The 139,547-nt window shown below is 38.9% G+C and overlaps 2 protein-coding genes and 2 long non-coding RNA genes across 8 annotated transcripts; 2 read left to right on the forward strand and 2 right to left on the reverse strand.

Annotated features, from left to right (window-relative positions):
- Positions 1 to 831: 831 nt before the first annotated feature.
- Positions 832 to 22,495, reverse strand: LOC136881927 (zinc finger protein OZF). 4 transcript variants are annotated; one of them, XM_068229413.1, is made up of 7 exons: positions 22,359 to 22,495; positions 19,484 to 19,595; positions 18,531 to 18,647; positions 15,973 to 16,050; positions 13,535 to 13,587; positions 3,591 to 5,836; positions 832 to 3,326 (listed from the first exon to the last, which is right to left on the reverse strand). In XM_068229413.1, the coding sequence occupies exons 2-6, from the start codon at positions 19,535 to 19,537 to the stop codon at positions 4,984 to 4,986; spliced, it is 1,155 nt and encodes a 384-aa protein (XP_068085514.1). In that variant the 5' UTR covers positions 19,538 to 19,595; positions 22,359 to 22,495; the 3' UTR covers positions 832 to 3,326; positions 3,591 to 4,983. The 4 variants fall into 4 exon arrangements, with proteins under 4 accessions (XP_068085514.1, XP_068085513.1, XP_068085512.1 ...); XM_068229412.1 differs by lacking the exon at positions 22,359 to 22,495 and adding an exon at positions 21,420 to 21,624; XM_068229411.1 differs by lacking the exon at positions 22,359 to 22,495 and adding an exon at positions 21,388 to 21,624.
- Positions 21,967 to 47,533, forward strand: LOC136881929 (uncharacterized). The gene is made up of 5 exons (XR_010861047.2): positions 21,967 to 22,031; positions 27,911 to 27,985; positions 32,240 to 32,309; positions 33,693 to 33,764; positions 47,209 to 47,533. It is a non-coding gene; the product is annotated as an uncharacterized lncRNA (long non-coding RNA).
- A 42-nt stretch (positions 47,534 to 47,575) lies between these two features.
- LOC136881903 (uncharacterized) lies at positions 47,576 to 93,999 on the reverse strand. Its single transcript, XR_010861043.2, has 3 exons — positions 93,869 to 93,999; positions 91,241 to 91,450; positions 47,576 to 48,793 (listed from the first exon to the last, which is right to left on the reverse strand). It is a non-coding gene; the product is annotated as an uncharacterized lncRNA (long non-coding RNA).
- A 13,950-nt stretch (positions 94,000 to 107,949) lies between these two features.
- On the forward strand, positions 107,950 to 130,676 carry LOC136882101 (zinc finger protein 558). Of its 2 annotated transcripts, none has more exons than XM_067154628.2 (4): positions 107,950 to 108,207; positions 116,928 to 117,023; positions 118,881 to 118,936; positions 129,107 to 130,676. In XM_067154628.2, exons 1-4 carry the CDS (start codon positions 108,145 to 108,147, stop codon positions 129,918 to 129,920), a joined length of 1,029 nt encoding a protein of 342 aa, XP_067010729.2. In that variant the 5' UTR covers positions 107,950 to 108,144; the 3' UTR covers positions 129,921 to 130,676. The 2 variants fall into 2 exon arrangements, with proteins under 2 accessions (XP_067010729.2, XP_068085574.1); XM_068229473.1 differs by lacking the exon at positions 129,107 to 130,676 and adding an exon at positions 125,882 to 126,045.
- The last annotated feature ends 8,871 nt before the right edge of the window (positions 130,677 to 139,547 follow it).

Here is a 139,547-nt window from a genome sequence, read left to right on the forward strand (position 1 = left end):
CTATTTCAGCATGATCAGTGCCATGAGCAGCACCTTATATAACACTCAAACACCCTGGTCTTGTTCCAAATGTCATTACTCAGTATCACCCATACCTCATTACCTTCCATATTGTCTCAGCCATGGATGAGACTGAGACTTCAGTGGAAGCTACATTTTGCTCTGACCTGTGCCAAGAGACAGAAATGGCAACAGGCATAATTAACATACACTTGTATAATTATTAATACGTGAATTTTTCGGTTTTCATGTGGTGTTAGGTATTAACATAGACAATAGGGAACCTGCGTAATTTTTAAAAATATATATTTTTTGAAGTACACCAATGAAATAGTAAGGAAACATATTGCATTGTGATAAGTTGCTTTGTTTTATATCATTAAAAAGATATTTAAAAGTCTCCTTCCGCAAGCCGAGTAAATCGTCCTGTGACGTCACTGTCCAGTACCACATGAAGCTCTACCAGCCACTGTGCATGAGCTGTAACTAAAAGCTGAATATTTATTATTTGTAATTGCAAATAACTTCAAACTGACAAAAGAAGGGTTCAAAAAACAGTCATGGTGGCATCATTCTTGAAAAATAGCGACCCGTTTGTGGCTGCAGAAATTTGTGGAACAAAAGCAAATTTGCATCTCCTTACGTGCTTACAATTGAGGAGCTATCTGACGGTGAGATGGCGGCCCCGGTCTAGAAAGCCAAGAATAACAGCTGTGAGGGTCCGTTGTGCTGACCACACTACACCTCTTAATCTGCAGGCCTTCAGGCTGAGCAGCGGTCATTTGGTAGGCCATGGCCCTAAGGGGTATGGTTTTATATACACGTGCAATGTTCTGTAACTCACAGTATTAGGATAACACGGAGCATGAATAGGAATCACTTAAATCACCTGCGCCATTTATTTCTAGATTTATATTAGAAAATACATTAAACTTTCAGTTTTTCACCATTACTAAATATAACAAGTCAGACTTCAGCAGCTAGCATTATAGTACTTTAGTTCCATAACCTAAATTAGTAGACATTAGTAGACGAATAAGTTTGAGTGGTGTCTTTAAAAATAGGAAAGATCACAATATGAAGATAAAGTGGGAATTCCAGGGGACAATGGGTCAAATATTCATTTATAAGAAGGGAAGGTAGGGATTGGAATAACTTACCAAGGGAAATGTTCAATAAATTTCCAATTTGTTTGCAATCATTTATGAAAAGACTAGGAAAAAAACAAATAAGAAATCTGCCACTTGGGTGTCTGCCCTAAATGCAGAACAATAGTGATTGACAGTGACTGATTTATCATTCCTGAAAAATATAGATTATTAAATATCTTTAGTTCATTTCTCTGGTTTTTCGCAAGCTGAGCATATCAAGCAGCAAGAACAGTGCCGTGGTGACATTTTAGTCACTTAACACTGGAAGGTCTTATGGTGCTGTGATTTTTACCCATTGGTTTATTGATTTGACATGTATAATCTAAAAATTTTGATTAAGTTTGGACAGTATTTTAAACACTAACATTACTATTATTTGTAGTAATGTTTTTTTCACTGCCATGTGCAATTATGTTGTTTATATCATTAATATTGTTATTAAGAAATCAGTTAACTTCAAAAACTGAGACCACCCCAACCGAAAAGCATTGGTTTTGTAGAGATATACTTTTGTATTTTTCTAAATTCACATTTTTTAGTGATGTTCACGCTTAATTTCTGTTACATTATAGAGTATTTATTTTAGCCTAACTAAGCAGTAAATATATAAATAACTGTTGTATGCCAAGATAAATTGGTATAATTGGAGCAATCACCTTGGTTCATAAACCCTTTGGTTTATTAATTTAACGTGGATCACCACATACTTAGGTTAGGTTGGGAGAATACTTTAATAATCAGCATTAACTTATGCACTTTCATACTCCAAGATGTTATTGAAGCATTTAATTAAAGAATCACAGATTCAAATTTAAAGTTTCACCACTAGAATACCAGACATGGAAAAGTGATTAAAAGTTCAAACAAATTTATTTTACATTAAAATGATTCTCACATCAATAAACTGTAGACATTTCCGATATATCACTAGCATTCCTTCCTTCCCTCCCAGTTTTACTGTCGTTTAGCACATTGATAAATAATTCGTTTGGGGTGGTATGCTATGTATTTGTGCACATCGGAACTGTACACCATTTATAACTTTTCTGCTTCACTGTCTGCACAGGATTCAAAGTCCAAAAAAGTAACACTCATATTATTACACACTGTATAGAAAATGAACTTAACTTTAACAGACACTCACATGATCTTATGTATCGTATGGCTTTTAGTACTGGGAGTATCCGAGGACATGTTCGGTTCGCCTAGTGCAGGTCTTTCTATCTGACGCCTATAGGCAACCTGTGTGTCTGTATGTGGGATGATGATGATGATGAGGTAGAGAGAGGGTGAAACCAGGCACAGCACGTAGCCTAATTCTGTCGAATAACACCAGGAGGTCTGCCCAAAGCTTTACGTCCCCATCCAACGGACGAATCACCATTAACAGCGTCAAATGCCCTCACTCCATATGAGCACTGCAGAGAGGTTTGGAATTTAATCCAGGCTTTCCGCACGCAATCTAGACCTAACCTGCCGGCCAATATTCTGATTATGAGCAATTTTTCGACCTTTACATTCAAAATTGTTAGGTATGGGGATCCACCTATTCAATACAAGAAATAGTGATAATTATAAAGTCGTCACCTACTCATTTTATTTCATTTTTCATTCATTTTTTTTTTCGACCAACGGGACTCGAACCCTCTAACCATGGTGTCAGACCATACAGATTTCAAGGCCTTAGCGATCATAGCCACCAAGCGGGCTCAGCGTAAAGGAGAAATGCGTGAACTGTATCCTGTTTCGCAAAGCACACTATGTGTTATTTTGTCTGCTGATACAGTCATCCTGGACTATGATATCAGACCAAGGAGATCACCTACTTGCATCATGTGACATTTGTAATTTAATTTGGATTTTTTATCATGTTTGGAGTTATTATTTCTAAATTCAGATCATATTTTAAGATTCTGCATGAAATTTTGAATCAGATTAGCACATTCTTAATGAAAACCATGGATCATGCTCGTTCCCTATTATCACTAGTAGTAGTACGAATATTCTCCGGGTTTAAGGTGTAGCTGAATTTTGATATTTGTAGCCGAATTTCCATGCGCATGCAGCAGACTTGCTGGTCTTGAGGTTGACAGTGCTGCTCTGTACTCTACATGAAGAATCCCACCAATGGTGGGAGACAGTAGAATACATCCACAATGGGTTGTAAAAGGAGACCTACCGAGCTCGATAGCTGCAGTCGCTTAAGTGCGGCCAGTATCCAGTATTCGGGAGATAGTAGGTTCGAATCCCACTGTCGGCAGCCCTGAAAATGGTTTTCCGTGGTTTCCCATTTTCACACCAGGCAAATGCTGGGGCTGTACCTTAATTAAGGCCACGGACGCTTCCTTCCCACTCCTAGCCCTTCCCTGTCCCATCGTCGCCATAAGACCTATCTGTGTCGGTGCGACGTAAAGCAACTAGCAAAAAAAAAAAGGAGACCTAAGGGACTCTTAACTTGGGAGCATGAGTTGGTGACCATGGGTCTTCTAACTAAGTCTGACACTGCTTCCACCTATCTGTCTGTGTCGGGGTCCTTTATTTATCTGACCTGCCTTATTACCTTCCAATCGCGACAGTATTAGACTTGCGGGACCGAGGGATCATTATCGCACCTTCCATTTTTCGAAAGGTCACACCTCTTCCCCTTCTGTTAGTGTTAATACGAGGATGACTGCCAGGTTGTACTTCCTCTTAAGATGATAATCATTGCCGCCTCGCACAGGAGACGCAATTTACAGATTTAAAGGGCCCCATGCATGTGCAGACTTCTGGAATACTTACCTGCACAGACTTGCCTCCGGGAGGTAAGCCGGAAGTACGCAGTCACCCACACACGCTCAGACTAAATGATTATTTACCGCAAGAGTTGAATATGACGTACTCAGCTGTTTTCTTTTTAAGAGTATGAGCTTCGGATGGTTGAAAAATGTATAAGGATTGAAATTAATTAGATAGTCGGTATAGAAGACGAGTTGTTACTTGGACATAATGTAGCGCTCTGCACGAAGAAGACACGCAGAAAAAGATTGCAGTTTCATATTTTTAGGTTACCACGTTTATATTTTCTGCTACAACTCTGAGTCTCCAGCTGAATTCAAGCAGCGCCAGAATGTCAGAGACTTACCTGCAGACTTTTTGTCGACAGACTTATCGGCCATACAAACAGAGACATGTCTGAATAGACTGGTTTGTGCAGACTTACCTCCAACTAAGTCTGGGCATGTAGGGGGCCCTTAACACCAGCCCACAACAGCACCAAATGCTTACGCTTCAGGGCATTCTTAAGTAGACGACAGACAAAGGGAAAGATCACTGTCGTTAGGAGGGTGATCCTTAAGATCACAACAAAAAAACAGCACCTGTTGTGTTGGCAGCGTACAAGCATAGTATGCCGTGGAGTACAAGTACACATCGTACAGTTTTTCCGGTCATGGGAAGGTAAATAATTGGTTAAGAATTGAACTACACCACATTGTATTGGTTTGGAGACAACCATTAAACGCGAATGCTGCTTCAGTTTTTTCCTCTGCTTAGCAGATGCACGTCTCAGCCGACCATGTTCTGAACTATTACTAAAAACACCAAACCATCTCTTGGCTCTCCCATCAGTCATTTTCAGTGTTGCCACTTCTATCCATGTTCCATTTGAACAACTCCTCTAAATATCAACCTACAATCCTTCCTTTAATTAACTTTGTTTGGCTATGCCCAACAATGTTTCAACATTAAATTCATTGTCATTCGTTAATAACTTGCTAACAGCAAAATTTGAAATGCATGGTTTGTGACCCTCACCAATAATATAAATCATGATATAACATACCAACAGACATCAGTCATCTGACATTTCATGTCCAATGTAACGTGGCTCATGAACTCGTAAATGCTTCAGCAGATTCCCACGATCGTTGAACCATTTTTTACAGGTGTCGCATTCATAAGACTTCTCACCAGTGTGTATTAAAACATGTCTGGTGACCGCATCTTGTCTCTTGAATAATTTCCCGCACACTGGACATTCGTGACTTCTCTCGCCTGTGTGTACACGCAGATGAACGTTCAACTTGCTCCGACTCCTCACCTTCTTACCGCACACAACACACTCGGGCTGGCTTGCTGTTTTGTGGACTACTTTATGCTCCTTTAAACTATCAATATCTGGGAAAGATTCCTTACATATATAACATTCAAAACCAACTTTTCCAGAATGAATATTCAAATGCCTCTGCAGAATGCGTTCATCAAGGAACTGCTTGGTACATATAGGACATTCTGGTATTTTATAATCACTGTGTTTCATCATATGTCTCTTAAAACTAGCACGATGGGAAAACTTGAGTTTACACGTCACACACTCGAACAAATGCTCACTTGAGTGTACCAGCATGTGTGAATAAACGTTCGACGGATGCGCAAACTGCTTACCACATACCGGACATTCGAAAAGCTTCTCGCCTGTATGTATGCGGGTATGAGTCCTTAAATTCCCACTCTGCGTGAACTTCTTTCCGCAGACAAAACATTCGTACTTGCGTTCTCCTGTGTGTATCCTTATGTGGATCGTTAGTGGACCTTTCTTCGTGAACGTCTTTGGGCAGTACTCGCATTTAAATACCTCTGATGGCTCTTCTGTGGTGTTATTCTGTTCAGGCAGTCCTTTTCCAGATGAATTTAATTTTTTTGTTCTGGAATAATAAAAAGACAAATTTTAAACAACAAAAGGGTGAAGTAGCAAATTCTGTAAACAAAATTCACAGTAATCAGAAAAACTGTTGTCGCTTTACAAGTATGTAGGATGCTGGCTAAAACAGGAATGGGGTACAAATGTGGAAATAAAAACCAGAATCAGCAGTGCAAGAAGTGTGTTTCTGATAGCATAACATTTTGTGTGCAACCGTGACCTCAAACAAGAAGCTCACTGGCAAGTTGAGAGGTGTTACATGTTACTGGTGCTGCTTTATTGTGTCGAAGGACGGGCATTAAATACTTCGTCATTGAACCAACCGTTGGTCAGTGAAATGTGGATGTACCACAGAATGCTGAATGTTCATGAGCAGAGAAGATTATAAGAGGTTGAGGTTACTCCGACAGTGATTTGACATCCATAATATGTCAGCTGTGATTTGAGAAACGCAAAATTGGAAACTTTACTCCGTGATGGTCTGTGAGGATAAAGCAGATGATGATGATGATGATTTACAGCACAAAATTAAAGAAATATTCTAAATTAATCAAGTTACCCTCTGCACTAACCAGAGCAACCATATTATTATTGAAACCAGATAAATCAATATTCCTCTCAATATATAAATTCAACGTGCATTAACAACTTAGCATACTACATGTAATTTTAAAGTTTGTTCCAAAATGTTATTGGATTGGTTCATATACTGTATGGAGTCTCTCAACCAAATTACTGTTCCAACAAATTCCAAACCCTGAGAAGAATCTATTCCAAACAACGTGTCAATTGGGAAGGTAATGCGAACGACAGGAAGCATGAACAACAAATGGCAAATAAGTTAAAATGGGAAGGGCAGCTGATTCAGAAAGTGATGGAACCAACTAGAGGGAAGAATATTTTGGATGTGGTGCAAATAAAACCAGATGAGCTGATGATGACATTTTAAATGTCGAAACTGGTCCCATGTTAAATAAAAGTTATTAGTAACATCAACACGTAATTAGTATTGAATGGGTTGAACCTAATAGATGTCTCCTCACTATGAATGTAGTTGCAATATTTTCACTTTCACAATCGCCTGCACTCTATCCCTAGAGTACGCTACACGGCAGTCAAGCTCATCTAATTCTGGAATCATAATTTCATCGCAAAATTTTGTCATCTGCGCAAATGTAATTTACCACACTTGCAAGATGTTTACCGGGAATGTGTCAACACTTGTTTCATGAAGCAACGGTGACAGTGAACTGAAAGTGAAATATTTAACTAGTATTTACCTTGTTCAGGGGTTCTAACAGATACACAGTCAAGGTCAGACCTTTGGTGTCTCAAAAAAAAAAAAAAAAAAATCATGAACATGTGCACTAGAACACTGAAAAAAGCCAATGCCAGGGCAGAGCTGGGCTAGGCCACGTCAGGCAAGGATTTAACCTGCTCGGCTCTGTTGATGTGACATATACGCGAGCATTGGCCGTGCCTTCAACTCAAATGACAAGACATTGACACGCCGCTCCGAGTCGTATGTACTACCTTATATTTTTATCACCCCTGCAAGGGTTTCCCTTTAAGAAATTTCTATGAATAGAATATGAATGTAGCTTGTTCCCAGCTAGGAACTTGTACTGTAATTTATTATCAAGGTGTGTCAAATCGAAGTTATACTCCATCTGTAGGCGTAGCCATGCATTAATATGTCAGGTGACCCCTCAAAACAAAGTGAATAGTGGTGCATCCGTGTGTCATGTGAGGTACACAGACTACTGCGGCCATTTGAGCACATTGTACGTAAACCAGCACATCCCATGAGACATCTTAACGAGGTTCAAGTTGCAAGGGCCGTCACTTTGATCCAGGAAGGATGGACTTGTGGAATCGCTACAGTGAAACAGCCTCTGAAAGCACAAACATTTCATCAGGTGTCTGTCAGTCTCCCTGTCATGGCTCCAGGCGTAGTAAAAACCAGTGACACCAATTCTATTGCTGAGTTAAGTGAAAGTGACAGTTCCATCTGATACGAGTGAATGAGAAATCGTAGCTAAAGCACCACGTGCGAAAAACAAAACATAGTGATTGGGTGTGGGTTAGTGATAACCAATGAATTATTCATCACTTTAGAGGTTTTACAGGTGTGCTAGCAGAACTAGCAGACAAATATTTAGATAAATTCTGTATCGGAGTTGTCTGTGTTTTTCAAGTTTATGGAACCTTCGTTTCCCACATTGAGCAGGAAGCAAATATTTACGCTGTGGAAAATATAGCTGAGTCAGATAGGAAATCGGGCATGGACGATGATAAGTGGTTTTGACACTAATGAGAATGAATGTCCAGCCCCGCGGTGTAGGGGGCAACGTGTCCACTGGGGACCCGGCGGCCCTGAGTTCGATTCCTGGCCGGGTCAGGGGTTTTCAATTGTAATGATTAATAACGCTGAACTGGGGGCTGGGTGTTTGTGACATCCTTAATCTTCCTTTCCTCACACACAACATTCCACACTACCGCCATTCCAATTACACGCAGGTTCATACAATATGGTGCCAATAGGGTCAAAAGGTCCACATGGGTCGACGCCCCGAACAAATAGCATTTTTTTTTAAAGAGAGAGAGAATGAAATTAAGGCCTACTTTGCCGCGTGCATTCTGATATACCAGGTTTGTAAGCCTCACATCCAAATATATTGGAGCAAAGTTTTAAAGACCCTAAAAACTAAGAGTGCCTCTACATACACCCAATGTTTTGAGATCTACCACAAAAGAAATCTTCATTCAAATGCCATTTCTGATGAGTACGAATATTTTGAGTGCTTCATTGAAAACTGTGCATAAAAATTATGGTTGCTCTTCCACTTATAGGATTTATTTCAGAATGGTTAACAGTAGTTCTGACCAGGCGGCTTACTCATGTTGAGGGCGATTTAAATACACAGCAGTGGCGGTTTCTGGTATAGCGCAATGGAGCAATGAACCTCCAGTTCATATCAAATTTTATTCAACTACTTAATATTCATAACTCCCTTGTCAATCTCGAAGCTCTTGCTTAGCCCATCTATCCGTAATATACTCGTATTGGCTTTCATTTCATGTGAACTGCGCACGTTCCGTGGCTGGATACTTGTCTGGAATGAACCCCCTTCGAAGGCGCTCTCTCCGTCCGTACCTAGGCGAAGGGAGTGGCGAGGTGCGGGGGGGAAATCGGCCGGCACGTAGACAAGACCAGGATATCGCAGAAACAGATATCCTTGGTTTACGCATGCGCAATATGCCACTCTCTCTAGTGTTGTCGGGGGTGTTGGGGCAAGGTAGACTGACCTTGTGTTGGGGTATGTGCCTGCCATCTGTTGCCCTTACAGGAATTCAACTTCATAACAGAAAATAGTGCACATAATCAGCGCTAGTGTTGAAGAACATCATTACTGCCAGCAGTCACATTAAACTGCCAAATTCCAATTGATGTATTTTCACAAATTTTGCCTTCTTTGGAATAATTACTTTTTGGAGAGAAAATTAACTTAAAAATCACCGAGGCAAAGAGTAGCGGGAATGTAATACCAAAGAAAACGCTAACTGCCTAGCCACAGGAGTGCTTAAAATTAAGTTACCAACATTGCGAACATGCATCCATAAAGTTTACTCTGTTTTTCAAGTGTGATGCTAGTGTTTACAACAGTTTGCAATAGTTATCATAATTCGTAATATTATTGTACGCTGTGTAAGCGTGTGAGTGTTTTTCTGCATTGTTATGCCATTCAGAAACATAATTTTTAGGACATAAAGAAGTAACAATATTTTCTCCGTGTGTGTATTTTTGTGCACTGTAGTTGCGTCCATAATTTTTGTTCCTGGGAAAGGTAAGGAGCTACATAATAAGTTTGAAGAGTGATATGACACTTATTTTTGGGCAGATATCCTATATCTACCACTCCGACTTTGGTCCAAGTCCCTTTGCTTTCATCACTCATGAATCATAAAAAAGGAAAACAAATCACCATGTTAGTACTTTCGCACCCACAGATCCACTCGATTATTTTATACGGTATAAATCCAATCTGAATTTACGCATGATTTCATTACTTTTACTTTTAGGATGCCTCGTTATATCAAGATCAGGCATTGGGCGTCCGGCATCCTTAATCTTAATCTTAAGTTTACGCTCAAGAGAGAGAGAGAGAGAGAAAGAAAGGTTGTCTTCTTAAGTGTGTTTAAAATTTTCTTTGAGCGAAGTTGTGGATAATAGAGATAAGTTGATTTCACAAGGTTACGATGGAGCAAATGTAATGAGTGGTCACCATTCAGGGTGCAAGTTCTAATCAGGGAAGATTTTAGGCATGCACATTATGTGCACCGTTATGCCCATTCTCTGAACTTAGTCATGGTACAGGTGACAGGAGGGAGAGGAGATATTGAGGGGGGGGGGGATGTTTCTTTCTGTTGAACCCCCAGTGACGAGTCACGCGCCGCCACTGATACACAGTTCAAAAAAGTTAGGGGAACGTGTTTTGTAACGTCTGGTATGTGAACGTTAATTTGGTAGATGGGATTCCAATGGTCGTACAGCATACCTTGAGACCTTGGTAACTCAAGGTGTGTCAAATCGAAGTTATACTCCATCTGTAGGCATTGCCATGCATTAATATGTCAGGTGACCCCTCAAAACAAAGTGAATAGTGGTGCATCCGTGTGTCATGTGAGGTACACAGATTACTGCGGCCATTTGAGCACATTGTATGTAAACCAGCACATCCCATGAGACATCTTAATGAGGTTCAAGTTGCAAGGGCCGTCACTTTGATCCAGGAAGGATGGACTTGTGGAATCGCTACAGTGAAACAGGCCAGTTCACAAGGAGGGTTGGACAAGGTCGTGGACGCATTACAACCCCACAGGATGACCGATATCTGACCATCTGTGCATTGCGGCATCATTCAGCAGCTGCCAGAGAACTGCAACAAGACCTCAGGAGGGTCACTGGAGTCAAAGTGTTTAACCAGACAGTAAGGAACAAATGTCTTGTTTGAGTGCCCCACTTAATGCAGCAACATCGCGCAGCTCGCCTTCTGTTCACAGAAGAGTCCAGATTTCCCCTGACACAGCGTGATGGACGTCAACATGTATGGAGACACCGTGGTGAGCAGTACGTGCCAAATGTTGTCCAGGAAGGTGACCAATTCGGGCGAAGTTCTGTGATGATGTGGGGTGGCATCAGTATTGATAGCTGTACATATCTTGTCGTCGTCCGTGGTAATCTTACCGCTGCGAGGTACATCAAGCAGATAGTGCTACAGCAAGTGTTGGTTGCTGCATACGGTGTTGGCCCTGAATTCGTACTCGTGCACGACAATGACAAGGCTCATGTAGCGCGCATCACCAGAGCTGTCTTGCGAGAACTGGACATTCAAGAGATGAAATGGTCAGCAGCGAGTCCCAACCTTAATCCCATCAAGCATGTGTGGGATAGGCTTGACAGAAGTGTTCGTGGGTGTCCTGTTCTACCACAGACTCTCCAAGACCTCAAACATGCTCTCATTGAAGAATGAGACCTGATACTGCAACGTGACCTCTGTCGACTTATACGGAGCATGCCACAGAGGTGCCAAGCTGTGATAAATGCTCGTGGAGGACATACACCATACCGAAGCTCTCGAACTGTGGTAAAAATCCACCGTGGAGAACTGTTATCACTTTGTTTTCGCCAGTATTTAAACATTTTTGTTTGTGTTCAGAAATTGAACACAAATCCATTGATGTTCTTTTGTATACATCAGTGGTAAAGAATAAAGGTTTAGTTGGTAATATACCTGGGTGGAGGTATTGTTTTGCGGAGCATGGCATACGTTAAAAAACATGTTCCCCTAATTGTTTTGAACTGTGTATTTCTAAGTATGTGGGACCATTAAACCAGAAGCGATTGTGTTAAGTAAGAAAAAAATGAGTGAGATCATCAAACAAGGTTAGCTGAATTATTTCGGCATATAACGAGGAACAATGGAAAACTTTTATCTCTTTATGCAATGGAAGATCCACTATAGGAAAGGGCCGGGAATGCAACTGCTAAGAATAATTATTCTTTTCACTGGAGAGTCTTGATGATGACAGTAAAAATCGCAATAAGACAACACTTCTCTCCATACGTGTGCCAAGTGTGAGCTCAAGTGGATGGGTTCAATCTCGGCTCAGTCCGGTGGCATTTCAAGGTTGTCAAATATGCCAGCCTTGGGTCGGTTGGTTCACTGGCACATAACAGAACTCCCACAGGACAAATTTCTGGCACCTTGGTATCTCTGAAAACTGTAAACGTAGTTAGTAGGACATAAAACCAACATCATCATCATCTCCCTATGCACTTGTGCGAATTACAACATGCCGTAAACATTTCTCTCCTGAAACCCAGGAATCTAGCTGCTTTGCATGCGCAACATCCTCATCCTCATCTTCCATTACAATTCCCATAACTCAGTGAGGTCGTGGGCACGAGGTGTTCTGCGCATGTGCCTGTGGCTCCAAGTAGCCTGTGCAGCAGCCTTCACTATATGCAGTAGCCATGTGTCTTGCTAAGTGAACTGGTTACCAAATGATAAACCCAAATTGGCACAAAGAGGCAAAATGCTGAAACCAAAATGAGTTAGCTGGGTAATTTATTATTTCCAACAACAGACCAATTATATTGGAATTAGGAATTTACTCATTCAGGACAAAGATGTCAAGTTCCCTATGAGAATCAAAATCTTTATCATAAAATCAATAGCAAAAGAAAACTGTGTTTTGATCTTATAGCCAGCTGTTTGTTCTTAGGAAAGTATTGAATCTGATGATTGAAAGCAACTGCTGAATTTATATTGTGTTCTGTCTTCTCTTGATATATTGCATCAACAGAACATGGAAATGTTGCCATAAAATTTTTTCTTTGATTTTGCATACCTGATGCATATTTTTAAATGTAAAGGAGAACTGTATAATAACCTCAACACACCCAAGTACAAATTTATATATTATGTTAGAAAAATATGAAATGCAAAGAGATATTCTACATATTACATCAATCCTGGCATACGCTACAAGAACATGGACATTGACAGAAGAGCAATTCTTCGCTGCAGAAATAAGGATCCTCTGAAGCATGATGGGTAAAACTAAGAGAGGGAGAGTGACAGAGCGCAAATTCAAAATGAAGAAGTCAGGAATACTTCCAGTAATAAGAATTCAAAATGAGGTAGATGTAAACAAACAGTAAACATTGTGTGGCCATTTGAAAGAGCAATTACCAAGAAAAATCTTCAATAAGAAGATAGAAGGAAAGAAACTTAGAGGCAGCTGCAGAGATACGGACAATCTAGAGAAGAAATGTGGAAAGTCAGGCAGAGATGAAGAGCACTGATACATCACCCAACCCAGGGGAAATATGAACATGGGATATGACAATGAGTGGGAAAACATTCAAATCTCAAAAATTTAAAAAACTGCTCGCAAACTCAATTTTGACAGCAATTTAGAAGTTTCTCCACTGTCTTCAATGTCCAGAAACACAAATTGTAAACAGTAATACAACTTGATACACAGTGTTATTCATACTTTCCACACCTCTAAATTATTACAGAACATGGAACTTCTTGTCCATAAGATATTTCTCTGATGATCAATTTCTATGAGTTCCAAACATAAAAAGTAAAGTTAAAAATTCAATCATAAAATAAACGTTTGTACATACTCATTAGTAGCAGGGGTGGGGTTGCTACTTGATCCTTCAGCAGTTGTCTCTTCCTGCAAAAAAACGAAGAGCTACACTTCAGGGTTCAATTCTACTGCACAGCAAGTCCAGGAAAAATTATTTTCTGCTAGTAGTTTAATGTTGCAATAACACATCAAAGGTTTTCGGTTATGCAAGTTTGGGAACGGACTAGGTTTGCAGAGGTAGCGGATGTGATCATAATTATGGTACAGCCCCAGTATTTGCCTGGTGTGAAAATGGAGAACCACAAGGGGAAAAAAACTCTAACTAGGCTGCTGTCTCCATAACCACAACTTTTGAGATGTGTACCGTGTGATAGGTACAGTCAAAATCATGTGCCTGCTCAGTATGGGTTTCAAATTTTATTTCTTAATTCTAAATAAATGTACACATCCTGACAGGTTGCAGCAAAGTTCCAAATCATTTTCCACCTCTGGGGCTCAAGACACTCCTAACAAGCCTTTTAACTCTCGACATTTATTATCTCAGATACATTTTGGAAGATTTTGAAACTGTTTATTTTCCATATCTTGTAACACTCAAAAGAATGAAATTCTTTACACTTCTTCTCATATATAAAACTCACAAAGATGACTCACACGTTGGAGTCCAGAGCTATACTAATTTGGTAGTTGTACCAGGCCAGTCTGTATTGGTCATTTCAAAAGATGCGATCAAAATACCAGGCAGGCTGTTTTCCTGTGTTCTGAGTCGGTTAAGACTTAACATGATTTCCATACTCGACAAAGTACCTCCTCATTGATGAGATGTGGTCTACACATGGGATCTTGAAATTAAACTATGGTTCCGTTCAGGAGAACTTAATTTAACTTAATTTGTGAAGTAAAAGTATAACTTGCCACTTGTTTCCTATCACTTACTTCTTTTTAAAACCCACAGCGCTACAGTCCTGATGGTCCTTGGGTCTACCAAGCAACCACTCCCTAGCCCAAAAGCCTGCAGATTGCAAAGTGGCAGATTGTTGTACGACCAATTCTCTTGGCTATCGTTCCTGGATTTTCAGACCGAGGCCACTATCTCAAGTAGGATGAGGGGACCTCAAATTAGCCCCCAGATCAAGTTAAAAATCCCTAGCCTGGCTGGGAATAGAACCCTGGACCTTCTGGTAAGATGCAGCCTTGCTACCTCTAGAGCACAGGGCTGACCCACTGCTGATTGTATAAATGATCATTAAACTTCAGCTTATCTGCTCACACACCTTCATACATAAATTAAGATCACAGTACAGTGAGGAAAGAATTGTTTTTTCCCTAAATGTAGTGGAAAGTCACCAACAAAACAAATTACTGTATACATAAATCTAGAAATTGTTAAAATGTTTCTTTTGTGTCTAAAATGATCATGAACAATATTGTACAAATGTATCAAGTCCAGGATTGTGTTTGATGCTTTTGCACCACTGAAGAAGAGAGCAGTAGCTCTCGAAATATGTACAGTTTGTTTGTTTGTTTGTTTGTCCAACCCTTGTTCCGTTTCCCTACGGGGTCGGGTATGAGGTGAGATGAATCTGTCGTGGCGGGTTTTTATGACCGGATGCCTTCCTGATGTCGACCTCATCAGAGGAGTTAATGAGATGAAATGAATGACGTGATATATGATAGTAGGGAGAGGGTGAAACCCGGTGCCGACACATAGCCTACTCCTGTCGAATAGCACCAAGGGGTCTGCTCAAGGCTTAACGTCCCCAACCGACAGACGAATCGCCATCAACAGTGTCATATGCCCTCACTCCATATGAGCAGTGTGGAGAGGTTTGGAATTTAATCCAGGCTTTTGGCATACAATCTAGTGATTAGAAATTGTATACCACCACCTCCCCTACCCTGCCGGTCAACATTCTGATGGTGAAAATTATTTCCACCAACGGGACTCGAACCGCTAACCTCAGCCTGAGACCATTTAGACTTCAGCGCCTTAATGATCATGGCCACCAGGCGGATGAAACATGTACGGTAGATAATTATAATAAAATGTGAGGTGTTGACAAGGCTGAAAAGTGTTTCATAGAAACTGAATATACAAAATAGGGGCAAGATTGAACCAACATGGTTAAAATAATCAATTCTGACATTCCCTTGGAGTTCGAATGTCGGCGAGAGAGCTCGCTAGTGCATATAGCGTGAAAACTATACCGAAGATGATCGTTTCCATTTATTGTAATCGCTGGCATGCATAAATATCAATAACAGAAATAATACTGCATGCTTAATTGCTTGTATTAACGGATGCATCAGCGATAAGAATTTAGAAGGGACCGGAAAAATGTGCCGTTACAACAGATTTCTTGCTATATGCCGTACTTGCTATAGCGGACTTCTACTGTAATTCAGAGTCCAATTTTTTTGAGTCTCAAACACTTTGAATTAATAAGATTTTACTGTATACAGTTTCCTTACCTCAACAATCATATCACAGATTTCCGGTTCAATCTTAATTTCAACTTCCGCAACACTCTCCACCTCGGAGAGAGATCCCTGGAAGGAGGAGAGAAAATTCTTAATTATCATCAAAATCAATTCTACATGTACTTTCCCCAGCCAATCCTAGTCGAATCTTTTGGGAAGTGGTCAATATAACAAACCCATTTTCATATACTGTGAAGGTTGTCCTTTCATGTTTTCATTTTTACCCTTGTCTGTCATTTCTGGTGCTCCCTCTTTCCACACTGGCTGTTATTGTGTTTATTCTAATAGTCTAAGGAAATCAGGACTAGATTTTCAGTAAGCGTCAAGTAGCTAAAAATATGCTACAAGAAGAATAATAGTTCCGAAGAAAGTATGTGACTCTGTAAGGAGGGAAAAAATGTTGGACATACTAAGTGATTATGGGATCAAGGGTACCGGTACGTTATTTTATGCAATAAAAGTCATTAATGATAACCATCAGGTCAAGGTGAGAATTGATGGCAGAATGAGTTCTTTGCGTGTAAAAAATCTTCGCACTGAATTCTGTATTGGCGTTGGCTAATTACTTTATAAGAGATGTATAAGTGTCACCTTTCAATACAAATCATGATATACATACAATCACCACGGATAACAAGTTATGTAGGACATGTTTCATCCCTCTTTTGCGACATCAGCTACATATAAATTCAATGATAAAAATATTCACATATGAATTTAAAAAGTGCACTGCACTGTATTGCATTGAAATTGAAAATTAGTCCAAAAAATACATCCACTGTGTAAGGTGCACTAAATAAATATGAGTGAACAAAGATGCAATGTAAAATACAACACTGTCACAAGACATACGTAAAATAATGAGAAATGCATTAAAGGATTCAATGTTCAACGGGTATCTTGAGGAAATACAGGTGTTGAATAAATGTCACCTTGAGCAGCTGTGATTGTTATACAAACTTGGAAGATATAGGTAGGAAAAGTCATGTTGAAGGGGCCCAATGTACTGAGGAACACCACTCTTTTGATAGTGAACGATGGTGTTCTAGAAAAATCGATGTAGCTATGGATTGAAGGAACTAATTCCTGAAGAGAACTTGACGTTGGCAAATTGTGAAAGTGATGTTCCGCCAGACATGAAAGAGGAGTCTGAAATGAAAAGAAAAAGGAATATGAAAAGGGAACTGCAAAGATAAATGAAACAAAGCAAACAATGTGAAAATTAACTACATCATTCTTAATTCAAAGTAGTTACAGGGAATTAGAGAGAACTGTAATCTTTCACCATTAATGTTCACAGCTGAAAGGTATATAATGAGAGAGAGAGGTATCAGTTGTGTGGAAATGTAGTAAGCACTTTGGTCTATGTCGATGAATTAGTCTTAATGACAAAGTGTGCCTAAAGCCTTGGAGCGTGGTACAAAAGTTATGTCAGTTGGGAAGAAATTAAAAAAAAAAGGACTGTTAGTTAATTTCATTTCAAGTACTTAGGATGTGTACTCTCCCAGGACAATAGAATAGTAAATGAAATCAAACTAACAGCATTTTACAAGAAAGAAAAACTAACAGCATTCTACAAGAAAGAACAGAGTTCTCAGATGAAACTATATTTACACTAGTCTGTTACAAAATCAAATTTGCTGTAGAAGAGAGTAAGCTTGGTGGATTCAGAATACCTTATTTGTAAGTTTGAAGTAACAGACATGAAAGCTGCTAAACAGATGGGAACAATGGCAGGAGAAAACTCAGAATGAGACGATCAAGGCCAAGTCAATAATGAACTCACTAGATGAAGATATATATATATACACCAGCTTTAGTGTTGGGCTCATGTGAGGCGAACGGAGGAGAATAAATTACCTAAAGGAATAATGAACAAGGCCACAGAAGGTAAGAGAAGTAGCGCGAGACCAAGATGGCAATGGTTAGACTCGGTTTTTAATGATTTAAAGACAAGATGTGTGGAAGTAAACAATGCCACAGAGCTACAATACAGTTGAGACTGGTTTATACATAACTCAGTTCTGTTCTATACCTACATTTCTGTAGGTCCTGGCAAAAATAACTTAAAAAATCAATCAATTCAATTACTACTGCTCTGCATTTAGGCCAGTCGCTTAGGTGGCAGATTCCCTATCTGATGTTTTCCTAGCCTTTTCTTAAATGACTGCAAAGAAATTGGAAATGTATTGAACATCTCCCTTGATAATCTTATATTATGATGTCAAAGAAAACAAACGGAAATTCTTTGTCTAAGGACGTGGAGAAAAGTTTCTATGAAACATAAAGATTATCACGTATACGCATTACTGTGCTACTATTGAAACAGTCACACATAATAAATGTGTATTGATTAGGTGGAATCCTTATTTATACTTATTGTAATATTATCAATATGGACCAGTATGAAGATAATCGCATACGATAGAGTGCTACTGTTTTGATTTTTTAATATTTTGGTTGCAATCTTACAAAAATATTATCTGAGCTCCTCTGAGCAGACACCTGCAGATAGGTTGAGTGCAAGAGGGTTAAAGGAGGCATCTCACCTTCGTGTTATTATCTTCTTGTACTTCCACTTCTTCAGTTTTCACATCTGCATCCATATTGGGCAAATTAAGAGATGTTGGTAGGTTTGACTCCTGGGCTTCAGGAACTTCCAGTGTCTGGAACCATATGGTATCATCTATTATGGATTTTAAAGTTCAACTCTCACAGGTAAAATTGTAACTGTCTTTATATGTATAGAAACTGGTTATAAACATCAAATTAAACCAATTTATTCCAAGTAGAGTAGCAACTTTGTACTTCAAATACATCAATGGAACCTTTTTACTGCTACCTGGCATAAAATTTAATCATAACGATCAATAAAACCATCAATGCAGTCAAATCAAGTCAGGTGATACATGAAATACTGGATTAGGAAATGAGTTCTAAAGGAGGTAGATGAATCTTGTTACTTGGGTAGCAGAATAACTAACAATGGCAGAAGCAAGGACGACACAGAATGTAGACTAGTCAAGCAAGGTCTTTCTTAAGAAAAGAAATTTCCTCACCTAATACATAGATATCTATACTAGAAAGATGTTTTTAGAGATGTTGGTGTAGACATCTCATTGTATGGAAGTCAAATGAGGAGAATAACTACTGCAGGAAGAAAACGAACAGAAGCTTTTGAAATGTGGTGTTACACAAAAGAATGTTGAAGGATCAAAACACAATTTAGCAAAATTTAACCAGAAAAAGAGACAGAATGATACGACACATCCTGCGACACCCAGGATGTGATTAAAGTGTTATAGGGAAGTTTAGGGGTAAGAACAATAAAGGCATGAATGTCGCAAATAGGTTGATAAAAAGGTAAGCACTAGACAGCTCACCCAAACAACATTAATAATAAAATGTTATTATTATCATTATTATTCCCTCTTCAAATTCTTCTGCTGGAGCATAAACTCTTATTACAGAGAGAATTTCAAATAGTGCACATGCAACTCACTGCAGAAATATCAGTTGGTTGCTGATGAACTCTGGAATCCTGTTCCTCGTCCATGGCTTCTTGTTCTGTTGTGGCTGCCCTCTACATCAATTTGGTGTGCTTACAGCAAGTCCTGCAATTAGAAGAGCACAGTAAATTCATAAGGAATGTATTTTCAAAATGATTACAGTCAGTTGTGATTCTATAATCCTCTGTCAGCAATACAGGAGATGAAGGAAAAGGTCTGATGCTTGGTAGAATTACAGTATCAACAAGAGAAATGGAGGTAACATTGAAAGGTGTGGAAATGGAAAAGCACCTAGGCCTTGCTATCCTAACACTTCTTCTTTTATGCTAGTATCTTTATATTGCACTAACCACAAAGATTTTTAGCAACAATGCGATAGGAAAGGGATACGACTTGGAAGGAAAACTTAATTAAGGAACACCCGGACCATTTGCCTGGTGTGACAATGGAAAACCATGGAAACTATCTTAAGGGCTGTTGATATTGGGGTCAGTTTCCGCAATCTCCTTAATGCAGTTGAATGGTTACACAACTGATACCGTGCAGCCAACTTGCGCGAGACCTAACACTGATAGAACTCGGAAGGAAAAAAAAAAAAAAACAAGTTGACCAAGGATGTTCAGATGGGAAGAAAAAGTGAGGAGACTATATATATTATTGGAAAGATAATTCAAGTTGCTTTATGTCGACACAAAAGGATCTTATGGTGACGATGGGATAGGAAAGGGCTAGGAGTGGGAAGGAAGTGGCCGGGACTATATTTACATTTTTTAAAAATTGCTAGTTGCTTTACGTCGCACCGACACAGATGGGTCTGATGGCAACAATGGGATAGGAAAGGCCTAGGAGTTGGAAGGAAGCGGCCGTGGCCTTAAGGTACAGCGCCAGTATTTGCCTGGTGTGAAAATGGGAAACCACGGAAAACCATCTTCAGGGCTGCCGACAGTGGGATTCGAACCTACTATCTCCCGGATGTAAGCTCACAGCCGCGTGCCCCTGACCGCACTGCCAACTCGCCCGGTATTATTTAGCATTTGCCTGGTTTGAAAAAGCGAAACCACGGAAAACTGTCTTCAGGGCTGCCGGGGTCTTAACCCAGTATTTCTCGAATGCAAGCTCATAGCTGCGCGTCCGTGCACGGCCGACTCGTTCGGCAATGTGGAAATCTGAACACACCCCTAAACTAAATCTAACCCCCTTAACCTCAAGCACACGCGCCATATCTTAGGACACAGACACACGCTTGGGGGTGCTTTCCACCCCACATATCATTGTATTTTAAGATATGAATTACTGTCTTAATTGGAGATTTTAAGATAGTTAATGTAAGAATAACTCTTTCTGCGGGGATCCAGCCATAAAGGTACAAGAGCGGGGAGAGCACAGAAGGGGTGGATTCCACCCCATACGCGTGTGTTTGAAGGTTAAGCCGAGCAGAAACCAATAATGTTATTTATAAGAACCTAACCATAACGCAAAAAATGAATACAAACACACTTAAAGGAAGTCCAACCCCTGATGCAGATCGATCTATTCAGGTATGGTACCTACAAAATATAAATATTTACCCTCATCAGAAGCACTTCAAACTGTCATCAATGTCGCCGAGTTTTACTCGGAAAAACTACTAAGTGAAATCTCAAGCTGTAATTTGTGAATTACGACCGCATTAGACCTCCTACCTCTTTAAAAACGGAAATAAGTCGATGAAATTACATCAAACAGGAGTAGTAATTCTCCAGAATTGTCGTGCACAAACACAATATACGGCACTTTATTTCTGTCGACTTCACTACTCTTACAGGCAACAGAATCACCTTGTTGGAGAGCTTAAAATCCTAAACAGTTTTCACTATTGGAACTGTCGAATATTCACATGAGGCAATGTCTGTTATACCTTGTGAATTTTCTGTCAGAATAGGCCCTAACCTCAATCGCTCTTCTAGTCGGCGATAGTTCATGGCAGCAGTGCGATTTAGCACCAACCAGGGATATCATTGGCAGTTATTGAACGATAAAACCCCATATGATTTATTCAGATGATATATAAAACTGCATTATCAGCTGAAGTAATCTCCCAGCATCAAAATACTGGATTAACCGAGCAGATTTCTTCCTGTTTAGTCAGCGTGATAAAGTGAAGTGGACTGTATGACTGTATTTCCTAGTTGTCAGATGTAAACACCAAAGAGGATGTGTAGTAAACAGTGAAAACACCAAAGAGAATAGGGTTATGTAGCGCATTCCTATCTACGAAATGTCACTGTGATATTTGTCCCAAATGGAAAATAATAATTCGTTTTACACAAATGGAGTGAAAAGTCTGTGGTAAATTAAGAAATACCTCTACCGTCTCTTACTGAATTTTGTTTTTTGTACGAGCCAAAGAGGTACGAGCGACCCCCGCCTCATCTTGCTGTCAACTTTTTTTTTTTTTTTTTTTTTTTTTTTTTATCTTGGCTGTGCAATGGCGGTAAGGGACGTGTTTTTAACAGCTGTTTTGTAGCCGTGTACTTGTAAAACTCGCCGTGGCAAAGACGTGTAATCACATATTTCCTTACTTTATACAACAAAATTGGTGTAAATTATGTATGCAAGCAAATTTTGTAAAAGTCGTGTTCGGAACATTTGATTGTACAAAATATATTGTTTATACCTTCTTCCTAATGAGTGCACATATTTTGTGTGTGGGGAGGAGATTAGGATAAATGGGGTACAACCAAAAACTAGAAATTATTCTGAAACATAAGCAACAAGTTTTATATAATAAATTGCGCAGACTGAAAAGTACAGCCCTCAATCGAAGGCGTGTCAAAAGTGTCAAAAGTGCAACATTCGAACACGACACCATACATTATTTCCACCCACCTGTCATTAACTTAACTGACATTAACACTGAATGAAGAAGAATCCAAATTGTTGAGGAGGAACCCAAAACACAACTGGCCAAATTCGTCCCATCTTAATGACGTCTTCACAACTAACAGAATTGGAATGAGCAATTACCAAACTTCCTAGCGATCAACAAGAGGAGGTTAGGTTCGAAGTTAGGCAGAAATTAAAGAACATTATTAAACTACATAATATCAATTCTCAAACAAATCAGGCCAGCACCATTAATTCAGTTTCGAAGCTTAAAAAGAAAATTAAAGAAAACAGCTTAACCGTCGTCATGATTAAAGCCGGGGGGGGCTTTAATCATGAGGGGGGGGGGGCCTCCCCTTGCCCTGGGCATGGGCGCCCTTGGACGAAGCCCTTCATATAAAACCTCACAGTATATACAACAGTTTTTAAAGAAAAATTACAGGTTTCTAGCCAACACAAACAATTTTTTTGCCGACAAAACTTTTACCATTATCGAAGAAGATCCTACAACTAAAATTCTAAAGAACTTAAAACAATTGCTTAAAGGTCTAACTTTCCTCTTAAATGACAAAGAAACTTCTTCTTCTTCTTGATACTTATGGACTTTTTTTATGACAAAGAAACCACTGAACTAAATATGAACCCAGGACTCCCTAAAACTAGGGCACAATCCAAGATCCACAAAACTGACCTCCCCATGAGACCTATCATTAATTATAGACCAATTCATGGGCGCCCATATCACAGTTTTAGGGAGGGGGGATTAGATCTAGGGTATGTAGTATTTTTAACATTTTGGAAGATTAATGGACGACTTGTGTTCCATGGTAGAATAACACCTATGGTATCCCCTGCCTGTTGGTGGGGGGCGGTACTACCACTTCCACGTAATAACCAAACCAAACTCCATGGCACTACAGCTCTTGAATGGCCTTGGCCTACCAAGCGACCGCTGCTCAGCCCGAAGGCCTGCAGATTACGAGGTGTCGTCTGGTCAGCACGACAGATCCTCTCAGCCGTTATTCTTGGCTTTCTAGACCGGGGCCGCCTTCTCACCGTCAGATAGCTCCTCAATTCTAATCACGTAGGCTGAGTGGACCTCGAACCAGCCCCCAGGTCCAGGTAAAAATCCCTGACCTGGCCGGGAATCGAACCCGGGGCCTCCGGGTAAGAGGCAGGCACGCTACCCCTACACCATGGGGCCGGCACTTCTACGTAATACCGACTTTTAGTCATTTTCTTGAAAGAAAAAGACGTGACTACATTAGGTTTTTGCCTTTCCCTGGGAGCTTGGGGGGGGGGGGGGAGGTGCCTTGCCCCTGGGCACGGGCGCCCTTGGACAAAGCCCTTTATATAAAACCTCATAGTATATACAACAGTTTTTAAAGAAAAATTACAGGTTTCTAGCCAACACATTCCATTAAAAACACATTAGAATTAGTTACCGATCTTAAAAATTTTGAAGTTCAACCTAACCATACAAATCACTCTTTCAGTATTAAAAACGTGTATCCAAGTATCCCTATAAAAGAAACCATAGATATAATATACACTAATTTAAGAAAGTATCGTAAATTATCCTTCCAAGAAATTCAGGAATTTATGTCTATTCTGAAATTGGTTGTAAATAACTAATTCACTTTTAATAATGTCATTTACCAACAGAATAGAAAATAGAACTCAGAGAATTAGAGTAGGCAAAGCTTTATCTGTCCCTGTAATAATTAAGAGGGAAATTCCTCAAGGCAGTATTATTGGACCTTTTATGTTTTCTTATATATATCAATGATATGTGTAAAGAAGTGGAATCAGAGATAAGGCTTTTTGCAGATGATGTTATTCTGACTTTTTCTGTGAATGTGTCTTGAGACAGGTATCAACTAGACAGCCTCCACGATTCTCCGTCCTGAGCATCTTGCTTCAGTTGTTCATAGTTTCTCCCTTGTTTGACATCTGTTAACATTCCAAACCTTCTTCTTCCTCTTCCTTTTCTTCCATACATTTTTCCTTCCATCACCCTCTGTTGAAGACAATTTCTACATAGTATGTGACCCAACCAGAATATTTTCCTCTTCCTTATCGTTTTCATCAGGTGTCTCTTCTCTCCTACTTTTCTTAGCACTTCATCATTTCTCACTTTATATGTCCACTTCTCTTTTTCCATTCTTCTCCACAACCATATTTCAAAACTTTCCAAATACTTTGTTTCTTTCTTTCTTAATGTCCATGTTTCAGCTCCATATGACACTATACTCCACACAAAACACTTTGTGAACCTCTTTCTTAAATCAATAGGGATTGCCTTAGATGTCAAAAGCCCTCTCACCTTTCTGAATGCTTCTTTTCCCATAGATATTCTGCTTCTTATTTCTTCTGTACAGCTTCCATTCTATGTCAACAAACTTCCCAAGTATCTGAATGACTTTACTTGTTCCAATTTCTTTCCTGCTAGTGTTATATTAACAGCAATCTCCTCCTTTCCTATTCTCATCACCTTAGTCTTCCCAATGTTTATCTTCATTCCAAACCCTTTGCCCACTCTCTCAATATTTTCCAACATGACTTGTGGATCTTTTTCTGATTCCGCTAATACCGCCACATCGTCTGCGTATTTTATTGTCGTTATTGGTTCTCCTCCCACTACAACGCCTCTTGCTTTTTCCAGGGCCTTCTGTATCAGTTTTTCAGCATATATATTGAATAGAGCCTGTGACATGCAACATCCCTGTCTCACTCCTCTTCCGATACCCACTTCTTCTGTTTCATATTCATCTACTCAAACCATCACCTTGTGATTCTTATGTAACTCTTTAGTCAGTCTTCTGTCTTTCCAGTCTACACCAGTATCTTTCAGAATCCTCATCAGTATGCATCAGTTCACTCTGTCAAACACTTTTTCCCAATCAGTGAAACATATATACATTTTCCTATTCACTTCTAACTTCCTTTCTGCAATCATCCTTAGGCATCCAATTGCATCTCAGGTTCCTCTTCCCTTTCTAAAACCAAACTGGTCATCTCCCATATTCTCCTCTATTTTCTTTTCTATTCTTCTCAGCACTTGACTATAACACACGTATTTATCAGCTGCAGTTTATAAGGCACTGTACAAATTTAAGGATACTGCGTGTCAATCATGAGCGTTAAGTGTTAGAGAGCACTGTATGGGTGCTCAACCTTTCAGTACTATTCAAATTAGAAATGTAAGTTTACACTCCTATTTAATTAAAATTGGTACCAGTTTTGACATGTCATTACGCTCCTCAACTGTTCCAATATTCTGCTTTTTTGTATTTTTTTCTCTTCATAAATGTTTTTTCTCTATCTCATATGTTTTATTAACTTCATTGATCTAACTTATGAAACTTTTAGAAGCACAGTGCCGATCTACTCTTCAAGAACTTGCTCCGTAATGCATTTATATATTTGATCTGCGATTAGAAGCACAGTGCCAATGTACTCTTCAAGAACTTGCTCCGTAATGCATTTATATATTTGATCTGCGACTTTCTTCATAATTTTTGGATCTATCAACAAGCAGTGCTAATTCTTAAAATTATACAGTGCCTCATGGACTGCAGCTGAACATTTCAAGAATTTACTCTGTGCTACATTTAGAAACGTATTTGATTCTGGACTTCTTCACACACAGTGCTCTCTAACACATCTAACTTAAGAGACTTTTAGAAGCACAGTACTGATCTACTCTTCGGGAACTTGCTCCGTATTACATTGGCGTATTTGATCGGTGACCTCTTCATAATTTTTGGATCTATCGATGGGCAGTGCTATTCCCTAAAACTATAGAGTGTCTCATAAACTGCTATTGAACTCTTCAAGAATTTGCTCAGTACTATATTTGGATACATATTTGATTATGGACTTCTTCCCGTACAATGCTCTCTAACACTTATCTCTTACTAACGTTCATGATTGACACACAGTACCCTTAAAATTGTACAGTGCCTTATAAACTGCAGCTGATAAATATGTGTGTTATAGTGCTTCATAAACTGCATCTGACAGTACCATCTAAACTTCATATTTTTACCTGTGCATCTTTCAGCGCACAGTACTCCCTAAAGATTTTAGTGCTTCACTATCAGCAAACTACAGAATTCTTTATACTTCGCAATTTATTTATCTGTGCATTGTTTTACACCTATTTGGGATCGGCTGATGATGACCAAAAATACTGGTTGAAACCGGTACCAGTTTTAATTAAATAGGAATGTAAATTTACATTTCTTATTTTAATAGTATTGAAAGGTTGAACCATTTTATACTTTCTTTTAACTTATTAATGCTCCAACTCTCACAGCCATTTCTGTGTGTGATGTATTTGTGATAAACTATATGACACCGCTTCCTCACCCACCCTACTCACCAGATCTCACACCTTGGGATTTCATTTTCTTTCCCTGGGTGAGAAGGGAGCAGAAAGAAAACAGTTTGCAGAGATTCTGGAGGTGAAAAGAGAATTGAAGGCTATTGGGAATATCAATTCAGCAAAACACTTTTTCATAGGAACACCTACGAAATACATGTAGGAAGGCGAAGAGGGTCATGACCTCAACCCTCTCCAGTTGCCCGGGTGTGGTGTACGAGCCCTCTCCATCTTTGTCTGTCCACGAAACACTGTTCTCTTGTAATCTTCTCCCAGTCTTGTCCTCTCTCTTCGACATCTTTCTTCACTAAATCGGCCCATTTTTCTCTGGGTCTGCCAACTGGTCTTTTTCTTTTTACTTCTCTTTCATATTCTCTTCTTGCCGTCCCTCTTGCACTCATCCTTCTTACATGGCCAAACCACTTCAGTCTTGCTTTCTGGATCCTTTGTAGTAGGGAGTTCAGATTATTTTTTTTCCCCCTGGTTTTCTGTATCATGCTGCATAGGAACTTCATTTCTGCAGCTTGGAGTTTGAGTTGTCTTGTCTTGTTAACATGGTAGTTTCCAGGCTATACACGAGGATGGGTGTGTACGATTTATATAATGCCATCGTACCTTTCATAGGTACTTATTTATCCCACAGTAGTTGTCTTACTTGCTGGTAAAACTGACTTGCCTTGCTAATTCGACTGTCCACCTCATATTTTGCAAGGATGTGTTTTGATACCCTCGTACTATCCAATTACTTAAACTTTGGACCACTGTTCAGTTTGGTACTTTATACATTCCTAGAAATAGAAGAACATACATCTGATAGTAATTTAGTCCGGCTCCATGGCTAAATGGTTAACATGCTGGCCTATGGTCACAGGGGTCCTGGGTTCGATTCCCGCCAAGGTCGGGAATTTTAACCGTAATTGGTTGATTTTGCTGGCATGAGGGCTGGGTGTATGTGTCGTCTTCATCATTATTTCATCCTCATCACGACATACAGGTCGCGTATGGGTGTCAAATCAAAAGACCTACATCTGGCGAGCTGAACTTGTCCTCAGACATTCCCAGCACTAAAAGCCATATGCCATTTCGTTTCATAGTAATTTAAAACTCCTATACATGGATTATATATTGATCATATATCCAATAACTAATGTTTTTTGGGTTTTTGTAGGTCAGCCAGTCTCCTCTCACTTGCCTACATAATGGACTTGGAGCATCTACATTGGTATGAAGTTTTAAAGTCATGGTGAGTACTTGCAAAATGTTAAGTCATTTTATAAAACTTCAAGAACCTTCAGTAATGAGCAGAACCCTACTGTTGGCAGCCCCGAAAATGATTTTCCATGGTTTCCTATCTTCACACCCGGCAAATGCCGAGGATGTCCTTCAGTTAAGGCCATGGTAGCTTCCTTCCTTCTCCTAAACCTTTTCTATCCCATCATTGCCATAAGAACTATCTGTAGCTATTAAAAACTATTTAAAATAGTAAGTGTTTGGTCCATCTTGTCAGTACACTTATATACATACATACATACATTATCGTTATAGACTGTTATGCCTTTCAGCGTTCAGTCTGCAAGCCTCTGTGAATTTACTAACCTAGTTATTTTCAAATTTACTCATAATTTCATCCCAGTTTTTAATATCAATTTGTATATATTTGTTTCATTTGTTTTATGTCAATTGTGTGCATGTACATTTGTTTAGTTATTAGATGTTTTACATTAAGGCTGAAGATGGCTAACCCCAGCCGAAACTAGTCCCCAATTAATATAATTTAGAATATTGCATATTATACTATTGAAAAGGTGGACCATTACAGCATTAATTTAATAATTATATTGTAATTACAATTAAATATGGATCAGAACCATGAAGTTTATATCCTATGATTAAACAGTTATATAGAAAATAATAATAATAATAATAATAATAATAATAATAATAATAATAATAATAAAGAATGAAATTTAAAGCTTAGTAAAAAAAACTTAGATCCAGCAAAAACATCGCAGCACGAAATTTAAATAAACAGGTTAGGAAACATGAAAACTACAGAATGGATGTGGAAAGCAGCATGGAACCCTGAGAGGTAATGGAAAGTAGCCTTTTGCTATGAAAGAAAAGGGAGAGGGTAATTGTCCTTGGATTACAACATTTATTTTTGAAAAAAAGAAACAAAATCATAAACTCAAAATGGAAAGACCTTTACAAAAGAAAATTAAAGAGTTATTAAGCTTGCCTGCAGACTTGCACATTGCGCTAAAAGAATTTTAATCCCTAAATTCAAACCTATAGAAACCCTAATCCAACGATAGGCCTACATGTTGGCTAAAATGAGGGCTAGTCCCACTCTTCACAAATATAGAAATAAAACCAAACACAGAGATACAGTAAACTTGCATCACTATCCGAAACTCTTCAGGTAGTGTGCACAGATTTTCCGTACTTAGGCAAGGTGACACAGAAATACCGGGAGGCAAGCCTGAGGGATAATTACAACATAATGCGAAGATTACGAAGAAGAGTATTGCCTCCAAACTAGTAGTATATGACCTTAGCTGAGAAACGAAGTCATTTCGACAAATTTAGCGGTGAATGTGAAACTCGGTGGCAAACTCCTGCATAAGAAAAAGATAGATTATCACATTTAATGAAGTTACAAAGCAAAATAAACACAGAAACAGTGCTTACCCTGAGACTGGGTTTTCCACGAGGGGACCGAATGACGAGCACATCCGTTCGCCAAGATGCTCAGATGATCAAAGACACAGATGCAACCTTGCTCCCACCAAAGGAGAGGGATAAGATTCAGAAACAGCAAATGGTGCAACCACCAAAGAAAACCAATCAGAATACAGAATTCACCTTCGACTTTCACATTCACCAATTACGTTTACTCTTATTTTCTCCAATGAAAAGTCTCTTCTTTCTTGCTGACACAGTGATAATAAATGTTCGAGGAAAGTCTTTGTTTACGCAACAGGAACGTGCTTCCAGAACTGCGCGTGTAGTATATTACAGGGTGACGGATAATAACTGGATCAAAAACTAAAATATTAAAATTCACAGGTTAATGATAATTTTGATACAACCCATAAATAAGAGTTTCTAAAACAGAAGTTAAAATGATCTAGACAGATTCAGGTTTATGAGATTGAAACAGTTCTTCCAAGTCCAAAGGTCCAAACAGGAAACATTCAGTCAGCATAAAACAAGACACTATTACAAAACATTCAAGCAATATCAATCTAAGTTTACCCCTCCCTCACTTATGTTAAGAAATAAAAATGAAAAAATGGCACACAATAATCAAGATAATGCTAACATCCTTGCAGAATACTTTAAAGAGTTACTTAATTGTGAGGATCCTGTGGAACATTTAGAATTTGACCCTAACCCAAAAAAAAATAAAACTCCATTACAAAAAATTATACCACCATTTTACAATGAAGTGAAAACAGCAATTAATGCAATTAAAAACTACAAAGCAGCAGGAGAGAATCAAATAGTAGCAGAAATATGGAAGAATGCTAATGAGCAGACTATTCAAAACCTACATAAATACATCATTGATATTTGGAACACGGAGAAGCTTCCTGAGGAATGGAATACATCGATAATCCACCCACTGCGTAAGAAAGGTGATCACTCCAATCCATATTATTATCGGGGGATGTTCTTGCTTGATATTACATGCAAGATTTTATCCAAGATTATATACAAGAGAATCCAAGAACAACTCGACCAAGAACTTGGAGAATATCAGGGAGGATTTCGACCAGGTAGAAGCTGTCCAGATCAAATGATTAGTTTAAAATGGATAATGAAGCACCAAAGAGTTCGAAGTAAGGGTCTAGTCATCACGTTTGTAGATTTTAAAAAAGCAAACGACAGTATTCATCATGAATCATTATAAAAAAGCCTTAAAGAATTTGGCTTACACCAAAAACTTGTTAACCTCATTAGTATGACTTTTAAAAATATGAAGGCAAAAGTTAAATTTAGAGGTGAATTATCAGAATCATTCACTATAAGAACTGGACTTCAACAAGGAGATGGACTTTCACCAATGTTATTCAATTGTGCATTGGAGAAGGTTATGCATGAATGGAACAAGAAATGCCAACCAACTATCAAGATCGGTAGAAGTATTAAACTCAACTGCCTTGCTTTTGTGGATGATTTAGCATTACTTGGAAATACAATAGAAGAGGCTAAATTTCAAATTGAACAACTAGAAATTATAGCCAAAAAAATGGGATTACAAATTTCATTTGAAAAAACAGAAATGATGCCAACTTTTTAGGTTGATTTACCAGTTATTCAACTGAACAGGAATAAAGGGATTAAAATTGTTCAGAAATTCAAATGAAAATGAAAACGTACAACCTGTTTTCCAGTCATTGACCGGGTCAGGTATGTAATGAATGAAACATATATAGGCTGTTGTTACATTGGGGTCGCCACTCCCAAGGTGATTTATTAATGAGTGATAGATGCTATGAAATGATAATGGAGAGTGTTGCTGGAATGAAAGATGGCAGGGAAAACCGGAGTATCCAGAGAAAAACCTGTTCCGCCTCCGCTTTGTCCAGCACAAATCTCACATGGAGTTACCGGGATTTGAACCACGGTGTCCAGCGGTGAGAGGCCGATGCGCTGCCGTCTGAGCCACGGAGGCTCCAGAAATCAAATATCTTGGGGAAATAATAACATGGAACACAAATGAAAAAGAAGCAATAGAACACAGAACAACTAAATTGAAACAAGCACAAAGACTTAACCTGGCCAACCTATTTAAAAAAATCTCTTTCGATAAACACTAAGCTGAAACATTATAATTCCATAGTTAAACCAGAGGCAACGTATGCTAGTGAAACTTTATTCAAATTAAATGTAAAATTTACAACAGACAAATTACAGAAAACTGATAGAAGAATTCTTAGAGCAATTATTAATAAAAAAGACCAAGTTGATGGACAGTGGAGATTGTTGCCTAACAACATTGTCTATCGTGAATGTGAACCAATAATATCTACTATGCGTAAAAGAAGAATTTCCTTTTTCTGTCAAATATCAAGATTACCAGACACCAGGATATTGAAACAACTATTTGATTACTTTTTGAAAAATAAAATCAATAATAATTGGTTCAAAGAAGTTTAGGATGATTTGGAAGAATTGGGTATAACTCGGCAACAAATCAAAGACAGAAAAGAGAAGAGGATTTTGAAGAACAAAAGCATAAGTCTCAAACTAAAAATAGTTGAACGGAAACAATATAATATATTGGACACACAAAGGGCTTCCAGGTCGGAGAGGATGAGAAAGTTCTGGGAGAAGAAAAAGAAGAAATTAACTCAAATCTATTGATTTAAGTGCTCCAATGTGGGCGTAAAATATGTAAATAAATAATAATAAAATAAGAAATTTCAATCCATTCCCACTGCTGTCCTTATATTGTCACAATCAATTCATATTTTTTTGTTTATTGTAGGTTAACAACTCTTCTCTCAGTTGCCAGCAGAATGGATTTGGAATCTCCAGATTGGTGTTTTAATTCTTAGGTGAGTACTTGCAAAATTGTAAGTCATTTTATAAAACGTTAGAGGGCGGTAGTTAAGATATTCCTAGAATTAGAAGTACAGTCAAAACCGGTTATAAGGATTCTGAAGGGACCGTTAATTAATGGTCATTATAAGTGATAGTCGCACAAACTTTATAATTTCGTTGCAAAAAAAACAGATGTGTAGGTTTAGGCCGCAGAGTTACACAGTTAATTAACAGAATGAAGTTAAAGCTTTAAAACACACAAGTGAAATGAGTACTGTGTTTGCAATACAGTACAGTATTTGTGGAACGGGGACTGAGAGGAATTTATATTTTAATGTTCACACTGTACATACAGCAAAATATAAAATAATAAGCGAGGAAAGAAGCAACAGTAATGTAACTTTATCAATAATGTCGCAAGCCTTCTCTCTGTCCTTCCAAATTATAGAAATCGCAATGCTGACATTTGTTTCCCCATTTTGTAATCGCCAGATTATTTTTAACTTTCCTTCAATAACAAACACTTTTCCTTTCTTTTGCGACGTCTTCAAAGCGATGCTTGTCTTGACTATTTAGCGGACAGACTCATTTGTAATCTACTATCTATCGAAAACAAGAGTTTGAAAATAAGCGTTTTAAATTGTTGTTGCCAGCAATCCCCAAACATGTAACAAACAAAAATCAACATTGGATATTATAGTTAACACATTTCTCCAAAAGTGTGATTAAAATATGCTGCTTTATACGATTTGTCGTGCTAAAGGAAAGCAAAAACAAAATCATCTCCATACACGCAATGAAGGCTCTTGGAGGTGTGGAAGGTAAAGGCTTCCACTATCCCTAACCTCAACACTTGATGGAGTAGAGTGGTAAACTCTACGCTCGGCCACCTTTTCCGCAAGGAATTAACCTGGTATTCATTTTTGGTGCAGGCTGAGTGAACCTCAGGGCCATGTGCACCTCCACAAGTGGAAATCTCATTTCTTAAATTTGACGACTTCATGACAGGGATACGAACCTACGTCCTTTTGGGTGAACCGAGCACGCCTTTCCTTGGCTTTGACAAAATGAAAGTGACTGAGGTATGAGTGATGCTAGTAATGCCATTCCTTCTGCAGCCATTCCCTGCTATGAATGGTGTGAAAATATTGCTCATATAGTCAGTTAGTGCATGCATTTCAGTGGTCTTGGCAGACAGATATGTAATAGCAACTTCTGGCTCAGTGAGGAAAGCAACGGGAAACTACCTAACTCCTCATTTCCCTAGTATGCCTCTTAAGTGATGCCTAGGCCATCTATGACAGCTGATGGCAGAACTGATGAGGATCCAACCAGCCTTCGGTCTGAGGACTAAACATACGTCTGAGAAGCCTAACTAATATTTTTTTGGGTTATAGGTCAGCTGCCTTCCCTCATTTCCCAACGGAATGGACGTGGAACTTTCATATTGGCGAAGTTTTAAAATTATGGTGAGTACCTACTTGTTGATTGTATTTCATTAAATTGACTATTAATGGCCTGTGACTCTTATAACAGTGTTGAGGAACAGTGCTTGGTTGTTATAGATGTTTGCACTTGGTCAGGAATTACTGAGAGATATTATGTTGACTATTTATGTTACAAATATAGCTTAAAGGCAGATGATCTGTAGAAAACTGGCTCATTAATATAAAGTCGTCATTGAAACTTCCAGGATATTTTGGATGCAAAATATTTTCTCCCAGAACTGGTGTGTTTATCGTAAAGACAGGAGAGATTCAATAGGAGCAGGAGTGTGAATGCTAATGAAAGAAGAATTTGTAAGCTATAAAATAGTTAAGAATAAGAAACATTGAAATTCTAGGTGTAGGGCTCATCTCTAAAATTAAAAGGCTACTTGATGCTTTTGGGGTGTACAGACCTGGAAGGGGTGATGTTGACACAAATTTCTTTGATAAAATAATCAGCTATTTGGGTGGGGAACGACACAGAAAGCCATGTGATTGTTTCGGATGATCTCAGTTTTTTTTTTTTTTTTCTAGTGGCTTTACGTCGCACCGACACAAATAGATCTTATGGTGACAATGGGAGAGGAAAGGCCTAGGAGTGGGAATGAAGCGTCTGTGGCCTTAATTAAGGTACAGCCCCAGCATTTGCCTGGTGTGAAAATGGGAAACCACAGAAAACCATCTTCAGGTTTGCCGACAGTGGGATTCGAATCCACTATTTCCTGGATGCAAGCTCTCAGTCGTTTTTCAGGAATAGAATGTCCTTACCTATTTTTTGCAATTTTGGTCTTACGATTTAAATATTTGTTAGCTCTACCTCCCTGGTTGGCATCAACATTGCACATTATAAACTGTCTCAAGGAGAGACTCGTCCCTAATTTTTTGAAATCTGTTCAAAACAAGAATGTCTTTTCGTACTGGCATAGAAAGACACAAGATAAATCCAACATTCTAGAGATCAGGAACAAAATTAAATTTCTTTACAGGAAAAAAGCATTACTTAACACTCAGTTATACGAAGCCCATCCCGTTGCATCTTCCTCCATTGCCCCATTAGAATGGAATTCATTTAAAGTAATAAAAAAAAAATTGTATTGATTTTAAGTAATGAAATTCATTTCAAAATTACGTAAATGATAAAATTGTTGACTAACAGAACAAGTTAGTCAACAAAAGTAATACACTTAGGCGTAATAGTAAGAGGAGTGAGACTGAGACTGATTGTCCCTCGTCTACGGATCATAACAATCGGACTCATTCAGCCTTTCCTGTATTAATCTTTCAGAGACCCGTTTTGACAAGTCTGAAATAAATGTTATGGAGAAAAGTCCCAAATTCAATTGGCCCGTTCAATTCAAACTTAAAGACGCAATCACGATCACGGCAGAAGCCGAAAATGCAATTCAAAAGTTACCGATAGAGAATCAGAGACTAGATATAATATTAAGAAAAAAACTTTCTAATTTAATAAATAATAACAAAGATAGAGTTTCTACACATCATAACCAAACAATAGCTTCACTGAAACAGAAAATTAAGGAGAATGGTTTGATTGTGACTAAGGCAGACAAAGGGAATGCGACGACAGTCATTATGAATAAAGAATCATACATACGGAAAACCGAAACCTTTTTCACAAAGAATTCATTCAAAATTATAAAAATAGACCCAATGAATATCATCCAGAGAAACTTAAAGCATCTTCTTAAACGATCTTCTTTCATCCTTAATGAAAGGGAGTCCCATAAACTTATTAATATGAACCCGGGTATTCCGACGGCTAGGGCACTACTGAAGGTGCATAAAGAGAATATACCTATAAGACCTTTCATTAATTTTAGAATAGCCCTACATATAAGACGTCTAGATTTATACACAATTTTTTAAAAAACATTATAGATTTGAGGGTAATAGGTCTATTAAGAATTCCAAAGAATTTTGCGATCGTATTAAAGATTTAAACATGCAATCAAACCATAAGATGTATTCATTTGACGTCAAAAATATGTTCTCGAATATTCCAGTATCAAAAAAGATCAATCCTGTAAAGAATAATCTACCTAAATACAGTAATTTGAGTAGGCAAGAGATAACCGATTTTATTAATATTTTGGAGTTCGTCACCGCTAATAATTACTTCTCCTTTAACCAAGAATGAGTTAGTTGGAAAATTTATAATGTCCAATAACGGACCATTATATTGGTATTATAAATTTACTCATTCAGAACAAATATTTTAAGTTCCCTATGGGAATCAACATCTATATCATCTGATGGCCAGGCAGGCATCAATTTTTGGAAATGAAACATAGCTCTCATAGTGCATTGGCACTGCTGGTGGCTTCAAGTAGCCTATGAAGTGGCCTCTATGGTATGCACTAGCCTTGCGTCTTGGGAGGTGTGCTAAGTCCCAACTGACGAGCCCAACTTAGCACATGAGGGCGAAACGCAGGCAACCAAGAATGAGTTAGCTGGAAAATTTATAATGTCCAATAACGGACCATTATATTGGTATTACTTCACCTTCAACAGCCAAATATGTAAACAGGAAGGTCTTCCTATGGGGGCCCCAGCTTCGGGAATTATGGCGGAAATTTATATGGATTTTCTTGAAAATAGTAAAATCAATAACATTAAAGGAATAATAAGCTGCTTGAGATATGTAGATGATACGTTTACAATAATTGACCATAGCATTACTAATGGACAGGAGGTATTAGAACAATTAAACAATATGGATTCGCAGATTACATTTTCTTTCGAAAGTGAAAGTAATAAAGCTTAAATTTTCTTGACATTACAATTATTAATGACTCTAATAAACTTAGGTTTAAAATATTCAGGAAACCCACTGAAACGGCAAACGTAATTAGGCAAAGTTCCATACACCCGGCAGCACATAACAGGGCCTCCTTTTACAGTATGATTCACAGAGCTTATAATATACCCATGTCAGAAGCAGATCGTAAAAATGAGTTGGATACTATTTATTTTATAGCAAAAAGAAACGGGTTCAACAGGCAATTTGTGGACAAAATTATTAACAAAATTGAAAAGAAATCATTTTCCACATTAATCAAGGATACCAAAAAGAAAGAAGATAGTTACGCCCTTTTCACCTATAGTCACAGTAAATAATACAAAATCACAAATGTTTTCAAGAAACTTATATGAAAGTTTCTTTTAAAACAACCCATAACAATGTCCATCTTTTCTTTAATCAGGACATTATCAATAACGGCAATAGCAAATTTCAGAAATCAGGTGTTTACAAATTAAAGTGCCAGCAGTGTTCCACCAGTTATATTGGACAGACAGGCCGCAATTTTCACATAAGGTATAATGAACATGTTAATGCGTCTAAGTACAGCAGATTCTCAGCATTCGGTTCACATATGGACGATACCAATCATACATTCACGGGCATAGAACAAGATCTTCAAATTCTCCATTTATGTAAGAAAGGAAATCTGTTGAATATTTTAGAAAACATTTTTATAAATATTGATAAAAAATGCAACCAGATTTATAATCTTAATGAGATATTGGAGGATATCAATATACTTTTCGAGGAGTTGATCAATAAATTCTTTTCAAGAAGGCACGTGAGTAATACTCTACCTCACGCCTCTCCCCTTACATTAAACTCCCCTCAACCTCCCTCACAGTCAGTCCTCAACGACCTTCGAGGACGTCACTCGACGTAGGACTGGCAAGGAGGTGTGTGACTGGATGGGCACTTAGTTCATATTTAATTGAACTTGTTCCTCAATTCTTTCATATTTCCTTTTTCTTTTTAGGCCCCTATTGTCAACACATAATCAAGTTCAACTTGCGTCATCAGTATAACTCCACCTCTTAATCAAGATAGCTATTTTAATGTGGCATTACCACCACACTGTTTTATGTACAATATGCATATAATTTTATTCGCACAGCCACTCATATTGTTTTATAATTGAAAATTCATTGTTTTGAACAACAATTTAATCTGTGATTTTGATTGGACTTCATGCTTCATATCATGTTCACACCGCACCATTTTAACATTGAAGATTGACAAGACGCCATCACGCCGCGTCACAGGATACAAAGACTTTTTATTCAATTATTTCAACGTGTCCTCGCCTTATCTTTAATGTTTTGTATTTGTGACTGAAGATGTCCCATAAGAGGATGAAACATGTTTCACAAGATAATTTAATAAAGACAATTACAGTATTGTAAAGGTGAAATTATAAATTCAAATTTTCACAAGTTGGTACAGCATTGTATCGCAGCTCATCCTGCATGCCAATTTATCCTGAAAATTGGCGTAACATCATTTTCCAGCGCTGCACTCTGTCGTGTTGACTGTAGATTTAGGCGCATAGCGCTCGGTTCGATATGGGCACCACAACAGGCTGCAAGGGCTATTTTCTTCATAATACATAATGGATTTGCAACCTTTATTATGGTTCCCCTTGTGCTTACCACGAATCTGATACATTATATCCTCTTGCTTTTACATTTCTCAAGGTAATGAGTGACAGTCATATTGTGCACTCTCTGTTTCTCTTCGTCCAGTTCCAAAGTTGGCTGGCGTGAGATTTGAGTATGATCGTTGAATTGATAATAAATGTACTGTAGATCCTTCAAAATACCTACACGCCGTGTACTTCATTCATCAGATAAGCATGGAGTTCCTCGTGAACAGTATACCCTACATCAGGAAGTGTTGTCACAATCAGTGAACAGAAAGTCTCGCCGTGTGAGCAATATCCCAAGATATGGGAAAGTGTTTTGATCTCATTGAGGGCAGCATCTACAATGGTTATTGTCTCGGGATTTTTTAGGTACAGCTCGAGCCACGGCCACGTTCTTTACACGCCACTTGCTGCTTGTAAACCATGATGATTGCAATAAACAAATTTCATTGTTAGCCCGTATTGTCACTTGAACTTCAGGCTCCATGGCTAAATGGTTAGTGTCACGGGTCCCGGTTCGATTCCCGGCAGGGTCGGGAATTTTAACCATCATAGGTTAATTTCGCTGGCACGAGGGCTGGGTTTATGTGTCATCATCATCATTTCATCCTCATCACGACATGCACGTCGCCTACGGGCGTCAAATCAAAAGTCCTGCACCTGGTGAGCTAAACATGACCTTGGACACTAAAAGCCATACGGCATTTCATTTGTCACTTGAATTAGATTTCTGTAGAAAAAATTCTGTCTTTACAATACAATAAATATTTTATTCTTATTCAGAATAACATTGACTTATTAGAATGCGACATGTTTCGTCCACTTTAGGACATCATCAGCCATATTTAAAAGACAAAAAAATAAAAATTGAAATAAGGATACATTAAGACGCTTTAAAAAGTCAATAGGTGATTCTGCTAACAGATGTCAAAATGCCAATTAAAGAACATTAGCTGTTTTTAATATGCTAAACATGCACATAAGTTAAAATATGTAAAGTTGGATACATAAATTGTTTCTGAAACACACATTTGGAAAACTAAACGTACACTGATGTTTGTATTATGCAAGTATTGAGGTTGAGTGCGTTCTTGATGTGTTGATCTTGGGAAAATTCAAGTTCCTTTTTTGTTGAAGGCTGATTCTATTACATATTTTGAGCTGTAGGAGGAACTTCTCTTAAAAAGTGCACAGACTAGTGCCGGGCTTATCACCACAGATGTAAAAAGGTGAAATGCTGGTTGAGAAAAAGGAACCTCACGTGAATTGTAGGACGTGATGAAAAGAGCTGCATCCGATTACTTACATCCGCGCTGGTCTCATGATGATTAGAAATTCATTTGTTTATAGGCAGGTACTATATGAATAAAATCACTCCTTTACCCTTTTGGTGAAGATTACAACACATATCAAATTCAGAATTTCTAAGCTTAATTTTTCGGGTATCTAGATGGGCATCTCTTAGATCTTTTTGATTGACATCATCTGTGGGGTCAAGATTCGGAAGACATTTTGTATACTCTCATCATCAAGATTTCTTGTGTTGTTAATATAAGGGTTATTTACTCTTTTTAAACATCTTAGCCCGTTCATTTTTTGGAGGGTCGCTTCCCATCTTCAAAACCCATAAATTTCCTATGGGCGTAAATTACGGCATCTGGAGTGTCGGACTTAAGATCTCTTTAAGTGTACATTTGATCATCTTGTTGGCACCATCAAGGATCTTATAGGAAACTTTTTTTTTTCTGTAGGAATTGTGAGAAAAGCATAGACAAGAGATGGGGAAATTAAGAAATAGAGGATTTTTTGTTGGGTTGAAGGATTGGTGATGATGCTAGTGTATAAAGTTCCATCGGAAGGTCTCAGAAGGTTGACTGGGGACTGAGGGATTGAAGGTATTGAATAATCTCCTGTGATGATATACAGTAGAACTGATTAAAAAAATGAGTCAATGCAAAAGTCACCCTTCGCAAGTTTTTTGTTGGAGATATTTATCATCACGGAATTGCGATTCAGATGAAGCCCAGTTTTCTTGAAACTTTGGAATAACATCCTTGTTAGTTCAGTCACAGATTCTGCTCTTCCTAATTAAGACAGTATCATTAGTGAACCCAAGAACAGTTATAGGCTGAAGGCTGTTTTCAAATTGAAACCCATATTCCAACGCAGTGGGATTTTTAGATTGCTTGTCTGGAATAATTTTCTGATGGCCCAGTGGGCATCAATTTTGGTACAAGAGACAAAGTCTCTCGTAGTGCATTGGCACTGCCTATGGCTCCAATTAACCTACGCAGTGGCCTCCACTACATGAACTAGCCATGTGTCTTGGTAGGTGATTTAGGTACCAACTGATGAGCCCAAATCAGCACACTGGGGTGAAACGCTGGCAACCAAGGATGAGTTAGCTGGAACATTTGTAATTTCCAATAACCTTTTTAATCTGTATTGGAATTATTTATAGAATGTGATCACTCGCAAAGTCGTAAAGAACACTCTGTTGGTAGGGGATGCAGACGAAAAATACATCCACGGTATCTCCTGGCTCTCGTAAGAGGCGACTAAAAGGGGCAATCAAGGGATGATGCAATTAGAACCAGAAGACTACTTGTGATTAGTACCGTTATGTGAGGAACACCATGGGTATGAACGTTGTGCCGCTTTGGTACCAAAATATAACGGACACAAATAACAGACACCCTCAGAACAACAACAAAGTCAGAAACATAAAATGAAACCGTTAAAAAGAACAGGTAATTTACCTTAAGAAGACCAGGGTGTCCTGAGTAAAATATGGAACCAGGTGGATCCAAAAATTACTTCAGAGTACAGAGAAATTATTAAAATTGTTTGAAATAATTACTGCCATTGGAAAGCAAGTGAATTTATTAAAATTGAAATGGGGAAAAAGTCAGAAATTTAAATTTAATTTTAAAATATCAGGGAAAATATAATTGTAACCCACTAAAAATAGAAAAGATGATAAACAACCTTAGAGATTAAAATGCTAACTAGAACGCAGTCGGCTGATGCAGAAAAATAAAATACTAGTAAAACAATAAAACTGACATAGAATTACTACCCTAAAATATTGATAAACAATACATTCACCTTCTTTTTTTTTTTTTTTTTTTTTAGCAGAAAGTTTCACAGAAAAGAGCCCGCGACAGTTTAGTGCCTTTTAAGTTTGATGGTACCAAAAACATTCTGCTGAGCTTCCTCAAGAATCATTTCATCATCACCCACAAGATAAAATGTGCAAGCAGGTACATTTAGTACACAAATGAACGTAGAAAATTTCAGTACATAGAGAAGTGAAGGAAAAATACTCAAACATATCCCAGAAGAAAATGTACCAACATGGGATGCTCCAAAAATACAGAAGTCTCATGTAGATTGCAACCACATCTGCTTGTTACATCAATTATCATCATCATCACCATGACAACCCCAAAACAAAACAAAGGAACTACGAACTACGGAACAATACATGACAGTGTGGAAAACTCCACATATGAAAACAATAGACAATTTAGTAGATCCCATTACATGAGAAGAATCACAAGGTTAATTAAAATAAGATGAAAAGGGGCAACAGAAAAATACATAATTAAATGGGATCCGATTTTTAAAAATACTTGAAGTTTCGGTGTTAATCACCCACCTTGAACACAACTTTTCAGCAATCAAACTTTTACTTAGTGGCACAACACCACACCATAATTAGTTATCTAACAGTTTGATTACACAAAGGAAACTTATAAATCCTTCAGATATGAATGTAATAAAATAAACCCCATAGGCAGGGAAACGGTTTGACGAAAAGTATTGCTATATTCTCCTGCTCCATAAAACTAGCCACCTCTTCTACCTTTCCAGTCAGTAATACGGGTATTGCTACCTTTATAACGTATAAAGTATGAGGCAGATATTTGAGACTCCACAAGACTATAATTTTATTTATAGAGATAAATTCAAGTTGGTTGACATTGTGTGTGTATCTTGGGAATGATGATTTCCAGTAACTTAAAACGAAGATATAAATGGCAAATGGCTTTCTGTAGGAATATTCTGAAGTGATTGATTTGCAGACCAGTTCTGGGAAGCCAAATGATGATCTTTTTCTCATACAGTAGTGTAGTATAGTTTGATAGGATGAGTCACATGTCGAACAATCCTGCTATCATCATTTGATCACTCAACAAATGATAATGAAAGCACTGTTTTAGGGTATCACAGGTCTTTTGTATTAACTGTCAAAATCATAATTTGAAACAAAACGGGCTATTTCTAGATTACAGGCATATTTCTGGTTGAAAGATAAACTACTCTAATTTCTGGTAGTAAAGAAGAAACTTCTTTAAAAGTAATGTTTAAAGCATTGGGTTTTTTTTTTAATTTCCCTGTCTGTTTTGCTGATAGCCCTGCAAATAATAAGGAATTAAGCTTCTAGAAAATTTTGATTTGGAAACAGAATAATTTGCTTTTGTTGACAATTTTGAATTTAGTTTCTGTAGTTAAAACCTGGTTGGAAGAAGAACTCTCTTTCTGTGCTTTATGCTGACTGGTTTCAGACGTTCTTTCAATTTTTCTTCCTTCCAGTCCTTCAAGTTCTCTTGATTTATTTGTTCGTTATAATGGTTATGTCTAAAATGTTCTCATGTTCTTACAATGTAATGAAGTTATTCAAGAATAATATTTTATAGCAAGTATGGACAACTTTCTTGAAGCAGTTTGTAGATACAGAATTTTAAAATGTTCTTAAACCGAAGATATATATATCTGTGGACTGCTTTAGTACAGAAATATATTTGTTATATTCGATCCCTAAAGAAGGATGAATCAAGTTTTTGGCTAATTTACTTATTTTCTTTTTCATTTAGCTCTTTGGTTAGAATTTATATTATTTTACAGAGGATATTGTCTCGATCTTATCTGAAGTGTTGAGATTTCCTGTAAAATAGCCTAGAGCAGAGCTTTTAAAAGTAGGAAAGATCATAATATAAAGTTGGAATTCAGGAGTACAAATTGGGGCAAATATTCATTAATAGTACGGGAGTAAGGGATTGGAATAATTTACGAAGGGAAGTGTTCGATAAATATCCATGTTCTTTCAAAATGTTTAATAAAAGGCTAGGTAAACAGTTCATAAGGAATCTGCCACCTGGGCGACGGCCTTAAATGCAGATCTTTGATTTGGTTTTGAAGTGATCAACGTAATTTAGTTTACTCTTGGATGTAACGTTATCGCTGGTTTTGATCTTCATGTTGTTACATTGTAATCCACCGTGTGACCCTGTTATTATATTGAATATCTTGGAAATGTAGGTAAGCTTTTTATATATTTGTTTCGTCCATTACAAAATGGCAAAATTATGAAAGGGATTGGGCGAGTTGAATCCAATCCTAACAGGCTACAGAATATGTCAGGATGAAAGGAAATTAACTTTGTGCATCTGTATTTGAAAAGTGTTGCCAACATTCAATTAGATTTTCTCGCATGGTTCAGTAAATGTATGCAAAAATTAAACAGGAAATGGGGGATGCTCTACTGAACATTTTGAGATAGGAAACGTAAGGTTTAGAAAGAAGCATTTAAGGATATATGGGGTTAAATATGGCTATCACAAATTTCTGGATTATTTACAGCTACATTTTACATGTATTTATGTACATTCAGCTTTATATTATTTACAGTTATTTCCAGTGGTGGCTAGTCAAATAGAAAATTAGATTTTTCCCTAGGTATAATATGGTATATTATTTTTTTATAGACAACATATTTTGCACTATCTGTGTAGTTATCAATCCATTTTTTTATGTAAGCTTTGCCCTTTTGGCAGCCCCCAAATGGGGAGAGCAGAAATAAATACATTTCTGTTATAACATATTAAGTAAAATACTTGTCACTCACCTAACTGTGTTGCTGGCATGTAAAGGTGTCACTTTTTAATATTGAATCTATTGAGCTCATGATTCTATATGAAAACTCAATTGACTGACACAATTAGGGTCTATTCTGTACTTTTTCTAAGCCAGTACATACAGAGTGACTCACTACACAGTAACTCAAACTAGTTTTCAGCAGCTTAAAGACTGCGGAATACCAAATGATATTGCGGGAGACTAAAGTCTAAAACAAAGAATTTGCATTGGTACAAAATCTGTAAAGATGGTTTGGTTACTAGAGCTCTGAAGAAGGAGCACATTGAATGTGTGCACTTCCCAAACTGAAAAAAGTAGTGTATGAATATTGAGTGTGGTGGCTCCTCGCCAAGGCAGGTGTGGCCAGTGCACGTAGGATATTTGAGATCTCGTTGCTGTCATGTCATTATCAGCAGCAACATATTTGTTATAGGGGTCTACCAATTTATGTTGTTGTGCAAGTCGGTATCAGAAAGTTGTCCATACTTGTTAGAAATTGTTAGTGTTTTTAAAACTTTTATTATCTAGTAGTATTGCAACTCTTGGAAGCGGTGAACCATTATTGTTTTAAATGGTACTGATAATCTGAACCTTTGGCAAGTTCTTAAGCTCATTAACTAATCTTGGTTCAATTTTTGAGAAATGATCATAAAATCATAATACTAATAAAACCAATTACTAGTGTTTGGACTTGCTAGGAAGCAGTCATTTAAGAGTAGAAGAGACTTACTCTAACAGAGCAGAGTCGGCCGTGCGGTTGTGAGTTTCCATTTGGGAGATGGTGGGTCCAAATCCCACCGTCGGCAGCCCTGAAGACAGTTTTCCTTTGTATCCCATTTTCACAGCAGGCAAATGCTGGGGATGTATGTATGTTTAGTCCTCAACCCGAAGGCTGGTTGGATCCTCAACAGCTCTGCATTCAGCTGTCATAGATAGCCTAGGCATCACTGAAGAGGTGTACTAGGGAAATGAGGAGTGAGGTAGTTTCCCGTTGCTTTCCTCACCGAGCCAGAAGTTGCCATTACATATCAGTCTGCCAAGCCCACTGAAATGCATGACCAACCAACCCTATGAGCAATAATTTCACACCATTCATAGCAGGGACTGGCTGCAGAAGGAATGGTATTACTAGCATCACTCATACCTCAGTCACTTTCATTTTGTCAAAGCCAAGGATAAAGCTGAGACAGATCAATGAAAGTAACAAAATTGCTCTAGCCCAGACGACATAGTGCACTGTAAACACTAGGTCCCGCCAGCAAAGGCATACCTCAATTAAGGTCACAGCTGCTAAGGGATGATAAACACATGCCCTTTCAGTACATTGGTCTAACCAGAGAAATAATGGTGACATTTTATGCTGTGGTAAAATTAGGCTGGTTGATAAATTCGAGGCATGTTTTTAAAGTACCGTTTTGATATAGCAAAAAAGTAATCCAATTTGTCAAACAAATATTTTTGTATATTAAAGTAATTCTCAACGTAAGTTCGAAGCATATTACGGCACTTGTCATGTCATGAAACCAGCTTCTGAATTCCGTCCTCATAGAAATCTGCCGCCTGATAAGCCAGCCACTGCAACACGGTCGTTTATAGGTCGTCATCATCGCCGTGGCGCTGACCTCCTACATGCCTTTTCAAGTGCAAGAACAAGTGGTAGTCACCAAGTCTTCAGTAATGACAGACGGTCACCCACTACACTTCTCGTCGTGACATTAGTACGGCTTTCCTTAAATGCTCTAAACCATTTTCTTATCATTTCTTTGCTCATAGTGTGTTCTCCATACGGTTCACTAATCTGCTGATGAATTTCAACAGCTTTTGCGTTTAGAAAACGAATCACAGGGCACGCTTCACACTCGGCGGGACTATTAATTGTCTGAGGCATTTTCAATATGCACAAACAAATGTAAATAAGAGCGAACACTTCCATAATGGAGTTTGTGGCTAGCGTACAGATGTACATAATGAGTGCGCAGGATTTGAACGACGACCGAGGTTGTGCAACGGCCGTATTTAAAAACGGTACTTACTTATAAAACATGTCTTACATTTTGCTAGATTCTTTCTTCACTAGTGAGCCTGTGGCTCAGGCGGCAGCCTCTCACTGCTGGGTTTCGCGGTTCAAATCCTAGTCACTTCATATCAGATTCGTACTGGACGAAGCGGAGGTGGGACAGGTTTTTCTCTGGTTTTCCCAGTCGTCCTTCATTCCATCAGCACTCCAATATCATTTCATCTATCAGTCATTAATCATTGCCTCAGAGGAGTGCGACAGGCTTTGGCAGCCAGCACAATTCCTGTCCTCGCTACTAAGTAGGGGCTTCATTCATCCCATTCCTGACCCGGTCAAATGACTGGAAACAGGCTGTAGATTTTAATTTCTTCACTAGTAGGCAATAATTGTGTGCATTATATTTATATTCTCACTTCCAATTGTTGGCAGTACTGCTGCATTTAATGTTTTGATAATGGTAACAGCTGATCGTTGCGCCTGCAGAAGCACCTGTGTGAAGTGTTTCAGTTGAGATAATGAATCCCTACCGGCCAAATATGAGTAGAGTTGCCTCAAAGAATTCTCAGACATCACACAGCGAATATTGAATTTTCACGACCGCATTGTAATCTTAATTGACTTTCAACCTATTAGGTTGGGTTACATGTAGTACGTGTTGAAGAGACGCTATGTACACAACAAATATGGCCAACCAGACCCCTGTGCGTTCGTAACCCACAATTGGTTGAGCAACTGACGCGAAATCAGGAGGTTGTGGGTTCGGATCCCACTGGTGTGTGGTTGGTCATTTTCGCTCTGTATTTAACGTCTCCAACATGTACTACATGTATGTAACACAACCTGATCTGTTGAAAGTCCATTTCTATTACACAATGGTTTCTGCAGGTTCTTTGATGATGTGTATCAAGTACTGCTATTGCACAAGTGGGGGAGTGAAAATGCTCTCTTCTTGTGCAATAGCAGTACTGTGTTGTATGTGCTCAGTAATATTAATTTTTCTGAAATTTTTTTTTTTGAACAGGAAAGTCTGCGATTCATAAAAGTTTCAGCGCTGAACCTGGACACTTGAAATGAGATGTTGGACTTAGGGTATATTTTTAAGCTGTTTTTCTGTTCAAAACCAGCAAATTTCGATGAAAATCTGAATTATTTTTGAATTTTTTCATAAATTCAGCAAAAAAAATATATTAATTATAAAAAATGCATATTTTCAATATAAATGAAAAAACTAAGTCAGAAAAATGAAGGAAAAAAAAACTAAGTCCAAACTTATGTAATTTCTTCATTCAGATTGGAAAACCTAAAATGTTAAAACAAAATGATTTGTTATTACATGAAAAGGAAAATATAAGGAATGTATATTAACAAGTCATATGTTATTTCCATCCTTTATTACATAATTATTTCAATATTACAGTAGTAATACAATTGACCATCAAGGCTGAGAGGAAAGATTACAACTCCTTTGGTTTCAGTGTACCTGAACATTGTTTATTTTACTGTAAATTTCCAGATAAACATTGCACATTCAGTAACAAATAGTTGCCAACTTCAGATTTAAGTGAACACCTGAACAGTACAAACAAGTGCCCTACTCAAAACCCTGACATTGTGAAGCTGAAAAGCACATGAAGAGAAACAGCAGAATGTATATAAGAAGCACTGGGAGCTATAAATTGTGCTATGCAGGGTTATACAACTAAATTATCCTCCTGAAATAACTCCTGAGTTGTTTAAAAAAAAACCATTTTGTTCTTACTTTCAGTAATGATACCAAAGGGCTCAATCAGATTTACAGTACTTCATCAGGTCAACATTTTCAGAGGTAATGGTACCAACAATGTTTTCTTAAATAGAACTACAGTTTTCTATACAGCCTTAAACTTTAATATTACAAATTCAGCACAATGACTATTTTTTTTAAATCAGACAAGTACTTGGAAAACAAGATGCATTCAAACATGCTTCACTTGCCAGGTTGAATACATTAAATTTTGAAAATAATCTGTGCTGATTTTATGTATAGAAAAGAGCATATTTCCATTAGATGACACTATGTCCAATTATGTGCCCCTTGGTACCATTACTGAAAGTGAAAACAGAATGTCAATATCTTTAACAGTGCAAGAGTTATTATACAGTTATACAGTTGCTCCATATTCTGAACTTAATACAAGATGCCAAGTACATAATGGATCAATTTCCAATTATAGCCTAATGCAAAACATTTCCATACCAATTTAAAATATAACAGTAGAAACAATCCACCAATAAAAATTGCACCACAGTTACTTATTTTGCATTTAATTGTCAAAAAAATTCACAATTTCAAACTCAAATTTACTGCAAGTAATAAATCATAGAAAAGTCTTTGGGTCAAAAAAAAAAAAAGTCTTTCCCAGCATTAACAGTTATAACAATGCTTTTAACACCTAGTAATAAGAACAGGATCACTTTGTACAAATCAGTGTCCTTAAACTTTCTGGAAAAACTACTTATTTTCATGAATGTACTATTTTCTTGTCTTGGTTGCTGAACAATTTTCTAACTGCCAGAGCAACTCTCCATCTGCTCCATGCAGTACAGGAAAATACAGCTCTCAGAAACTGCAAACAAAAAGGAAAACACATTTGAAGATTTATCTCAAAATTATAATATTTAAATTACTTGGTATATAATAATTGAGTATACATCCAAACAATCACATCAATTAGAAACAATACTATCAACCTTCATTTAAACAATAGCGACATTAGGGTGACCAGGTGCAAATAGATTTTTAAAAAGGACAAAACTATTTGAAAAAGAGGACAATGCCAGAAAAAGGACAAAATCATACAGCAGGAGTCTGAATTTAGACTTGCATTATATATTGCAATTTCCACATGGATAAACAAAATTTGCACAATGAAACTTATTTACACATCTTGCTGATACTTTTAAGATTCTGAAGAATCACTTGTCTGAACAAGTTTTGACATGTCTAACATAACACATGTAAATTCTTTAGATTATAGTATTAGATTATATTGAACCACTAAGAGTTCATTATGCTGAGATGAATCAAAAGTCTTTCTACATTTGCATTGTAGCATTTTATAGAAAAAACATCCTGCAAGTTTTAATAAATCCGAACTACAATCAGCCAACTTATGTGAATTGAAGTACTTCACCCATTTCTGACTAAGATTGTTCAAAATTCAGAGTCAATCTCATTCAGGGAGATTTTACATCAGTTTGAAAGCATTTAGACTTAGCTTGCAAATTCAGAAGACATTTTTCAAAATCACAATAATTAACATTTTTCAACACCATCCAGGCTTCCTTCAAATCCCAGTTACCTTCTGTCACACATTAACATAGTGTTCTGACAGGGTATTACTGAGAAGCACACACATACAGTGGTAAATAGTCTGTATCACAATATAAGGCACATATAGAACTATCACATATCTGTATATCAATACAGTATTGATGATGCCATCATTTAATGTAAAGGAGATTAGCCCAAAATAAGCATATTCACTATGAAAGGAAGACGTTTATGGCTTTTTAAATAATCCACCCAATGGTCTAAAAAGGATACATCCAGATAAAAGGACACTGAGCACCCTACATGTCATGGCATCCATCAACAGAATTTTAATTCATAAATATTTATTGCAGTACAGGGATGTGGCACACCCATTACCCAGTCAACCCTCTGCTATGAACCCTGTAAGGTCCAGCACAGAGACCTACTAGAATAAAATTACTCCCATCCCCTAATTCCTGAAACTGGCAAGAGTAATCATTTAATGTCATCCAAGTTGTTTTTTGATACACATGATTTTCCTTATTACCATAAGTCTTGGCATTTGGGCCTACTGAGGACCACAGGGCTCGTTTCGACTCCTTGTATGGAAATCCTGTTTTTCCTTCGCCCAAAAAGCTTTCACCTATTACTAAATGAAGTATTATAATTAAGCCTAATAAATGTTTACACCCATTCTCCAAATTGTCACTTTTTTTCTTGGATGTTAAACAGTATTACATAATCTGAGACATCATTAATTGAATTGACTTAATTGAATCCTTCAATGCCACTAATCACTAAAGGAACCAGCACCACCACCATCTGATGACTATGCTTGTTTAAAGGGTCATAACATGTAGGTCATCAGCCCCTAATGGTACAAAATGAGAAAATGTAATGACAACTTAAAAGTCCAAAATTAATCTGCTGACCAGAATTTAAAACATTATGGATAAATGGATGAATATGAATTTAAAATAATTCCAAAATCAATTAAAAAAAAAAACAATGATTACAAACTTAGAAAATCAGTTGATCAGACCCACAATGCCCCACCTTCCCAGTCCTAAGGTACTATCTGCATCACACAAGTAGTCGCAGCAGCTTGTAGGTATGGCACAAGTAACATGCTAGACTAAGCTACAAAAAATCGTGATAAACAGTTCGAGCACTCAAAGAGCTGTGTTCATTATGCAGTACTTAAAGTAAATGTGTAACTAAAGCACAATTGCACTACCAGTTTGAAACTTCACACAAGCAGCTTAGTTCACAAGAATCACCAGAGAGAACCAATGTTGTCAGGCCTTGAGACTTGAGATTAGCACATGCACGTGACTTGTTGTCAGATGACCACAGTTTCATGATACCTTGGGTCTATAAATTATTTCCTTGAAATGTGACACACCCAAGTATTTTGGACCTGTGGTATCATTACTAGATGCCACTTTATAACCTCAAGAGTCTGTTGGGATACAGCACAACATTAGCTGGCAGCACCCCACTGAATATTGGTGCCAACAACATTCTCATCATGTCTGCAAGGATTTCAGGTAATTAGTGGGTCCTTTTGTGTATTTTGGTTTCTTTTATATTCATAACCAATGTGTTGTGAAGATGTATGACAATAACCACTTTGAAACAAAAAGTGATTTAGTTGCTAAGTGAAAACTCCCAGGTATCATGCAACACCCTTGCTCTGTATCGAGGAATTCGTACCATTTACTGTACACTGGAAGTGTTGTGTTGAATTTCTTTCAACCCTGTCAGATGATGCAATTGTAGACCTTGTAAATACAATAGACCCAAATGTATCTGACATAGAAGTCAACGAGAACAATGGCCACAATGACAAAGTCCAGCTACTTGAAGACAGTAGCACTGAGACAGTTCTGATTCCAAAGTTGATTTTGTGCCACTTGCTGAGATACAGCAGAGGAGACACAAACGTGAGTATCTCTTAAGCATCAATTAGTCAAAATTCAAGTTTTATATTATCCAAAACTTGGGAAAGGAAACTACAAATACTTAAGAAGAAACCAATGAAGAATCTGTCAAGAGTTGCTACACCAATACCACCTGCACATGCAAGAAGAGAGTATGATCTATTTGCCTCAAATGCTGAAAATTATTCAGAAAAAGTCAAAATGTCAGCTTCAAGGATACAAGGGCCTAACATTCATTGAGTGCAAGACATGCAAAAGTAGTTTTACTTCAGAAAGAATCTTGCTTCAGTTCCTTCCATAGAGCAAGAAAGTGAGACTGAAACATGTTCATGTACAACTTTTTTTTTGTAATAGTAAATATTGATTTCAACACCAAAAAATTAATTTGTAAACCATGAAAGTGCAAATGAAATTGGTTTTTCTTAGCATGAAGCAAGGGTTATTTCATTTATAATATTTATCATAAGTAAGTACCTGGAGGTATTGGTTGAGTGTCACAACAGTGAAATAAAATATAAAAATTATAATAGAAATATAAATTTGTTTGCATACTGATGTATCATGATACCTACATTTCCAGAAAAATGAAAAAGAAAACTATTAAATTTCTTACTGAATGGTTTACCATAGTCCCAGTAAACTATTGAACATTAATGTCCATGAAAAAAAAAATCACCCATGTTTCTCCTCAGGACTGTAAGAGGTTAAAACAATAGTATATATACTGACCAAGGGGCTGCTTCCAAAACAATTCTTAATCAATGATGCTTGTTTAAAGGGGTCCAAAATCCAGGTCAACAGCCCCTCACAATGACACTTATCACTAGTAAAGTAAAACTATGGTGTTTCTCATGTTGCAGCACTAATCAAACACAGGGTAGACTCGCAGTGTTCCACACATTGTGGTCCTACTCACAAGTATTGTAAGTTACACAAGTAACACAGACCTATGGTGTTTCTCACATAGTGGCATCACTCAGGCAACACATACACAGGGTGTTCCTCACATACATGGACGGTTTGAAAAGTTCTCGGAATCACCGCTAGATGTCAGTGCTAGAGCAACAAGGTTCCCAAGCAATAATCACACATCCTTTGTGAGTGAACACATGGTGCATCAGTGCTCTAGCTGAAGGAGTGTGGTAGTGACGACTCTTTGTTGTTCCCACGTAGTGATTTGTGACAATGGAAAAAACAGATTCAAGCAGTGATTAAATACTTTGTAAAGAAAGGTATGAAAGTAAAGGGAATTCATGCCAACTTTCAGAACACACTGGGGGACTCTGCTCCATTTTCAACTGCTGCCAAGTGAACCAGCGAGTTTAAATTTGGTCGAGAGCGCTTGGATGATCCGTGTAGTGGACGGCCAGAAAGTGTTACGACCCCAGAATTTATCGCAAAAGTGCATAAAATGGTCATAGAGGATTGTTGACTGAAAGTGCAGGAGATTGCTGAAGTTGTAGGGATGTCTTCTGAACGGGTATATTATATTTTAACCGAAGAATTGGGTATGAAAAAATTATCCGAAAGATGGGTGCCGCAGCTCTTGACATTGGACAATGAACGCACCAGATTGGAAATGTCCCAACAAAGTCTGGTCCGTTTTCAGTGCAACCAACAAGATTTTTTGCACCGGTTTTTGACTACAGATGAAACTTGGGTCCACTACTATACCCCAGAAACAAAACAGCAGTCAAAGCAGTGGAGACGTGCTGATTCACCACCACCAAAGAAAGCAAAGGCAGTGTGTTCGGCCAGAAAGGTCATGGCCTCAGTTTTCTGGGATGCAAAAGGCATTCTGCTGATAGATTATCTTCCTACTGGCCAAACAATTACAGCACAATACTATGCAAACCTATACCAACTACAGGAAAAGATACACAAAACAAGGCCTGGTTTGGCAAGGAGAAAGGTCATCTTTCATCAGGACAACGCTCCGCCACACACAAGTGTTATTGCCATGGCAAAACTTCATGAACTGGGGTACAAATTGTTGCCACATCCACCTTATTCACCTGATTTGCCACCATCAGACTCATCTATTCCCAAAGCTGAAAATTTTCCTTGGTGGACAGAGATTTTCTACAAGGGAAGAACTGACAGCCAAATTGGAGAGGTATTTTGCAGGCCTGGAGGAATGTCATTTTCGAGATGGGATTAAGGCATTGGAACATCATTGGACCAAATGCATTAGTCTACAGGGAGACTATGTTGAAAAATAAAAGAAGTTCCACGAAGGTACGATAATTCTAGTACATACCGAGAACTTTTCAAACCACCTACGTAGGTGTACTAATCGGCACCGGTATTCCCATGGCGTTCCTCACATAGTGGTACTAATCACAGGTACTGTAAAAACACAGTTAACCATTCTCTGCTGCTATTAATCACAAACCTTTGTGTGTACCTAATATAGTGGTACTACTTGCAAGTAAAGGCAACCCATGGTGTTCCTCATGTAATGGTACTAATCACAAGTTTCATGGTTCTGATTCAATCATTCTTTGTCATCCCGTTTAGTCAACTCTTACAACAGGCAGGGGATACCATGGATGTATTCATCTGCATCTCCCACACACAGGGGGTACCACCAACATCAGCACCACTTGCACCATATTAAAGGAACTTTATATCTTTGATATACTTTTACATAGGTGGTTTGAAAAGTTTTCAGCTTGGGGAATAGATGAAAGTCTGATGGTGCCAAATCATGTGAATAAGGTGGATATGGCAACAATTTGTACCCCAGTTCATGAAGTTTTGCCATGGCAATAACACTTGTGCGGTGGTGCATTGTGCTGATGAAAGATGACCTTTTTCCTTGCCAAACCAGGCCTCGTTCCGCGTATCTTTTCCTTTAGTTGGTATAGGAGGTTTGCATAGTATTGCCCCATAATTGTTTGGTCAGAAGGAAGATAATCTATCAGCAGAATGCCTTTTGCATCCCAGAAAAAGCGAGGCCATGACCTTTCCGGCCGAACTCACTGCCTTTGCTTTCTTTGGTGGTGGTGGTGGTGAATCAGCAAGTTTCTACTGCTTTGACTGCTGTTTTGTCTCTGGGGTATAGTAGGACCCAAGTTTAATCTGTAGTCACAAACCAGCGCAAAAAATCTTGTTGGTTGCACTGAAAACGGGCCAGACTTTGTTCGGACATTTCCAATCTGGTGCGTTTATTGTCCAATGTCAAGAGCCCATCTTGCGGATAACTTTTTCATACCCAATTCTTCGATTAAAATATTATATACCCGTTCAGAAGACATCCCTACAGCTTCAGCAATCTCCCGCACTTTCAGTTGACGATCCTCCATGACCATTTTATGCACTTTTGCAATAAATTCTGGGGTCGTAACACTTTTTGGCCGTCCACTACGCGTATCATCCAAGCTCTCCCGACCAAATTTAAACTCTCTGGTCCACATGGCAACAGTTGAAAATGAGGAGAGTCCCCCAGTGTGTTCTGAAAGTCAGGCATGAATTTCCTTTGCTTTAATACCTTTCTTTACAAAGTATTTAATCACTGTTCGAATCTCAGTTTTTTCCATTGTCACAAATCGCTACGTGAGAACAACAACAAAGAGTCGTCACTACCACACTCCTGCAGCTAGAGCACTGATGTGCCACGTGTTCACTCACAAAGAATGTGTGTATTGTGCAGGAACCTCGTTGCTCTAGCACTGACATCTTGCAGTGATTCCGAGAACTTTTCAAACCGTCCTCGTATCCTGCACCGGTACGGCTCGATAGATACTCTATTTCTCCAGTTCACACCCACGAACTATCAGCACTTCGCATCAGTTCCCCTTGATGGTTGGATTACAAATGGGAAGACCTAAGCTAAAAGCTTGCAACAGTAAACAAGGAAATTAACTTATTCCGAGAATTGAAAGAGTAGAAGCTGCAAGACAAACTCAATAGCAAGGGTTGATCAAATACAAATTATAAGTACTTAATATAGCAAAACTGAAGAACAAACAATTTATAAGAACTGCAATATGTTCTAGAGTAGAATAACTAAGAAATCTAGAAGAACAGTTTCAAGAATGAGGCAGTGCAATTTGATCCAATTAATGCTCAATCATTTTCATTTCCCCATGACCAGCGCCTGACAGGTCAGTGTGTTGGTAATTCACCATTGCCTCTCCTTCCACCACTCCTCTTCAGTAATCTTATACCATTCTAGTCTTATAGTGGTCATGACAGTTTTTATCTTGCTCTGGGCCTCCCTCCTGCCCTCTTTCCCTCTACCTTAGAAAATCTACAAACTCTTCTCCTTAAGAGGGAAGACCCCCCCCCTTTCCTAGAGTGTGTTCTTGTGGTGCCAACTTCACCGTGGCTCGCGTCACAGAATGCACCAATCTCTCTGGCCTAACATTAAAAAATATTAGGTATAGAGATCCACCTATTCCATACTAAAAATCGCGATTATTAAATTACCACATTTTATTTATTCACATTGACCGGTTTCAGCCATAAGGTATGCTATCATCAGCCTAAGAGAATATAACACAGACATTGAAAAAAAAAAAAAAAGGTACATTAAAATAGGGTCTTAAAAATGATATATACAAATAATTTTAAAGTGTTCGTCAGCAAACTGAAACATTTGCATACATTATAAGATTTGTCATAAGAATTTACATAGAGGTGTACACCAAAAATTTAAACAGTTAAAAAATATACCAAAAATATAACGATTAGTCACTATGTAATAATATAGGTCATTAATTGCTTTACAGTCCTAATTGTCTTACTGACAGCTTGATTCTTTTTAAAATGTTTATAATCATTATAATAAGGTCAATGGGTTAATTACAACCAGTTTTTTTTGTAATAAGAAATTCTTCGTAAAATATTCGCTAATTAATTGTTCAGAGCATTCAACTTGGACCTGACAAGTTATTTTTTTGCTATTTGCTTTACGTCGCATCGACACAGATAGGTGTTATGGTGATGATGGGACAAGAAAGGCCTAGGAAGTGGAAGGAAACGGCCGTGGCCTTAAGGTACAGCCGACATTTGCCTGGTGTGAAAATGGGAAACCACAGAAAACCATCTTCAGAGCTGCCGACAGTGGGGCTCGAACCCACTATCTCCCGATTACTGGATACTGGCCGCACTTAAGCGACTGCAGCTATCGAGCTCGGTAGTTATAAAGTTTAAATACAATATATCTTATATAGATAAAATATACTTGATTGGTGTATCACAGGTTGTTATATGAACTAAAGTTCAATGAGTAAAATAAGTACATTATGTTTAGTTTTCATGTCCATATATGTATAACAATCTTAATATAAGGAACAGACAAGGTTCTTGAAAGAAGTGTATTTCAAGCGGATCTTATAAAGTTCTGGAAAGATCTCGAACCAGAAATGGAACCAAAAAGAAGAAATTAAGACGTGTGTTAGCACAACAGAAGAAACAAAAGACAGGGAGGAATTTCTGTAAATACAAAATCACCTCGAGCACCACGTTGAAGGTAGAGAAGTTATAGAGAGGAACTGACGAGCTGCTTGACAGGCAGCAGACCGCCAGAGAAGGCAGGGAGAGGTGGAGTGTATTAGGTCAGAGGAGGTGAAGTCGCGGTAGAGGAGGGATGTTGATCGGGAGAGCGTGGACTGCGGTAGTAGTAATATGCTAGGGTTTTATGTATTTTGTGAATTGCTCAATTTTTACATAATTGGAGATTATTTAATATTAAAATGAGTTTATCAAACAAAATTGTGGGTTTTTCTGGTAAGTCGTTGAGATTAAGATTTGGATTGTAGTACTGATCAAGTAGGATGTAACATTGCTCAGATCGAGTGAAAGGCCTTTATTTCAATTATGTCTATATCATGGTTGATGCCGTGAAATTCATGTTTAGTCATTCACGTGCTGACCCACTGCAGAAAATCTCCTGTATTTAATTGCATTTACGTGTTCCATAGATCTAATTTTAAAGGATCTACCTGTCCAATATACATGCTGTCACGGGCATTACAGTGTAATCTATATATATATGGCTTATCGAAAGGGTTGGAAGCGTTAAGTGAGTTGGAATTGTGCAATATGGCAAGGTTTCTATTATTGGTTCTGAAGGAAATATTAATGTTTTGTTTCTTAAATACGTTTGTGACCCTATAAATATTGGAATTGAAGGTGATGGATGAGAAGGTTTTGGATTTAGTTATTTCTTTTTGTAAATTAGATTTTGGTCGGTGCCTAAACTTATTTATTATGCGTTCTATAAAACTATGGTTGTAGCCATTGTGAAGTGCAATATTACATATAGTGTAACTCTGTAAATCTGATTTTGACATAGGGACATTAAAAGCACAGTATACTAAACTATTGTAGGTAGCACGCTTATGACTAGGGGGTGTACAGAATCTTGTTTGATAGTTTTAGCCTTGTGTGTAGGCTTTCTATAAATTTTTTATTTAAAAGAAAACTGGAGGAGCCTAGTGATAGATCTAAAAAGTTGATGGCATTAACTTCAGATTCTATTGTAAATTTAATGTCTGTATCAATGTCATTAAGGTGTGCTAAAGTGGTAGATGTGTTGGTGGTGCATTGGTCCATAATAAAATGTATCTTCCACATATCTGGACCAATAGTTTATGTTATTAAATTTTTTCTTTCTGTTTTTGTGTATTGTAAAAAATCCAAACATATTTCGGCTAAAATAATAGATGCTGGTGAACCCATGGCTAGTCCGTCTTGTTATATATTAGCTTGTCAAATGTGAAATAATTACTATTGAGTAAAAGCTTCAAGATGCACATGAAATCAGCTCTTTCTAGTTGGCTATGAGTGCATAAGTTTTTAGGGTGATTGGTAGAATTTTTTCTGGTTTATACTAGTATGTACATTACTGATGTCAAAGGAATATATTGAATGGTGTGGTTGAAGTTTTATTTTAAATGTCTGATATACTGTACTTTCCTAGGCTGATGGCATCCCTTATTGCCAAAACCAATCAATGTGAATAAATAAAATGTGATTTAATAATTATCACAATTTTTAGTGTTGAATAGGTGGATCTCTCTACCTAATATTTTAAAATGTAAATCTTGATTCAATACGGACCCTAAAAATGAAATTTGACAATCTCTAACCTAAGACGGAGCCTCGGCCTGCAGGAGACACTCAAACACATACAAGCTGATGTGACTACTGCTGATCATCGTCTATGTGTGACAATGGATTAATCCAGAGTATATAAATTTCAAGTGTTCCCTTTAGATTTGTTAATGACTTTCAGCTCGATATAATTTGTTTGTAATTTTCAAAATTCCTTCATTGATTAAATAATTTTATTTTTATTTCAAATTTATTTTCCATTATTTGTTCAGAGAGGATAATTACCCAAGTTGTAATTCCTCTTAGAAACAAATCACCACCAGAGCACACTGACCCAGTGTGTATCATCTGGTAAGGGTCCCAGTTCAGGGTTACAAGCTAAGACGTCAACGGAATCTACAGTGGTAAAGATAGACTTCAGAACAGTGGAGATTGTGGAAGAGGCAGCCCAGTACTCCAGGAACAGCATAATTGATCACCAGGGTTTATTTCCCATGTTAGGGGCAGCTGCAAGGGCATCTGTTTCCCACATAAGGGCAGCCTGAATAATTGCTGGCAGTAGCTCTAAAATGCCTTTGTGAGTGGCAACCCCATTTTTTTTTTTTTTGCTAGGGGCTTTACGTCGCACTGACACAGATAGGTCTTATGGCGACGATGCGATAGGAAAGGCCTCTGAGTTGGAAGGAAGCGGCGGTGGCCTTAATTAAGATTAAGGTACAGCCCTAGCATTTGCCTGGTGCGAAAATGGGAAACCACGGAAAACCATCTTTAGGGCTGCCGATAGTAGGATTCGAACCTACTATCTCCCGGATGCAAGATCACAGCCGCGCGCCTCTACACGCACGGCCAACCCCATTGTAATAATAGCCTAAAAGTGAGTGATTGTAAATATCAGTTAACCCATTCCAGTCTGCATTTGAAAAGAATCTTTATGGACTGGCCATTTTTAAGGATTTTAAAATAATTACACCTATGTACCTATAACAGATATTTGCTTGAATCTGTTTTCTTTGTCCTTGTTTGAGCATCTAGTTTTTTTTAAAAAGTTTGTTTCACGTCAGCTATCACTTGAGAGTTTAATTTTTTTATATAATACCAATGGTTCATGTTTGTGGGTTACTGTAGTCACGTCCTAGTTCGTGAACCATGGGCAACGGCTGAGTGGCCTAGTAAGTGGTCCTGAGAGTCGGGATACCAGTTACTATGGAATGGGAGTGGGCATCTCTGACATTGAGTCGTGGCCCTCCTTGTGCTCAGGCAGCTATGACTATACAATTCACCGGTGGTCCATAACCCGTTAGAGGAGAGATCCTCACCTGGACTACGTGCAAGTAGGGCAGCATCCTGCTTCATGAATTTACCGAGCTCAGAACACTTTAAGCAAGCCTCGGACCTATGGGAGTAACGGAGTCCCACTCCCATTTGACAGGCGAGGGACTCCTTGGAAACAACTTGGCGAACGAAATGGAATTCGATGGGGGAGCTATCAATATTAATGGGGCTTATGGAAGAAAGGTAGAACTGGCTGAGTCAGCAAAGAGGATGCATCTGGATGTGCTAGGAGTAAGTGATATTCGGGTAAGGGGAGATGAGGAAGAGATAGGAGATTATAAAGTGTACTTGACGGGTATTAGAAAGGTAAGGGCAGAGTCTGGGGTAGGGCTCTTTATAAGGAATACCATTGCACACAACAGTTTCTGTTAGGCACGTAAATGAGCGAATGATGTGGGTAGATTTGTCAGTGGGAGGAATTAGGACAAGAATTGTGTCCGTGTATTCACCATGTGAGGGTGCAGATGAGGAAGTTGACAAGTTTTATGAAGCACTGAGTGACATCGTGGTCAGGGTCAACAGCAAGGATAGAATAGTGCTAATGGGCGATTTCAATGTGAGAGTTGGGAATAGAACTGAAGGATACGAAAGGGTGATTGGTAAATGTGGGGAAGATATGGAAGCTAATGGGAATGGGAAGCGTTTGCTGGAATTCTGTGCTAGTATGGGTTTAGCCGTTACGAATACATCCTTCAAGCATAAGGCTATTCACCGCTACACATGGGAGGCTAGGGGTACCAGATCCATAATAGACTATATCTTAACAGACTTAGAATTCAGGAAATCTGTTAGGAATGTACGAGTTTTTCGCGGATTTTTCGATGATACAGACCACTATCTGATCTGTAGTGAACTAAGTATCTCTAGGCCTAGGGTAGAGAAAGTGAAATCCGTCTGCAAACGAATAAGGGTAGAAAGTCTCCAGGACGAGGAAATTAGAAGTACATGGATATGATTAGTGAGAAGTATCGAACAGTAGACAGTAAGCAGGTTCAGGATATAGAAAGTGAATGGGTGGCATACAGGGATGCTGTAATAGAAACAGCAAGGGAATGCCTAGGAACAACTGTGTGTAAAGATGGGAAAAGGCGAACATCTTTGTGGAATGGTGAAGTGAGAGCAGCCTGTAAACGTAAAAAGAAGGCTTATAAGAAATGGCTCCAAACAAGGCCCAAGGCAGACAGGGATTGGTATGTAGATGAAAGAAACAAAGCGAAACAAATAGTTGTTAAATCCAAAAAGAAGTCGTGGGAAGATTTTGGTAATAACCTGGAAAGAAGTCGTGGGAAGATTTTGGTAATAACCTGGAAAGGCTAGGTCAAGCAGCAGGGAAACCTTTCTGGACAGTAATAAATGTTAGGAAGGGAGGGGAAAAAGGAAATGAACAGTTTTGAGTAATTCAGGTGAACTCATAATAGATATCAGGAAATCACTGGAGAGGGAGGGAATATTTTGAACATCTCAATGTAAAAGGAAATCATCTTGGTGGTGTGGCGAACAGCCAAGCTCATGGGGAGGAGGAAAAGGATGTTGGTGAAATTATGCTTGAGGAAGTGGAAAGGAGAGTAAATAAACTCCATTGTCATTAGGCAGCAGGAATAGATGAAATTAGACCTGAAATGGTAAAGTATAGTGGGAAGGCAGGGATGAAATGGCTTCATAGAGTAGTAAAATTAGCATGGAGTGTTTGTAAGGTACCTTCAGATTGGACAAAAGCAGTAATTGAACCTATCTATAAGCAAGGGAACAGGAAGGATTGCAACAACTATCGAGGTATCTCACTGATTAGTATACCAGGCGAAGTATTCACTGGCATCCTGGAAGGGAGGGTGCGATCAGTCGTTGAGAGAAAGTTGGATGAAAACCAGCGTGGTTTCAGACCACAGAGAGGCTGTCAGAATCAGATTTTCAGTATGCGCCAGGTAATTGAAAAATGCTACGATAAGAATAGGCAGTTGTGTTTATGTTTCGTAGATCTAGAGAAAGCATATGGCAGGGTACCGAGGGAAAAGATGTTCGCCATACTGGGGGACTATGGAATTAAAGGTAGATTATTAGAATCAAAGGCATTTATGTTGACAATTGGGCTTCAGTGAGAATTGATGGTAGAATGAGTTCTTGGTTCAGGGTACTTACAGGAGTGAGACAAGGCTGTAATCTTTCACCTTTGCTGTTCGTAGTTTACATGGATCATCTGCTGAAAGGTATAAAATGGCAGGGAGGGATTCAGTTAGGTGGAAATGTAGTAAGCAGTTTGGCCTATGCTGACGACTTGGTCTTAATGGCAGACTGTGCCGAAAGTCTGCAGTCTAATATCTTGGAACTTGAAAATAGGTGCAATGAGTATGGTATGAAAATTAGCCTCTCGAAGACTAATCTGATGTCAGTAGGTAAGAAATTCAACATAATTGAATGTCAGATTGGTGATATAAAGCTAGAACAGGTCGATAATTCCAAGTATTTAGGTTGTGTGTTCTCCCAGGATGGTAATATAGTAAGTGAGATTGAATGAAGGTGTAGTAAAGCTAATGCAGTGAGCTCGCAGTTGCGATCAGCAGTATTCTGTAAGAAGGAAGTCAGCTCCCAGACGAAACTATCTTTACATCGGTCTGTTTTCAGACCAACTTTGCTTTACGAGAGCGAAAGCTGGGTTGACTCAGGATATCTTATTCATAAGTTAGAAGAAACAGACATGTTAGTAGTGAGAATGATAGCTGGTACAAACAGGTGGGAACAATGGCAGCAGGGTACTCGGAATGAGGAGATAAAGGCTAATTTAGGAATTAACTCTATGAAGCTGTACGCATAAACCGGCTTCGGTGGTGGGGTCATGTGAGGCGAATGGAGGATAGGTTACCTAGGAGAATAATGGACTTATGGAGGGTAAGAGAAGTAGAGGGAGACCAAGACGACGATGGTTAGACTCGGTTTCTAACGATTTAAAGATAAGAGGTATAGAACTAAATGAGGCCACAACACTAGTTGCAAATCGAGGATTGTGGCGACGTTTAGTAAATTCTCAGAGGCATGCAGACTGAACGCTGAAAGGCATAACAGTCTATAATTATAATGTATGTATATATAATACCATAGTTTGCAAACAAAAAACAGGTATTACTATGCAAGTAGTTTTCTAAAATACTGCTATATTTACACTATTTTGATGATGTGAAATATATTGTTCAATAACCAAAATGGGAGTTCTTATGGAATTTTATTTATATATTTTTATTTTCTGTTTTGAAAATTCCTTCGTTGAGTACATAATTGTTTTTATTTCAAATTTCTCTTTTCCACTATTTGTTCAGAGAGGATGTTTACCCAGTTGTACTTCCTCTTAGAAACAAAAAGATCTGTTTATGGTTTTCCTTGACAATGAGAAGGCAGAAGAGAGAAGAGATGGGCATGTCTGAGAAAAAGAAATGTGCCAGAGGGCCTGGTGAGGTAAGTTCAGATGCTGTATGAGAACTGTACCAGCTGTGTGTGATTGGGTGACTGACATTCTCCTGGTTCAAGACCGAAAGTGGAGTCCAGCAAGGCAGTGCACTATCCCCATTATTTTTCATCATTATAATGGATGACTTCAGAACATCTAGAAAAACTCTGGTGAGCTAAGTGCAATGGACTTCGGTGATGCCATGGTCCGGGGAGAAAACGAGGAACAAGTACAGACGAGACTCAATGAATGTAAGGTTAAGTTCCAGGAGTTCAATCTGAAGGTAAGTGAACTTAAACAGTAGTGATGGCAATAAACAGAGAGGGACGACCAGCGAACATCATGCTAGGAAATCATCCACTAGAAAGTATGGAAAGCTTTACATACCTCGGCAGTGTAATATCTCAAAATACACTAGCCACAAAGGAGGTGGCAAAAGAGTGCAGAAGAGCTCTCAGTTTTACCAGCAAGTACGAACACTCCTCTGGGATCCCCAAGCACCAACAAAATCAAAGCTGGTGTTGTTCAACCAGTACTTCATACCAATCTTAACCCATCTTAACTAAACTAAGAAAGACTCGCGCAGGTTGCAGGCATCCGAGATGAAGTTACTTACATCCACAATTCAAAAAACCAAACTGGACAAGTTGAGGAATGATGTGGTTAGGAAGGAAGCTGGGATTGGTACATCATTGTCAGATCGGGTCAGCATGTCCAGACTGAGGTGGTCTGGGCACGTAATGAGGACGGAACCAACAAGGACAGCACGTTACGTGTCAGCCCCGTGGTAGCTCCTTTAGGTATTTCCAGGAAGGGGCTGGTGACTCAGACGACCTAGAATCTCCCAGCCAGCCTGCGGCGTGGGGCCGGCCTTTCCGTGTATTGTTCTCAACGGCCGGCTTACCTGCGAGTTTCTTTGAGATTCAACGGGATGTCCTGCCTCCAGGAACATGAAATTTCTGGATCAAATTACGTGAGTTATAAAAAAGAGAGACGAGCTCCGGAGAGTCAGTGTGAGAGTGAGCGACATGTGGGCTCCAAGGTGGAGCCAGTGTGACACTCAGCGAGTTGGGGTTCGGTGGCTGGGCCGAAGGCGACAGAGGTGTTGGTTCTCGCTAGTGTCCAACCGAGGTCTAAACCGGGAGCTGTTGTGATGGAGTGTCCAGTGAGTAGCTGCATGGGAGATGGCTTTCGGGACAGAAGACTGTACTGCCTTACAGTACTGAGGATTGAGGACAGCCGTGAATCAGCGATCGAAGCAGGTTATCGTGAGTGTGTGGATAATTGGACGTGGGTTAATATTCGCTGTCGTATCGTCCTGCAGTTGGATACTGTTGAGCTGTTGCTGATTGTTCACTTCATGCGATTGTGTGAAGTACCGGACTATCATTGGAGTCAAACCAACGATCAGTCGTGTGTTGTTTAAATTCAGCTGTCTACGCAGTGACTGTACGAGGTGACAGGAATTGGGGGAAAGTAACAGCAAGGATTACAGACATTCCCAGGTAATGATCAGCCGGGACTCCCGGGTGTGTGTGTGTACAGAAGAAAGATTTGTAAAGACGTAATTAGTGTGTGGCCATTCATAACTGGTTAGAAATGTTTTTGTTTAATTATGTGTGTGCATTTAAATTAAGCCATCCTGAAATAAATTAAAGTAATCAAACAGATCGAGTTATATTCGTAACAATATGTTAACTTGGAGAGACATGTGGCAGGGAAATGGATGGTGGGAAGACCAAGAACCCATTGGATGGACATCATAAAGATGGACATTGCATATCGGGGAAGGACACTGGAGGACGTCATTAACAGAATGTATCTCGAGACAGAATGGAAGAGGCTTGTCAACAGTTACTGGAACTGTAAAATTATATTTTTACGTGACGAAAGTGGCTCGGAAGGTGATGTTAGCGATTATACTGAAGGTATGTAATAATTTTATGCACAAATGGAAATATTACAGACATTCAGATAAGAATTCACAACATCTTTTATTTCATTATGATTGGAATTCATTTTACAACCTATTGCATGTTCCCACATGATTCACAATTGCATGAATTTGTAAGAATATCTACTACATATTAGGCCTAGTTAACTTTTGTATTCTTTTTATAGGTATGAGGGATTAAGATTACATAAAAAATATAATACAGCAGTCTTATCAAGTACTCTTTTGCAGTGAGAAGCCATATTTTAGAGCACAATTAGAGACTCCTATTAATGCACACTTGTCAATGTTGTAAATTCTAACTTAGACAAATAATACTGCCATCTGTGGAAATACTCTTGTAGCTAATACATAAAGAAATGCTATGTAGCCACCAGAATGTGTGCATAGTTCATTCTACTTTCAGTTAATTGTCAAAACTTACATACTCGCAGCGCAGCATGAATGAAGATTTGGCCAGTTAGACCAGAAGGAGTTAACTCTGAACAAAGGAATTAATGTAACAGCAATGTATGGTACCAGCTGGAAGAGTGCATTCAGCCTAGAATGGGTCTAATACTTGTAAGCCTGAGAATGAGACCTATCTAACACTCATGAGCCTATGTGGACAAGCTTGATCTCATTGAGCCAGGCTCATGGGCCCAAGCTCAAATGTAGTGTTGTCAAATTAAGTCTTTCACTTTGTAAACTTAAATGGATTTTCAGGGATCAACAGAAATAAGAAATTTGTTGCTGTCATCCAGTGAATTTCTCAAAGAATTCCAATTTCTTAATGATGGTTTCTATGTATGTTTCACATCAGCTATCACTTGATATTTAAATTTTAAATATATTACACCATATTTTGCAAATGAAGAAAAAATACTAAGTAATTTTCTTCAGTCTTCATTAGCACCAGGTAACAATTTTCAGCTTGGTGGTCAAAAACTTTAATCTTGTTCCATCTTAGCATGAACTTGTTCAAAGCTCAGTTGGTTCAATCCGTTCAAAATGCTAGAGTGACTATCTGAACAAAATGTGGTTGATTAGGGTCACTGGGCTCCGAGCCTGTTCGTAACTCTGTCGCTAGAATCCACAACAGGCTCAAGAGTTCGTTTGAGCTTTCTCGGTTAGGCATGACCAAGCACAGGCAACCACCGAGCACCATTTTAGGTTCACAGCATACCTCAACTACCAGCCACTTGCAAGTTATCTTTTCACCCTTTTCTTGGCTTTATATTACTGGAATAAGTCAGCTGTACAAGACAGTATTGTTGACTGTTCTCTACAAACCACCTTAATGTGCTCATTACTTACTTGAAGTATGTCTGCACATCATTGCTTCATTTTTAACTAAACCTTAGTAGTATTTTAAAAGACTACAATGCGCAGGGTGGAAATGACAATTAGTAAAAAAGTGATAGGTCCAGTTGGATATGGAGAAAGATTGACTTTTTTGGGAGAAATGAAATGATTGTGGGTAACATTTGGTTTAGAAAGAAGAATAGTAGAAATATCACTACGTATGGCTGCAGTGAAAGGACAAAACCAGTTATTTTTTGGTTGAGAAAATAAACAGTTAATGGATGTAAAACTACCTGATGGCACATTTGGAGAACACAGTAGTAGTGGTGGGAAAATTGTGAGAGCAAAAGAAATAAGACAGAAGAAAATAAAAGTATGGAAATGAAAAGATAAAAGAACGAGGAATTGAAACAGTACATCCCTATATCAGAAATAGAAAATTTAGAAGAATGGACCAAATTTTAAAACACATTATATTACTGGAATAAGTCAGTTGTACAAGACAGTATTGTTGACTGTTCTCTACAAACCACCTTAATGTGCTCATTACTTGCTTGAGGAGATGAGAAAGCCACCTGTCACACAATTTTCTGAGATGGAGTTTATATCGGATGATGGTTTGAACACTTCTGTAACTTATTCCTACGGCTAAAAGAATATTGGTATTATAAATTTACTCATTCGGGACAAATATTTCAGGTTCCCTATGGGAATCAACATCTATATCATCTAATTGCCAGGCAGGCATCAATTTTTGGTAATGAGACAGTCTCTCATAGTGCATGGCACTGCCAGTGGCTCTAAATAGCCTGCGCAGTGGCCTCCACGGCATGCACTAGCCATGCGTCTTGGTGGGTGTGCTATTTACCAACTGATAAGCCCAAATTAGCACACTGGGGCGAAACACTGGCAAACCAGGAATGAGTTTGGTGGAAAATTTATAATGTCCAATAAACCATTTATATTGGTATTCTGAAGATTTAGATGTCGACCCTATTTATAAGAAGCCAATAGATGTAACTAAGACTGGGGTCTCTCTGATAACCCGAGCGAGAGACAGGAACTCGACAGTGAGACTGATGTGGACTCTAGACCAACCCAAGCCAAAGAATTTTTGATTCTGTGCCCAAACTGTGTGTTCAGTATTGGTCTTCAGATGCCACTTCAGCACGAAGAACATACATTTGAAGTGAAAATGGGGTTCATAACTAGACTTTTCAAGTACCAATACCTGCTTCCCTCAAGCACACTACTTGCAACTGTATTTTAAAGGTTATCAATAATAGTTTTGTTTTTCTGGTTGAAGAAACCAGAAAATATCCTGTTTTCTTAACATGCCTGATTCCCAAGGAATGACTCAATAGATTAAAATTTTTTGCTTTTTATTTGCAGTCTTGGTTTTACTTCATGGTTATGAGAATGCAACTGAAATCATGACCTACAATGCATACACATGAGGATTATTCGCTTTGCAGATAACACTAGAATGGATGCTGCAGATTCATCCTCTCATTCAAAGGATACAGAGAAGATGTAAGGAACATTTCAAGGCTTTACAGTACCCAGACCAAACAATTTGAAAGGAGAAAACCAATAAAGTTTGTATATAAAGTCTTGTCTGAACATGCTTGAGGGATATCTAGTTTATTATCTTAACCACATTGGTTAAATATTTATAATTGTCTGTACAGACTACAATCATAACATTAAAATCACACATACATATATCATCAGCCTAGGCAATACTTGAAATATGTTAAATGTTCATTACCACATTACATCCCATACATGTCTAGAGAGCATCAATTGCTCTCTTCTTCAGTGGTTATAAAAGTGCCCAAAATCTTTAGATCTGTTATCTATAATATTATATGGAGGCTGATCAAATATAAACAGGAATTTCAATGTACCGCTGCTGTTTGTAATAATTCTGAGGCGGGGCTCTGCCAGGATGTTTGTTGGGGTGTCTAGAGAAGGGGTTTGCGTGCACGAACGACAGCTGGGCTGCTTCAGTACATCATGAGTGAGCAAGAGATGCACACATTTGTTGCGCAACAGATTATCAAGTTTCTCACAAAAGAGGGCACCAAACCTTCCAAAATTTTGAGGTGGCTCTGCGCACAGTTTGGGGAAGAAACACCTTCATAGACACAAGTGTATGAGTGGACTAAAAAAATTTGTGGCAGGAAGAGAAGCTGTGGAAAAGGAACCTCATGAAAGGAGACCGCAAACAACATTGTTGCCATTTGTGACATTGGTGAAGATTGCTTTTAAAAATTTTGCAAATTCTTTTAGCCGTAGGAATAAGTTACAGAAGTGTTCAAACCATCATCCGATATGAACTCCATCTCAGAAAATTGTGTGACAGGTGGCTTTCTCATCTCCTCAACCAGCAACAAAAAACTATGCCAGGAAGTTTGCCAGAGACTCCTGTGTCGCTATGAGGAGGAAGGAGACGATTTCCTGAGTCATTGTGACTTGTGATGAAACTTGGGTGCATCACTACACCCCAGAGTGAAAGCAAGCAAGCCTGGAGTGGCGGCGAAGAGATGAAGCAGATCCGGTCAAGGCCAAAACACGCCCATCTGCTAGAAAGGTGCTTGCAACAGTTTTCCGGGACTCCACAGACGTTTTGCTGGTGGATTTTCTTCACAAACAAAAGACAATGAATGTAGCCTGTTACCATCTCCTTTTGGATAAAGCAAAAGCTGCATATCGCAACAAGTGACAATGGCAATTGATCCAAAGAGTCATTCTTCTCCATGACAATGCAAGGCCGCATACTGCCACTTTAACAGCGAAAAACTGGAGGAAATTTACCGGAAATCACTGGAACACCCTCCGTACAGTTCAGATTTATTGCACTGCAACTACCATTTGTTTGGACGACTGAAATGAGACCTAGGAGGACAGCGATTCGATGATACAAGTGTAGAAGAGTTCGTGCGCAACTGGCTCTGCACACACGGCATCAAAAACTTACCAATCCGTTGGAGAAAATGGTGTATCGAAGACAGGACACTAGAAAAGTGATCCCTATGCGTTTTTTTTGTTGATTCAATAAATTGCAAAAATAATTCCCATTTATATTTGACTCACCCTTGGAATATACATCGTCATCTAGTTACAAATCTACTCCTAACCTACAAAGAAACTCATTCTAACATCTACTTAAACTACAATCTGTGTTAATAATCACTTCCTACTCATTGTGGTAAAATAAGTGTATTACACCCGAACTAATCAAAACCTTCCATTCAGAGTTTGCAGCTTCCTCCTCTTAATTGTCCTTGAGCCAACACCTACTACATATGTGTATCCTCTCGCCGCTAAGTCAGCTATAGACATCGCTCACTTGCACAAGAGTCATTTCAAAATTTTTCATCGAGTTGTTTACTAGGAAGGAACTGCTTTGAGGCACTCTTTCATATGCTACAGTGTCAGAACTCTACTTGCGATACACCCAGTACACCTACAGTACTTTTGTGAAAAAAGTTTTTCCCTGTTGCATAGTGTTTTTCAATAAAAGTATTGTGAAATATCTACCTAAGTAAGTGATAGTACTTTTAAACCTTTAAAAGTCTCTCCTGAAAAGACGAACTGAGTTGTGACACTTGTCGCAAATGAGTTGACATGTAAACAATTGACCTTCCTTTCTGTTGTAGAGCAACATGCAGGCCAGCTGAACAACCTCCAAACCGGCCTGCCTACTGAGGTAGCAAGCTCATAAGCATTTTGAATGTGAGACTAGCATAACAGAGGTCTAAGACAGGGCAATTTAAAAATTTTAAATTTATTTTTAACAGCTGACAGTGAATAGAAGATTAATATACATACAATCAAATTTTCCATTGTAGGAATGAGATAAAGGAAATGACCAAGTTTGGAGGTTGTTCTAGTGGCTTTTATGTTGCCTTACGACAACAAAGCAAGGTCAATTGTGTTTACATGTGTACAGCTGACTGGTGAGAATATAGACACTTATCTAGTTGGTGTTGACTTAAGGACAGTTGATAGAGGAGGAAGCTGCAAACTCTGAGTGGAGGGTATTAACGTAAATAAATACTGGATTAAAGCCACTAAATTTATTTAATGAAGCAAATTGCATTGGCCTTCATCGGGGCATGTTAAGTTCTGAGTGGAGGGTTTTAAGAAGTTTGGGTGAAATAAACACTTATTTTAGCAGTGAGTAGAAGTTATTTTGACAAGGCTGGATTGTAAGTAGAAGAAAGTGTACTGTTTGACTATTAACACAGACCAAGTGGATTGCTTCAGTAAAATCAGACCTAGAGGAAATTCAGATCCCATTAGCGACCATAGAGAACCAATCTTAGTACCGACAGTCTTCCCACTGTCCCTCACAAGCAAAAAGAGTACAGGGACCATCAGACCTTAGTGGCCAGATGGAAGGAAGCAGGCACACAGCCAGAAAATGAAAGCGTAATGGGCCAAGAAAAAGCAGAAGACCTTGGGTAAGAGTTAAGACGAGCCCTGCAGTCCCTAGAAGCCCAAAACTAACAAAAAAATAAAAAATTGTATTTTAACTAGGAGATGTTAGAATGAGTTGCTTTATATGTTTGAAACCATATCACCACATACAATGTTATAATAATTTGTATAACCACTCCAGTGAAGAGAACGGATGCTCTGGAAACATGTAATGCAATGTGTATGTGCGATTTTAATGATAATATAATGGATACCTAGTGAACTCTGAAGTTTAACTAGGATCAAAGGCTTGGGAGGAGGGGGAGCGGCAAATTATTGAGTACGAACATTGGGAAAGCAACAGCTCCATGACTAGTAATGCTTTGCAATTTACCTACAGAACTTAAGTCTTTGCAGTTTTGCTTTCATTTAGACAAATGTAGAAGTATGTCTCTCATAAGCCATTTGAAGACCCATGCTTATGAGGCAACAAACTATTGGAGAGAATAGGGTACTAAATGCTGTCCCCACATTTCCATGAAAAATGAAAACTACACCTAGAGGCACTTCTGAAATGCAGAGGAGCATAGATTAGGGAAGAATTATCTGCTGAATGGACAAATGTAACTACTGCTGCATCATGTAATGATCTTGCCTGTCTACATTCCACAGTATTCTCAAGCACAAAAAGATCAATGTGCCATGTCCCATGATTTTCACTGAAGACTATCAATCAAAACATACACTCATGTTCATAAAAACCAGAATACCTTGAAATACTAGAGATAGGAAGTTCATATTCACAGGACATGTGCATTAGTATGTTCTGAAGAAATGATGAACACTTGAACCATGTCAGCCCTCAGGTTCAAGGATCACATCGATATCTCAACGAACCACCGACTGGTAAGATGTGCCTGTGGCTCTCGTCGCTATAAACCAAAGTTAATGGATGAGCAGACGCGCAGGATGCCTTGCAGACATGCGAGAATTGTACTGTCAAATGAGTGAGTTTGAAAGAGGGCGCATTATTGGCATGAGAGAACATTGTGCATCCATCCAGAAAATTGCGGCTTGTGTGGGACGAAGTGAGTCAGCAGTGCAACGGTTGTGTACACAATGGTTCACAGAAGGCCGTAGAACACGAGATGATCAACACCTCATCCAAATGGTATTGCAGGACAAATCTGCGTCCTCTGCTCTGGTGCAACAGTGGAACAGTAACACATTGCACACTATCAGGAGTGACGGACCGTCGCCATTTATTACAGTCTGGGTTACTGTGCATCATCCACTTCACCTACCTTTGACTAATGTGCATCAACATGCTAGAATGCAATGGTGTATGGAACGACATCACTGGGGACAATAGCAGCAGATACAGTTTTTGGAAAAATGCAGTTTGTTAGTTTGAAAACAATTGCCACATTTTGGTTGGCTTCAGACAGGGGGGAGAAGCATCACACTGACTGCATTCGCACAAGACACACAGTGCCAACTTTAAGGCCTTACGGTGTGGGGTGCTATTGGGTATAACTACACATCACAGTTGGTGTGTGTCCAAGGCACTGACCCGTTTGACTTACGTGAATGACATCCTGCGACCCGTAGCCGTACCCTTTCTGCTCAACACCCCAGATGCCATATTTCAGCAGGACAATGCGCGACCACACGTTGCTGCAAAAACACATGCCTTCTTGTTTTATTGTCAAGACTTGCCCTGACCCGCATGATCACCGGTTGTTTCGCCAATCGAAAATTCGTGGGACAGGGTGAAACAACGGGTGCGGCACTGTGACCCAATGCCAACCACCAAAGATGAGCTGTGGAACCAGGTGAATGGATGGTTATAGCCTAGGAGGCCATTTGCACCTTATATGCATCACGCATGGAACAAGTTATCAGTGCCTATGGAGGACCCAGTCCCTACTAAGCAACAGGACATGCTAACCGTTTCTGCAGAACATACTAATGAACATGTCCTGCTTTTTATGAACGTGAGTAGTAGAACAGTTATTGGAAGAGGAGCAACACAGATTTATAAATAACCTAAGCACTACAGACCTGATATTTGCTGTCAGAAAGCTAATGGAGAAGCACTGAGAATATGGTAAGAACTTAGTGATGGTATTTTTATGGACATTGAGAAGGCCTATGACTGTCTAGGGAGATGATCTGGGAATGCCTAGAAGGTATTGGTGTGCCAAACTTTCTGATAAAGTAAAGATCCTCTATTATACCTGTGTCCAAGTAGGGGATGGAAAATCAGATTAGTTCCAAAAGAGGGGTCCAACAGGGATGTGCCTTTATGCCGCACCAACACAGATAGGTCTTATTGCAATGATGGGGCAGGAAAGGTCTAGGAATGGGAAGGAAGCAGCCGTGGCCTTTAAGGCACAGTCCCAGCATTTGCCTGGTGTCAAAATGGGAATCCACGGAAAACCATCTTCAAGGCAGTTGACAATGGGGTTCGAACCCACCGTCTCCTGAATACTGGCCGAATTTAACACGTTGAGTGCCATGCGACCCCATTTGGGTACGTGAGAGTAGTCAAGTTTTTGAACTTCACGTCCCCATATGGGGTCGTATGTTTGTTCTAACTCGAGAACTGTGCGAACCCATTTGGGTGCGCAGTAGCTATGTGTTTCGAAGCTCTATGAAGTCTCTTCCTGCCATCTGTTGGTCGTCTAAGTACGTGCATAGTCCACCTTCCATTCCTCAATTCCTGTTTTGGTGCGATCCCATATGGGTACGTCAATGTGCTTTGTAGAGTGCACAGATTGTTTATGTAAGTGTGCAGAGCTGTGAGTTTTCTTTTCTATTTTAAGTCGTTACGAGTAAATCGAACAGTAAAAGATTTAGTGCAGATAGTCTGGACGATATATCGAACAAGTCGGACAATGATGATGATGTAGTTAGTGATTTTAAACCCAGTAGAGCAAATAGCAATCTCGCACGTTCATCCACACTGATGTTACTGTCTTTAGCATGCATATCCCCACTGTAATCCGGGTTTCTAAGCCAGCTGTTGCAAAAATTATGACTGTCTTCAATGTCACTGGTTTTCCATGTTGCACAATCATCGCTGCTAGGTTCTCTTACTCAAATTAGAATTTATACAAACAAAATTATATACTTGTTCAGTATTACTTAACTACTAATTCTTCTTATAATATTCTGTTACAACCTAATTTACCAAATTCACATGATTTTCATTACTTTATATAACTATATTCTATACGAAAATTTCCTAACCTAAAATCGGAAGATATACATTTACAAACATTTCCTGATCTAAAATCGGAGATCGTACATTTTTACGGCTTGAGTATGAACAAGCTAAGACATCTCTCAATCAACAGCATTTAACGCGTCCCTGCAAAGGAAAACTTAAATATTACCGAGGTTCGTGTTAGTAACTACTGTATAAGTACGACCCCATATGGGGGCGCGTGTATGTATACAGTTCGTAATGACAAATACGACCCCATATGGGGTCGCAATATTTTACCTAATATACTTAATAATTTAACCTAATATATCATAAATACATCCTCATTTCAGCGTTCATTTGCTTGGTTAAGCCTGTGAACGTTTTGGCACCAGGGAGTAACTATGTTATTAGCTCACGGCACTAGACGGCAATCATATGAAAATCGGTCTGGCAATCAACATGTTAAGCAACTGCAGCTATCGAGCTTGGTCATTCAAAGAACATTACAATGAGCCTAACACACTAGTATTACAAAATGCAGATGAGCCAAATTTTAAAACTAAAAAATTTGATTTCTCTTTTTGCAGCATATCCCGACATTTTACGGCACCTCGATGATGTAACATTAAAGAATATTTAACACATTATACAACTCAATTACGTAATTTCTCTTTCATTTTCTTGGTACACTCAACTCTATTTACTGTAATCAGATCAACCATGTTGTGGATTAACCACGATATAAAAAAACACTAAAAATGCACAAGTGTTCGGAGTTACGGTAATACAGAATTACATAGGGTCGGGATAATATTACCAGGATGGTGCTTGTTTTGAGAAACTTGAGAAGCATAATAAAGAAAAGAGTTTCTCGCCACAAAAGTAGAAGACCATGACTGATTATTTTCAGAAAGAGTAAAGTTAGGTAGTCTGAATATTTTTCTTTGCCTTATCAGTCTCAACAAAAAGTGCTGTTTATTTTTCCATTTATTAATTGTGCTAAGTGCTACTTTTACTCTAACGTATTGGGTAAGTTAATAAACAATACAGCAGTATCACTTATTTTAACTGTACTTTCCATACTCCTGTTCTATTTTTAACTTTTTGCGGGTTAACCGCGATTTTACTTATCCGGGAAGCCTTAACCCTACTTTATCCTGGTTAATTGAGAGTTGAGTGTAAATACTGAAATAGTGCATGCATTTTATAAATACTGCATGTATCAGCTTTAGAACACACGACTCTTCATTGTAATGCCGTAGGTCTCTTCATAGATTTCTGAACTAGATTTATACTCTAAGCACTGACCTTGTTGAATGGGTTTTAGAGTATAACTTTTTCCAGAATTATTTTTCAGGAAGCTTTGATCTGAACTGAGCTTTTCCCATTATAAATATGCTAAAAAATAGTCTGACAGTCGGCAATGCTGTGTGGAAATGATAAAAAGCATTACGTTAGAGATTGTGTCATATTTAAGACCACCACTGTCTTGCCAGTGCTCACTGAACATCAATTCTCTCCAGCTACTTAAAGAATGAAAACCTGGGTTTTCAAAAAATACAGGAATATTAAATCTTAAAATCACAGGAAATATTAAATCTGTTCTCAAAATCTGTACATAAGTGTGTGCGATCAGGAGAGGGAGGAAGGACCCAAAATAGGAAGTCTCCAGCTTAAATCAGGGGAGTTGGTACATCAGCAAATGATTTTCTGATCTGGGGAGAAAATGAAGCAGAAGTACAGTAGAAACTAAGTCTGGAATGGCAGGTTTAAAGAAAAATATATGGACTAAACATCTGATAAACAAAAACAGTTGAAATGACTATCAAACATTTCCCTGGAGGGAACTGTTACAATCTTTCTAAATTCAAATACCCTGCAAGGATCATTTAAAAAGAAAACAAATAAATAAAAATACATATCTTCAAGTGAGAAATCTACTCTGCGATGACAATACCCTAGAAAGCAAAATCGACCATGTTACGTACCTACTTCATTCCAATTCTCACCTATGGACTCTTAAACATGTACCGTGCATAGCAAGGCTAATAGTAAAATCCTGTTAAAAGAAATTAATCAGAACAATGAACCAAAAGACCAGGAAGGACAAGATTAGAAATAAAGCAAACATAGCACAAGGAGTCATTCCCGTCCATACGATCAATTCCATGTTTTGATAATCATTTTCCAGCTCCAGTTTCCTGGGAGAGAAGTGAAAGGAGAGGACAGAATGAGAACAGCAACGATAGTTTGATTTATTTATTACAGTGTATCAGACAACTGACTGGACCATTTTGTTGGTCAACAAAGCAAAGACTATTGTGCAGGAGAGCCTTGTGAATCTTGCACATGTACAGAGTGTGTAAAATGTAATTTTGGGCTCTGTGCTATTGTTTTATTCATTTTCATGGGAAACACCGAAGGAGCCTCCCCAAAGAGTGCTGGATAAAACATTCAGGTGTTCCCTGGGCAATGGTGGTACATCGGCAGATTCTATCACAAAGACACTGCTACACAGCAACAAGCAGATGATAGCAAGTACTATGTCCAATAAGAGTCCTTTTCAGGACCAAACAGAACACTCCAGCTACTTAAAGAGCAAGTAAAACCTGAGATTTTCAAAATTACAGAAGATGTGTTAACATCACACAAGCTAATGCTGGGAAGTTCATTCCCCGAGGATATCTTAAGACGTATATACCAGGATGTTATGAATTTCATGTTTTTGGTCCGTATTGAACTGAGAATATATAAGTAATAATAATAACAACGTAAACGTTATACTAAATATATTTTAGTATTGAAAAGGTGGAAACGTTTACATTATTATTACTTATATATTATACCAGGATGGTCAGAAGAATGTTATCAGCTGTACACCGAATATCAGAACTCTAATAAAACAGCAGATTAGTTGCTAAGGGCTCTAAATAAATCTAGGAGAGAGAAGTGGCACAGAACTACAGCAGAGATGGACTTTGCGCACTAGTCGTAAAGCCTGGAACCTTGTAAGAAAACTTGTTAGAAGCTAGCATGCTTATTAAACAATGTTACCCAACCACCTGCTTGCTGTATTTCTGAACACAGAAGTTTGCCAATGAACCCGAACACCATTGCCCCCAGACTGACAAATCTCTAGGGCAAAGATGGATAAGGTACACACAAGGAGTGTTAAGAAGCAACTAAGAACAAGAAGATTTCAGTTTGCATCCCAAGGCTCTACCCAAGATAAATAAAGTTGCTGGCATGGATGAAATCTAAGCTGGCTAGACAACTTCAACGAAATTCTACAAACTGGTAAATTACCTAAGCTGTTAAAACAAGCCAAAGTAATTGCAGTCCTGAAACCAGCAAAGGAACCGACGCATCACATTACTGACCAATTTCACTCCTTAGCATAATCTACAAGATGTTCAAAAGAATTATACTTAACCGTACCCAGGAAGCAATAGTCATCCCAGTTGAACAAGGAGGGTTTTCAGAAAGAATCATAGTAAAATGGAAGTGTCAAAGCTCAGTCTCAGTGCGGAAGGGGGCTAGATTTTTTTGTTTTTACAGCTTGCTTTACATCACACCGACACAGATAGGTCTTATGGTGATGATGGGATAGGAAAGATCTAGGAGTGGAAAGGAAATGGCCATGGCCTTAAGGTACAGCCCAGTATTTGCCTGGTGTGAAAATGGGAAACCACGTAAAACGATCTTCGGGGATGCCGACGGTGGGGTTCGAACCCAGTACCTTCCAGATGCTAGATCACAGCTGCGCGCACCTAACTGCACGACCAACTCACCTGGTGGTGGCCAGAGCAAGACATTTTATTGGAAATAAGACTATAAATAAATTAATAGAATGTATTATACAATATTTACAGTGAGCATGACATTTTAGTACATTCTAAGAGACGTATGAAACTTGGCAAGGCTGCACTTTATCCCCTCTCCTTTTCAAATTTTGAAAGAACAGTCAGATGATTAAGGAAATATTAGATTAGGAAATGGGGTCTTAGAGGAAGTATATAAACACATACTTGGGTAGTAATGGCAGAATTAACGAGGACAAATATAGACTAGCACAAGCAAAAAAGGCCTTTAAGAAAAATTTACTCACTTCGAACACTGATAAAAGAATTAGGCATTATTGAAGACTTGTCAGGAATGTGGCTTTGTAAGAAGGTTAAACACCGATGATTTACTGAAAAGCATATAATAGTTATAATAAAGAGTTTGTACATAGGATCACTAATAAACCCATTACCACTTCAGTGAGAGGACAGAATAAAGAAAAACAAATTTCTGTATATTCACATTTAAGAGCAGTTTGTCCAACCATTGTCCACTTTCTCTATGGGGCTGGGTATGAAATGAGATAAATTTGTCATGGCTTTTTTTTTTTTTTTTTTAATGACCGAATGCCCTTCCTGATGTCAACCTCATCAGAAGAGTTAATGAGATTAAATGAATGACATGATCCAGTAGGAAGGGACAGTGTGAAATCAGGTACCAGCACATAGCCTACTCCTTTTGAATAGCACCAAGGGGTCTGTTCAAGGCTGAACATCTCCATCTGACAGATGAATCACCAACAGTGGCATATGCCCTCAATCCATATGAGCACTACTAAGGTTTGGAATTTAATCCAGGTGTTTGGTACGCAATCTAGTGATGGCCAACATTCTGATGGTGAAAATTTTTCTCGACAAACAGGACTCTAACCGGCTAACCACAGCGTCAGACAGTTTAGATTTCAATGCCTTAACCATGGCCACTAGGCGGGCTTCACATTCAATAGCAGTAAAATGTACAAAATTTCAAGTTTGTTCAAGAGAATTTAAGAATTGCTTTTAAGACCAATTACACAAACACTAAATTATTTCACAAAACCCATATCATTATTATTATTATTATTATTATTATTATTATTATTATTATTATTATTAATATATTCCATAATTCAGATGTACAATAATTGCAATGTACAGACTGCAGCACAACTTACTTGGGTCAGACCGGAAGAAATTTCATCACGAGGTATCAAGAACATGTCCGAGCCAAGAAATATAATAGATAATCAGTGATCAATTACCACATGACATTACGGTCATGTGTTCACAAATATAAACAATGTCCTCAACATCATGAAAACTTAGAAGTTGCCTGTGGAATATATATGAAGAAATTTTCGTATATCTAAACCACAGAAATAATCCTGCAGGGAACCAATGATTCATCAGATAACATTAACATCTTATACAAGGAGTTAATTTAAAAAAAAGACCAAGCCTTAGGCTGTGTATGCTCTGAGACTGGTCGTTCCTCCACCCGTGACGCGCCCCTCTCAACATACCAACATGTTCGAGCTCAATCAGATCCTCTATACCTCAGCAGCGGCGAGTCCTCACTTTCACATCAGGCCCAACAACAAAGAGTAAGTATTTTAACATACTCAACTTACATTAGTTAATAATCAAACCTCTCAAAGTCACTTGATTTTTCATTGTCCTACAGACTATCAAATCATATTCCACAACCCGCTTTACCGTCATCTTCACAACCCATTTTGGCTTCGAATCTAGAAGATACTCTTCCTGAATTGAAATATCATGAAATGGTTTCTAAAAAGGTTTATAAATAGCCACTTGTATGCGTTTTATTTAACATGTCTAAGGAAGATTTTATCGTCACTTTCCAATTGCAATTATCAATATCTCCTAACTTAGTACCTAAAAAGTTTTCCAGGCAATTCAAGGCCTATACAAGAGTCATGGACTTTCCTCTTTGATTAATTTTAATGGATTTCAATGCAATTTGACCTCAAGAGAACTTAGAACATTTTTTACTGTTCACATTTTGTAGTCTATTTTATATGCCTCATTGTATCTTAACGATTTTTAGCTTGTCTCATCGTTTTAATTTAGGATTTTTGTTTCTGATGTATATTTAGCTCTCTAGCTGATGTCCTCTAGTGAAATAGTATTCAAAATTTTGGTTGGCTTACCCCAAATTCCAAGTGTCCTACCTTCGTACCCCCAAAGTACGAGTATACAGCGATTATACAAGAAATAAATGATTGTTACTGGATGCTAAATAATGTTAACTATAATCAATCATCTTCCGCAACTTATCACGGTTGCTCCGACTTCCTGCATGTACCAAGGCATGAAAGAGTTGTGGCCAGGAATTTAAGGTCGCATGCCCTTCTTGATAACTGGATCCACCCCAGCAAAACCAGGAATCAAACCACTCATGGCGATGACAGGCATTGAATCAATAACAGTAAATTACCAACTTTATGATACTTATATTTGCTTTAAGAAAATTAACCATTTATAGAACATGTTTTGTTCCAATAGCAACATCTTCAGCTATATTACAATGTTTAGGTGAAATTCAAACTATATTTTCTTAAAAAGCACTTTAAGTGGACCTACACTGTTATGCTTAGAAACTATACATACATTATCGCTAAAGACTGTTAGGCCTTTCAGCGTTCAGCCTCTGAATTTTCTAAACGTTGCCACAATCCTCTATTTGCAACTAGTGCTGTGGCCTCATTTAGTTCTATACCTCTTATCTCGAAATCGTTAGAAACTGATTAACCATCATCGTCTTGGTCTCCAGTCTACTCTCCATAACAGTCCATTATTCTCCTAGGTAACTTATCTTCCTCCATTCGCCTCAGATGACCCGACCACCGAAGCTGGCTTATGCGTACGAGACAATTCTCGTCCTAATTCCTCCAACTTCCAAATCTACCCACATCATTCGCTTATTTACATGCCTAACAGAAACTATGTTGCGTGCAATGGTATTCCTGATAAACAGCCCTACCCCATACTCTGCCCCTCCCTTTCTAACACCCGTCAAGTACACTTTATAATCTATCTCTTCCTCGTTATCTCCCCTTACCCAAATATCGCATACTCCTAGCACATCCAGATGCATCCTCTTTGCCAACTCTGCCAGTTCTACTTTCTTCCTTAAGCCCCATTAATACTGATAACTCCCCATCGAATTCCATTTCATTCGCCAAGTTGTTTCGAAGGAGTCCCTCGCCTGTCAAATGGGAGTGGGACTCCGTTCCTCCCATGGTTCTGAGGCTTGCTTAAAATGTTCCGAGCTTGGTAAATTCGTGAAGCAGGATGCTACCCTACTTACAGATAGTCCAAGTGAGGATCCATCCTCTAACGGGTTATGGACCGGACCACCGGTGGATTGTATATTCCTAGTCGCCTAAGCATAAGGAGAGCCATGACCCAGAATATGTCGGATACCCACTCTCATTCCATAGAAACTGGTATCCCGACTGAGGGTCACTTACTATGATGTGACTACAGTAACCCACAAAAATTAAAATCCTTGTGGATGGTTGAATGGGGCAGTGAAATGAATTTACTTTATTTTAACCTATTTTAAAGCTATATTCATTTGAACAGATGTTAAAAAATGCTTTTGTTCCCAGCACTAGCTCACTATGTGTGATTTTCTAGTTGTCTACTAATAAAAAGGTTTTGAAAAATAATTTTCCTCTGTCAATGTTCTATTTTTTAGAACAGTGTTCTCTTCATTTTCTCTTCCCAAGGCAAATGTCGTTTGCTTTAGTTTTATAAAACTGTCTCGAATTCTGTTAATGCAGGATCCCTGAAGCTGATTGCAGTCTCATTTTTATTATTTAAAGAGCTTCCCCGAAATCTTGTTACGACCAACCTACTGTGTCCTTGGAGGAGTGGCGGGTGATGCAGCTTTCCGTCAGGCATGCCACTACATCACCCTGTTCCCAATAATAATAATAATAATAATAATAATAATAATAATAATAATAATAATATATTGTACATAATCGTCGCTGGGCAAAGGAAAAATTAACTCCTTCAGAGTAAAGTTTACAGAAGAAACCCAAAACGGAATGGTCACCAATGGTCGGAGAACTGTTCCGGTATTTCCAATGCTTAATGACAGCTCAATTATTCGACCATTGCAGTCTTCTGTTCCCTTCTCAGGCAGCGCGGCAAGCCTTCACAAGGCAAATTGAGAAAAGTGGGTTTTCGAGAGTGATGTTAAGAAGTTTACGATGTACATGCTAATGTACACTGCTAATGAAAATTTTTGAAGTGAACGAATAGATTTTGAAACAAGAAATAGAAAAAGGGTAATGCAGCACGAGTAAGCATTTTTAGATACCTAGTCAGTGGGGAGTAAAAACTGGCACATATTTTAGAATGAATACTTCGGAAAGGAGATTCTGTGTAGTGGTAGACAAAAACACTATCATAAGATTTCACGTCCACCTTGTCAATACACTTAATGATTGAAAACTATTTTATAATACATGTTTCAGGAAAAATATCCATTCGCTTCAGTGATGTCAATTCAAAGAATAAAACAATATAACACTGTATCCTAATTCACCATATCAATGAATAAAGAAACTAATGAAATATTATGAAAATGGTCATTACCATAAAATTTAATATTGTAATTGAAATGAGAATATCTAAATATATTTAAGATCTTCAAGTTTTTCTTTTTCTTCCGTAAATGATTGAACGCTAGTCTATACAATGGGTTCTCTTCTGTACTTTCATTTAAACTTCATTCACAGTCATTCTTTCATGCAAGATAAATTGCAAAACTTTCCAAAACATTCAGCAATGGGACAGCATATGGTTGAAAAAAATCTCAAATTTACAGTGCCTGGTAGATGTTCTTATTCTACAATAAGAAAATCCTATTAGATTTGAAATATTCCACAACTTTGCTAGAAAAGGTATTGAACAAAAATATACAACATTGACATTTCAGTGTTAACCCGTTATAAAGAAACTTGTTAACTATTAACAATCCATCTTCAATTTCCAATTCCATATATATGTGTGTGTGTGTATATATATAAAATAGAAGAACTGGTATCACAAGGCTTTTTGCAGATATACTGTATAGAGTAGTAAGTTACATGACTGAACTGCAAAAAACGATGTGAAATGAACAGCAGACAATGCTATCACTAAAGCGGATGAAAGTCAGGCAAGTTCCACCAAGAGGGAAAGTCCTCAGTTTTATTTACTGTGTTGGTAGGAGAGGTATCTCACATGGATTCCCAAGTACTTAGGCCTTAATATTAGGAGAGATCTTCACTGGGATTATTGCATTAACCCTCCATTAGTGATGCACGGTATCACAGACATCGAACTATTGCGCCTCCTTTGCCCGTTGGAGTGAGCTAGATGCGCATCAGGTTACCTTCATCAATTTCATTCTGGAGTATACTTACCACTGCGCAAGTTCGAATGATAACTGTACAGGTCTTTTCGGTCTCACACTGAGGTCACTAAGTCCTATAGACCAAAGTCACCAATCTAGTTTTATACTTGCATGCAAATGAAAGGTATGATCTAGATTTTTGTGGATTTGTGCGTACTCATATTCCAGAGCCTAGTAGCGTAAGCAGTGTCGATTGTTGTGTTCACTGTTAGAATTGTTGGACTGTAGTGCTAACACTAATGTTTCTTTACTGGTCAAGACAATATGGTTATGTTTTTTCTTCTTGTGTATTCAAAGATATGAATTTCGAAAGCAAAGAATCCCGTGTTAGGGAGCTCCTTGAAACTTTTAGCCGACCCTGCTAGTCAAGAGGATGAAGCTGACTTCTCAGATGCTGATGCCTGTGACAATGAAAGCGACATTGAAGAAATAGACACTACTGAAGTAAGATTGTAACAGTGAACAAGAATTAGATACCAATGATGAAATACAGTTTTATGTAGGTAGTGATTCTCAATTCTATGTAGGAAAAGATGACCAAATGGAAGATACATTGTCCTCCGAAGGCTGTACGAACAAGATCCAAAAACATTTTAACAGTTTCCAGGATCTAGTCAGTGAAGGGCATCAAAGAACCGACCGAAATCTGCAGGAAATTTTTTGATGGTCCTATGACAGAAATGATTGTGCAGTATACTAATCAACACAACGCAAACATCTCTGTGGCAGTATAAAAGGGAAACATATCAGACCAACTGATAGTAATGAAATTGAAGCTCTGATTGGAATTCTAACATTAAGTGATGTGAAAAAGTCTAATCAGCTGAATGCAGATGAACTCTTTGCTACTGATGGTAGTTCACCAGAAATATTTTGCCTAGTTATGTCACTGCAGAGATTCAGATTTCTCCTGCAGCACCTAAGATTTGATGACAAATACACCCAGTGATAAACTTGCTCCCATTCGAGATATCCTTGGCAGCTTCATGGTAAACTGCAAAGACCATTACAATATGTCTCAATGCATGACCGCCAATGAAATGTTGGAATTTTGCGGACGCTGGGACCCCACACCAGGATTACTTTATTCGAGAACTGGGCAAGATCCAAAGGAAGCAAGGAGGATTTGTTCTAGGCTATTTCAAATAAGAGAATAGTGTTATGAAAATGTTGCAAACTGTGGCCTGGGAAGACTTTGGAGAAAGACTAGCTACTGTACTAAGTAGGATGTCCTGAGTTGTTAGTGGAGAGATGACATCGAATGACAGTAGATAAATAAGCTTTAGTGGAGCTTTTAAAAGTAGGAAAGACCACAATATGAAGTTGGAATTAAAAAGGATAAATTGCAGCAAATAATTTATAGGAAGATTAATTAAATGATTGAATAATTTACCAAGGGAGATGTTCAATATATTTCCAAATTATTTATTTCTACTGCTATTGATGCTTTCACGGCCCGTATTTCTAGACATGATATAAGCTTCTGGGCTTATGCAGTGTCAAGAAAATAAGGTTAAATTCTTTACGATTCGCGGAGAATTATGCTCTGCATCATCCGATGCTGTGATCTTGCATTATACGAGGACGGTTTGAAAAGTTCTCGGAATCACCGCTAGATGTCAGTGCTAGAGAAACGAGGTTCCCACGCAATAATCACACATCCTTTGAGTGAACACGTGGCGCGTCAGTGCTCTAGCTGCAGGAGTGTGTTAGTGACGACTTTGTTGTTGCCGCATAGTGATTTGTGACAATGGAAAAAAAAAATTCGAGCAGTGATTAAATACTTTGTAAAGAAAGGTATGAAAGCAAAGGAAATTCATGCAGACTTTCAGAACACACTGGGGGACTCTGCTCCCTTTTCAACTGTTGCCAAGTGGACTAGCGAGTTTAAATTTGGTCGGGAGAGCTTGGATGATCCGCGTATTGGACAGCCAAAAAGTGTTACGACCCCAGAATTTATTGCAAAAGTGCATAAAATGGTCATGGAAGATCGTCTACTGAAAGTGCAGGAGATTGCTGAAGCTATAGGGATGTCTTCTGAACGGGTATATTTTATTTTAACCGAAGAATTGGGTATGAAAAAATTATCCACAAGATGGGTGCCGCGGCTCTTGACATTGGACAAACGCACCAGATTGGAAATGTCCGAACAAAGTCTGGCCCCTTTTCAGTGCAACAAACAAGATTTTTTGCGCCGGTTTGTGACTACAGATTAAACTTGGGTCCACTACTATACCCCAGAGACAAAACAGCAGTCAAAGCAGTAGAAACATGCTGATTCACCACCAAAGTAAGCAAAGGCAATGCGTTCGGCCGGAAAAGTCATGGCCTCAGTTTCCTGGGATGCAAAAGGCATTCTGCTGATATATTATCTTCCTACTAGCCAAACAATTATGGGGCAATACTATGCAAACTTTGACCAACTACAGGAAAAAATACACGAACCAAGGCCTGGTTTGGCAAGGAAAAAGGTCATCTTTCATCAGGACAACGCTCCGCCGCACGCAAGTGTTATTGCCACGGCAAAATTTTATGAACTGGTGTATGAATTGTTGCCACATCCACCTTATTCACCTGATTTGGCACCATCAGATTCATCTATTCCTCAAGCTGAAAATTTTCCTCGGTGGACGGAGATTTTCTACAAGGGAAGAACTGACAGCTGAATTGGAGAGGTATTTTGCAGGCCTGGAGGAATCTGATTTTCGAGATGGGATCAAGGCATTGGAACATCGCTGGACCAAATGCATTAGTCTACAGGGAGACTATGTTGGAAAATAAAGCAGTTCCGAGGTAAGATACTTAATTCTAGTACATTCCGAGAACTTTTCAAACCACCTACGTACTTTCTTCCCCATTTTATATATATTTGGGCAATAAATGCATCGTTTGTAGCAAGTGTTTCTAAGGCAAGATATACTCCATTTTACTGGCAAAAGTAGATGAATATATCTAGCCAAGAAACCTATGATGAGCTGATATTTGGAGCCAATCACTAACTTCTGACTTTCATTCAGTTAAAAATAACTATCATAACTGAACACACACAGACCCTCCAATTGCAAAGCCATTTACTCAGGCACTGCATACAGATTTTTTTGTTAAACTGTTGAATCATAATGGAGAAATGTCTAACAGTGCATTTAGTTAGGATGACAGATGGTTGTAGGCATGTTGTGTGTTCCTGTTAATAGTACTTGTGGTCCAAAGGCTTTTATCGCAGTTGTGTGAATGAAAGCGAACTGACAAGCATATACCTTGGTATTAAGTGCGGTGTAAGTTGTTGGGAAGATATACTCTCCAATAATAAGCTAAAAATAAGCACCCAAGTGTTGTGTGAAGGGCAAGCAGCAGCGAATGGCATCCAGCACAAGCTTTCACCCAGCAACACTTCTAGTACCTCCAGCCTGAAGCCGAGTATTCTACAACTAGCAGTTGCTGGCAATATCCAGCTGAAACCACGACCAGAGGTAAATTCCAGCCCTAGCATCTACTACTAGAATGTCTGTAGTCTTTAAGAAATCACTCGTGGACTTTTAACAACTGAGTGACGTGCATTACAACAGAGTGTGTCTAGCAGAGTCCTGACAACTCTTCAATCTACAATAGTGGAAAACAGTACATGATAATTAAGTTATTTTCCACCAAGTAAGGCAAAATATCATTACTTGTAAAACCAGTGAGGCGTTTTAATAGCAATGAACTCTGCTTACGGTCCTGTGCAACATTTCAACCCAACAGGAAACTGGGAATGTGTCTTGCAAGCCACTCCATCCCCTAGCCGAGTGCTGTACACTGCTGTTACCTGCACCCAGACGAAACGAAAGTATGGCATACAGACTTCGGACAAACCCTAGGTTGAATCAATCGCATACCAAAACAAAATGATGCCTATCGTATGTGGTGATTTCAATATAAGCCAATTAGCCTAGGCCTCAGATGATTCGGGATCTATTAATCCTATCCTCGCTCATGGCAATGAGGAAGCTGCTTTCTTTCAGAGATAGCCAATGAATTTAACCTTCAAGTTTGCGGTTTTCGATAACTAGGAAATAACTTCCAGGACCTTGCTTTGGTGTCCAAAAAGTCACTAATACCCTTTGTGAAGCAACAGAACAATTAATACTATCAGACCATTCTGCCCTTGAACTCTGACTTCACATTTTCCGTGTTCCTCGTTTACCACACACTAAATCATTTGTATTGACAAAAGCAGACTTTCCTTGCCTATGAAATCTCTTGTCCCGTTGTCTGTGGAACTTGCTCAGGTCCTGTTCATATTTTGATGCTGCAGTTTACCTGTTTTATGATTCACTGCACAGTGCTCTTAAAGATGCCGTACCTTCCCGCATAATGAAGATTTCCCTGTTGGTATGATTCCGAACTTACAAAATGTGGGCAAAGGAAAGAGCAATGAAACTAGCTGCGAAGTCTTCACTTCCCGCAGATTACATCGAATTCACAGTGCTAAGAAAAGACACAAATGCAGTTGAGAAAAAACAGGGATTATGTAGTGTCTGTTGGAAGATATCAGACATCCACAAAAATCTTTAAAATTTTAATTACAAATCTAAATCTATGATTAGCAAGAAGGAAATTAGCTCACTGAAAGAAATTCTAGATAACTTCACTGACACTTTCAAAAAACTTCATTAACCCAGTGTTCCCTGTAATTCTCACACTTAACAGTTTGGGAAAATGAACTTATCAGTGGCAACTTTGACATCCAAAGTGTGCAACATCTTGAAGTCAATGGAAATGAAGACATGTGGTTCAGATCACATTCCAGGAATTGTGTTACGTGAAGTATGCTGAAGAGTTGGCAACCCCATAAATCATGAATGAATTTGTTCCAGCGAGCCAGGCAGATGTATAAAAACGATGTGCATCCATTTATTAATGTCCTGATATGCGTTTCTGCTCTTATCTGATCTAACCACCTTTTTCTAGGTCATCGAATTGGTCTTAGTCCTGGAACGATCTTTCCGAAATACTTCCTTGGTGTTCGAGTCACCCGAATCTGCTTAACATGTCCTAGCCACATCAACCTTTCAACACTCAGTTCAGTCCAATCGGAAAGATTTAAAGAAGCCTTGGACAGTGTGCTGAGATATTTGACCTATGAAACGAGGACTGAGAAATTTTAGATCACCTGTATTATGCCCAAAGAGAAGAATGGAAGGGCAAACAATTACCTATTTAGACAACACCGTTTTATATTATACAATATTATACATGTGTAGATTTTAGCAAGTGTAACAAGCCTTTCAAAGACTTTATGAGACATTCAAACACAGTTCTACAACGTCCATTACACAAGCAATGTGTTATCAACTAAATTTCTGTTCTTACTTGGAAGACATTTAAATAACAAGTAGTTTTAATGAACTGACAAATAATCACTAAAGATTTTAATAGTAATTGAAAAATGACTTGTGATTTGGGTGTTTGTATGTAAATAGATCTGCAAGATCCGGTTATGCATTTGCTATGAGTGTCAATTTAACCTTAACACATAGTAAAAAGAAACGGTTGAAGACTTTCACATGTTCAGAGCATAAAAAAAATTTTAAAAAAAAAGGGGTGAAGGTACAGCTAACCCTGTATTTATTTGGTGAAAATTAGTGGATGAAGATTTGTATCCCTATATGTCACCATGGCAATTTTAATTTGTGTGATTTGGATGATTTAGGCTGATGACCTTTGTATATGTCGTACCTGTACCACTCTTTAATAAATGTTGTAGGTAACGTCTTATACATTTAGTATTAAAAACATTTTTTGTCCGTACTGACTCAAGATTTTACAATGCTTGGTAAAGCTAAAGGTTCCACCTATTCAATACATTATTATAATGGTCTGTTTAGAACATCACATATTTAACTTATTGTAAAATACATCTTTGGGACTGGTTTCGGCAATCCACTATGCCATCATCAGCCATTGGAAGTTTAATAGCAAGGAACATTCAAAAGAGTAAAAATTTGCTATAAAATCAGTATAAAATGTATGTTTGGCATACTTTTAACAGCAAGTCTTATTCTACATGAAAAACATTAAAAAAAGCTAGATAACATTGACCCATTATACTATACAAATAACATGTCTTTTTTGAAAAAAAATACAGTATTATCTGGTGCATCTAAAATTCTTTTGTATATAATTGAAAGAGTATGATTTGGTATAGCTTATGTACAAGAAATTTATATGAAATTGATAAGTGATTCCCGCACAGTTTTTTGGTTCCTCATAATATGCGACTTATACTGTTTGGTAATATATACAGGTTCTTCTTTCTTAAGTTATTGACAAATCAGTCAATGTTTGACTAATGTAAGGAGTAGCAAATTTCTGATATGGTTAGTCGTATTTTAGTATTTGAACCTTGCTTCATAATATTTTCAAGATAAATAACTGTATGGCTGAGGCCGAAACTATGGTTTAGATCTTTAATATTATTTTATATGCCAGGTGGAAGTGGGCAGTAATTAGTATTAATCTCGAACCAGCACAGACCTCAGGTTTAATGTAATGGTGAGTAGAGAGAGTGAGGAGTCCTAATTAATACTAATTAACTAATCAATATGGAAAAACAATGAAGTTCACATCTTTGAGTCACGGGGAAACAGCTGAATAGATCTCAACCAAACTTCACATTTATAGCCTACCTCCTCACTTATATTTAGAAATCACCGAGTAGACAGGGGTTTATAGGAAAAACAAGAAGAGATTTTTTCACTTTTCTCTTACACTGTTGATTATATGTAGAAATCTGTGTACTATGTGAAATGCCCCATCATTTTAAACAATTTTTGTTATGTGCATAATTTCACTTACTCTTCAAATGACAGAAAATTTCTATTTTCTACAGACTTCATGCTCTGCAGTCTGTGACGGACACCCTTGCAGACCTTCAGTTATTTGAAGGATCCATAACATGAGTAAGTCAGATGCATAATGTTTCGCTCAGCTTGAAAATTAACTCCACCTAACGTAACTGAGCAGAACTTAGAGATGAGGTAGAACTTTTCCCTTTGGTGTCAGTCTGTCTGGTTATCTACGTATTTGGAGTCTACTCAGGATTGTGTTGTGGTAATCAGATGGGGCTGGCATTCATAGGAAGATTCTCAAATATTTTCACTAACATTACTTCGATCAAAGGACTGTATGTAATAAACCTTTAAGAATATGTTATCTCCGTTCCTTTATGCATTGTACATATTTATTGTTCAATTAGATTTAGTTCAAGTCCCGTGGGACACGTGCATGTCACTTCAAGGTAGGTAATGGAAAAAAGTAAAGAGCCATTTTACTCTTTTTGACCGGCCAGATATTAAGGGAGGTATCAAAATCAGAACACCACCCCAGTGGTCAGAGGTACAAAATGCAACCTGAGAACCATGGAGAATGTCAAAATTGGACCAGGAAATGTACCATACAACAAATTTGGAAATAGTTCTCATTCTCTCTCGACTTTGTTCGGCTTCAGCATATTTCACGTTACTGCCACGTGCCTTTGTAGGAAAATATTTTAACATGTCTCAAATATGTCAACAGAGCCATGTTACTTTGCATGAATTCCTGAAGGAAACACGTAATCCACTGCAAATTCCTGTGTGAAGAATGGGTACAAAGGCTAATGTACAATAGGGCCTATATTAAAAAAATACCTTGGGTAGATTCTCCAGTTATCTTCAGTTTGGCACAAAAATGACAGTGAAATTTCATGGATCCAATTCGTCCACGTAACCTTAAAAACAAACTGGAGAATCTACCCAAGGTACTAAAAGTAAAGAGCTACTTCTAAAAGTTATTAAACCATTATAAATCAAAAAGTAACAAACCTGTTTCTGCAGAGAGAAATGATCTCCGATCATAATTTGTTGCAGGTAACATGTAAACGGCGTAGAAAACTTGAGACTATGGCGATTGTGCTTGTTGAGTCTGGTGTGCGGATGGAAAGTTTGGCGACACCAGAACCTCTTCCGTTCTGAGCTGCTTGATCTACCAGATATGGACAGAGCTGAACATTCCACCTTCAATATCCACTATGCCTAGAAAATACAAGAAACAATCTAGACAACCAGTTATACCTATAAAAGTGACTCCAGAATACATGGCATGCAGCAACAAGAAACTCTCCTCCCAAAAGAAAATATCTAACCTCAAAACAAAGTACGGGAAGTTGTTCCAAAGAAAAGCTGTGAAACCATAATCCTCAGACCAGTATACTACCTGAACAGTGCACCCGTCTTTCAACTAAACATTTGAAGGATCAGAACCGGTGATAGCCATCTTTAGGTCTGCGCTTTCTGTTTATTTAATGTATCTGCTAGCAGTACTAATCACAAGTAATATACTCATGGTGTTCCTCACATTGTGGTACTACTCGCAGGTAATATACTACGCACAGGTAATGCAGACCCATGGTGTTTCTCACATGGCACCACTCATAGGCAATGCAAACCTATGGTGTTCCTCGCTTAGTGGTACTAATCACAGCGCAGACCCACGGCGTCGCTCACATAGTGGTACTAATCACAGGCAACGCAGACCCACAACATCGCTCATATAGTGGTACTAATCACAGGCAACGCCCAGACCAATGGTGTGCCTCAAAATGCAGACCAACTATGTCCACAACCAGATGCTTTAAACACTCCAGCTATTATAGCCTCTCCCATGCTTCTGGCATACCGTTTCAGTCATGACCAGTAGCCTTCTACTTGGTTGGTGCAGGCACCAGTGATGGGATCAACAAAATTTCTGCTATGATTAACAGTTTTATTTATGAATGGTGAACCCAACCCCAAGTTAATAATTCAGCATAACCCCGCCAACTGTCAGTCCATAATTCCGTTCCAGATAGAACATATTCTAAAATAATGTCAGGTAATGTTTTTGATTTTCTATCGTTCACATAAATAATCATTCCCCTTTTTTTTCATTGTCATAATGGCCGAAAACCCATTGTTTATTCTTCCAACATGTTTCCTTTTGTATGTAATAACACTTTCATCCAACTGAACAATAGTGCCTACGCCACCGAACTGAAATTTATTATGTCGCGGAAATATCTGAATTGCTGCACCACACACTTCGTTATGTTCATGATATCACTCGCTAAGACGCGAGTTTTAGATGCCCACAACCACATGAATATAAATATGAAATATGAATATAAATAGTTTCCACTTCTAATTTTGAGTTGCTAAAAATTGTCCTTTTCCTGAGGCTTCTGAAATTCCAGCACTTTTTGCACCTGAAAATATAGTCTAGCAATTCAGCCCTCCCTCTCTTTACCAAAGTGCAATTGCCTCTACAGTTTCTCCTGACACATCTGCCTTCCTTCGGCAATAGCTTTACGTCTTGTAGCTTCCTTATAACACGGTCATTTGCTGTTGACCTCCATTTTGCTGTTTGAACTTCTCGCGCTAGTCCAAGACCGGCTAGCGGAATAAAACAAACTAGTCCTGTCTACGGCCCGTAACCGTAAGTACGTATAAAAATTTCTCTAGTAACGACGGTATTTTTTAATTTACCGCAGATTTTTCACTTTATTTGTGTAAAAGAAATTGTGTTCCATTTGGGACAAATAGTACAGTGAAATTTCGCCGATACCTTTGGGCTACACAACCCAGTTTTCACTTTATGATTGGAACAGTGTCGAATATTCACATAAGGCAATGTTATACCTTGCGAATCTTCTGTCAGAATAGGCCCTAACCTCAATCGCTCTTCTAGTCGGCGATAGTTTATGGCAGCAGTGCGAATTAGCACCAACCAGGGATGATATTGGCAGTTACTGAACGATAAAACCCCATATGATTTATTCAGATATATAAATTTGCATTATCAGCTGAAGTAATCTCCCAGCATCTGTAAAAATATACTGTAGGTCAATTTGTTCTAATTACAAAAGTACCTAATTTAAAGAAAATATTTGGAGTTATTAGAATTTTTTTAGCAACCATTCGTAAAGGAGTGACCATGAAATACTTTTACTGTCCCACACATGAACACAAATCTTAAGAGGCGGCGAATCGATATTTAAAAATTAATTTACGAAAATGGGAAGTAAGCCTAAATGAAGTACGATGTTTAAGCATTTAACTTCTACTGTAACGCATCTCTTCGCAATGCAACGTATGGTTCCTTTTAATAAAGTTAAATTTAAAAAAAAAAATACCGAACAGTGAATGCAAATACACGTAGTGCTTTTCCACTCCAGATATAATTTTCTGTAAATATAACACTACCTACTTCACAGCTGAAGGAATATTTTCTTAAGTTCAGATTGCGTTCCAACTATTAATAGTACCTATTTGACAGATACCTATATTTTAGGCCTATAACAGCTTTCAACCTCGTGGCAGTGATAAGTTTTGTAACTAACTTTATACTACATTCATTCAATTATCCGTAGACTTAAAGCAGTTTAAACTATTGTTCATCCAAATTCATAGCCCTACCTGGTTTTCCTTGTTACGACTACGCGTTGAACGGACCCGTAGAACTTCCCAATGAGAAAGAGGATGGACGTGACGTTCCTCCCTTGCAGATGTGAGAGAACTGGCGTGGCGCGCAACCATGCACATGCACAACTGCGCAAAGCAAAGAGAATGAGTAGGTGCAAAGCAAAGAGAGAATGGTAGTGGTGGGCGAAACTCTCGTTCGAGATACTCGAGACTGACGTCACCATTCTCGATGCATCTTCGAGATCTACGTAGAGATGGGCATAACTCTCGTTTGAGATACTCGAGCCTCGAGCCTGACGTCACTTTCTCGATGCATCTCGAGGCACGCTCCAATTGAACCTCAGCCAGGACGAATATAGCAGAAACAGAAATAATTAGTAAACATTAAACTCGAGCTGTTAGCGTGGCTCAGTTGGCTAAATATTAGTGATGGGCTAGCGACGGAATCGAGTAGAATCGAGTAATGTGCTCTTAGAATCGGTATTACTCGACTCCAGACTCGAGTCCAAGCATACTGGTGTCGCTATCTGTGGACATGCCTTAGAACTAAAATCTACTGTACTGGAGTGCACGGCATTCAGGGTCACCCACAGAATATTTTTGTGGTGTGGAGTGCAATATGTTTGCTGCTGATGATTGATGTTGTTCAGTCATCGGTCGTCAATAATTCGATTGTTATGATTATTATTATCATCATCATAGGCACTTAAGGTTGTGACTTACTAACAAACTGTCAGCTGTTTAGCTAGAACAGAATGACGTTCTGTACGCTGATTTGCTGCGTGAACGTACGTCACATTCTGGACGCCTCATCTTAACACCCGACATTATATCTGTCGAAAGTAAGATGTACATATAAACTGCTGTAATTCACCTGTTCCCCCGGACGATTGTAGGCTTTGGCACGGTTAGCAATAGGCTATGGTTACAATAAATCTGCCATACTACCGATCATATTAGCACATCTACGCCCGTGTATATGCATAATGGCTACATGAGATATAATTTACCAGTAGCGAAGCAATACAATGTGTGCAGAAATACCGTCTATAGTCTACAAATAGCACATGTTACCGGGCGAGTTGGCCGTGCGCGTAGAGGCGCGCGGCTGTGAGCTTGCATCCGGGAGATAGTAGGTTCGAATCCCACTATCGGCAGCCCTGAAGATGGTTTTCCGTGGTTTCCCATTTTCACACCAGGCAAATGCTGGGGCTGTACCTTAATTAAGGCCACGGCCGCTTCCTTCCAACTCCTAGGCCTTTCCTATCCCATCGTCGCCATAAGACCTATCTGCGACGTAAACCCCTAGCAAAAAAAAAAAAATAGCACATGTTTAAAATACACTAATTACAACATACATACCGTGACAGGGATTTGAAATAATAATAATAATGTTATAACTTTTACGTCCAAGTACGTACATTTGTATGGTTTTCGGGGATGCCGAGGTACCGCATTTAGTCCCCAGGGAGATTTTTTACGTCCCAATAATTCTACCGACACTAGGTTGACGTATTTGAGCACCTTCAAATACTACCGGAATAAACCAGTATCGAACCGGCCAAGTTGGGCTATGAAGGCCAGATAAGCTATATTATCAATATTAGAATAGATGGCATATTCAGTGAAGTGTGTGCGAGACGCCGTAAACGGATATTTTCATATCTTATTATGCGTATTAAGTGGCATTATTATCGTTCTCAAGTAATTATCAAATTTAGGTTATTCCTTTTCCGCATTCATTCAGTTTTTTCATATCGTACCGCGCTGTCGCAATCCCATAAACCCTCAGCGACCGCTTGTACGCATGCTTCATCCATCTACGAGCCGGCGAGTGAGCGAACGTGTGACGTCATGCTATCATCGAGCCTTCGCAAGCGAAGCGAGTCCGAAAGAATCGAGTACCGCGATTCCAGGCATCACTCGCGCACATCACTACTAAATATCATCGTTAGGCATTATCCTCCGCTACGTTTTGTAGTGGTTCGAATCTTATCTTAAAATATTTTTGTTTGTTCTTATTTTGCAATCAGAGTTTCGGCTACCAAACACACACCTGTTCGTGTAGAAACAACCAGATCGCTAATAGAAGAAATTGTAACGTTACTGAATATACAAAATAACTAATAGATAATAAAATCTCTTCCACTTCAACACATGCAATATAAACCAATCATAATGTAAACAAACCTGATTACCTCGTGGCCATGTCATCAGATCAGTTAGCTTTGTATCTGTATTGCACTGAAAATAGTACTCATAATATTGTTATTTGTGTTACGTCCGTCCTAAATGCTAGTTCTTGACAGACGCTTGGGTGTGGGAATTTTGTCCCACAGGAGTTCATTAACGCGCTGGAAGCCAACGACATGGAATTGTTACCTTTAAAACAGTAGGTACACTGACAGAACATATTGAACACACTGGGATAAAAATGTACGTGTTTCGACAGAGGGTTATCGCACTACTCTGTGTTCTGTATTGTACGTTTTGGTTATTACATATTGCAGGCTTTGCTTCTCTCGGTTTTGTGTTGTACGTTTTGGTTATTGAATATTGCAGGCCTTTTCTCTGTTGTCAAGGTATTTTAACAGAAATAAGTTTGTTTGCGGTAATTATTATTATTATTATTTAGCGTATGGCTTATACAGACATAATCAGTAATATACATATATACATATTTACAGCTGAGAAACAAAGCAACTTGTGCTTCACAATTGAATGTCTAATTCTTCGATCCAGCGTGCAGCATCCGGAGTTAGCAGCAGGAAGTCATCCTCATCACCGTGATAGGCTCGAATCCTACATTCCCTGACGATATGACGAACAGTCTGGTGTGGAGCTCCGCAGTCACAGTCTGGGTTAGGTAGCTTTTTCCACTTATGGAGAGCGGCTCTGCACCGACCATGTCCTGTTCTGATTCTATTCAGGGCAGTCCAGGTCTTGCGTGGTAGGTGGGATCCACTTGGAAGTCTGGGACCTGAGAAGAAGGTATGAAGGCGCACATCCGTTGCTGCTTCCCATCTACTTTTCCACTCATCAAGAGATTTAAAATCTTTAGCATCCATGTTAGAGGCATCACGCAGAGTTGGATGGCGTGATTTTAGTCTGTTAAGATTCAGAAGTGGCAGGTAATAAAACCGAATAAATCATCATTTAATTACCGGTTCTACTCTATAACGAACCACCGGAGACCACGGCTACCTTATACCAATATACACAGAAGGTTTCCCTGAACAATTTCCGAAAATTTGTCGATGGAGTTCGGCTTCATCCTGTATATGTGCCTTCAGGTCCGATAATATCGTGGCTGGTCTTGAATGATTCTTTTCATGGAAACTATCTATTTGTTACCATACTTACATAACAGTATCGATAGTCCAGAAGGAGACTTAACCCAAGAACGAGTCCCTCATCGGATACATGCACACATATAGCAGTATATGCCATTACCGGTATATTTTACTTTCTGTTCAAATTATTACACAATTCGATGCGTCGTAAAAGACATCGTTTCAATAAAATGTTAAAAATATGTCACACTCTTCATTACTATTTATTTCACATACCCAGTCCCCGAACCATAGGAACTAATCAATGAAGGATAAAATATCTTACCTAGCCAAGAATCGAACCCAGAGACCCTTGGACGAAACGCCAGTACGCTAACCATTTCGCCACGGAAGCGGACAGTCGTTAAGTAAAATGCAGGAAGTAGAGGTAGGTAAGTTGACTGCGAGTAGATTATATAAAGTAGTTGGCGTATCGTCATTAGTTGTTATAATGATGTTATTTGCTTTACGTCCCACTAACTTATTAAGGTTTTCGGAGACGTCAGTAGTTGATCAACAGGCGAAGTAGGCTATAGTCGAGGGATAACATACCGCATGCGCATGATGTCCCGATTTAAACTTTGAGATAGGCTTACGAGTCATGGACTGCATCAGTTGCTCGAAATGCATCGAGAGCTCTCGATACGTTTCCCAGCACTGCCTCGAGACAAAGAGCTCATGCGCCTGACGTCACTATACGACATCGAGATAGCATTATGAGGCACGTACTGCATCGCTTGCTCAGAATGCATCGAGAGCTTTGCATCACGCGACTAAAGGTGTACAAATTGTACTTCAGGCTTGCCTGCCCCAAGCTGCTCTGCAACAAGCGAATCAGCTTAGCTTGAGCGTCAGCGAAGCAAGAGTGCACGCGTATTGAGCTGCTAGTCATAGCAAACCAAAACCTGGGTTTCCCTAAGCCTGACAGGTTGCCTGGGACCCGTTCGGACTGCCGGACTTGACAAGAGTGAACGTGAAATTTGCTATCGATGCGACGTGATTGTGCCGTTATTTGTTAGTGTAGCTACGTATTGCGTCGAGTGTAGCTCTGTTGTAGTTAGAGGTGCAACCAGCAGGAAAATGAACAAATCAACCGTAAAGGAAATCGAAGAAAAATTAAAAAGTGGTGGATTTATTCCAGCAATAAAACAGGGCTCAAGTCTAGCATGGGAAACATTTTCATGTGTTTATGAACAGGTATCAAATAAGCCAATAGGTTACTCGCAATGCAATTTTTGCAAAAAGCTACTCAACACCCATTCAGGGACCTCACGTATGTTGCGACATGTCTGCAAATTTGACCCAAATTTTCCACAGGCTAAAAATATTTTGAAAGAGGACAAGGACTTGGTGACTGACAAGTGCGTGGAAATGTGCGCCAAGGACTTGAGACCGTTTACAACTATTGAGGGTGAAGGATTTTTAAATTTAGGGCAAACGTTGATAGAAATGGGCAAAAATTATGGCTCGGTGGATATTTAAAATGTTATAACTCTCTCGAGTCACAGTTGCTAGGAAGGTACAACTTTCGCGGACAAAGTGCACAGTAAAACGCTTCCTGATATAGTACGTGCTATTAAATCAGGTATCTGTGCGAGTACCACTGACCTGTGGACAGATAAGTACAAGGGTGTGCACTATATGTCTGTCACAATCCACTATATAAATAGAGATTGGTCTCTCAATAAGTACGGTATGTATTAATGTGTTCGGCCTTCCCTGACTGTCCAAAAATTGGTGAAAATATTCACAGTGAATTGGAAGATCGTTTGAAAGGACATGGCGTTTCTCATGAAGATATTTGCAAAATTACATTTGTAACAGGCCAGGGAAGCAATATTGTTAAGGCCTTCAGCATATACACGCGTCTTCCATGCATGGCTCATATTATTAATACAGTCTTGAAGCATGTTCTGAGTGAACCCTTTTTGAAAGAAACTGTTCCTAATGTGTTAGCTGTTATCCATTCAATGAAATCTCTGGTTTCGTACTTTAAAAGAAGAGGCATATGTGTGAGGTTACAATCATCTCTGAAACCCTATGTTTCCATTCGGTGGAACAGTTATTTTGACATGCTGCAATCACTTCACTCCCAGATAGATGCTGTGAGAACTATTTTAGAGAAGGAGGGTGCCTCTGATAAAATGCTCGGTTATGATCAGGACATTACTGGCCTGCTTATAACATTTCTTAAGCCATTTAAGGAAGCCACAATTGATCTTGAGGGTGATGAGGACCCGACTTTACATCTGGCCTTTCCGTGGTTTTATGCCTTAAAAGCCCATTGTACTCCACAGGATGACGATGAACAGCTAATATTTCATTTCTTTTAAATTTTAATGTTTCCATACTAAATGAATTTTCATTACTTGACGCTTTTGAAACAAATGTCTTCCTGGAGCAGAAAATGGAAGTCACTATGTTACACAAAATTGCAACACTTTTGGTGCCTAAATATCGCACATTAAAGAAACTAAATGCAGGAGAACGAATGTATGTTTTCGAGGCAGCTCGACAAATGTGTGCTGAAGGTAAGGTTCTCTGGTTATTATTATTATTATTATTATTATTATTATTATTATTATTATTATTATTATTATTATTATATCTATGCAAATTAGATATTTTTAACATTCTGTTATTAGCATAAAATATCAATTACTTGGGTAGATATATTTTCAGAGCAGCTACCCAATCAAAAGAGACAAGAAGTCCCATCTTCAAATGAAGAAAATTCAGTGCAACGTAAGAAAACGAAATTTGATGATTGGGTAGAAAATTCGCCAATGATACATGATGAGATCAGTAGGTACTTGCAAGAAGGGTTTATTAGTGACGAAAATATACTGCGGTGGTGGAAAAATAATTCGCACAGGCGCTCCGACTGGCCTGTGTAGCGAAAAAGGTGCTTAACATACCCGCTACGAGTCTCTCCAGCGAGAGGGTCTTCAGCTCTTCGGGAAATTTTATCAGCGAAAACGTTCCCGTCTTTATAAACATTTAATGACACAATGACACAAGCGATAAAGGTGTCCATGCATTAAATATTGGTATGCATTATGCGAAGTATGAGGCGACCACAAACTAAGAGAGCAAATGGTAAAATTACACTTCTAAACTGATTAGTTTTATAGTTATTTCTTTTGGTTTTGTGGGGAAGGGGTTCCTAAATTATTAAATGTATTTCAAAAAAGTTGCTTATAAAACTATTCTTTTAAAGATATTTATGACCTGTAGCTACATTGCGTATATCTTTGTTTCTAATTTTCTCGAATAATTAATGCATTATATTTATGTTCATACTTCCATCAGCTGTCATTATGTTTATTTAAATATTCAAATATTTTGTTCAGAGAAACTACTTTTTATTAAGTAACTAAGTTTGACAGTGAGAAATATTATTTGTTAATTAGTTACATAAGACGTCTGAATTACGAAATAAATTTCAACATAACTTTGTAATGATTAACAAAATACTAAATAACCATACAAAATAATATTTGTGTTGACGAATCCTATATAAATTCTTGCATGTAACAACCCCTTTCCTGCCTGCAATCACGCGAGTCTCATATCAGCACAATGAACGAGCAAACATCGATTAATGCAGCAGAAAGAAGAAAGCAAGCAAGCAAGCTAACCTGTAGCCTGCCCAAGTTGGGCTGAGCTTGACCTGGCCAGGAGTGCAGCAGCCTGCCTGTACTGTTGTTTACGTGCGGCTAGCTTGCTTGCCTGGAGAGCAGGCAAGCATGGGCAAGTTAAATGCGGAGTTTGTACACCTCTACACGCGACCCATCACTAGAGAATGGTGCAAAGAGGCTGGTGTGGACAGGATGACTGCGATCGCCGCGACATCTTGCGGTTAACTTCTTTATCTTCAGATGTTTAAATGGCGGTAAGGGGCGTGTCTTTGAACAGCTGTTCTTTAGCCGTATATATTATATATATAGTTGCTTTACGTCGCACCGACACACGTCTTATGGCGACGCTGGGACCTGGGACAGGAACGGCCTAAGAATGGGAAGGAAGCGGCCGTGGCCTTAATTAAGTTACATCCCCAGCATTTGCCTAGTGTGAAAAGGGGAGACCACAGAAAACCATCTTCAGGGCTGCCGACAGTGGGGTTCAAACCCACTATCTCCCGGATGCGATTTCACAGCTGCGCTCTCCTAACCGCACGGCCAACTCGGCCGGTCGTGTACGTACCGTGATAAAGACGCGTAATCAGGCATTTCCTTGCTTTATAGAACAAAACTGGTCTAAATTATGTACGGTAATCGAATTTCATAAAAATCGTATATAAGGGAGAGGGTGAAACCCGATGCTGGCACATAGCCTATTCCTGTCGAATAGCATCAAGGGATCTGCTTTGCATCCGGATATTGTGGGTTCGAATCCCACAATATGAAGATAAAGTTGGAATTCAAGAGGACAATTTGGGGCAAATATTCATTTATAGGAAAGGGAGTTAGGGACTGGAATAACTTACCAAGGGAGATGTTCAATAAATTTCCAATTTCTTTGAAATCATTTAAGAAAAGGGTAGGAAAACGACAGGGAATCTGCCACCTGGGCGACTGCCCTAAATGCAGATCAGTATTGATTTATTATTATTGACACATACAGGTCTTGTGGCAACGATGGAATAGGAAAGGCCTAAGAGTGGGAAGGAAGCAGCCATATCCTTCATTAAGGTACAGTTCCGGCATTTTTCTGGTGTGAAAAGTTGAAACCACAGGAAACCATCTTCAGGGCTGCCGACAGTGGGGCTCGAACCCACTATCTCCCGATTACTGGATACTGGCCGCACTTAAGCGACTGCAGCTATCGAGCTCGTTGCTTTGTCTTGCTTATGTCAGCCTCTTCATTTTCATTTTTCCTATCCGGCCTCCCTTGGTCAACTCTTGTACTTTTGAGCCCAAACTGTATTCAGTTTGCGAGGCCTAGGAAGTCTTAAATTTTTACACGCTTCATGGCTCTTCCCTTTCTTTTGCTGATACCTTCATTTTTGAAGTGTCAGACCTCTTCCATTTTTTCCCTCTGATTAGCGTTAATAGAGGATGGTTGCCCCATTGTACTTTGTCATAAAACAATAATCACCACCACTACCACCTGTTTCATGTCGGACTTCTGGCCTATAGCTGAGGAGATTTTATTGTTCATCAGCTGTTAATGAAGTCTGTCTGAATTCTGGGAGTGATGTAACATTTAAAATATTTCAGCCAGTGACAGTGGCTCCTCACTCTCATTAATTTGATTTCTCCAATTCTATTAACACCTAGGTATATACTTACAGTGATTCCTGTGAGGTACTGCCACCCAATCAACACAACAATTAAAACCTCTGGGTGGACATTACAAACTGACTTTTCACCCCATTTACCATCATATCATTGTTGTCCATCCCACAACATTATCAAGGTCTTTATGCAGTCGCTCACACTCATCATCATCATCATCATCATCATCATCATCCTAAACCATCTCCAGTTTCCCGGGTGTGGTATATGAGCCTCCTCCATCTCATCCTGTCCTTGTACCATTCTTCCTCCACCAACTTGTCCCAATCATGACCTCTCAGCAGTACATCGCTCTTAAATAAATCTATCCATTTCCTTCGTGGCCTTCCCACAGGTCGTCTTCCTTCTACCTTTCTGTCAAATTCCTTCCTTGCAGTTCTGTTTACTGGCATCCTCTTCATGTGACCAAACCACTTCAGTCTTGATATCTGAATCTTATTGAGGAGAGAATCATCTATTCCTACTTCTTCTCTAATTTTCTCATTCCTAATCTTGACTTTCCTGGTTTTCTGGATCATAGTGCGTAGGAATTTCATTTCAGCTGCCTGAAGTTTGGAATTATCTCTATTGGTCAGTGTTGTGGTTTCGAGACTTATGTAAGAATTGGTGGATAATAGGACTTGTACAATGTCATTTTTGTTTTCATGGGTATTTGCTCATCCCAGGTGTCTTACCTGGTGGTAAAATTGTGTTGCCTTATTGATTCGATTATTCACCTCATGTTTTGCTAGGTTGTCATTTGATATAACGCTACCCAAGTATTTGAAAACTGGAAAGCTGTCCAGTTGAGCTTCATTTAACATGACTATTGGTTCTGCTCCTTCCCCATACACTTTCATCACCACCGTCTTGGTCTTGCTGATGTTTAAACCATATTTCTTAAACTCCTCATTCCAGCTTTGTATTCTCTCTCCCAATTCCTCTTCTGAGTCACTCCAGATCGCAGCATCATCTGCAAATGTGAAGGCTTTGATATCTCCATGTTCTTTCCTTTTAATAGATTTCATTACTACATCCATTACAATAATAAAATAGAAGTGGTGACAATGAGCTGCCCTGCTGCACTCCTCTCTTTGTTTCAAACCAGTCCGACAAACCACATCCTTCTTGAATACAGCTTCTGTTCCCACTATACAACATTTTCACTTTGTCTATGAGGCTGTCTCGCACTTGAAGTTCTTTCATGCATTGCCAAATTCTTTCCCTTGGTACACTAGCGTATGCTTTCTCAATGTCCAAAAATATTAGAAATAAAGGCTTGTTCTTCTCCCAGTATTTTTCCATTAGCATCCTAATTGCAAATATAAGGTCTGTAGTTGACCTTTCTGGTCTGAAACCATACTGCTCTTCTTCCAAAATTGGTTCAACAATATCTCTGATTCTGGTCTCTATTATTTTTCCCAATATTTTCAGGACATGAGACAGTAGTGTGATACCACGGTAATTAGTACATTTTCGTCGGCTTCCTTTCTTGAACAGAGGTACAATGATGCCCATCTTCCAGTCCTCAGAAATAGTATTTTCCTCCCATATCTTGTTGAGCAGTCTGTAGAGCCATTGGATTCCTGGAATTCCCGCTGCTTTCAGCATATCTGCACTTAGTTCATCTATGCCCACTGCCTTTCCTTTCTTCATGCTCTTGAGCACATTTTCAACCTCAAGCCATGTAATTGGTGGTTCAGTTGTGGTTCCTCGACTTGGCTCTCCTCTATCCATTGTTATGTTTTCTGTATCTCCATTCAGCAGCTTTTCGAAATAGATCTTGAGTTCTTGTTTAATTTCTCCCTCTTCTTGTGTCAGAGTTCCATCATCACGTTCTATTGCTTTTATGGTCTCTTGATCCCTTCGCTTGTTTCTCACTACTCCGTATAGCAATTTCATATTTTCTCTACTGTCTTCTTCCAATTTGTCTGCAAACTCATTCCATTTCTTTTCTTTTTCTTCCCTTACAATGTTCTTTACAGCAAGTTTCTTGTTCCTGTATACTGCTTGAAGTCTTTGTATTTCTTGTTCTTTTCGTTCTTGTCCCTGTTTTTGTTTTTCCTTGTCCATTGCCTTCTTTATTCGGTTTCTTTCTTTCACCGCTGTTTTCACTCAATCATTCCACCATGGTGTCTCCTTTTTTCTTTTGATAGAACTTTTAACTCCACATAGGTTTTTGGCTTCTCCCACAAAGGTGTCTTTGAAGGCCTTCCATTCTTCATTAACGCTGGTTACTTCACACTTCGGCAAACTCTGTTGAATCCTTAGTTTGTATTCTTCCTTTATTTGGACTTCTTGCAACTTCCAAGTTTTAACCCTTGGTTTTTTCGTAATAAGTTTCTGCATTTCATTTGCCTTATGTTTGAAGTCTACGGTACCAACAATCTGTGGTCACTGTCCATGCTTTCACTAGGAATGACCTTTACATCTGTGATGTACCTGCCACCATCTTTATTTGTGATTATGTAGTCAATCAATGTTCTATACTGGCCATCCCAACTGTACCTTGTTATTCTGTGACTGTCTCTTGTTTTGAAGAATGTATTTTTGATTATAAGATCATTTCTTCTGCACAGATCTAATAGTTGTTCTCCTTCTGGGTTCCTTTGTCCAAATCCATGTGGACCAATGATGTTCTCGTACCCAAGTCTGTCTACCCCAACTTGCGCATTTAGATCTCCAATAATAACATTTTCCTCATTAACTGTATCTTCCAGATCTTGCCGAAATTTCTCTTTGTCTTCCTCACTGCAGCTTGTCTGTGGGGCATACACTTGTATGATGGTGTACTTAGTGTTCTCCAGTTTCAGGAACATTTTAATGATTCTATCACTTTTGCAGATAACTTCAGCTGTAGCATCAGTCCTTTTGTTAATTAAGAATCCAACACCATTTTTCGCTACCTTCTCCTGTCCACTCCAGTATAATTTATAACCTCCACGAAGTGTCTTACTTCCAATTCCTTTCCATTTGGTCTCACTTAATCCCAATATTGATATTTTTCTTCTATCCATCATGTCTAGGAGTTCTTCTAACTTTCCAGTTAATGATAGAATGTTCATAGTTCCAATTCGGTATTTGGGTCTCTTTTTTATTTGGGGTTTCCTTTCAGAACATTGTATATCATCAGCCTTACAGTCATCATACTTCACAATTTTCTGAGAGGACGTGTCAGTCCGGTATATAATATTCTTTCCGAGGCTCTTTTTCTTATTGAAAGCAACTGTACTCAATACTCTCCTGCTGACTTGCTAGGCCTAACACATAAGAGGATTTTCTTTCAGGGTTTACTCCCTTAGCCTTTGAGGATGCCTTCCTCGTCCTACAAGGCAGTAGGTTCCATCTGTACACCCCAGAAGGATGGGTTGCCTCTTTCGCCATCTCCACCGTACCGAAGTCCATCTTCTCCGCCGTAGATGCCGTTGAGGTCTTCACCCTTAACCCAGGGCAAGGGCCCTCCATATTTATGACCCCTGGAGAGAGGGTGTCCCAGTATTTTAAAACCCCCAGGAATTGGGCTCTGTGACTTATTCATTACTCTATACAGTCCCTACTGTACATGAACCATGCATTAAATTCAGCCATTCAGAGTGAAATTAATGTAAAATTGAACAGCTACATCACCTCGTTAATGTGATCAACATTAATATGATCAAAATAAAAAAAGAATTTAAAAAATGTTAAGCGACGAAAATGCTAAAAAATTGCATTTTAAGAAACTTTATTTTGCAACTTTTAAATGGTAACATTGTTGGCAAAATCTATTTCCTAGGTTATTTGCAGTTATGTTGATCAGGGTTGGCTATATCAGAAAAAGCTTTCATAACATGAAGTGTTCAAAATTAAATTTAAAGGGAGTTTTTTTTAAAAATCACTTTTTAAAATAAAGGTATAAAGGTGACCATTTTCAGAATATCAACAAGTAACCCTTTCAACTCCCTCCTTTTTTGGATTGTAATGACAATTAGCACAGCTTCGAAGTAAGAGTGCAGTTGTAAAATATATAGCCTACCTAGTTTCACAAAAGTTTACCCTCTCATTCTTTATGTGATACTCGAACAACCATACACTCACACAGACTGACAGAAATTGAACTGGTGGTCTCTAAGGTCTTAAGAAAGGAATTTTAGTCAAATGGTCAAATTTTTGATGTAGGTACAGACAAAATATAAATTTTACTTATAGAGGTTATCTCTTTAAAAACACCAGAAAAAGAAAAGTAAATTTCTGTCCTTGGCATGAGATGATACTGCTCTTTTCAATCAAACACCCCTATTGGAGATGAGCTGCATGTACCCTTTTAACGTTAGTAAGCTTGTTTAAGTGTATGTTTTAATTGTGCATTTAACGGAGTTATGTTTAATTCAAGAAATTCGGGATGTGTTATTTGGTGTAGCAGTTTATTAAGAGCGCCATGAATCTTTCCATACTTTTGTTATTAGGCTGAAGATGCCACCAAAATAGAGACGAAACATGTCCCTTTCCTGAAAAAAGGAATAAAGAATTTTTCAAGTTTTGTAAAGATGGAGTTATCTCAAACACTCTTAAAACTTGTGTTGATGTGATTTTAAATTACTAACAAAAAGACAATACATTTCCTGCAACACAGAAATCTGGTACTCTTGGCTGAGATCAAACCTATCATGCTGTGTCTGACTCATATAATGTTTGTACTTGTTCCATAAAAGATTTTTGCGGATGATGTTATTCTCTATAGAGTGATAAATAAGTTACAAGATTGTGAGCAACTGCAACGTGATCTCGAAAATGTTGTGAGATGGACAGCAGGCAATGGTATGTTGATAAACGGGGTTAAAAGTCTGGTTGTGAGTTTCACAAATAGGAAAAGTCCTCTCAGTTTTAATTACTGCGTTGATGGGGTGAAAGTTCCTTTTGGGGATCATTGTAAGTATCTAGGTGTTAATATAAGGAAAGATCTTCATTGGGGTAATCACATAAATGGGATTGTAAATAAAGGGTACCGATCTCTGCACATGGTTATGAGGGTGTTTAGGGGTTGTAGTAAGGATGTAAAGGAGAGGGCATATAAGTCTCTGGTAAGACCCCAACTAGAGTATGGTTCCAGTGTATGGGACCCTCACCAGGATTACCTGATTCAAGAACTGGAAAAAATCCAAAGAAAAGCAGCTCGATTTGTTCTGAGTGATTTCCGACAAAAGAGTAGCGTTACAAAAATGTTGCAATGTTTGGGTTGGGAAGAATTGAGAGAAAGAAGAAAAGCTGCTCGACTAAGTGGTATGTTCCGAGCTGTCAGCGGAGAGATGGCGTGGAATGACATTAGTAGACGAATAAGTTTGAAAGGCGTTTATAAAAGTAGGAAAGATCACAATATGAAGATAAAGTTGGAATTCAAGAGGACAAACTGGGGCAAATATTCATTTATAGGAAGGGGAGTTAGGGATTGGAATAACTTACCAAGGGAGATGTTCAATAAATTTCCAATTTCTTTGAAATCATTTCGGAAAAGGCTAGGAAAGCAACAGATAGGGAATCTGCCACCTGGGCGACTGCCCTAAATGCAGATCAGTATTGATTGATTGATCCTCTTTTATCTACTGCTTGTAAATTTGTCCTCATCTTGGTGAGGTATTTCATTTGTGTTGTTACTCACCAGGTCATCTTGTGGCAGTAAATCATGACGGAGGAGATTACAATCAAAGCAGAACCACTCTGGACTGAAGTTTCTCAAGACTGTATTGTAAGTTGTTGATGTTCCTTAATTTACATGTCTGTCCTTGGCTATTAATTTAAACATTTGTGTCTCCTAGATTAAGAAATTCGTTCTTAGTTTTACTCTTCATATGTTGAGCACCACAATGGACACTGCTATGTATTTTGAACTTTTCTGCTAGGCCTGGTGGACATGGGTTTCCGCTTGCTCAAAATTGTTACGTACACACTTGACTGCTTGTATACAGAATTTGATAGTGTCGAGTAGCCTTCAAGGTCCCTTCAGATATTATTCACACACAGGGCTCCAGTATTACAATTTATGCATTTATTATACTCTGAAATGTGTAATGTAATATACAGTAATATATATTTTTGTGCCTGCAAAAATAACTACACTGCCAGGAAAAAAAACATGCAACATCTTCAAGGACTGTGTTCAGTGACACCAGGGTATAATATGTGCACATTGAGGAGTTGTTGTGCTAGTTACACATTTGTCATGGACATCGGCAATCAGATGGCGCTCAGGAGGCCTGTCCGTGTGCACCCTGTTTTAACTCTATAGGCAGTAACTGTGCTGAGGTTAGAGGTGAACAGTGTTTGCAACATTCATTCTAGGTTACAACTGTGCCCTGCCGACGAGTATGTGCTCCTGTTGAACAATTGCAGCCATTTGAACGGGGTCACACTGTGGGCCTGCGGGAAGCTGGATGGACGTAACGATGGATTGCTGCACATATTGGACAAAGTGTATCGGTGGTGTATTGCTGCTTTCAGCAGTGGTCTGTGGAACATTCCCACACCCGTAGCCAGTTCACATCAAGATCGACATATTGTGCATGTTACAAGTGATGAAAATCATTTTTCGTCCGTATTGAAAGTTTCATAAACTGTATATAGGATAATATCTTTTGTTTATTTCCACCTATTCAATACATTACAAGAAGTTGGCATTTGCTTTAAAACATTATTCAGATGAGACATGTTTCGCCTCTCACTGTGAGGCATCTTCAGTCATTATCAAAAACCTTATTATTTTACCTGGCATCTGGTTAAAGATATTCAAAAATGTGTTTGATGATTATAAGAGAGGTAAGATTTATGTTAGTTATAAACATGTTCATGAAGTAACTAAAAATCCAATATATTGTTAAAAACATATGTAGTTCTTTGTTGAATAGGACTTGTTTGATTCTACTATAGTAAGAGAAGGTGGCTTGAAGCCGTAGTCGTTAATAGATGTCTAATACATAGTGGAAGGCATAAAATATCAGTTCTATGAGAATATACATTACATTCAAATGATACTAAAAACTAGTGGATTCAAAGGTAGTACATATAAAATGTTCAATGAAATAACTATAGATCTAATAAAATGATAAACACATATGTAGTTCTTTGTTAATTAGGACGTCGTAAGATTGTACGGCTTAAAGCCGTAGTCATTAATAGATGTCTAATACATAGTGGAAGGCATATGAAATCAGTTCAATGAGAATATATAATACAAACAATTGATACATAAAAACTGGTAGATTCATAAGAGGTACATTTAAAAATGAAGGCGTCATGTGACTATAAAAGACAGTTGATGGCTTAAAGCCGTAGTCAAAGTTTGAAATGTAGGTCAAATAACTGCTAAATATATGGTAAAAAGATATAAGTCAAAATATACAGCTTTGTATAAAAAATATGAAGGAAAAACATTCCAATTGCTTGACAAAAGTTACTTGACGTTGGCATGCGTATGTCCGTGATATTTATTGGTCAACATTTCGTAGGTTATTTTAGATTTATTCGGCAAGATTTCGTTGACAAGAAGTTCACCAGATGTTTATAGTTGGCCTAATTTGTAAAAAGAAAGTTGCAGATATGATGATGGGTGGAAATTCTCAACTTTGGTATGGTTTTTTTTGACGTGAAGGTTGGAGAGCTGTTGTGTTCTTCTTCGATGACAATATATTTTATAAAACGTTGATTGTAAATAATTTATACTATTGAAGAGTATTATGGAAGTTTGATGAAGCTGTTGAATTATTGTTGTTATAGAATGGTTCTGAAATGAAGAAAAAACTGTAGTTAATTTTGACAAAAATGAAAGAAAACATGGGAAGGTTTTGTTTAAGTGTTGTTAGTGATAAAATGTTGGTGCTTACCTATGGCGTTGTAGGCCCATTTAACAAGCTGTGTGAGGCGCTATTAGGATACTAATTGTCACTAACGGTTTTTACTCCTTGTGTTGTACGTATGTCGTCTGGCTAGAGGGGGGTGGGTAGGAGGGGGCGGAGTTGTAGGCTTGTGATTCGTGAACGGGAGGGAGTTGTGAATGGTAGGGGAAGCGGAGGGGCGTGTATCATTTATTGGTTTCTGAATGGCGCGTGGAGGGGAATTACGTAAGATGGGAGGGGGAGGGGGGTATGATGTATTTGTTGACGTAGGGGTGTTGATACTGTTTTGAAAATATTAAAAAACTTTTTGTCCTGAAGGTTTACATTATTGAATAATGTTACTATTTGGTCATATAAAGGGCTTCTATTGTCTATTGGATCATTTAAATTCTTATTAGCATTGAATTTTTGGTCCAAAAATATGTATAAATTTTCGAATTCGGTCATAAGTCTACCTTTTTTTACTGTTTTTAAAATTTGAAGGTCCTGTTCAATTGTGGTAAAGTTGTGCCCCGTTTCTTTTAATGTGATTGCTCATTGCTGAGTGTTTATTATGTTTCTGAGCATTGAAATGTTCTGTGTACCTAGTTATGAAGCTTCTTCCTGTTTGTCCGATGTATGAGCTGAGGCACTCATTACATTTTAATCTATAGATACCGGAGCCTGAGTATTTATTATTTTCTGAATTTATTGTATTATGGTTGAACATTTTTTGGTTTGAATTTTGAGTTTTGAAAGCTATTTTGATCTCTTGATTTTTTTAAGGTGTTGGTTACTTGGTGTATGATTGGGTTGGTGTATGTAAAGGTTGCGAACTTTGATTTTTCATTTTTTATTGGGGAGAGGTTTGTGGATAGTTTCAATTTAACTTTATTGATTAGTTTGTCTATGATAGAGGGATTATATCCATTAAAAGTGGCTATTTCTTTTATTGTATTTATTTCTTTTTTAAAATTGGTCGCTGAAAGGGGAATATTTAGAGCTCTGTACACCATACTATAAAATGAGGACTGTTTGTGTGATTGTGGATGAAGGGAACTTTGTTTAATAGTTATAGGTGTGAATGAGGGTTTTCTGTAAATTTGGAAATCAAACTTATTGGAAGTTCTTGTTATTGTGATGTCAAGAAAATTAATTGATTTGTGGTTCTCGTCCTCTTTAGTGAATTTAATATTGTTATCCAGATTATTTAAATAAGTTAATATGTTTTCACTATTGTTGAGGTTTTTGTCAATTATTACTAGCGTGTCATCAACATAGCGTAGCCAGAGATTTAATCCATTGATGTTATTTATTATTTTGCTGTTTTCGAGGTTTTCCATATAAATTTGAACTGATTTCATATGCCTTCCACTATGTATTAGACATCTATTAATGACTACGGCTTTAAGCCGTACAATCTTACGACGTCCTAATTAACAAAGAACTACATATGTGTTTATCATTTTATTAGATCTATAGTTATTTCATTGAACATTTTATATGTACTACCTTTGAATCCACTAGTTTTTAGTATCATTTGAATGTAATGTATATTCTCATAGAACTGATATTTTATGCCTTCCACTATGTATTAGACATCTATTAACGACTACGGCTTCAAGCCACCTTCTCTTACTATAGTAGAATCAAACAAGTCCTATTCAACAAAGAACTACATATGTTTTTATCAATATATTGGATTTTTAGTTACTTCATGAACATGTTTATAACTAACGTAAATCTTACCTCTCTTATAATCATCAAACACATTTTTGAATATCTTTAACCAGATGCCAGGTAAAATAATAAGGTTTTTGATAATGACTGAAGATGCCTCACAGTGAGAGGCGAAACATGTCTCATCTGAATAATGTTTTAAAGTAAATGCCAACTTCTTGTAATGTATTGAATAGGTGGAAATAAACAAAAGATATTATCCTATATACAGTTTATATTGTGCATGTAGCTGTGGCTGACCGAACAACATCTAGGAATGAAATCCAGTCACATGTTGCCCCTGCTGTGTCACCAAGGACCATTGGGAACTATTTGCTTGCAGCAGGCTTACGATCACATGTGCCTCTGGCCAGGCTACCATTGACACCAAGACATCGCCAAGCACGGCTATTCTGGTGTCGTAAAAGAGTCGACATGAGATGGGAATGGCACTCTCTTGTCTTCAGTGAGGAGAATAGATTTTGTCTGTATGCAAGTGATGAACGTACACGTGTACGTGTAGACCTGGTGATCGGCCTATTCGAGAGTGCATTCACCCACGACACCTAGGTCCCACCCCAGGCTTCATGGTGTAGGGGGACCATCAGTTACAACTCGCAGTCACATTTGGAGTTTCTGCAGGAACCAGTGCCCGCTTCCTTGCACAGGTTGTTGTCCCCGTGCTACTGCCATTTTTTTGACAGGAAGGTGATGTGCTTTTTCAGCAGGACAGTGCACATCCATAAACAGCTGATGCTACCCAACATGCTCTATGTGGTATACAGCAACTGCCCTGGCAAGCAAGATCATTGGATCTCTCTCCAATTCAACATGTATGGGACATGATGAAGCAGGAACTTACGTGTTCTCCAGAGTCTGCAAGAACCATTGCCGAATTGCATCGAACTGTGCAAGATGCTTGGGACAGTCTATTGCAGGATGCCATTCGGTACCTTTATGATCGTTTGCATGCGCCAATACATGCCTGCATTGCCGCCAGAGGGGGTACAGTGTGTATTGATGCACAACTAAGTATTGACCACTTGGGCATCCTTTACCAAGACGTGTGTTTCATTTGGTCTGAATTTATTAATCATATACTCCTGCAATGATGGTTACAACATCGCATTGCTTGTGAATAAAATAACCTTGTCCTTGAGGATGTTGTATGTTTTTTTTTCAGCAGTGTATGTGACAATGTTGCTAGAGAAATATTGGTCCGTAGCTCCTACAGCATTAAGAACAAGAATTCTTTGGCATGCCTATTGGCAAACTGGATACAAAACTTTGTAGAAATTCTCGGTGACCAGTATGGATTTCTTTGAGGAAAGTCGACTATCAGTGAGATCCAAGTCTGAAATTAGTCTACAGGTTTTCATGTAGTGTTGAACCAGAAAAAGCATATCATTAAGTTTCCAGAGAATTGGTTTAGAACACCTTACAAAGCAAATTTTTTTTGGAGTGCCTGGTAAGAAGACCTACAAGATGCCACTTGCTGCGTTCAAGAAAGAGTAGAGCTGGGGAGTCTGATAGTCTCTCAGGGAAGGTTGCCATTCACCAGGGGTTATTGCTTAGCCCATTGTTACTTAATTTGGTCATAAACTTATCATACCAAACACCTCTTGCATGAGATACTATGGAGCATTTTGTATTTCCGAAAACCTAGTCTTGATTGGTGAAACAACGGAGTGGGTTGAAGAAGTTCTTGAGAGATGGAGGCTAGCATTTGAGAGCCACTGACTGAGAGTGTGTAGGGCTAAGTGCAAGTACAGGCTCTCTCCTATAAACCCAGACTGAGTGCATGATGTTTGTACTCTGCGCTACAGCAGCTGCCTCCGCCCAACTTACGTTGCATGTGGCCAACCTGCTTTTAAGCGTGTATACAATCTTATATGAAATTTTACCTTATAAAAGTTGCTGGAAGTGTCATCCTTTATGATGAGGGACTTTATAAACACCATTAGGATATTCTGCACTCCAATAGAAAGAATTATGACTGTTCACACGATCATTAAGGTAAAACCAGGCCTCATCCAAAAAGAACACAAGCTGTGGTTCGAATAAACGATCATTCAGTGATGCAAGATACCACTCACGAAATCTCATTCTTGTAGCTGGATCAGGCAGGTTTTAAACAATGGGCCCGTGTAAATCTCTATGTTTTGATGTGTAACAGCTTTGTAGCCCTGTGTGAAGAAGAAACTGAAACACCTACTTGTTATGCTAATTTTGTGAGAGATTTATTTGGTGACTGAGATTAGCACCAATGTCATCTAGCTTTTCCTCTGTTAAAACTGTTGAGCACTGTTTGTTTGTTTGTTTGTTTGTTTGTTTGTTTGTTTGTTTGTTTGTTTGTTTGTTTGTTTGTGCAACCCTTGTCCCGTTTCTCTACGGGGTCGGGTTTGAGGTGAGATGAATCTGTCATGGCGGGTTTTTATGACCGGATGCCCTTCCTGACGTCAACCTCATCACAGGAGTTAATGAAATGAAATGAATGATGTGATATATGATAGTAGGAAGGGAGAAGGTGAAACCCGGTGCCAGCAAATAGCCTACTCCTGTCAAATAGCACCAAGGGATCTGCTCAAGGCTTTACGTCCCCATCCGATGGACAAATCACCATCAACACATCATATGTCCTCTCTCCATATGAGCACTGGAGAGAGGTTTGGAATTTAATCCAGGCATTTGGCACGCAATCTAGCGACTAAAAATTGTATACCACCACCTCCCATACCCTGCCAGGCAACATTCTGATGATGAAAATTTTTTTTACCAATGGGACTCGAACCGGCTAACCTCCGTGTCAGACCGTGTAGACTTTAACACCTTAATGATCATGGCCACCAGGTGGGCTATGTTCTTTATTGAGCATTGAGCCAGTAGTTTCAAATTTATTTACAATTACATGAATCTGTACTTGTGAAGATAGCACTTCACCGGAAAGTGCTGAACAAATGTATCGCGTCCCCATCAAACCGACTCGTACTTAACATAACTTTTACATACAAAAATATTGTGTTGCAATGATAACTGTCTCACCATGTTAATAGCTGAGATTCAGGCTGGCTACTGATGCTGATCGAACACGTGCACGCTCCTTACAAGGTCAAGAAGTATGCGTGCGCCTCCCATACAGCTGCTTAGATCTCTGAGAGTAAAAACCCTGCTGGACGGTTTGGGTTTGTAAGAGAGATCCTGTATATGTACAGGTTGTCAGAGAAGTCCTCATACTCCAATATTATTTATACTACATGTAACATAGAAATTAGTTGATTCCATGAACTACAAGGCAAGATAGAGAGCAGAAAGCTGAAATGGTATAGACTCATGATGAGAATGGAAGAAGATAGAGTTCCAAAGCGAGTATTAACAGCAAAAATAATCGGAAGGCCTAGAAAGAGGTGGACAGGTACGGTGAAGGAAATTATAGAGAAGAGAAGAATAAAAGTAGAAGAAATACTGGAGGAAAGAAGAGAGTGGTGAAGAGATAGAAAACTGTGGATGTCCTTGATTCACAACCAGACCCAGAAGACTGGAAGAAGAAGAAGAAGAAGAAGAAGAAGAAGAAGAAGAAGAAGAAGAAGAAGAAGAAGAAGAAGAAGAAGAAGAAGAAGAAGAAGAAGAAGAAGAAGAAGAAGAAGAAGAAGAAGAAGAAGAAGAAGGCCTATGTATAACCTGGTATGGTATAGTGGAGCATTTACGTGTATATACTATGTAACCAGTGGATCTCTATATGCACCACTGTGCTGTACACTGAGATATATGCATCTCCATGTCTTCCTTGCTCTTTTGCGGAGCATCTTGGAAGTTATTTTTCGAAAATCTTCCTCCACACTTTCACCGAATTCTTCCTTTGTCCTGTACTGACATTGAGAGACATAGGACTTGATTGTTCCCCACAATGACTTGTCTACTGTGGTAAGGTCCAGGCTTTGTGGCAGTCATGTCAGTGGCGCTGAAGATGTTTTCGAACCACAGCCGATCCAGTGGCCTGGAAAGTGTTCATCAAGGAAATCTTACACCTGAATAGCAAAGTGGCTTGGAGCTCCATCCTGCTGTAGCCATACATGATCGCTGATTCCCTTCTCTTGCAGGTGAGGTATTACCCACGTTCACAATGTGTGCAGATAAGAATGTCCTTTCATATACCCTTCAAAAAATATGGTCCGAGCAGATACTGTGATGTTATCGCAGCCCATATCACGACATGAAGTGGGTTGCTTTCCAACTCTTACACATAATGAAATTCAATTAGTGATGTTTTCTCTCATTCCTATCTGTGGTGTAGCTGCCACCCCCGCCGGAGGCCTGGATCCGATTGCCGGCTCTGGCACGAAATTTGAAAAGTGGCACGAACCGGAACTGGGTCCACTCAGCTTTGGGAGGTCAACTGAAGACCACTTTGAGGATGGCAGAGGCGGGAATCGAACCCTCTCTACTCAGTTGACTACCCGAGGCTGAGTGGACCCCCTTCCAGTCCTCGTACAACTTTTCAAAAGAATTTGTTGCAGAGCCAGGGATCGAACCTGGTTCTCTGGGGGTGGCAGATAATCACACTTAGCATTCTTATGTTGGTCTTGATCAAAATCAAGCTGATTATTCGCTATGGGCAGCCTATTTGCTCAGGGAGAGGAAACAGCTTTTGCCAGTTTACCTCAGCAAAGGTTTTCTCTTTAGTGTAGAGTAGAGTAATTTTCACTGTAATAGGCATAATCTGAAGAAGGTACTGTACATGAGGTACAACACAAATTTGATGGTTTAAATAAATTTACTTGATTTGACCAACAGAGTTTTGTTTTTGTTTTGTTTTTTCTTCATAAAAATCAAATATGAGTAGACAGTTATAAAAATATATGCTTTTATTCTTTCGTGATAGGATGTTGCCGTCGAGTCTGAAGAGAGGGAATCCATTCTGCCTATTGAAGAAGTGATTGTAAATAGTGAACCCGAGGTTCATAAGCTACTTCTTGAGGTGAGTGCTTTTAAGAGACATCTTGTAATGTTGGGAATCTGAGAGTGGTAGATAGGGAGATAATACAAATTACAAGTTGTATAAGATGTTATCTACAACATTTAATCAATAGTGGTACCGGTTTTGACATATACAAATGTCATCATCAGCCTAAATCATACAAATCACACAAATCGAGCAAGTACATATTAATTAAAATTGTCATGGTGACATATAGGAATGCACATCTTCATACACTATTTTTCACCAAATAAATACATTGATTAAAAGTTTTAACATGCTTAGCTGTAACTTCAGCCTTTTTATTTTTATGCTCTGAATGTGTGAAAGTCTTTAGAAGTTTCTTTTTACTGTGTTAAGATTAAATTGATACACTCAAGATAGGTACACTGTCTGGTCAAAAGTACCAAGACATCCCTCTCTACGTATAAACTAAAGCCTAGATGTGCGTCCATCAGCGCTGTTGCTGCTATAAAAACTCTCTGGGTGCTTGATGTCATTCAATGCTATGTCATAACTGCAGAATAGGTGGACCAATGGAACTTATTTGGTTACCACCCTTCTGAACTTTCCCAAGTCGCCTGTCGGGACATGATTGTGGAGTGGAAATACAGAAACACAATCACTATAAAGCCATAAGTAGGGAGGCCACGTGTGTTGAACAGCAGAGGGCATTGAGCATCAGAGAAGGTAGAACGGGAGAATCACATGCCTTTATGATACTTATAAATTCTGCTGGTTTTTGGATGACTGGAGATGTGATGAATCACACTATACCATGTGACAGTCAGATGACAGGGTTTGGATGTCATCGAACAAGACATGCCACCCTGTATTGACATCAATTACTGGGACATTTAGAAAAGAGTTTCAAGTAAGTGTCTAAATACTTTTGATAAAATAGTGTTGATAGAGAGATAAATCAGAATTATTTATTAGAGAAATAATGGCCATATCATGGCCATGTGATAACCCTCTCCTCGACATCCTTACTGCAACCCGTAAATACCGTTAAAACATTTATTTACAACCTCCCATCTACAATTTGTTTTACGTCACATCGACACAGATAGGTCCTATGATTTGCCTGTTGTGAAAATGGAAAACCACGAAAACCATCTTCAGGACTGCCGACAGTGGGGTTTGAACGCACTATCTCCCGAATGCAAGCTGACGGCTGCACCCGTTAAACAGACAGCTAACTCGCTGGATAGCGATTTTTGAAAATACAGTGTTTATGTAGGATTTAGACAGGACCATTAGATTTTGTCATTATATCAAATATATCAAGTGTAAACTTAAAAAAACTTTTTTTAAATGTTATCGTTTAAGTGCAGCCAGTGTCCAGTATTTGGAAGAAAGTAGTCAGCTATCGAGCTCGGTGCAGATATTACTCATCCTACTGTTTTCATCTTTCATCGCAATACTTTCACATCAATTGAAACTGTAAAATGAAATGAAATGTCGTATGGCTTTTAGTGCCGGGAGATCCTAGGACGGGTTCGGCTCGCCAGGTGCAGATCTTTCTATTTGACTCCCGTAGGCGACCTGCACGTCTTGATGAGGATGAAACGATGATGAAGACAACACATACACCCAGCCCCCGTGCCGTTGGAATTAACCAATTAAGGTTAAAATCCCCGACCCGGCCGGGAATCGAACCTGGGACCCTCTGAACCGAAGGCCAGTATGCTGACCGTTCGGCCAACAAGTCGGACAATTGAAACTGTATTGACCTAAAATCTTTATTTAAAATGTTCATTGTCTGAGTCACTATTTTTATTTACTACAGATATATTTTGTTTCATTGTGACTTTCTAGGTGTGTGTATAACATTAACATTTTTAATAATTTCAGGAAGAAAATTTGAGTTCACCTGAGGATGTTTCAAAACCTGCATCAACTGGCAGGAAGTAAGTATTACTTTAGTGGTAAGTTCTCATTTGTTTGGACAGTGTGATTGGCTTGCTTCTGCATTAGATGGGGCATTCCATCCCATTAGATACCCGTCTCTTTTACCTAATGTTCCAAGACCAAATCCTGACATAATTGACCAATGCCTTGATATGAAGGTCAATCGTATATAAATGGGATTTTTGTTCCTGAACATCAACAGTTGGTAGGACTGGCACCGCACTTCTGCTATGCTTAGGCGGGACCGTTAGGAGTGGAGAGAGCATGCAGTTAGATATATCCCGCTGTTTCGTCAGTAACGCTCATGATTTCGGAGCACCGAGCTCGATAGCTGCAGTCGCTTAAGTGCGGCCAGTATCCAGTAATCGGGAGATAGTGGGTTCGAACCCCACTGTCGGCAGCCCTGAAGATGGTTTTCCGTGGTTTCCCATTTTCACACCAGGCAAATGCTGGGGCTGTACCTTAATTAAGGCCACGGCCGCTTCCTTCCCATTCCTAGGCCTTTCCTATCCCCTCGTCGTCATAGGACATATCTGTGTCGGTGCGACATAAAGCAGATATCAAAAAAAATTTAAAAATTCAGAGCAACAGGTGATCCCCTCCACTGCGCAATGCATAATAAAATTTCTTGCTCATGAAGGAGTTAATGTGGTGGAAATTTACCTGAGATTGACTGCACAGTTCGGTGATCAAACATTGTCGAGGACGCGTGTGTGTTAGGAGTGGCGGAGGAAAGAGGAGGTAGCACCAGTGAAAGCCAAGACTCGACTATCAGCTGGCAAGGTTCTTGCAACCATTTTTTTTTGATCGGCGAGGCTATTTGCTGATTGATTTTTTTTGCACGAGCAACGCACAAACAATGCTGCTTACTATTGCAAGCTGTTGAACACGGTGAAGGTTGCTTATTGCTGCAAAAGACGAGACCAACCGATTTGACAATGCGCAGCCCCATACTGCAGCCCCAACTGTCTCCAAGTTACAGGAAATGCAGTGGATAACACTTGACTATCCTCCTTACAGCCTGGACTTATCGCCCTGCGATTTCCATTTGTTTGGACCGCTTAAAGAAGCTCTAGGAGGGCAATGATTTGAAGAGGACGAGGGTGTGGAAGACTTTGTGCGCAACTGGCTGGTGACACAACCCTGTTCTTTTTACGATGAGGGCATCAAAAAGTTGTCCATACGCTGGGACAAATGCATTTTTCACATTTATATTTGATCCCCCTCGTATATATTTTTAATTTGATCCAAGAATGTCTAATTTTTATATTGCTGAAATTCAGGAGGATTGATGAAAAGAGAACCTGCCTAGTTTAAGATGCCATTGTATGTAGATGGGCATGTTATGAGAATGAACAGCAAAAGATCTGCCAGAAAATACTTTGACGTTCCAGTCCAAGGATAAAGACTATGGGAAAGGCCAATGAAACACTGGATAGAAACAGTAAGATGGCATGTGGAGGAGAGAGGTCTCAGATAGGAAGATGTCATGGAAAAGAAGATGTATGAAGACAGGAAGTGATAGCAAGCACTTGTACCCCACACTCAGGAAACTGGAGTTAGAAAATGATGATGGTGATGAGTGTATGAAGATTGTCTCATGTTTGTCCTTGTCTCTTCTTTTAATGCACCCTCTTCTGATACTGACCTGTTGTTGTGTTTGTCCTCATCATCATCAGCATCCTCTTCCCCTTATCCAGCTCCTGCTCGGTCGTGGCATTTATGGCACTTCTCCATTTTCCTCTCTCCTTGGGGGGGGAGGGGGTTAGAATAACACCCACAGTATCCCCTACCTGTCATAAGAGGCGACTATTAAGGGGCCCCAGGGGCTCTGAACTTTGGAACGTGGGTTGGCGACCATGGGGCCCTTAGCTGAGTCTTGGCATAGCTTTAACTTACTTGTGTCAGGATCCTTACTTTCATCTATCCTATCCGATCTTCCATTGTCAACTCTTGTTCTTTTCCAACCCAGACAGTATTAGAGCACTTGAGGCATAGGGAGTCTGTCATTTTCACGCCCTTCGTAGCCCTCGCCTTTCTTTGGCCAATACCTTCATTTTTTGAAGTGTCGGGCCCTTTCCATTTTTTTCTCTCTGATTAGCGTTATATAAAGGATGATTGCCTAGTTGTACTTCCTCTTAAAACAAAAATCCCATGAACCTACTACTCTGGCGTAGCAGGGGGAGAGGTGATACTCCCACATGGCACGTCCCAGGTGGCAGATAGTGGGGTCCTAACCGGCTTGCCGGCAGACTGGAGGGAAATAAAATACCTCTTGTGGATCAAACACAAACCCCCCCCCCTGTGGGTGCGGGACGGAGAGGAAGAACACACCCGCGGTATCCCCTGCCTGTCGTAAGAGGCGACTAAAAGGGGCGACCAAGGGATGATCCAATTAGAACCATGAGACTACTTCTAATTAGTACCATCACTCAGGGAACACCATGGGCCGCATTTACTTGCGCGTAGTACCACTATGTTAGGTACGCAATAGGTTTGTCATTAGTAGTGACAGCGTGTGAATCAGGATGAGGGTTTTACAGTACCTGTGATTCGTACCCCTATATGAGCGACACCATGGGATTAGCGACGCCATGGTTCTGCCTTACCTATGCTTAGTTCCCACTATGTGAGGAATTCCATGGGATAGTACGAGTCCCTGTGGTTGGTTCACTTATGTGAGGAGCGCCATAGGTTTGCGTTGCATGTAAATAGAGCCGCAATGTGCGAAACACCATAGGTCTGTGTTACATGTGCGCATTACCTGTGAATAGTACCACAATGTGTGGCATACCTCGAGTCTCTGCTACTTTTGATTAGTACCGCAACATTACACATAGCATGGTTCTACTTTACTAGCGATGAATACCATTATGAGGGGCTCATGACCTGGATTTTGGACCCGTTTCGACTACAAGCATAATCGATTCAGCATCGTGCTACAGAAGCAGTCCCTTGCTCAGTAATACTATTGTTTTGTGCCAGCTTCTGTGCATGTGAGGCGCTGTGGGTCTGTTCCACTGATCGTTTTAAATTCATATCCATCCATTCATTCTTCATCCTCACGCTTTGAATTCTGGTCAATGGAGGATTTTGGACTTTTAAGTTTTGATTTCATTTCATCTAATTGCTTACCATTAGGGGCTGATGACCTTGATGTTAGACACCTTCAACCGACCGACTGACCGATTCTTCTTCCGTTATTTTGTTCTGGTCCACGTTTCTTCTTCCTGCAGTCCTCTTTACTGAGTCTTCTAGGTCTCCCTCTCACTCTTGTTACCTCAAACTTCATTTTCATCATCTGTTTGTTATTCTTTACTCCTCCATCCTCTTTACATGTCCAAATATCTTATCAATTCTCTCATTTAAGCTTTCCATTCCAACCTCCTTTCTCACATCTTCATTTCTCAATCTGTCTTCCCTATCATACTTCCTAGGTATTTAATTTCGCAGGCTTGAATTTTACTCTCCTCCCTACTTGACATTGTCCAGATCTCAGCCATACAGGTTAGGGATGGCAAACCTTTTCCGACAAGCGTTTCTATTAAGGTTTTGTTCATTACTTTTTACTCTCTAGTGTGCCACCGGTTATTTTCCTTTAAGATTGTCATGAACCCCGCCCTCCTTGTTTGACTTTATTTAGGTATTAGATTGCATTACATATAAATCCATTCGACTAAATATTTCATGATTATATTTTGCAAATATCACTGAAAAAACTAACGGTACAAAAAACAGGTATATTTTAAGAATAAGATATATTTTTGATTTAACCTAATAAAATTTGTAAAAAATATATGGCCATAGAATAAATTTTGACATACGAGGGGGTACTCAGAAACTGAATTCTTTTTTAAAAGCTATATATTTTCACAACCTTCTCCCCTTCAAAATACTCTCCATTACAACTAATAAATTTGTCCCAGCGGTGCTTCCTCTGTTCGAAATATTTTTTGTAGTCATCTTTAGAAATGGCTGACAGCTCCTCCCTTGTTTTTTCTTGACCTCTTCAATGTTGTCAAATCGGTGTCCTTTCATGCCCCTTTTCATGCTTGGAAATAAGAAAAAGTTGCACCGAGCCAGGTCAGGCCAGTAAGGTGCGTGGGGCAGCGGAACCATGCCATTTTTAATCAAAAAACTGTCTAACAGAGATGGCTGTGTGTGCAGGTGCGTTGTCATACTGGAAGAACCAGTCTCCTGTCTGCCACAAATCGGGTCTATTTTGTCGAACCATGTTGTGCAGTCTTCTTAAATCTTTCAAATAAAAGGTTTGAATGACAGTCTGACCTGGGGGAACAAACTCTGAATGAACTATGCCCTTGGCATCAAAAAGCAATTTTTTGATGTTTGATTTGACTTGACGATATTTTTTTGGACGGGGTGACAATGATGTCCTCCATTGGCTTGATTGTTGCTTTGTTTCTGGGTGGTAACCATCCACCATGACTCATCGCCAGTAATGACCTTTGACAGAAAATCTGGATCAGTTTCAAGCTGTTGTTTCAAAACACGACATGTTTCAAATCTACGTTCTTTTTGATTGTCAATCAGAACTTGAGGAACGAACTTGGCAGCAACCCTTTTCATTCCCAAATTTTCCGTTAAAATTCGCTGAACCGAGCTCCAAGATAATCCACTAATCTCTGACAGTTGATCAATTGTCTGTCGACGATCTGTGAGCACAAGCTCTCGAATTTTTCAACATTTTCTTCGATTCGGGCAGTTGATGGACGTCCAGAACGAGGTTTGTCATCAATTGACATGTTGCCATTTTTAAACCGAGCAAACCACTCGTACACTTGAGTTATTTCCTTAGCGTCATCTTAGTAAGCTGTTTTCAACATTAAAACAGTTTCAGCAGTATTTTTACTGAGTAGAAAACAACATTTCACAGCTGCATGTTGTTCACTTAAACTTGTCATCATAAAAAAAGAAAACAAGAACAAAACAGCGCTAGGAAAAGCAGTCACTGAAGATGAACAGAACAAGCCAGTTCAACAACAAAGGCAGCACTGAACTGCCAATGAGTTGCGCTATACACGCCTAGTGGCAGAAATGCGCACTACACAAGCTTCGCCCTTAGCAGTGTTATTCCGGTTATTTTTGGGTACCCCTTCGTACATCTTTATTAAACTATAATGTTAAAATATGCTATGTTGATAGACTTTCAACCTATTTATTACATGTTAGAAACATTAAAATACATTAGTATGTTGTGCGGTGTGCCACGGAAGTCATATTCGCGTGTCCCCTACTGGCATAGTTATAAGCTATAAATTTCATTTTTGTTTCATATTGAAGTGCAATTATGAGAATAAATTGACAAGAGGGTCCACCTTGCCAGCTGACAATCGAGTCTTGTCTTTCACTGGTGCTGCTTCCCCTTTCCTCCGCCACTCCTTACTGGCTTGTTTGGATTCGGGGGTGTTGTGGTGGACCCAAGTTTCGTTGCAGGTGACGATCTGACCCAAAAATGCATCACCTTCTTCTGCAAACCTTCCCACCTTCCAATACTTGTCAATTTCTTATAGCTAGTTTATTATTTACATAATATAATCCAGCTTAATCTCTGAGTATAATACTAAATAGAACATGTTTCATTCCAATTATGGAACATCTTAAGCTAAAAGATTTAACAAACATTGACAAGACGTATAGTGGGAAGGCAGGGATGAAATGGCTTCATAGAGTAGTAAGATTAGCATGGAGTGTTGGTGAGGTACCTTCAGATTGGACAAAAGCAGTAATTGCACCTGCTGCTTCATGGCATTCCTTATAAATAGGTGATGGTGAGATCCAAAAATTTCAATTTGGATCTCACCATCACTAGACAACAGGAATCCTTAACCTAGAAGATATATAGAAAACCCACCCAATCGGCCGTCACAATCCGACAAGATTCATTTCATCCTTTCCCCCACAAAAAAGCAACTTATAATAGTCTTATACATAGAGCATTTAACGTACCCATGAACAAAAAAGATTTTCACACTGAACTGAATGCTCTCCGTCACATCGCTAGATTCAATGGCTATAATAATCAATTCATAGAAAATATCATTAGTAAACACAAATTCCGACCTAAGACCACGCTTAAAAAAGAATCATCTAAACATGACTCTTTCTCCACTTTTACCTATGTCAATGGAATTCACATAATTACCAATGTTCTAAAGAAAAAAGGCATGAAAATAGCCTTCAAAACCAGCAACAACAACATGCAAATCTTACATAACACTTCACATATTAATAAAATAAACAGATACTCAAAATCAGGTGTCTACAGAATTAGATGTAACACATGTTCAAATATTTCTTACATAGGGCAGACCGGTAGGAGTTTTAATATTAGATACTCTGAGCATTTTAACACAGCTAAATACAACAAATTTTCAGCTATCGGCCAACATATGGTCGATTATAACCATAGTTTCACGAACATTGAAACAGACGTGGACATACTCGAAATAGTTAAAAAAGGGACTTCTACTCAACATAATTGAGAGCTTTTATATACCTTTGGATCAATATTTTAATGCCAACTACAATCTTAACGAAATTACCGAGAAGCCCAACATTTTATTCAATCTTTTTATTTCCTATTATAAGAAAAACAAATCAGCTGTTCATAATCCTTTCTTTAAATCAATTAAGGGTCCTCTTCCACCACAAATACCATTAACTTCCCTCTCTCCTAACCCGCCCTGAACCATTTCCCCTTTCCTCCCTCCCGTCTCTTTCTACACTTACGTCATCCTTCACCTCCGCATCCCTTTCTCCTCTCTTGCTGATCTACGCTGCGTGACACTCACTCTGTCTGTTGCACTCCTTCCAGCAGCTCATTCCAAAAAAGCGCAAGGTGAGTACTCGTTATTTCAAACCCCTCCCTCCCTTTGTACTTTCTCTATTAGATTTTTCAATTTAATTCTAATTTTGTTCTTCAGGTTCTTTGGGTTCCGACTGAATTGAGACTTCCTTTAAATACAGCAATTGTTCATACTACATAGAACAAGTCCAGCTTTCTCAATTCGTCAAGTCTATATTGGTCATATTGGAAAATTCCCTCTGCGCCATCGTGGAACTCGCTCTCAGAACTTTCCAGAAACTTAAGATTTCACTTGAATTTAAGTGTGTAACACAAGTTCAACCATCAACCTAAGACTTTGGCATCAATAAATTTTAAGCGACATCACAATGATTTTATTCATCTGTTAATTTTAACACATTTTGGTTATATTCTTTGTAACTTATGTATAAGGTTTTACTTGTATGTCATTCCATCACCATCCACCCTCTTGTTCATCCATATCATTTTATCTTGCTTATCTTGCTTGTACTTTTGGCTAGGCTGATGATGGTCCAAAAAACGGACCGAAACTAGTACCTGACACTATCATATTGTAATGTTTTGATAAACGTTAAATGATTTTAAGTATTGAGAAGGTGGAACAATAAAACTTGTATTCATTTTAAGTTAAGTCTTAACTCAATACAGAACCCAACCATGAAGTTTATTACTTTAAATAAGTGGTATGTGTTATAAATTTCATGATTGGTCCGTATTGAAATGTACTTTAGTTTAAAAATATTAGTAGGAGAATAAGTTTGAGTGGTGTCTTTAAAAGTAGGAAAGATCACAATATGAAGATAAAGCTGGAATTCAAGAGGACAAATTGGGGCAAATATTTATTTATAGGAAGGGGAGTTAGGGATTGGAATAACTTACCAAGGGAGATGTTCAGTAAATTTCCAATTTCTTTGCAATCATTTAAGAAATTTGTGACTGATCGATTCCTGCTTGTTTAATGTCTCATTACACATCTAAGGTTTCTGGCAATGGAAGGATGGGAAAGGGGTAGGATTGGCACGGTAGTGACCGTGGCCTTAATTAAGATACAGCCCCAGTATTTGCCTAATGTGAAAATATCAACTAATAATAATAATAATGTTATTTGCTTTACGTCTCACTAACTACTTTTACGGTCTTCGGAGACGCCGAGGTGCCGGAATTTAGTCCCGCAGGAGTTTTTTACGTGCCAGTAAATCTACCGACACGAGGCTGTCGTATTTGAGCACCTTCAAATACCACCGGACTGAGCCAGGATCGAACCTGCCAAGTTGGGGTTAGAAGGCCAGCGCCTTAACCGTCTGAGCCACTCAGCCCGGCGAAGATATCAACTAAACTCACAGGCGATCAGAGCAGAATTTTCCTGTTAAGTAAAACCATAGTTTTTAATCTTCTTCTTCTTCTTCTTCAACCCGATGGTTATGAGGTAGCATGTCTCTCCTGCAAGGGTTTCCTCTCTAGAGGCAGCTGTTTGAATTGGTAGTATGACCATCATCCTTCAATTTCATGCAGGAACTCTACTCTTGGTCATCTTCTTTTTTACTGTTCCACTTCCCTTTGAGTAGGGTGATACTCCATGATGAATGACATAGGAGCTAGGCATGATATGTTCTTTTGAGCTTATGTCATGTCAAGAAAACGTGGTGAAACTCTTTATCTTTTGCAGAGATCTTTGCTCTGCATCTTCAGAAGAAAATCTGGACTGTTCATGAGGAAGACTTCTACAACAATGAGGGTTTGAATTAAAGAATGTTAATCGAAGGTCGCTTTAGGTGGTACGCTCATTTGTCACCAGATGGCTCGCTGTATGCTGGCACAGCGTTTGCGTTCCAAGCAGAAGCTGACAACACTGTTAAGCTCCAATTAAGATGTTTCTATCACACCGTGTGTGAGAAGTATCAGAAAGGACATAAGACGAATCAGGGACAAATGTGGTAGAAGAAATAAATTGAAAATAAAAAAATAAAATAAAGTTCAATAAAAGACATCCAGGATAGAATAGAACAGAGCTAAAGAATGGGAAGAAAGTGTGTGGAGGTTTGATGGTGTGGGAGGTGAGGGGAGGCATAATCTGTGTACGCACATTACGAAAGTATGACACTGAGCACATAGCCTGTGTACATGTCTACAAGCATCAATGTTGACATAGAAACAAATCTATTTTTTTTCATCCAATTGAAGAAATCCTTCCTGGTCATACACAAGGTTGGCTAATGTGGAAATCTCTCAATAGATTGCGCTCAGGTGTTACAGGATGCAAATCTAAACTGTTGATGTGGGGTTTTCGCATAGACACGTCATTATGTGAATGTGGTTCTCCACAGACAACGCCACATCTTCTCCAATGCAAACTGTGTCCAACTTCTTGTACTATGGAAGACCTCATGCAAGCAACGCTTGAGTCCCTGAAAGTGGCTAACTATTGGTCAGCAACTGTACAAGTTTGTTCTTCTGCCATGTTCTGTGGTCTTCTTACATCCTTCCATTGTGGTTCGTCCTTTCTAAAGACAGTCTTCACAGTAAGGAACTAACGCAGCATCTACTTTTCCAAGCACTGTGCTCGACAGGAAGTCACCTATATAGTCCAGACCTTTTCTTTTAAATTTTTTAAAATGTTATGATTATTATGTTGTTATGAATTTGTCCTTTGGTTGTACAGATTGTATTTATATGTATATATTAGTGCTTCTGATACGATAGATAAATCTTTCCTCATTGGCTTCTATTAAGATGAGGGTTTCTTCTGCTCTCTGCAGTACTTGGTTATTTGTTACCTTGCTGATCCAGGGTATTCGTAAGATTTGATGCCACCACTACATTTCAAATGTACATAATCTGTTCTTCCTTCAGCAGAGCCCAGGTTTCAGAGCCGTAAGTTGCAGTGCTCCAAACAAAGGTCTAAATGCAATTCTATCTCACTGGTAGTAATATGGCCTTGGATGTTTAAATTACAGTTTTGCTTGACATCGCTCAAACACAGATAGGTCTTATGTTGACAGTGGGATAGGAAAGGGCTAGGAGTGGGAAGGAAGCGGTTGTGGGCCTTAATTAAGGTACAGCCAGCCTTGGATGTCATTAGGCTCCTCTTCTTATGCAAACCTCTATTGCCAGAGCTGTTCGAGAATGTTCATCCATCTCACACCTTTCAACAGTTGAAATTATACTTCCCAAGTACTTTTCTAGTGACTTCATTTAATTTTAAAGTACATTTATCTCTGCAAAATTTCATATTTGGTATGACTGAGAGCGCTGTATTCTTTTAGCTTTATGTTAAGTGAGAAAGGACATTTCTAAATTGGTATAACTGAAATTTTAATTGCAGAAAGTTGCCTGGAACTGGGACCAAGAAGCAAGTAGGATGTAAGTGCCCTCACTGCCCAAGGACGTTTAAGTATCGTAGCCAGCTTAATATTCACCTACCAGTGCACACAGGAGAACGGAAATTTGAATGTTTAGTGTGTGGTAAGAAGTTTACTCAAAGCGGAGCTCTTCAGTTGCATACCAAAATTCACACTGGCGAGAAGCTGCATGAATGTCCCGTGTGTAAGAAGCAGTTTACACAGCTCAAGAACATGCAGATCCACACGCTGATACACAATACTGACAAATTTTATGAATGTAATATGTGTAAATTCAAGTTTAATCATCGCGGAAATCTCAAGAAACATTTAGTGAAACACGCTGATTATCAGCTGAACGAATGTGGTGTGTGCACTAAGAAGTTTCTTGACCGCCAAACCCTCAAAATTCATATGAACACTCACGCCGGTAAGGAAGGTTTTGAATGTTATACGTGCAAGGAGTCGTTCTCCAACATTACTTTGCTGCGGGAACATTTACAAAATCATAAGGTGGAAAGTAAACCCGTGTGTGTCGTGTGCGGCAGACGTTTGCGCAGTCGCGCTGCCTTAAAAATTCACCTCCGTGTCCATACAGGAGAACGAAACTACGAATGTGAGGATTGTGGGAAGCTCTTCATGACTCAAGATTCCCTTCAGAGGCACCACCTTATTCACACTCGTACAAAGAATTACGAATGTGACACGTGTAAAAAGTGGTTTAGTGAGCGTGGCAATTTCCTTAAACATATACGCATCCACGAATCACATGGACATAGAAGGAATTCATCTGACTAATAATAATCAGACTAGTCCGGTTTACAAACATGTAATGTATATGAAAATTTAAAATTTATCCTTGAATATTGTATTTTCATGACCACATTGTAATCGAAATTAGGGAGGTTGTGGGTTTGTATCCCACTGGTATCCATTTGACCATTTTTGTTCTGCGCTGAACATCTCTTCAACGTGTACTATACGTACTGATCATGACCTGATAGGTTGAAACTTTAATTCAATTACAATGTTATAGTAAAAATACAATATTCATTGACTAGACCCACAACAGATGACTTGCATGCACTCTAGTGTATTGGCAGTGGTGCCAGAGCTGTAGCTTAGATCCTTTTCAACAGAACTAATATGACCTACGCCACCATAGAGTAGCCGATGTGAAATCGGGAGGGTATGGGTTTGGATCGCACTGGTGTGCAGTTGGCCATTTTTGTTCTGTTGAATGTCAATTTCTAAAATGTATCCTGTTTTTTTATCTCTAGTTAATGGGACTCTGTAGTCTGTGTCAAATGGGAACCTGTTTCCATTGCCATCTATTTTATGAAATTAAATTAAAATGAGAGGGCAGAAACAGGTGATGGACTGTCCCGCTGGCTTTTCATGATGTCATTGACACGGATCTGACTTAGGTGAAGTGAAAGACAAGTCAGATTGTCAGTTCCAGACATCAAAGTCATGTTAGATAGTCACTTTAATACAGTTTTTTTTACAAGGAAACAATGATGATAAGTGCAGTAAGAGATGAATAGTACTGTAGTGGACAAGTGTCGCATCAATAAATAAATGATAATTGATTAAGTAATTTTATCTTTACAGCTTATTTCAAATAGGCCTATTTAGACCACACATGTTTAAACCTTGGCATTGATCTTTGCCCAGTATTGTACATCATCTCCAGGGGTAACTCCTTTCTTTCCTCCGATCAGTGGGTACCTTATTTCTTCAGTGATTTATTTCTGAAACCGACATGAAATCAGGAGATCTGTCTCACATCTGATTTGTCAGAAGGTAAACAGGCGGTTGGTCGATCTGTAGTGATAGTCTTGCTACATAACCATAGGTAGCTACTGTTCTTTACTTGACTCACTGAATTGTAATGTCTCAGGTACTCCCAATTTTCCATTACTGGGGCTAGAATATTTCTGAGACTTCTTCTCACTCCTACTTGCAGTTTTTCTATTTAGTGACACACTCCGTGACATACAGGGCTGCTTGACAAGTGACTGCAGTGAGGTGTTTCAGTTTTGAATTTCACGACAGGCATCGCTTGTTATAGGTGTTTTGATAGGCCAGTTCCAGCTTGGTAATTCTCATGGAGAGGGCTGCATTCTTTGACAAGGTGAATTTAGTCCAGTCACAAAGGTACTTACATTTCTCCACTCACTTGATTTCACCCTGTTCTAGTGGTATCTCTCTCTTTTAGCTCCTTTATTTTGTTACGCTATGACATAGATATTACATTGTCAGACTGAAGATCTATTGGTATGGTCCCTCATTGAGTGTTGGTAAGCTGCCTCTGTGGATCACTGGTAGAGTGTCAGCCTCTGGATCCCAAGATACTGGGTTCAAATCCGGCAGAGGTAGTCAGATTTTTGAAGGGCGGAGGAAAGTCCATTTGACACTCCATGTTGTACGATGTCAGCATGTAAAAGATCTCTGGTGACACATTTGGTGTTTACCTGACAAAATTCATTAAAACTCAGCCATAGATGCCCAAGAGATCGGTTTACTCTATCTGCCATCTAGTAGGCCTAGAGTAAAACGGAACATCGAAATTGATGAGCGGACAGCCGGACAATGTCAAATTGAAATGTCTGCACATGGTAGCTGAGGCCATACGATTATTATTATTATTATTATTATTATTATCAATGAGTGTAGATCCCCGCCCTCCTGATGAAGCTGAGAAGCAGAAATAAGCTCATCAGTAGCTGAGAAGAGATGAATGTAGAAGAGTGGGATTGATGTGGAAAGAGCCTATTTATTTGAAGATGTGGAGATTGTCCTTGTCCTTTTTTGTGTCCATGTTTATCCTAGTCTCCTACTTCTGTTGCTCCTCCTTCCCACACTGACCTGACCTGCCATTATTTTCATCCTATTATAAGTGTTACTTTTTTATCCCCCATCCCTTACAATATGAAAAAATGAAATGGCATATGGCTTTTAGTGCCGGGAGTGTCCGAGGACAAGTTTGGCTCGCCAGATGCAGGTCTTTTGATTTGAGTCCCGTAGGTGACCTGCACGTTGTGATGAGGATGAAATGATGATGAAGACGACACATACACCCAACCCTCGTGTCAGCGAAATTCACCAATTGTGTTTAAAATTTCTGTTTCTGCCGGAAATTGAACCCGGGACCCCTGTGACCAAATTCCAGCACGCTAACTATTTAGCCATGGAGCCGGACCTTATGATATGGATGACTAATTATATAGCCCGAATGTATGTTTCAGTACATTTGTCAAATTTCAAAATTTTGTGCACCATGTAAATTCTGCCCTAATTGTCCTAAGTCTACTGCAATTTTACAGTCATATTTGGTATATGATTCTGTATTTAGGGATACAGGTTGTAGGTTGGAATTAACATTTAGTAGTTGATATGATGCAAATTAAAGAAATTCTCTCATATTCGATCCGGTATAACTTTGTCCCTGAGGGTCCTAGGACAACAGTGTGGAACTGTCATCTTGGGGTTACAGAGAGCTTTCTAATGGTACCTACCATGAGGGATATGAACTACTGTTTAGACAGTCAAATCACCAAATTTACAAAAATATTGTTGTAAAGGTTCACAGTTTCTGATTCACAAATTGTATTTCCTATAATTCCGACAGCTCCAAGTATTAAAAGAAATAATTAAATAATTAACATCGTAACTTTTTCCCAGTTCAAATATCGTAACTCAGTTATAATTTTATTTGTGCTGTCATTCTCCTAGGAGATGGATTATTATTTTTATACAGGTGAAAATTACTGAAGTCATGGCTTTGGTGGTGATCGTAACTCATTTTGGCTATCCTATCAACACTGTCGGCAGCCCTGAAGATGGTTTTCCGTGGTTTCCCATTTCATGCCAGGAAAATGCTGGGGCTATATCTTAATTAAGGCCACGGCCGCTTCCTTCGCATTCCCAGGCCTTTCCTGTCCCATCGTTGCCATAAGACCTATCTGTGTCGCTGCAACGTAAAGCAAATAGCAGACTTAGAGATGTTGATATCATCTCTATTTACTATCTGTCTATTTGCAAACAGAATATTTTTAATCAGTCAACGCATTCACTTGCTGTGGTGCTTGAAGTATACTGAGTGTGCATAATCGAGCGCTCAGAGCATGAGATCCCGATGGGGAGAGGTTACAACATTGCGCTAAATATAGCTGAGACCTTGAAACATACAGTGATATCAGAGTATGAAATGTATCCCTCATAGTTTGTCAGAAACAGTCTGTCATAAGCAGGCTGACTTTCAAAATGCTAATTTTTCACATGCTGGCCTGCAGAGTTGGATGTTGTTACTTGGCCTGACACAAGGGATAGTTATCGCAGTGAAATTTTACATACGAAGGCTGATCAAATATACACTGACTGACAGAGCAAATGCAACACCAAGAAGGAGTGGTCAGAACTTTATGCCAATTGCAGGGTAGACTGACGTCACTGAGGTATGCTCATGATGTGAAATGCGCCGCTGTGCTGCGCACGTAGCGAACGATAAATGGGACACGGCGTCGGCGAATGGTGCACTTCGTACCGTGATTTCTCAGCCGACAGTTATTGTAGAACGTGTTGTCGTGTGCCACAGGACACGTGTATAGCTAAGAATGCCAGGCCGCCGTCAACGGAGGCATTTCCAGCAGACAGACGACTTTACGAGGGGTATGGTGATCTGGCTGAGAAGGGCAGGTTGGTCGCTTCGTCAAATCGCAGCCGATACCCATAGGGATGTGTCCACGGTGCAGCGCCTGTGGCGAAGATGGTTGGCGCAGGGACATGTGGCACGTGCGAGGGGTCCAGGCGCAGCCCGAGTGACGTCAGCATGCGAGGATCGGCGCATCCGCCGCCAAGCGGTGGCAGCCCCGCGCGCCACGTCAACCGCCATTCTTCAGCATGTGCAAGACACCCTGGCTGTTCCAATATCGACCAGAACAATTTCCCGTCGATTGGTTGAAGGAGGCCTGCACTCCCGGTGTCCGCTCAGAAGACTACCATTGACTCCACAGCATAGACGTGCACGCCTGGCATGGTGCCGGGCTAGAGCGACTTGGATGAGGGAATAGCGGAACGTCGTGTTCTCCGATGAGTCACGCTTCTGTTCTGTCAGTGATAGTCACCGCAGACGAGTGTGGCGTCGGCGTGGAGAAAGGTCAAATCCGGCAGTAACTGTGGAGCGCCCTACCGCTAGACAACGCGGCATCATGGTTTGGGGCGCTATTGCGTATGATTCCACGTCACCTCTAGTGCGTATTCAAGGCACGTTAAATGCCCACCGCTACGTGCAGCATGTGCTGCGGCCGGTGGCACTCCCGTACCTTCAGGGGCTGCCCAATGCTCTGTTTCAGCAGGATAATGCCCGCCCACACACTGCTCGCATCTCCCAACAGGCTCTACGAGGTGTACAGATGCTTCCGTGGCCAGCGTACTCTCCGGATCTCTCACCAATCGAACACGTGTGGGATCTCATTGGACGCCGTTTGCAAACTCTGCCCCAGCCTCGTACGGACGACCAACTATGGCAAATGGTTGACAGAGAATGGAGAACCATCCCTCAGGACACCATCCACACTCTTATTGACTCTGTACCTCGACGTGTTTCTGCGTGCATCGCCGCTCGCGGTGGTCCTACATCCTACTGAGTCGATGCCGTGCGCATTGTGTAACCGGCATATCGGTTTGAAATAAACATCAATTATTCGTCCGTGCCGTCTCTGTTTTTTCCCCAACTTTCATCCCTTTCGAACCACTCCTCCTTGGTGTTGCATTGTCACTGTCAGTCAGTGTAAATGGGATTTTTGTTCCTGAACATCAACAGTTGGTAGGACTGACCCCGCACTTCTGCTATATGTAGGCGGGACCGTTAGGAGTGGGGAAAATGTGCTGTTAGATATTTCCCGCCGTTTCGCCAGTAAAGCTCATGATGCCGGAGCAACAGGTGCACCCCTCCACTGCGCAATGCATAATTATAAAATTTTTGCTCGTGAAGGAGAAATTTGCCAGAGATTGACTGCACAGTTCGGTGGTCAAACAATGTCAATGACGCGTGTGTTTGCCTGGCATAAAAAGTTCAAGGAAGGACGAGCACGTGTGGAAAATCAGCAACACGATCGCCGTTCTTGGACCAGCATTACAGACGAAAACATTTTTTGATCGCCGAAGCATTTTGCTGATTGATTTTTTTACATGAGCAATGCACAATCAATGCTGCTTACTACTGCAAACTGTTGAACAAGGTGAGGGTTGCATATTGCCACAAAAGATAAGACCAACCGATTCGACAGGTCGTCCTCCTCCACGACAATGCGCGGGCCCATACTGCAGCTCTAACTCTCTCCAAGCTACAGGAAATGCATTGGACTACACTTGATCATCCTCCTTACAGCCCAGTTTTATCGCCCTGTGATTTCCATTTGTTTGGACCACTTAAAGAAGCTCTAGGAGAGCAACGATTTGAAGATGACGAGAGTGTGGAAGACTTCGTGCACAACTTGCTGGTGACACGACCCTGTTCTTTTTACGATGAGGGCATCAAAAAGCTGCCCATACGCTGGGACAAGTGCATTTCCAAAGCAGGAAACTATGTGGACAAATAAATTGTAATTACCTTGTGTTTTTAAAGAAACAAATTTAAATAAAAAATGAAATCCCGTTTATATTTGATTCCCCCCCCTCGTAGAGTGTAGCACAGTGAGTGGATGTGATAACTCGACAGCATAGGAAGTACTTCGTTGAGCAATTCTGAGTTACCACTCCTGCCCAAAATGCTTTCCATTTGCCACAGACTCATGAGTTACCATTATACACTACAAGGAATGTTATGTAGTAGAATAATTTTATTGTCATTTAATGACCTATAGCTGTAATTTACAAAATTGATCACATAGTAAAATAATTGAATCTCTTATGTAAACTCAACCGCACAAAAATTGGCCATCGCAGAAGACATTTTTCTTTCAAGATCCTGTTTGAAATATGATGAACATATTGTGTAGGTGATAGAATTCCATAGTTAACCAATATCCTCGGTGTTTTGAGAATGTATAAAATTGTATATTTCTTTGCCAGTCAGTTTTTGTGCAGTTGAGTGTACACTTGTGTGTAGAAAATGTGACCCACATAGGGATGGTGATTTAAGGTGGTAATTAAGTGTCTAACAGACACACGTTCTCCAGTGTCAGCCCCCTTGTATACTTTCAGCAATATGATTGACAATTTCTTACTTCCTCTCAGTGGATGAGCACTTCATACCCACCTCTCCCTTTAAAATGTCGAGTCTCTAATGTTACACTGAGTTAGCTCATCTCTCCGTATGTACTTGAATAATTAGAAATTTTATTAACCCATGAAGTGCCAAGGATCTCTAAAAGGGGCTCACTGAACCTTCCTGTAGGGCCAGAACCGGTTTTTGAGTTCCTCAGTAAATGTGTTTTCTTGACTGTTTTGTCATCTGTTGGTGAAACATTCGTACTATATCAACTTGAATATCTCTAGTTCACACTTATCACCACTATTGTCACTTTTGGTAGTATTTGTTAGAGTTTCATGTCTATACAAATTTCATATCTAGTAGTTGCCATGTGACTGTAGTAAACAAACATGGCAGTGTCAAAATCAAAAACATTGATAGCTGAATCAGATATTTTACAAGCTTTTGATGACGGTAGTGACTTTAGTGAAATTTATAGTGAAGATGATTCTGAGGACATTGAAAATCTAGGTGAGGCTGGTGGAAGTTTGTATAATTTGTCATATGACAATACACCATAGCAAACAACTGAGGAAGTGCGGTCTATGTGCAACAACAGAAAAACAAGGGCGTTCCAGACATTGGTATCCAGGATATAATATGGGAGTCCATGAAAGATGCTGGGATCAATTAGAGCACTTCTTTAAAGCAAGGGGACACAAAAGGCAGAAAGCCCGGGGGAAGGAAATAGAATCACAATAAGCTGCAAGGAAAAAGTGAATATTCCCCCCCCCCGCCCCCTATTTTGACACAAAGTGTTCTAGAAGTGCTAATTACGTACAGATTTTCTTGAAACTTTCAGGGTTAGGTATTTCAGCATTGTATGGGGAAAATTTTGTATATTTCTACTTTTTCTTTTGTTATGACGACTTTTTTTGTGCAATTGCACTTTGTGTTTTCCAGATAACAAAAATGAAAACCAACAAAAAGTTTGCTTTCTATAAAGGATCTTTAGTTCCAATATTTTCAGTTTTTATGTCTTTTTATTGTGAAACAAATCTTTCTGATCGAAATGATGCTTATATTGTTGGTTTCTGATAATATTTACCAATTTTATAAAATACTTTCTAAACCACTCCAGTTTCAGTATTAACACATGGTACTACAGAATATAGCATTGGCACTTGCAGGGTAAAAGGAGTGAGTAGTAAACTTGATATTGGTCCACGAAAATCCATAGCCTGTTTATTGACACAACATTCAGGAGAATAAGAAGGTAATAATCGACCTTTCAATACAATATTAAATGGAATAACTAAAAATTACACCATTTCATATGTTTGGGACTGGTTTCGACCCTTGCGTCCTTAGTAATCCGATCCTATTCGACATGGTCAGCAGGATACTCTTCGACCTATCCAACCTAATTACATTACCTTTCTGTTAATAATGTCACAACTCGCTTCGTCCATTAATTTTCATTACTCCATTTCATCTTATATTGTCCGGAATGTACTGTGGCGCTCTGGGCCCATAACCTGTTGATATCTCTTCATTTTTAGCTCATAACACCAGTTCAGACAAACAAATTTTACGACAAGAACGCCATCTTCATCACGAACATCTTTTATTGCGAATTGTTGCCCACAACTGCTAATCACACACAGCTACCAGTTTCTCCCTCTGGTGATATCATGTTGGGTCATTTCTTGTAAATCACCATGTTAGAATTCAGTTTTGACATCAAACTGTGAAACTCCTGCTTAGCTGGAAGATTTGTTATTTCCAGTAGCATACCAGTTTTACTAGAATTATGAATTTACTCATTCAGGACAGATGTTTCAAGTTCCCTATGGGAATCAAAATATATAATTTTATAATTGTTGGGAGGAAAATTTCCTCATTATCAACACCTTTCATTTGAGCAAATCCTTTGGCACAAAGCCTGGCCTTAAAATGTCATTTCCATCAAGCTTCTGAATCTTTGACTTTGAAGAACCACTTCAATCCAATAATATTGAATTCACCAGTTTTCAGAACAAGTGTCCAGGTATTGAAACTTTTCAGTGTGGTTAATTCCTCAGGTACTGCGGGTGACCACCACTTTACTTTCGATGGCTTCCAAGTATATTCGTGGTTCCTTAAATTTAAAGTATCTCTGTTCTCCTTGACAGGGAATAACCCCCTTTCTTCATCATTCTGTATTTGATTGTCGAGAGCAGTGGCAATGGCCTCTTCTACATGCACTAGCCATGCGTCGTGGTAGGTGTGCTAGTTACAGACTGATGAGCCCAAATGAGCACACTGGGGCAAAACACTGGCAACCATGAATGACTTAGTTAGGCAATTTATAATTTCCAGTAACGGACCAATTATATTGCAATTATGGAAAATTTTTGATGCATGTAAGGAGCTGTGTATTCTGAGATAATTCCTTCTATCTTCAGAAAACCAAAAAAATCTTCTGTAATATAGTAAGTTACTCTTTTCTACAGTCACAATGCAATGTTTTTTGCACTATGGCCAAATTACTTGTATGCATCTTCAAATGTGATGCTTTCCAGGAAAAATAAAAACCTCTGTCTTGAAGATACATAAATAATTTGTTGAACACTTATAAAAAATTAAAAGCAATTTGTAAAAAATTAGGATTTATATTTATTGAAGTATACCAACAGATCTTAAGAATTTTCAAGTATTCTGTTATATCCTCAAGACAGCGACTTATTTTAGTGGATATTAGATCAGAACTATTTTCAAATATTACGCTAGCTATGTTTGTTATATGTACGGCCAATTAGTTTTTAAAGTGTTTTAAATCTTATGGCTGATGATGGCCTAATATCAGTAGGCCAAAACTAGTGCCAAGATTAAAATAAATTTAAGTACTGGTACTAATTAGGTGGATTACAGTCCCTCATTTGTCTACAATAATTACACTTAAATTCTCTTTTTATTTTTTTATTTTTTTTTCTCCTTACAGCTTGTTTATACTCCTTTTATATAATGAGCTCCATCCACTTCTCTCACCTCACTGGAGTCACTAGAGATGCACGTCGCTTCTGCGGTACTCCTTGGATCTTTGTTCTGATCCACTCTGACACTTCATACGGGCTATTATTACGATGAGCTCACCACACCCAAAGGCATTTTAACTCCCAGGTTTCGAGGTTGTCCCTAACCTGGAGAACAGACACTGCTTGCTGGGTTTCAGTGGTGTTTTCTCC

Source organism: Anabrus simplex, chromosome 10 (assembly GCF_040414725.1).
Source record: "Anabrus simplex isolate iqAnaSimp1 chromosome 10, ASM4041472v1, whole genome shotgun sequence".
Taxonomy (NCBI): domain Eukaryota; kingdom Metazoa; phylum Arthropoda; class Insecta; order Orthoptera; family Tettigoniidae; genus Anabrus; species Anabrus simplex.

Coding starts and splice junctions, on each gene's coding strand:
- LOC136881927 (XM_068229413.1), bottom strand. CDS start 19,537: ATGGACGAGGAACAGGATTCCAGAGTTCATCAGCAACCAACTGATATT. Junction 18,648..19,483: donor AACCAACTGATATTTCTGCA/GTGAGTTGCATG, acceptor ATATGGTTCCAG/ACACTGGAAGTTCCTGAAGC. Junction 16,051..18,530: donor AAGAAGATAATAACACGAAG/GTGAGATGCCTC, acceptor TCCTCCTTCCAG/GGATCTCTCTCCGAGGTGGA.
- LOC136882101 (XM_067154628.2), top strand. CDS start 108,145: ATGACGGAGGAGATTACAATCAAAGCAGAACCACTCTGGACTGAAGTT. Junction 108,208..116,927: donor AAGTTTCTCAAGACTGTATT/GTAAGTTGTTGA, acceptor CTTTCGTGATAG/GATGTTGCCGTCGAGTCTGA. Junction 117,024..118,880: donor TTCATAAGCTACTTCTTGAG/GTGAGTGCTTTT, acceptor TAATAATTTCAG/GAAGAAAATTTGAGTTCACC.